This window comes from Capra hircus (genome assembly GCF_001704415.2).
Source record: "Capra hircus breed San Clemente chromosome X unlocalized genomic scaffold, ASM170441v1, whole genome shotgun sequence".
Taxonomy (NCBI): Eukaryota; Metazoa; Chordata; class Mammalia; order Artiodactyla; family Bovidae; genus Capra; species Capra hircus.
The window spans coordinates 46,269,424-46,413,602 of NW_017189517.1; the positions used below are offsets into that span (position 1 = coordinate 46,269,424).

General features: G+C 39.6%; 1 pseudogene; it reads left to right on the plus strand.

Annotated features, from left to right (window-relative positions):
• Nucleotides 1–52,748: 52,748 nt before the first annotated feature.
• LOC102190669 lies at nucleotides 52,749–113,992 on the plus strand (annotated as a pseudogene).
• Nucleotides 113,993–144,179: the final 30,187 nt, after the last annotated feature.

The following is a 144,179-nucleotide window of genomic DNA, read 5'->3' on the forward strand; positions in this document are numbered from 1 at the left end:
ATTGAGTTACTATTATTTAAAAGGGATTTTTCAATATATTCTCCTGAATTGGATACTGTTCTTGACAAACTAACAAGAAACATCATTTTTCTTGCCCTTGAGGGAAATTTCAGTGTAGTTTGGATATTAGATGAGATGAAATCTTACTGAAATAGAAGGATGAAGATCACTGACTTATGAAAAGCAAGTGTAATGTTGTTTGGTCAAAAATATACAAGCTCATATATTGTCTGTATGCATGCTGAAAGGAAGTTAAGATGCATATGCGCTAGAATTAACACAGATCAGGATCTCTGGAGGTGGCAATGCGAAGACTTAGTTTTGAAGTTTTTGCTAACTTGCATTTTCTAATTTTCTACAATGTATATATACATACTACTTCTGTAATAATGGTATTTTTTAACTGATTGCAAATGGAAATGTTTGCAACATGTTATTCCTCTTAGCTGTCCTTTTTTATAAAAAAAAAATCAGACTTTAATTTTTTTAGTTCAGTTTTAGGTTCATAGCAAAATTGAGGGGGAAGTACAGATATTTCCCATATACTTCCTGCCCCTACACATGCACAGCTTCCCCTGTTATCAACATCCCCCACGTTTGTTATAATTGATGAACCTACATTGACATGTCATTATCACCCCAAGTCCAAAGTTTACTTTAGGGTTCACTCTTGGTGTTGTACATTCTATGGGTTTGGACAAATGTACAATGACATGTATCCACTGCTGTAGCACACAAGGAGTGCTTTCACCTCCCTAAAAATCCTCTGTGCTCCTTCTATTCATCACTTTCCCTTAATCCCTGGCAACCACTGGTCTTTGTACTGTCTCCGTAGTTTTATCTTTTCCAGAATGTCATAGAGTTGCAGTCATACAGAGTGTAGCCTTTTCAGACTGAATTCTTTTGCTTAGCAATATGCATTAGTTTCTTCCTTGTCTTTTAATGATTTTCTATCTCATTTTTTCTTTTCTTTTTGGCCATGCCTTGCAGCATGGAAGATCTTAGTTCCCCTACCAGGTACTGAACCCATGCCTCCTAAAGTGGAAGCACAGAATCTTAAGCACTGCACAGCCAGGGAACTTGCATAAAAACATTCTTTGAGATTTTTTTATTTTTTCATTGTTGGTTAAAAAAAAAAAACTGGATCATATCCTTCAATAGGTAAAAGGATAAACAAACTGTGGTACCTCAGATATTGAGATATTTTTCAGAATTAAAAAGAAATGACTGTGTTCTTTCATCCATCTCATTAGAACTGATTTGGTACATACACACAATGGAGTATTACTCAGCCATTAAAACGAATACATTTGAATCAGTTCTAATGAGATGGATGAAACTGGAGCCGATTATACAGAGTGAAGTAAGCCAGAAAGAAAAACACCAATACAGTATACTAACACATATATATGGAATTTAGAAAGATGGCAATGATGACCCTGTATGCAAGACAGCAAAAGAGACACAGATATGTAGAGCAGACTTCTGGACTCAGAGGGAGAGGGAGAGGGAGAGGGTGGGATGATTTGGGAGAATGGCATTGAAGCATGTATACTATCACGTAAGAAACGAATTGCCAGTCTATGTCCAATGCAGGATACAGCATGCTTGGGGCTGGTGCACGGGGATGACCCAGAGAGATGTTATGGGGTGAGAGGTGGGAGGGGGGTTCATGTTTGGGAACGCATGTACACCTGTGGTGGATTCATGTCAATGTATGGCAAAACCAATACAGTATTGTAAAGTAAAATAAAGTAAAAAAAAAAAAAAGAAAGAAAGAAATGAGCTATCAGAACACTTACCTGGGTGTCCAGTGGTTAAGACTCCACACTTTCACTGCAAGTGGCACTGGTTCAATACCTGGTTAGAGAACTAAGATCCTGCTTGCCTGCACGGTATGGCAAAAAAAAAAAAAAAAGTTTTTATGAGTTTAGCAAATGTGTTGCTTTTCATGAATATATCAAGTTTTCTGCTAACATTTGGAACAGTCCATTGTCATTTGCTCATTTGTAGGGTAGACTTTTATCAGTACTATTTTATGTTGATTTATTGTGTACTGGTTTGCATTTTGTTCTGGATGGTGGATCTGCTTTGTGATTATTGAATATAAAAGGAATGTACCAGAACACTTAGAATATACCTATACTAGCTTTTTATTATAGGGGACTGGAATAGAAAAGTAGGAAGTGAAGAAATACCTGGAGTAACAAGAAAATTTGGCCTTGGAGTACAGAATGAAGCAGAGCAAAGGCTAATTGAGTTTTCCAAGAAAAAGCACTGGTCATAGCAAACATCCTCTTCCAACAGCACAAGAGAAGACTCTACACATGGACATCACCAGATGGTCAATACCGAAATCAGATTGATTATATTCTTTGCAGCCAAAGACAGAGAAGCTCTATACAGTCAGCAAAAACAAGACTGGGAGCTGACTGTGGCTCAGATCATAAACTCCTTATTGCCAGATTCAGACTTAACTTGAAGAAAGTGGGGAAAACCGCTAGACCATTCAGGTATGACCTAAATCAAATCCCTTATGATTATACAGTGGAAGTGAGAAATAGATTTAAGGGCCTAGATCTGATAGACAGAATGCTTGATGAACTACGGACAGAGGTTCCTGACATTGTACAGGAGACAGAGATCAAGACCATCCCCAAGAAAAAGAAATGCAAAAAAGCCAAATGGCTGTTTGAGGAGGCCTTACAAAAAGCTGTGAAAGGAAGAGAAGCAAAAAGCAAAGGAGAAAAGGAAGGATATACCCATTCAAATGCAGAGTTCCAAAAAATAGCAAGGAGAAATAAGAAGGACTTTCTCAGTGATCAATGCAAAGAAATAGAGGAAAACAATAAAATGGGAAAGACTAGGGATCTCTTCAAAAATATTAGAGATACCAAGGGAACATTTCATTCAAAGATGGGCTCAATAAAGGACAGAAATGGTATGGATCTAACAGAAGCAGAATATATTAAGAAGAGGTGGCAAGAATACACAGAAGAACTGTACAAAAAAGATCTTCATGACCCAGATAATCATGATGGTGTGATCACTCACCTAGAGCCAGACATCCTGGTATGTAAAGTCAAGTGGTCCTTAGGAAGCATCACTATGAACAAAGCTAGTGCAGAGGATGAAATTCCAGTTGAGCTATTTCAAATCCTAAAAGATGATGCTGTGAAAGTGCTGCACTCAATATGCCAGCAAATTTGGAAAACTCAGCAGTGGCCACAGGACTGGAAAAGGTCAGTTTTCTTTCCAATCCCAAAGAAAGGCAATGTCAAAGAATGCTCAAACTACTGCATAATTGTACTCATCTCACATGCTAGTAAAGTAATGCTCAAAATTCTCCAAGCCAGGCTTCAGCAATACGTGAATCATGAACTCCCTGATGTTCAAGCTGGTTTTAGAAAAGGCAGAGAAACCAGAGATCAAATTGCCAACATCTGCTGGATCATGGAAAAAGCAAGAGAGTTCCAGAAAAACATCTATTTCTGCTTTATTGACTATGCCAAAGCCTTTGACTGTGCATGAAATGTTCCCTTGGTATCTCTAATTTTCTTGAAGAGATCTCAAGTCTTTCCCATTCTGTTGTTTTCCTCTATTTCTTTGCATTGATCGCTGAAGAAGGCTTTCTTATCACTTCTTGCTATTCTTTGATATTAGCTTACTAGAAACAAGGTAGGGGTTCAGGGATGAATTTTACTTTCTTAAACAACTTGTCATTGACTTATCTTGAAATATTTCTTTAAGTGTAACCACATAGATTTTCTTTAACTTGAGGGCTGCTCGTCAATATTCCACATGAGAATCTCCTGTCTAATTCAATAAATGTATACTAATTGACTCATGCCTGGCTCCATTCTAGGTGCTTAAGATATATCAGTGTAGAAACCAGATAAAAATACTTTCCCTTATGGAGTTAGTTAACATTGTAGTAGAAGGATACAGTAAACAGATTGTAACAGTCAAATTTATTATGTGTTCTAAAGCTAATTGTTTTAGAAAAAATAAATAAAGTCAGCTAAAGAGATCTGAAGTGCAGGGGTGAGGGTTAGATTTTATTTATTTAATCTTTAATTTAATTTTTAAATTTTTATACAATTTTCAAGGTTACTTTTGATTTACAGTTAGTACAAAATATTGGCTGTATTCCCTGTGTTGTACAATATATTCTCATAGCCCATCTTATATCAAATATTTAGTATCTCCCCCTCCCCCACACTGATATTGGCCTGCGCCACTTGTAACCACTCGTTTTTTCTCTGTATCTGTGAGTCTGCTTCTTTTATGTCATTTTCACTAGTGTGTTATATTTTTTAGATTCGACATATAAATGATATCATGTACTGTTTCTCTTTCTGTGACTTATTTCACTGAGCAAAATGCCCTCCAGGTCCATACATGTTGCTGCAAATAGCAAGATTTCATACTTTCTATGGCTGAGCAACATTCCATTGTATATATGTGCCACATCTTCTTTACCTATCCATTTGTTAATGGACACTTAGGTGGCTTCCATGTCTTAGCTATTATAAATAGTGCTGCTTTGATCATTGGGGTGTTTGTATCTTTTTGAATTAGCGCGTTAGTGTTTTTTCTTTTTTAATATTGAAGGTAAGATTGCGAATAGGATGGTCAACATATACTGAACTGAGCCCACATACAAGAAAAGACATAGAAGAGGTGAGAAGTGAGCCATACAGTTATGGCAGAAGGAATGTTTCAGGCAGAGACACAGGCTCTTTGTGGGGAAAATTCCTCGTGAGTTACAGAAGCAGGGCAAAGTCCAATATGGCTGGAGCTGAGTGAGCATGGTTGGGCTAGGCCTTTAGCGGATGTGGTCAGATAGATAGTCCTGTAAAGCCGTGGAGGCCATTTGTAAGGTCCTTATCTTTTACTCATAGTGAGATGGGGCCATTGAGGTGAACAGTGCAATAACATGATCTGACTTAGGTTATTAATGGAATAATAATGGCTGCTCAAAAGAGAGCAGGGCAGAAGCCAGACAGGCAGTACATCACTGATGGTAGCATGGGGAGTAGTCAGAAGTGGTCACATGTGGAAATACTTTGAAGATAAAGTCAACAAGGTTCATTGAGCTCAGAAAGACTGAAGGTAGAGCAGGTTTGAGGAATGAAAAAGAGTGCCGCTGTGGACATGGTAAGTGTAACTGTCTGTGAGGCATCAAATCCAATTCTTATTTCCCTCATCAGTACCAACGATCTGCACACACTGACTATGGGGGAGGAAGTGGTACTTACAAGAACAATAGACAGCATTTTCTTTATAGCCAGTGTACTTGCCAACTAAGAGGACTGGCGTGTCCACACACAATTACAACTTTTTCTAACTCTCAATATTTATTTACTCATTGATAGGAGAAATACTTATTGAAGCATTACTGGATGCTCGGTATTGGTGCTCAGGAAATTGGGGATCGACTGGCTAGTTTTGAATCCTGGATTCACTGGTAACTAGTTACTCACCCCCACTGTGCCTTGGGCTATTGCTGTTCTTGTTCAGTCACTAAGTCATGTCCGACTCTTTGTGAACCCATGGGCTGCAGCACGCCAGGCTCCTCTGTCCTCCACTATCTCCAGGAGTTTGCTCAAACTCATGTGCATTAAATCAGTGATGCTATCTAACCATCTCATCCTCTGCTGCCCTCTTCTCCTTTTGCCTTCAATCTTTCCCAGCATCAGGGTCTTTTTAAGTGAGTCAGTTCTTCGCATCAGGTGGCCAAAGTACCAGAGCTTCATCTTCAGCATCAGTCCTTCCAAAGAATAGTCAGAGTTGATTTCCTTTAGGATTGATTAGTTTGATCTCCTTGATGTCCAGGAGACTCAGAGTCTTCTCTAGCACCACAATTCGAAAGCATGAGTTCTTTGGCACTCAGCCTTCTTCTTGGTCCAACTCTCACATCCATGTGCCTTGGGTTACATCTGGAAAATAAGGACAGTAAACAATATCTACCTCACAAGGGTGTTCGGAGCATTAAATGAGATAATCATGTGTAAAGCATTTAGGACAACATATGATAAACACTGTATATGTTACTCTATTTTCCTTTCCAGCATATCCCCTCCTCTAGGTAACCCTATGGAGAAAGAAGTGGCAACCCACGCTGGTACTCTTGCCTTGAGGATCCCATGGACAGAGGAGCATGGTGGGCTACAGTCCATGGGGTCTCCTAGAGTTGGACACGACTGAGTGACTGACTTCACTTTCACTTTTTACTTTCATGCATTGGAAAAGCAAATGTAAACCCACTCCAACATTCTTGCCTGGAGAATCCCAGGGACAGAGGAGCCTGGTGGGCTGCTGTCTATGGGGTCGCACAGGGTGGCTCTGAAGCGACTTAGCAGTAGCAACAGCAGGCAATCCTAACAAAAATAGAAAAGAATACCTGTAACACGGGTGATGGGTACAATTAGCATAGACCTCATATACCAAGGTCAAAATGTGGAAAGTCTAGAACCTCAGGCCAGTCCCTGTCACTCATTGTGTGATCAACACACTGCCTGGATATATACAAGACAATTTTTAGACTCATGTACACATGCAAAAATAGCTGAGGGGACTTTCAGAACACTTCAGACTCCTTGTTGATCAAAAGTCTCTTCTGCAGTCATCAGACCTGGAGGTCACAGCCTCGTTCACCAGTACTGTGCACACCTACTAGTCCTTAAATACTCAAACTCACAAGGATGTTTGAATCAGTGCGCAGGGCAGGCCATCAGACAGGCACTTTTGTGTCCTACCCCGGCCATGCTTTTGTGTTAACCACCCCATCTGTTCTCCTATTCCCCATCTCGGCCTCACTTCTGCTGTTTCCTTATTTAGAACCAGTTTGAATCTCAGTGCTTAAATGCTGGCCTGTGGCCATCTGGTCAGATTCCCTGCAGTCTATGCCTGGCCACCTGGCCCCACTCGTGTAGAATCCAAATGTGGGTTGTGCCATTCAGTTTGGTCTGACACTCTCATCAGACTTTGGTTTCTCTTTCAGGAAAATGGAAGCCACAGGGTTGTTGTGTTTTTTTTTTTTTTTTTTTTCCTTTTGAATCAGTTTCCTTTCCATGATCACTTTCTAGGTTTTGCATTTCTCTAGTTATTCTGCAGGATTCCCTGGTGGCTCAGACAGTAAGGAATCTGCCTGCAATGCAGGTGACCTGGGTTCAGTTCCCGGGTCAGGAAGATCCCCTAGAGAAGGGAATGGCAACCCACTCCAGTATTCTTGCCTGGAGAATCCCATGGACAGAGAAGCCTGGTGGGCTACATTCCATGGGATCACAAAGAGTCAGACATGACTACGCAGCTAACACCACCACCCAGTTTTTCTGCAAGGTTTATCTGTGAGGATTGAAGGTGTTAAGGTATAGTGCAGTTGTGGTTTGAGAAAGTGTGAGAACAGTCATAGTCTCCCAAAAAATGTCTAGGCTTTTGGTAGCAATAAAAATATTATCAAAGATAATGATAACTGACATTTATTGAGTGCTTACTGCATGCTTTACTAATATGGTGTTACTTCCTTTACATTCATTATTATCTCAGTTACTGTGGAAAATAATCTATGAGGTAAATATTATTTTCCCCCTTTTCTAGATGAGGAAACTAAGGTTGAAAGAATTGCGTTAGTCAGAGAGAACTGGCAGAGCTTAAATTCAGATTTTTCTGGGCCTAAACTGGTACTTTTATTTTTATTTTTTAATTGAAGTATAGTTGATTTACAATGTTGTGTTAGTTTCTGGTGTACAACAAAGTGATTTCCATGACGTATATTCAATTTAGTTCAGCCGCTCAGTTGTGCCTGACTCTTTGCGACCCCATGGACTGCAGAACATCACGCCTCCCTGTCCATCACCAACTCCTGGAGCTTGCTCAAACTCATGTCCATCAAGTCAGTGATGTCATCCAACCATCCTCTCCTCCTGCCTTCAATCTTTCCCAGCATCAGAGTCTTTTCCAATTAGTCAGATCTCATCAGGTGGCCAAAGTATTGGAGCTTGAGCTTCAGCTTCAGCATCAGTGCTTCCATTGAATACTCAGGACAGATTTCCAATCAGATAATGTATATTAGTATCTGTTAGTGTTAGTTGCTCAGTCCTATCTGACTCTGTGGGACCCCATGGACTATAGCCTGCTAGGCTCCTCTGTCCATGGAGTTCTCCAGGCAAGAATACTGGAGTGGGTAGCCATTCCCTTCTCCAGGGGATCTTCCTGACCCAGGGATCGAACCTGGGTCTCCTGCATTGTAAGCAAATTCCTTAAAATCTGAGCCACTAGGGAAGCTGTATATACTTTTTCAGATTTTTTCCATTATAGTTTATTACAATATATTGAATATACTTCCCTGTGCTATATAGTAAGACCTTGTTGTTTATCTATTTTATATATAATAGCTTGTATCTGCTAATCCCAAACTCTTAATGTATCTGTCCCCCTCCTCCAAAGCTGATACTTTTAATTACCAAAGTATATCAGGACTATGGGTTTCTTAGGTCTTTCCTCCCCTGCAGTTTTGGTTGGGTATACAGTGCATTACTTTATAGTTATTCTGCAACACTTGGTGAATTTGGGGGCACAAAAAGGTTTCTTTATAAATGTTAAGCAATCCTTGCCTTTTACGAAAACAAAGACTTTACATTTTTATAGAGATTCACAACTTCAAAATACTTTCATACTCTTTTACTTTTGATTCTCAGAGTACTTTTTTGTGGTGATCAAGATAAGACTTGTTATCTCCTTCATCTAGGTAAATAAACCAAAGTTTGAGAAGATGAAAAGACCTGAACAAGGTTACATGACTGGTTAATTGGCTAGACAGTTTACAATCAGGTTTCCTGACTATTAATCAACTTTCTAAAAATTCTAGGTATAACTAGTGGTTAAAAATGATTGTTACTCAATTTGTCCCACCCTCTGCATTGAATCATATACATTACTATATGCAAAATAGATAGCCAGTGGGCATTTGCTGTATGATGCAGGGAGTGCCAACCCAGTGCTCTGTGACAACCTAGAGGGGTGGGATGGGGTGGAAGATGGGAGGGAGGTTCAAGAGGAGGGGGGCCTGATTCATGTTGATGTATGGCAGAAACAAACATAACACTGTAAAACAATTATCGTCCGATTAGAAATAAATTTCTAAAACATGATTGTTACAATATATTATTCTTAACACAAATAGTAGAAGCACATGGTTTATTTTCTAGGAAAGCAACAAATATCAAGAATAAGATATTACAAAGTGTCAAAGATCATCCTCTTTTTGTTCTTAACTCAAGGGTTGTGACTTAAAAGGGTGTATGTTAGTGTACTGGGGCTGCCATAATATAAGCCCACCAACTGAGTGACTTAAACAACAGAATTTTACTTTCTCATAGCTCTGGAGGGCAGAAGTTTAAGATCAAGGAGTAAGCAGGGTTCATTCTCCTGAGGCTTCTCTGCTTTGCTTGCAAATGTCAGTCTTCTTACTATGTACTTACATGGCCTTTACTCTGAGTGTAAGGACACCAATTTTATTTGGATTAGGGCCCCAAACTTATGACCTCATTAACCTTACCTACCTCTTTAGAGGCCCTATTTCCAAAGTTAGTCACATTCTGTGACATTGGAGGTTAGAACTTCAACATATGAAATTTGGATGAACATAATTCAGTCTACAACAGGGGGAGTCTTATTAAGCAAAGTCTCCTTCATCTGATGGGAGAGAAATGTTCAAATTTAAAAAGTTCTCAACATCAGCATGAAACTGTATATTAACAAAATCAGAGACAACCAATGAAGATTTAAGCTTGAAACAATTTTGAGATGAAGAATACTAATAAACAGACACAGGCTTGATCCTATACCTATTGATTAAAAAAAAAGAAAGAAAGGAATTAAGACGCTACTAGATTACTTAGGGGAAAATAGAAGTCCCAAACCTTCAACACAGATAAAAAAAGCAATAGTGGGCAATGTCAGAAGTATGCCACTTAATTTCTGAAACAAGTTAATATGCGACTATACTTATTATTTCTGCAGGTGCTTGTATTTTTACTGATTGCTCATTTGGAGTTATCACTTTCAACAAACTATTTGGTTGGCCAACATTTTTGTTCAGATTTTTTCCATAAGATTATAAGGAAAAATCTGAACGAGTTTTTTGGCCAGCCCCTATCTCAGTTCATAACTGGAGTATTAAATGGGTCAGACCAAGGTGAACTGGAAACCATATCTGACTAATCACTGGAAGGGCAGGACAGGAATATGGGATATGAGAATATAAGATGAGACCCAACGAGGTCCACCACTAGCTTCTGACAGACAGTACAGATACAACAGTAGCAAACTGGCCTTAAGTAGATCTTTGGTAGGCATTACTCAGCCAGAAAGAGGAACTGGGATTTAGGATGGAGCCGAGGTTTTGCCAGGACTCAGTGATCATTCAGAACTGTAGACTTGGGGAATGGTATAGAAACCCAGGCAGAGAGTTACGTACTCAGGCAAAAGACCAAATCTAGTTCTAGGAACTACACCACCTATCAGAATCTAATACACAAAAAATAGGGTGGAAACCAGAATACAGGTCAGCATGGGAACACCAGCAAAACATCATCATTTTGAGCAGGTAGGCTGGAGGAGAAGGGGACGGCAGAGGCTGAGGTGGTTGGATGGCATCACTGACTCAATGGACATGACTTTGAACAAGCTCCGGGAGATAGTGAAGGACAGCGAAGCCTGGTATGCTGCAGTCCATGGCATCACAAAGAGTCAGACGTGACTGAGTGACTGAACAACGACAGGATATTGATTGGCCTAGGGGGTTCCCTTTCTTCCTCCTGCCAGGGAGCCTCATCCAGCAAGGAGAGTGAGGAAGCCTTATACCTAGATTTGAGAGTTAAAAGGCTCAGAAAAGTTCAGGTGTAAGGCACATGGTACACCATTCCTCCCTATAGGATGGCAAATGTCATTGCCATCTGCTTATTTTGTTTGCATTTAAGTTAATCAGGTGGAGCAACAAAACATTTCAAAACTGCTTTAAGAAAAGTATTGTTCTGACAGTGATGAATTGATTCATCACTTTCTTTTACAAGAATATATCACTAGCCTATGATAAAGCTTGTCCTAGCTATTATACTTTCCTTAAGACATCTCTCTACAAGCCTGCTCCTATGACTGGTTGTCATCTCACAATAAGGATGCAATTTCATTCATCATCAGCATTCACCTAAAGATACAAGTCTCACCGAATAATGGTAGTTATATACTACTCACTTTTTCCCAGGACAAATTTAAGAAGGAAGGCGATTAAGAATCACCTAGATCACCTAAGGGGAAATTTTTTAAAAAATAATACAAGTTGATTTCTGTGATATATGTTACCCTGAAGCTAGATTGAAACTATGTGGCTTCCCTGGGGCTTCGTTTGTCCACCACCTGGAAGGGTCAGTTGGTACAGATTGTAGCAGACTGTCTGCTTAAAGACGTCAGCCACATGGAGCCTGTGACATCTGTGGGTTTTGGTCTTTAATGACTGTGTACTTGATTCTAGTTCTGAGATATATATTTATCCAGTAGGATCTGGAAGAAAGTTGAAAAATGATTTAAAGAAGTAAATTGAATCTCTGTGCTTGCATTTAACTGAGTGTCACATTTAGTCAGTATTTTATAAAAATATATATATCAAAATTAAATCTCTAGAATGTAATTGGATTTCTTGTTCAACATTTGAGTGGAAGAGCTAAGGAAAGATAGAACCCAAAGGAGGGCATCCAGACATCATTTTGCCCAGTGTTATGGGCTGAATTGTGGCCGTCCCCTCCCAGGATAGAAAAAAAAAAAAGATATGACAAGCCTAATCCCTGGTTTCTGTTACTGTGACCTGATTTGGAAATAAGGTCTTTGCAAATGTAATCAAGTTAAGAGCAGGTAATAATGGGGTTCTTGGGCTTCCCTGGTGGCTCAGAGGTTAAAGCGTCTGCCTCCAATGCGGGAGACCCGGGTTTGATCCCTGGGTCAGGAAGATCCCCTGGAGAAGGAAATGGTAACCCACTCCAGTATTCTTGCCTGGAGAATCCCATGGACGGAGAAGCCTGGTAGGCTATAGTCCATGGGGTGGCAAGAGTCGGACACGACTGAGCGATTTCACCTCTCACCACCTCACCTTACAAGAGGGAAACTTGGACACATGAAGACACAAGGAAGACAGCCATGTGAAGACAGAGGCAGAGACTGGAATTCTTTTACCATGAGCCAGTGGAAGTCTGGGGCCACCGGAAATTGGAAAAAGCAAAGAAGGATCCACTCATAGAGGCTGCAGAGAAAGAGTGACGCTGCCAACACCTTGATTTCAACCTTCTGGCCCCAGAACTGCGAGCGAGTCAGATCTGTGGGTTTAAGTCACATAGTTAGTGGTGATTTTTTTTATAGCAGCCCTTGGAAATGAATATACTGTTTTGTATCTCTTGTCAGGATTGTATTTAAAGAAGGTCAATTAGATTTTAAAGTATGCCAAGCAGTTGTTGTTGTTGTTGTTTTTACTTTATTTTACTTTACAATACTGTATTGGTTTTGCCATACATCAACATGAATCCGCCACGGGTGTACATGAGTTCCCAACCCTGAGCCCCCCTCCCACCTCCCTCCCCTACCATCTCTCTGGGTCATACCCGTGCACCAGCCCCGAGCATCCTGTATCCTGCATCGTTTAAAATCTTTGACTACTGGTGAGTTTTGGGGTTTGACTTTTGGGTGTGAGGAAACCACAGAGACCTAACCTACCACATAAAAGTACAGGAAAACTGTACTTGAATAACTCAGGGCACCTAATAACGTCTTTTGGTTGAATAACTGGGTTTTTGGAGCCACTGTTCTTTTCTTTATGTTTTCAATTTCTTGTTTATGTATATCCCAGAAACATTTCAAGTGTCAAAAGAGGAGAGTCAGACTTTTCAATCATTCTACTTATGTTCATCATTAACTGATTCAAAATGTGGGGGTAATGCTGTGTGGTTTGCTTTTGAGCAGGTTTCAAATCCATTTGTGGCAATCTAGGTTATAGCTTCCCCCCAGCAAGGTTTCTAACTATTAATTATTATAGATTCTAGCACAGATTCTGCTAAAATCTTAGTAAATAAGCATTATTGTTTTCATCCATGATAGATTTATTAGCAGGCTGGTATCAGTGATCAATTGCTCACCAATCAATTAGAAGGGTCTATTATGAGAGTGTTTATAGTAACATTAGAGGTAAACAGTTGAGGTTCTTATATTACAAATGTTAAGACCGCTTAAGATAACAGTAGGGAACATGATAGTTAATGCCATAATTTCATTTTATTGGCAGACACAAAGAGAAAGACATGTAAAACCTCATCCTACAGAAATATTAACTCATTGCCATATCCTGACTTTCAGTACCTTTTGCCCTGAAGCAGCAACTGTGTTTTGGTATGGAACATATGTGGGCTTTTTATTTTTTTGGCCATTTCCATTGCTCTGCTTCTCTGGCTATCACTGCTTATAACACCAGGTAGTCCCAAGATCCACACAGGTGGACAGTTCAGTCATTTAGAAATGATAAAGGTTTATTAGGTTCAGAAAGTTGGGGGATGAGAATTTGCTGGAGATTTTCACGGAAAATCATAATTAGTCATAGAAATTATTTGAGTAGCACATTTACATTCAGTTTTGTAGGGAATCAATTTATTCCATAAAACAACTAGGAATTAAAGTCAATAACTTATTAGGATGTTGCAGAAATAAATGAAAATTTATGTATTTTGGAAGCTTGCAAATCTGACACCCAGTGTTTCCAGATACAGATATTTTCTAATCTGCATTATTTTTAACTGGATAATAAAACCTATATTTTCAAATAGCAATGGCAGAATCATATTAGAAGATGTTATTGCAATATAAACATTTCTGCATTTTTTGGTTTTACTTAGAATGTGGCTAAGTACATGTGGTAACTGTGTCTTAGAAAGGTACAAGCCGATGTGATTTATACTTAAAGAAAAGTGAAAGCCAAGTGAGTTTGGACAGTCAGAAGCCCAGGAGTGGGTATGAGATTTAAACTCTCTGAAAGCAAGAGACAAGTAGTGGAAGAGCGGCAAGAAATTCAGTGCACATGGTTTGACAGTATCTGTAAATAATGGTATACTTTCTCTTTCTGTTGTTATTATTTAAAGCCAGCTAGTAGACAGGAGCTATAAAAACAGCTGGCCAGGACAAGTCATCTTTTTTAAAAATCTGAAAACTTACTGAACACTTTAAATATCAAAATCCAGGAACTCAGTGACTATATATACAAATATTGATTATAGAAGGAACACACACACACACATCCTTAAGCCTCCAAAGTTTTTCAACTCATTTAAATGAGAATACCATGTAATGAATTAGCCTATAATTTATCATTAATAGATGAAAAAATAGGTCAGAGACATTAGCCCCCAAGGGCTTCCCCGGTGGCACTAGTGGTAAAGAATCCACCTGCCAATGCAGGAGACATAAGAGATGTGGGTTTGATCCCCGGGTCTGGAAGATCACCTAGAGAAGGGCGTGGCAACCCATTCCAGTATTCTTGCCTGGAGAATCCCATGCAAAGAGGAACCTGGTGGGCTACAGTCCATAGGGTCACAAAGAGTTGGACACAACTGGAGCAACTGAGTATGCACACATGTGAGAATATTTAGAGTAGGGGGACATCATGGAAGATGGTGCAGAAATAGCATCGACTCTGAGAAGTTAATTGATTGTAGTAGATTGACTATGGAGGAATTTGGAATATGGAGATTCTAACATTAAGGAAAACTATTGCATCAATACAAGATGAACCTCCTTAAGAAATGTTGTCTGTAAACACAGAGTTAGAAATGTATAACACGAAAGTGTTTACTTTGTTCTGACTTCTTGTATAATCATTCTAATGTTAATATATTATCATCACCCTATTTACTATCACTCAATTTAGGAATCTACTTAATCTAGCAGTAAGATGTAGAAAGTAGTATAAACTTAAAACTTAACTTGTAACTGAAAAAGTATATCTATGTTTTATTGACTTCAGGGAGTGTGGCTTTAAGTAAGTGCTCTAGTAATCACTTATCCAGCTTTTGAAATAAAGAACAACAATCTTTTAAATGCATAGCAATCATCAACGCTGTCTTGTAATACGTTAGAAGACCATGGCAGCTATCCAGTGCAATCTTAGATTTATGACTCTTAAGAAAATAAATGCATTGAACATTCTATACATTTGTCTAAGGTTACTGATAAACAATTATGGGAAATTAATCAACAGAGACTTGCATTTTATTGTGAAGGTTTTTAACATAAATCTCTGTAAATTTCCATTTAACATATATTTGACCTATGAATGACATAGAAGATTATAAGAAAGAGGCATGACAGAGGGTAAACCACTTGGCCAGTGTAAACGGAGGCCAAAATAACCCACTGATAATAGTTGATGTCTTCTTAAATTCCTGGATATGTTTTTCTGCATTTATTGTGAACTTGACTCAAATGCTTGTCAATCTTTAGGACTATTAATTGCTTGGAATTCTCCACGGTGCCTTCTTTGACTTTCCACTCGAATGTTCTATTTTCTTTTGCAAACACATTTTTCAATCTTTCTGATCAAGTTCCTAATTTATTAGCCCATGTGGAAATTCAGTTTTTATTGCATCTGAAGGAGCATTGGAGAAGCTACTCTTTGGACGTCATTGTAATTAGTACTTTTCCCATTACAGAATTTGTGTGCAAACAGTGTTGATCATACAAGGCTCAATTCATTCAATTTCCTAACGTATACGTCTCTACTTTGGAGCTTAGTGCCTTTCTACATTTCCTCACACTGAGCCTATAAGATATAAATCCTTTGGGTCCCTCTACCCTTTGTTCGCTTTCTTTAACTCTTGGCAGCTTCAGTTCTGTCTCTGGCAGCTTCTGGGGAAGCCTCTTTTTTAACCTTCCCTGACAGGCCCTGAGATAATTCTGGGAAGCTTCACTAACTTGCCCTTCTAACCCCCTAGTGCTTGCTTTCTTTTGCAGATGTTTTGCTGTGCTTTTCATAACCATGAATGTATTTCAGATGAACCACTGTAGTTTACAGTTGCTGCAGCCTTTCTCATGCAAAGGTTCCAAACAAGTTTTAACAGCTGCTAAGGAGGCTGGCAGAAAGCCTTGACTGCTAATTCTGTGCTAAACTGCTTTTCACAATGGGACATTCTATAACATTTCATACAGTCTTTAAATGATTTCTACCTTTTTTCTTTAATTACTGCTGGTATCATACTTGTTCCCAGCTTTAAAAAGTTTCCATATCTGTACTTTCCTAAATGGGCTTGATTTTATTTAAAACTCTGTAGAGAAGCTAGAGGCTCCTTAGGGAACAAGGGACTGATGATGGCAAAACTGGTAACAGTGATATCAGTCAGGTCAAGAGAGTTGATGCATAAATAGAATAAGTTGTACCTTCTGGAAACATTATTTCTATAAAGGTGAAAGTTTGCTCTCTAGGCTCTAATGTGTAAATAGGCAGAAGGAAGGCTGCTTGGGTAATATTTGAGCAGACAGAGTCAGATGTTTCTGGTGTGTTTCCAGTGTCCTGGGATTGAGGGGCTGTTCAATAGTCTGGTGTGAGGTGATGAAGATGTGCTCAGAATCTCACAAATAAATCCACACTGCAGTGAATCCACAGCCAGGTAACGGAGAATGCATCATGTGTGTTACAGGAAAGGGGGATGCCGCGTTCTAATGAGGCAATCATTGAAAACCATCTTAACTACAACTGATAAAGGTTGCTTTACAAATTACAGTTGATCTGCTAATGCCTCCAAATGATTTCTCACTTAGTGATCTAACAAAAAATTTTTTAACATTCTAACAGGAGAACTGAGCCTCTGTTTTCTGACTCACAATTTGTCAACTAAGTTTTGTTGGTGGACTTCTTATTATAAAGATATTCAGATCATAACTAACACATTAATAAATTGAGCAATTTATTGAAAAATCATTCGGAATTTCAATGTATTTTGTTTTCATCAATGCATTGACCCTTTACCACCATCAGTCATATCCCTGATTTTAAAATATATCCCAATATAACCCTGGTTTTTAAAACTCTTAATAAACTAGAAATGGAAAATAATTCAATAATATGATAATCACCAACACCATAACAGTGGAGCATGAGAGTGTTATTTTAGAAATATGCTCATATTAGCATTTCATCCTATAGTATATGAATGGATTTATGATAATAAAGGGCTTCAGAGTCAAATAAATTTGTATGATAATAAAGGGTTTCATAATCAAATAAATTTGGGAAATGCTTTTTTTCTTTTAATGCAGGACTTCTCAGAACCTTTAATATATTATTAATTATAATTAATAATAGCAATATGTAAATTTGATCATATCAGAAATGCATTTGGCCACAGAAATTTTGTTCAAGAGCATCTCCAGTGAGCAGGGCTCTGAGAAATATGCCTTGGCAAAACACTGACACCACATTCAGCAGACAAAAGTCAGATTGTACTAACTTTCTGTCAGCAGTGACCTTAGTCTAATTCATCACAGATAGGTATCATGCTGTGATATGGTTAGATTTCATCGTTTATCAGAATCAGCTGAGAATGTCAAAATTCAGATTCCTAGGTGGCACTCTGATTCAGCAAATCTGACCCAAGTTCTACATGTTAACAAGCATCAAGTGAGGCCCTCTGATGTAGGTGTCTAGAGTTGATACTTTGAGAGATACCATATTAGAAAGCTTGGGTCAATTAATAAATAAGAAAAGATGAACATAATTAATTATAAAATTTTGAAACCAAAAATTTAATAACATTGATATCGTATGTTGAGACTGGGACAATATGGAAGTTTGTTGACAAAAGAACAATCAAGTATGGATAAAGATGCCATATTCACTTGCCTTATGTATTAGTATCTTTAATACTCATATGTCAATCATGAACTCTTTGACTCACTATTGCCTGAAAATATTTTCTTAATTTGCACTTTTGATCACGTGGCCCATAATTGAAAGCCATGAGGGTGCCCCTTCCTTTGATAAACCTCAACTTGTACTTCTTCTATTGGCAATGATTGTAATTCTATACACAGAGTGTGGTATTTTGTGCTTCATATCTCCCCTATCTGAAATGTCTTTTTCCCGTTTCTTTCCCTGCTAATTTGCTCTCTGTTGAGTATGAATGTGTGTGGATCATTTAGAATGGCCATAACATTTTTTGTTGCTAAAGGAGAGATGACTGAGGCTAGGAAGTATGTGTGGATGTGTAGTTACTGGGACAGAAATAGTATGTTATTCTTAAACAGATACTAAAGATAGACTAAAATTCCATGACAGGTTAAGAAGGACTCAGGTGATTCAGGTAGCTACAGATAGATAGAAGTCCAGGAAGGGATTACTATGAGGGAAGGGAAGTAGCTGAAATTGTGTTGTTTCCAAAATACTCATTTTTAGTGATTTTTGCTAATCATCTAATCTGTTTTGCTTATTTGTTGGTAATAATTTCTTTCATTTTGATTAATTTTCTTATATGTATGGGTCTGTCTTAGCAATAGTACTTTGTGTGAATGTGTGTTAGTTGTGTCCGACTCTTTGCGACTCTGTGCACTGTGGCCCTCCAGGTTCCTTTGTCCATGGGATTCTCCAGGAAAGAATACTGGAGTGGGTTCCCATTTCCTTCTCCATACTATTGTGCATTAATAATGATTTACTGTGCATTAGTAATGACTACTGGTTACTGACTGAATGGGATGGCTCTTTCTACCAGGTAGGCATACATCTTTGGATTTCAGTCAAAGCACTTGTTTTTAATCCTTCTGAAAATAAAAATAAGATGATTCGCAGTTATTTCAATCATCACTATTTTCAGTCTTCAAGAAAGTGGCATATCTTGCCATCTCCTCATTCATATTCGGTGCTACAGTTTTTGTCAAGATGCCAGATATCTGCCATGACAGACGTATGCTGGTAGATGGATTGTGGTCATAATGTCTGATAATGAAGAATTGTATTTAAGTTCTTCAGAGATGTTAGACTTCGTTCCCTTCTAGTATAAGACCTGTTTTCAAAGGAAAGAAAATAAAGGATTTATTGAATTTAGTTATGATTTGAATTTGAATTTAGTTATGATTCATGAATGTCAGTATTTAAGTGTTTTAGAGCTTTGTGGAAGCAGAAAAGGTAGTGGAAACAGGAAGCTAGGCTGCCATAAGCACACACATAACAAATAATTAATTGGCTACAGACATGAGGGAACCTAAAGAGAACATCAGAAAATACTATTGTACATGTAATGTATTAACGTTAATATTGTGAACAGCTGGATGGCTGGATGTTTGATAATGAAGCAAGTCATTTTAATTTGATCTAAGCTTCAGCTTTTAATTGAATTTATAAGAACATGGGAAAAATTAACAGGCCGCTTCTGGCAATTCAAAAATGATGTTTTGGCTCAGAATCTAAGTTTCTCTCTAAATTTGGGAAATCTGGCTCTGGATAAAGACAGAGCTAAGGAAAATCATGCTGTAACACCAAAGACAGCAGACCTACATCTCTGAGTTTAAATAAATGCATATTGTCACTCTTTGTCAGAAAGCTAACTATTCCTTTGGATATAATTGTATTTTACAGTGGCTAACAATTCAGCTCTAATTATTAAATAGTTGGTTGAATCAGTCACATGATTTTTTTCCTCTGTGAAAAGTGAAGAATATCATGTAAAATCATTTTTTAAAGAGCTTCAAAGTAGAGCAGTGTGCTGAGGCCAGAGATGAATCTTCTTTGTTAATAGACTCCAGGAAAACTAGGCAAGAAGATTTATATATATATATATATATATATAGCCTTGTGTCTTTTGACTAGGGCTGGCGAAAACTTATATGTTCAAAATTGCTGCTTCCTACAAGAAATATAAAAGATCATCAGTTTTCTTTTCCTGAAAAGGGTGCCCTAAGCTATCACATTTGTATCCCAATAACCTGAATGTATAATCTAACCTGTCACTGTTTTGCATCCTCAGATGAAATGCTTTATCATCTTACTCCATCATTCAGTAGAACAATGCAAGGCAAAACAGACTATTCCATGGTGGAAGATATGAATCATATTTCAGAGAAGAGGGAGTGCCTAAAGATGAAGTATAGTTTTTCTTCCCCTTGCAGAGGTGATGAATCTCTTCTGCCCTTCTTTTTTCTTATAAAAGAACAGATTCAGTTGTTTTCACACAGATCCCAAATCACATCAAGCTGGAAGTTTACTTTGTCAAAAACAGTTGGACCAGATTTTCACAAATAAGGGAAATAAAACCATCTCAACAGTCATCTACTTCAAGGAGTTTCCCCTAATTATCATGATCCCAGTTGATTTATCCCTTTGTTTGCATCCTGTAGCATCTTATATGCAACTTGAATGCATTATCAGACTCATTTTTATTCTTTCCTTTTGAATGTGTCTACCTTAGATCTCATTTTAAAGAAAAAGCTTATGTGGAGCAAGCATTCTCTTTTTATGTTTTGCATTTTCTATAGTGTCTAGAAAATGGCTCTGTACACTATAGTTGCTTAATAGAAACGTTCATCAATGTCCTTGGGTAGTCTCTATATTGGCAAAGGGTATTTGAAAAACTAGGATCCAGTAAAAAATGTGGAAGTTATTTTTCCTTGGTAGAAACATTATATAGGAGTTCTGTGACTTGTACACTTGGTATCTTGTTTATTGTGTAAATCATAGGTTGGCATGGGTAGGTCGATACCTGGAGATAAGAATTCCTTCTTAAAATCAATTAATTAATTAGGCTGCATCAGGCCTTAGCTGTGGCACACAAGATGCTTGTTGCATCATACAGGGTCTTTTGACATGGCATGTGGGCTCAGTAGTTGTGGGTTTGAGGCCCCAGAGTACACGGGGGTCAGTAGTGGTGACACGTGGGCTTAGTTGCTCTGCAGCATGTGGGATCTTAGTTCCACAACCAGGGGTAGAACTCTCATCCCATGTATTGCAAGACAGATTCTTTAACCACTGAGCTACCAGGAAAGTCCCAAGAATTCCTTTTTAAATAACTTTAAAAATAAATCAAAAAGACTTCAAACCTTAGAATCATTGATGCTTTTGAACTGTGGTGTTGGAGAAGACTCTTGAGAGTCCCTTGGACTGCAAGGAGATCCAACCAGTCCATCCTAAAGGAGATTAGTCCTGAATATTCATTGGAAGGACTGATGTTAAAGCTGAAACTCCAATACTTCGGCCACCTAATGTGAAGAGGTGACTCATTTGAAAAGACCTTGATGCTGGGAGGGATTGAGGGCAGGAGGAGAAGGGGATGACAGAGGATGAGATGGCTGGATGGCATCACCGACTCGATGGACATGAGTTTGGGTGAACTCCGGGAGTTGGTGATGGACAGGGAGGCCTGGCATGCTGTGGTCCATGGGGTTGCAAAGAGTTGGACATGACTGAGCGACTGAACTGAACTGAAGTGAAAAGAATCATATGCAAAATGTGGAAAATAATCTCTAACTGAAGAGGTTATGATCAACCTAGCACCAGATTTTTAAAAATAATTAATATAATATGATCTGCTGATGTAAATGAAGGGCTATAATAATTATTTTGGCTAATTATGGTTGTTGGTGGTGGTAAAGGACGTGCCTGAGAATACAGGAGATGTAAGAGATGCAGGTTCAATCCCTTGGTCAGAAAGATCCCTTAGAGGAGGGCATGGCAACCCAGTCTAGTATTCTTGCTCGGAGAATCCCATGGACAGAAGAGCCTGGTGGGCTATAGTTCATGGGGTCGCACAGAGTTGGACACGACTGAAGCGACTTAGCAGTAGCAGCATGGTTGATTGTATAGAACAGAGGGGGATATAGAAATATACAGCTGCTATGGAAGCCTGGGAATGAAAGTAATTTTGTAAGATACAGGCAGTTTCTGTTAACCTATGTATAAGTAATTCACACTCCATGACATTTTAAATTTCATCATTACCTGTCCTTACCATTTCCCTCTATCAATTTTGTAGTCTTTTGAAACTTCCAGTTAGATAAGTGTCTAGATTCAGCAAAATATAACCAGCAAGGTGAATTTCTGGAGAAAATAACTACATGCAATGGAAAACAAAACATGTAGCTATAATATAATAGATTCCAGGTTGTGGGTGAATGGGCTTCTGTTGCTCATATGGAATACCCTAGGCATTGCGAAACTTCCTTTTTCACAACACGGGTTATTGAACAACCACATTTGCATCAGTCTGTAGCACTGGACTGGATGAACTAGTTGGTATTTTTTTTTTGCTGGCTGAACCGCAGGGCATGAGCAATTTTAGCTGCTCGACCAGGGATGGAACCCATGCCCTCTGCAGTGGAAGTGCAGAGTCTTAACCACTGGACCGCCAGAGAAGTCCGCTAATTGGTAATTCTTTGTGAAGAATTTTGAATGCCATTCACTCTTACTGTAGGTATTGGCCAGACAAAATTTAGACCCATGAGACAATTTATATTTGCAATCTATCATCACCTGCTAGATAACATGTAGAAAATAGGTCTTCAGAATGAATGCAGCCATGCTGATAGATTGAAAATTGCTGAATGTGTGTGCTGGTGACTTCTCTGTTCTGGCCCCCTAATGGAATACACTCAAAGTAAAGGGAAAGACAACTCCATGAGGATTAGATGTGGAATAAGCGAGGCGAGAGATACTGACTGTAACCCCTTCCCAATACCCTTATCAATTTTTTCTGAAGTGCAGTATTAACGGAATGTCCTCAAATTGTGGACATTATGTGACTAAAAATTTGTTAAGAGCTAGACAGCTGAGTGGAGAAGGCAATGGCACCCCACTCCAGTACGCTTGCCTGGAAAATCCCATGGACGGAAGAGCCTGGTGGGCTGCAGTCCATGGGGTCACTGAGGGTCAGACATGACTGAGCGACTTCACTTTCACTTTTCACTTTCATGCATTGGAAAAAGAAATGGCAACCCAATCCCTCGTTCTTGCCTGGAGAATCCTAGGGACGGGGGAGCCTGGTGGGCTGCTGAAGTGACTTAGCAGTAGCAGACTACTGAGAATAGTGCCTTCTTGGACTGATTTTTTCTGGCATCTGGCATCTGGTCATGTATTTGTCTTTTCTTCTTACAGGCACTTTCAGTACTAGGAGTGTGGCTTCCTTATTATTTCTATTCCCAAGAGGCCATGCAGAATAGTACGCACTTACTACATACTTGATCAATGTTGTTTGCATGAATGAAAACCTATGTTTTCTTCATGCACATCACTGTCTATTTCATTCATTCCTTTTCTTAAAGGAAACCAAGGCTTCCATGGCCAATTCTAACATTTGTCACTATCAATATGAAGGGCTTCTTCCAATATCTTAATTCCAATACCATTTCCTCTTATTCTTTTTATTGCGAGACTTCTTTTTATCTCTTTTATTATGTTTATACTTCATCATAATGTAAAACATTTTAGGTCTCTAAAAGACATCCTCCAATTTCTTATCTTTTACAAACATGGTTACCGATATGTATAATTTGCTATCATAACATAGCAATTTTACTTTAAAATAGCATTAAGTATTTATATTTTCTTTTTGGCAATCATCTTTTTAGTAGCCTGTCACTTTGTTGAATGTGTAATGAGTGGATCTTGAATTTGACATGTGAACATTAGAACAAGGCTTATGGAAGTGTCTGGCTGAGCTTGTACTTTACAGGAGTCCAAATGCTATGTATTTGGTATATTTGGTATAATTTGGTATGATTTGGTATAATTTGGTGTAACATTTTAGTATATATGTTCCTCTTTTTTAATTTAAGCAGAAGAAAAAGACTTTGTTTCTGTTAGCTCCATGAAGGCGGAGACCATGACTTTCATCTCCGTTTTCTAGAGCAGTGCTTAAAACTAGAAGTAATGAACGCAAATTAATGAATGACTAAGTATGATCAAGTAGTCACACTAATCTTCTAGCTATCCTCAAACCTACTAATTAATTTCCCACCTCAGGGCCTTTGAACTGGCTGTTTCCTCTGTTCTGAATGCTCTAGATATCCTTAAGATTAATTTTATAATTTTATTTGTCTATGTCAAAATGTTACTTCTTTAGAAAACTTTTCTGTCTATAGTCTATTAAAAGTCTACCTCCAACTATCCCACCCCTATTACTCTTGTTTTGCTTCACTTTTTCTTAATAGCACATATTCTTATGACATTGTATTATATCATTATATGTTTGATGGCTTTTCTCTCTTTCCTCCCCCTGAACCACTGCCACCATAGAATGTGAGTTCTATAAGTCCCAAGCATGTATCACTCCAGGATCCCATCAGGAATCAGAAATCCTTGCAGATAGTTCAAATAAAGAGACCATAAAGAGGGATTACTTCCCAGCAGTATGGACAGGATTATGGGTACAAATAAGGTATACTGAAAGGGCAAGTGGAAAAAAGAATTAGTAAAGCTCAGTGAAAGCTAGATTTAGGAATGAGGCTTTTCTTAAAGAAGATGTAATCTTCGAGGAACTCAGAGAGACACGATCCTGAAAGTGAGGAGAAGCAGGAGAAGAAGTTACCAGCTCTTCTTTCTTCCCATCCTTCTGTCTCATACCAGTGTGCCTATTAAAACCTGAGCAGAAGTCAGCTGGCAAGAAGCCCAAGTGAAGCCAGTCTTAGAAGTCAGTCTCCTGGGGAACAGAGGACCAGGAAAGAGTGGAGAACTGAAGCCTGTGAGGGGGGAAAAAATAGCACAGGTGTATTGTTTGGCTTACTGCTGTGTCTTTCATGGCAGAACAGTACCTTGCATACTTTAGACATTCAATAAAGATTAGTTAAATAAAATGATCAATGGTAGTGTAAGTTTGGGAGGAAAGGAACTATTACATACATCCAGGATATTATCATATAAGGTCTCAGATCTTATTTTGAGGAGAAGGTAGTTGTCCAAGGTTTATGTTTGGAGAAATTCTCAGATAGCTCTGGAAAGAATGACATTCAGTATCTTTTATCATCTCAATCTAGTAACCACTTAGGTTGTAATTTATGGTTTATCAATTTATTATATGATCCTGGGAGACGTTTTCCAATAAGAAATTCTGGTGACCAGTTGGTTCTGTTTCTCAGAGTAAGAGGCAGTAGGTGATAGCTATAAATTACTTTATTATTATTTTTTTGGTCAGCACAGCAGTTTTTTGTTTTGTTTTGTTTTTAAAATTTGTATTGAAGTATAGTTGATTTACAATGTTGTATTAGTTTCAGGTGTACAGCAAGATGATTTAATTATATATATATATATACACACACACACAAATTACTTTATTATTACATGGGAAATAGATGGGGAAACAGTGGAAACAGTGTCAGACCTTATTTTTGGGGGCTCCAAAATCACTGCAGATGGTGATTGCAGCCATGAAATTAAAAGACGCTTACTACTTGAAAGGAAAGTTATGACCAACCTAGATAGCATATTGAAAAGCAGAGACATTACTTTGCCAACAAAAGTCCATCTAGTCAAGGCTATGGTTTTTCCAGTGGTCATGTATGGATGTGAGAGTTGGACTGTGAAGAAAGCTGAGCACCGAAGAATTGATACTTTTGAACTGTGGTGTCAGAGAAGACTCTTGAGAGTCCCTTGGACTGCAAGGAGATCCAACCAGTCCATTCTAAAGGAGATCAGTCCTGGGTGTTCTTTGGAAGGACTGATGCTAAAGCTGAAACTCCAATACTTTGGCCACCTCATGCGAAGAGTTGACTCATTGGAAAAGACTCTGATGCTGGGAGGGATTGGGGGCAGGAGGAGAAGGGGACGACGGAGGATGAGATGGCTGGATGGCATCACCGACTTGATGGACATGAGTTTGGGTGAACTCCGGGAGTTGGTGATGGACAGGGAGGCCTGGCATGCTGCAATTCATGGGGTCGCAAAGAGTGGGACACGACTGAGCAACTGAACTGAACTGAAGTAAGCAAAAAAATTTAATAACATCACTGATTACCTAGCTTTAACTTCCAGCTTGATTCTTGGGGATTTATGGAGATAAGCACCATAAATAGGGGCATAGAGATGTCTATGATCTCAACTCTGTACCAGTTGTGTACCACTGCTTCTTTCATTCTGCTTTATTACAAGCCCACTCTGACACCAATGTAGATGATTGGTTAGAAGTGGATATCATTCATTGAAATGGGGAAATCAGGAGAAGCCTCAAGTATCAGAGGGAAGATGATGACTTCAGTCTGGACATATTTTGTCTGATGTAACTTTTGAAGTCCCAAGTGGCAATATCTTGCTACAACTGGGCTACATAAGTTTGAATCTGAAGTAAGAAGACTGAAAATTACCAACACACAAGTGGTAGTTGAAGTCACCAGAGAGGGTGCTATCATCTTGGGAGAACTTGCAGCGAAGTACAAGGACATTGGATCTGTGCCCCTCATCCCCTCTGAACAAACCTAGATGCCCACACTTAATGTCTGGGTTTGGGATGGAGTGTTCCATGAATTGCAGAGCATGGAGCTCAAATGGCCTGAGAAGCAGTGTCAAAGGATGAAATACTAAGAGACTCAGATATATGTATGTGTATTTGCTTTGTTGCTCAGTCATGTCCAACTCTTTGCAACCCCATGGACTATAGCCTGCCAGGCTCCTCTGTCCATGGGGATTCTCCAGGCAAGAATGCTCAAGTGGGTTGCCATGCCCTCCTCCAGGGGAGCTTCCCAACCCAGGGATTGAACCCAGGTCTCCTGCATTGCAGGCAGATTCTTTACAGTCTGAGCCACCAGGGAAGAGACTCAGATAATCCCAGCTAAAAGGTCAGTTTGAAGGTGTGAGACACAGAGAGAGAATCTGGGCATGAGACAATGATTATGATAAACTAAGGGCAGCGATCAGAGTGTAGTAGTATAGATAACATCGCATAGGGCTGGGACAGAGACACCAGGGTCTTTCATACAAAACCTCCAGCTAAGGTGGAGGGTGACAAAGAAGTTGCTGAGAGTACTAAACTGATTGAACAGCTACTAAATGATGCTATGATAGAGAATTGAGATGACCATTGGTGGAGGATTTTGCCAGAACATTTTTATTGCAATGGTGGGAAGAAAAGGCAAACCATAGTAGATTGAGAAGTGATGAAATAGGAAAACAAATACTAATAGAAACAACAATACCAGACATTTCAAGAGGAAAAGAGAGGGGACCAGTAATCAGAGGAGGATGTAGGCTGTAGGGAGGGTTTGTGCTTTGTTTATATTTAGGAAAAATTCTTAAGCATATGTGTAGCCTGTGAGAAATATCTTGAAAATGATAAAGAGAGGAGATGGAAGAGAAGAAAGAGAGAGTATGAATGAAAATAATAAATAGGCAAAGTCTTAAGAATTGTAGGGAATGAGGTCTGGAACATGGATGGAAAGATTTGTCTTGAAGCTGAGAAGTGAGATCTTTCTTTTGAGACTGCATTAAAGAAGGTAGAATGAGAAATTTGAGAGAGGTTTTCTTTTAAAAAAGCAAGACTGAAATAAAAGGGTTTTCATGGTGGTGGTGGTGGTACAGACTGCTTCTAAGGAAGGTTTGGAATAGAAGAATACAGTAGAACTGGAAGGGCTTTTACAAATCTCTTAGTTTTGTGGTTTTTGAACTTTGTCAATCAACAGAACCAGTCCTCCAAATGAATTCTTTCTAGAATCCAGCATATGAAAATAAGAATTCAATGGCTCAGATGGAAGAGGTGGAAAGAAGGTAATGTGTAATGCATGCATTCTCAGTTGTGTCCGACTCTTTGCAACCCAGTGGACTGTAGCCCGCCAGGAACCTCTGTCCATTGGATTTTCCAGGCTAGAATACTGGAGTGGGTTGCTATTTCTCCTCCAGGGGTTAAACCTGCATCTTGTGCTTGGCAAGCAGATTCTTTACCACTGAGCCACCTGGGAAGTACTGGAAAGAAGGTCCTGAACTTCAAACATCATCCTTGCTCCCTCCAACCTCTACATCCTCCTCATGCATGATGCAGTTCCAGAAATGTCTGTGAGGAATCCCTAGGGCTCCTTTGAGCATGGTTTTAAAACTTTTGATCTCATCATTTTATAGGTGAGGGATGAAATCCAAAGGGATGAATTGACTTTTCTGGAGTAGAATCAGGACTGGAATCTACCTCTCCTAATTCCTAGCCAGAACTTTTAAAATTTATTATGCTGTTCTACTTCTTGTGGACATAATGTTGATTGCCCTCAATAAAAGTCTCCAAGAATCTGGAATTTTAACCTTTATTTTTCCAATGACATTCGCTCTTCAGTTCAGTTCAGTTCAGTCGCTCAGTCGTATCCGACTCTTTGTGACCCCATGAATCGCAGCACACCAGGCCTCCCTGTCCATCACCAACTCCCGGAGTTCACTCAAACTCACATCCATCGAGTCGGTGATGCCATCCAGCCATCTCATCCTCTGTCATCCCCTTCTCCTCCTGCCCCCAATCCCTCCCAGCATCAGAGTCTTTTCCAATGAGTCAACTCTTGGCATGAGGTGGCCAAAGTACTGGAATTTCATAGGTGATTCCTTTTTTGTATTTCATATTTATTTGTTAAAAGATAGAAGGAAATGTCTTTTCCTACACATCTCACAACTTTTAGATTAAATGAGAAACTGTGGGATGCATAGAGATCCTTAGAAAGAAGTTGTATATTCAACATATTATTTGTGAAAAAATAAGGCTTTTCTGGGGATGTCATCAACCAGAACTGGGGATGAAAAGCACTGGAATATTTGAAAATGCTAAATCACTACATATAATCTTCAGTAACTTTTTTTCACCTGGAATTATGTTTCTAAGATTTATCACATTATTCTGTGTACCAGTAGTTCACTCCTTTTCACCCTTGGGTAATGTTCCATTGTCTGAATATTCCTTTGTAGTTTAGGAGTACATGTATATGTGACAAAATTAAGAGTATTTTTAAAAAGCAAGGAAATGATTTTTAAAAATCAGCACAGTAATTGACCTCTTAAGGGGGGAGAGGGGGCACGGAATTAGAAAGAAGTCTCAGCACAGCTTTAATATAATTAATAGTATTTTATCACAGGGGTTCTTTAAGTGTGATCTCAAAGCTGCCAGCATCAGCATCACCTAAGGTATTGTTAGAAATTCACATTTTCAGGTCTTACCCAGTCCTATTGAATAAGAAACTCTGGGGCATGTCCAGCAATCATGTTGTATGAAACTCTTTAGGTGACTCTGATGTATGCTGACTTTTGAGAACCATGGCTATTGGGTTATGCTGCATAACTCACACACAACTTTCTCTCTCATTCTCTGTCTCCGTCTCTTTCTCATATAATACAAAATGAAATGAAAACATCTGAGCAGTGATCAACAAGAATTAAAGAACTATGGATAGAGAAGAGCTATCTGAGAGCAATTCTGATTACAGGCTATGTAGTCCAGAAGGCAAATGGTAGGAAGAAAAGACAGAAGAGTGGAACCATGGGGTAACTCAGGAGAAAGGTGCAGGTGAGATAAGAGAGGGTCCTTTTTGTCATATGTTATGAAAAGAGTGTGGCTGAAAATATAGAATACACTTTGAAGTAGACATATGTATCTGTGTGCATGTGTGAGCGTGCACATTTGTGTGTGTGTGTGTGTGTGTGTGTGTGGAATGATACCTTGCTTGGAAAGGTTAGCATGCCCCATTGGTAGAGATAATTACTCCCTCTCTCTACTCTCCCCTGTTTCTGAATAATTTAGACTCAGCAAGGAATAACTTTCTCTCACGGCGGGATGCAACAGCTCTTATTCAAACAGATCTTGCTGCCCTGGCCAGGCATTCTAAAATGAAATGAATCTGCATCATTACGACTTTGAATCCCCTCCTTTTTTTGGAGCTGCAGTTGCCTTTGCAAACTCTTTTCCCTGCTGCTATCAGCACATTGAAAGTGAACACTGACACAAAGGAGAAAAAAGCATAGTCTTCATTTATTTTGAAAGAAACCCATTATTAACTGAACATTTCTTCTTAAATGACTTACGGGTATTCCCACTGCGAAGGTGAAGTCCACCCTGAAAGGCACCACACAGCCTCACAGTTAAAGATGTCACTGGAGGACACAGAGGACTTGACCTGCCAAATGCCTGGAGATACTTAGACAAGGCTCTCTCCAAAGAAATGAATTGCACAACATACACACCCTCTAGCAGACAGAAAGTAGCACCAGATTAATTTTATACATCTTTGGAACTTGTCATTGGCAACATGTTTTGGGCCATAGAGATACCAAAACAACAGCTTCTCCTCTTTGCCATTCTTGTATTAAGGGAATACTAAATTCCATAAGAAAGACTTTTTATCACCTTGTTGAGATTCTTGATGTTGTAATAACTTCCTAACCAGTCTATCATCCACTGACAATGTCCATATGCCAATTAATCCTTTGTGTCACTACTAGATTGACCTTTATGAAGCACAGCTTTGATCATGGCCTTGGTCCACATGTTACATCTCTACCATTGCTCTGGCCAATTAGAAATACAAGTTCAGTTCAGTTCAGTCACTAAGTCATGTCTGACTCTTTGCGACCCCATGGACTGCAGCATGCCAGGCTTCCTTGTCCATCATCAACTCCTGGAGCTTGCTCAGACTCATATCTGTCAAGTTGGCGATGCCATCAACCATCTCATCCTCTGTCATCCTCTTCTCCTCCTGTCTTCAATCTTTCCCAGCATCAGTGTCTTTTCAAATGAGTCAGTTCTTCGCATCAGGTGGCCAAAGTATTGGAGTTTCAGCTTCAGCATCAGTCCTTCCAATGAATATTCAGGATTGAGTTCCTTTAGGATTGACTCATTTCCTTGCAGTTGAAGGGACTCTCAAGAGTCTTCTCCAACACCACAGTTCAAAACCATTAATTCTTTGGTGCTCAGCTTTCTTTATGGTCCAACTCTCACATCCATACATGACTACTGGAAAAACCATAGCTTTGACTAGATGGACCTTTGTTGGTGAAGCAATGTCTCTGATTTTAAATATGCTGTCTAGGTTGGTCAGCAAGCGTCTTTTAATTTCATAGTCACAGGCATCATCTGCAGTGATTTTGGGGCCCAAGAAAATAGTCTGTCACTGTTTCTGTTGTTTCCCCATCTATTTGCCGTGAAGTGATAGGACTGGATGCCATGATCTTAGATTTTGAATGCTGAGTTTTAAGCCAACTTTTCCACTCTCCTCTTTCACTTTCATCAAGAGGCTATTCAGTTCCTCTTCACTTTCTGCTATTAGTTTGATGTCATCTGCATATCTGAGGTTATTGATATTTCTCCTGGCAATCTTGATTCCAGCTTGTGCTTCATCCAGCCTGGCATTGCACATAATGTACTCTGCCTATAAGTTAAATAAGCAGGGTGACAATATACAGCCTTGATGTACTCCTTTCCTGATTTGGAACCAGTCCATTGTTCCATGTCCAGTTCTAACTGTTGCTTCTTGACCTACATACAGATTTCTCAGGAGTCAGGTAAGGTTGTCTGATATTCCCATCTCTTTAAGAATTATCCTGTATGTTGTGAGCCACACAGTCAAAGGCTTTGGTGTAGTCAATAAAGCAGAAGCAGATGTTTTTCTGGAACTCTCTTGCTTTTTCTGTAATCCAACAGATGTTTGCAATTTGATCTCTGGTTCCTCTGCCTTTTCTAAATCCAGCTTGAACATCTAGGAGTTCTTGGTTCACGTACTGTTGAAGCCTCACTTGGAGAATATTACTTTGCTAGCGTATGAGATGAGTGCTGTTGTGCAGTGGTTGGAACATTCTTTGACATTGCCTTTCTTTAACCCAAAGCTGACTGTAAGCCCTACTATTAATAATTGTGTAGGATCTTCTTTTTTGTGCACTGGCTACTCTTGGTGTCTTTTGGCTTTCTTATTAATATTTTAGCCTTACATCTTGATCTCTTTACATATTTTTATCTTATTACAATATGTTTATTTTTGTTTATTGCATCAGATGCTTTTTGGAATGTGGAAAGGTGCAAATAAATGCATAAGTAAATGTAGTGGTGGTTTAGTTGATAAGTCATGTCTGACTCTTGCAACCACATGGACTGTAGCCTGTCAGGTTCCTCTGTCCATGGAATTTCCCACTCCTAAATATAGTGGAGTGGGTTGCCATTTCCTTCTCCATGGGATTTTCCTGGCCCAGGGATCAAATCCATGTCTTGTATTGCAGGTAGATTCTTTACCGCTGAGCCACTAGAGATTCCTGCGTAAGTAAATATGGCAAGTCATTTTCTTTCTTAAAGGCTTTCATTGCTTCTTTCTTGTGCACTAAATAAACTCTGAGCTTCTCTATCTAGCTGACATCCTCCTCCATGTGGCCTTCACCCACCTTTTTCATTTTTATTGTTCACTTTCCTAGGACGTCAACTCTATGGCCCATCAGACTAGATCACTTGTGTTTCCCCAAACTTGCTGTGTGTTTTCCTGCCTCCTTGCCTTTGTGCCTACTGTCATCTCTACCAGGATTATTTCCTCCTTTATCTCTGCCTGTTGAGATCCTCTCTATTAAATTCCATAGCTCCACTGCTATTTCTTCTTCTTCTTTTTGTATTGTTTTATTTATTTTATTTTTATTTATTTATTTTTTTTACTTTACAATGCTGTATTGGTTTTGCCATACATCAACATTATTCCACCACGGGTGTACATTAAGTTCCCACTCCTGAACCCCCCTCCCACCTCCCTCCCCATACCATCCCTCTGCTCTGGGTTATCCCTTCTTCTTGAATCATTCCCTCTGATCCAGCCACCATTTATAATCTACCCCTCTCTAGAACATTTTCTTTATTACCCTCATTATATTTTACCTTGTATTGCAGTTATTTGTACACTTTACTTATACTACCCCTTTGGTGTCCTGAAAAACTAGAAGCTTCTGGAGGGCAAGGGGCTGTGGCCCATTCATCATTGTATCCTCTCTACAGTGTATAGTCTGTTGTATATAGTAGTTGCTCAACAAATGTTTGTTGAACACATTTGTATGAATTAAAATAAGAAATGTAATTATATTTATGTTTAGGTAGGAAAGCTCATGTTTTAGCATCTGGATATGTATTCAGAGACACTGGGTGCAGTACAACTCATTCCCATTATTGGAAAACCCAACAAAAAGAGTAGGTCCTGGACCTTTATGAAGGATATCTTGCTTATTTTTCATTGAAAAAGCACATTAGCCCCAGAACATTGAATAATTTTGGGGAAAGTATCTAATGAACATGGAAAATATAGTTAAACATCCATAGAAGAAAATGTAAACACAATAACATTAGTAATGCTAACCTCCAGGCAGAAGATAAGGATACAATTTGCTTATTCTCCTGTGGTATAGTTACTGGAAAGGTTAAATGCCCCACTGAGTTGCCCAAACAGTCTGAAAAGTCACCAGACACCCTGAGTCAGTTTGAAGAATTCGATCATATGTCCTTAGAGATGGAGACAGGATACGGCTGCCAAAAATAGATTTGATGAGTGAGTGCAGCAGAATTCCAAGTATGACAAAATCAGGAAGCAGGAATTTATTGAGCTGAAAATAACAGGAAAGCAAAAGGCAATGATAATATTTGATTCTTAAAGTGGATGCTGTTAAATAAACATACAGATCCCAGAAGTTCAATATGATGCTTATTTCTCCCTTCTTACATTATTTTTATATATCATGTGTAGAGAAAAGAGTGCTGCCCACCACTCTGGTTCTACAAAGATCAAGCCATTTACCACTGTAGACATCCAGTAACAGTGTACCCTGAGCAGAATTCAGGATGGATAAAGACAGGAAGCATTCTGTACTTTGAATATATTACCCCTAGATACTTAAGATGCATATCTAAGGAATAATTTCAATGATTCCCAGATTCCTGCATTTTCCCATTGCACTAAAATCATTAAGTTGAGACTTCTGTTCTTTGTAATTAGTAGTAATCTTTTGATGTTCAACTACATGTTCCCCCCTCTCCCCAATCCCAGCAAAAGAATGCATATATATCCTGACTCCTCCATTACCTCTTTGGAGCAGTTCCTCAGAGCTGTCTGAGAGGCTGTCTCCCAGGCTATAGTTCCCCAAATAAAACTTAGCTCACAACTTTTACATTGTGCCTTTTTCTTTCAGTCAACACATGTTGCCTTGTTCATTATCACTTCTACGAACTACATTCTGAAAATACCTTCTGTTAACTAGACTCAACATATATTTCATATTTACCTAATTGGTTAAAATGAGCAAAAAATAAAAAGAGCTGAAGAGCAAACGGCAAGAGGAACAAAGAGGACTTGAAAGTAATTATTTTGAGGACTTTTTGTTAGGCTTGAAAAAAATGGCAGTCAGTGTGCTGTTACTGACACACAGTTCAGTCTATGACCCTCAAAACCAAATAGTATGAATAATACAAAGCTTGCCAGAATCCAAGACTTTTATATTAAAGTCACTTTTTTTCTTCAGCATTGTGTAGCTGCCTTGCTGCACAACAATAGAAACATATTTCCTACCTTTCTTTTTCTTTTTTCTTTGTTTTAAGAGCAAATTTTAGAGTTTAAGATTTCTCCATCTTGTAAAGTGGAACAGCAGAACTAAGGACTGTTTTTATGCTTTTACTCAGGATCTGGGTCACAAAAAAATGTTAGCTTTGAAGTTGAAAAGAATGGCTTCTTTATTTTTATTTTAACATCTGGAAGATAACACATGCATCTTTAACACAGTGTAGTAAAGATGCTTAATTTCAGTTCTTTATGTGCCTTCCATTATTAATGTTCCAAGCACTAAAATTTATGAAATGAAATGGTACTTTTATGCAAGTGATTGATCACTTTTGCATTCTAAAAAATAACCTTGCAAATCATTATGTTTTTGCTTTTCATCTTCATCAGTCATTCACACAGAAGATGCTAAGCCAAAAGAGGCAATTGTGACATGTTGCATGTAGGTATTCAGGTTATATTTTAATTGCTATGAGAGTACATTTCAGTTCTTTCCCTATAGCTTTCCATGCAATAACCACTTAGGGAGTCTAAGTGTCTTAGTGTTTCATTAAACTTCAGTTTCCCTTCACATCACAACCAGATATATTTTCAGATTCATTAAATGGATAATATCATTTTCCTCATAAAAAATCACCATTGTCTGCTGAATCACTTTGGTCTGGCTTTCAAGGCCCTCCATGAATTGGCTACAACTCATCTTTCTAACTTTCCCTGTCAACTAACAACTCCCTTTATGTTTTAAGACAGCTCACACACTATACGGAGAAGGCAATGGCACCCCACTCCAGTACTCTTGCCTGGAAAATCCCATGGACGGAGGAGCCTGGTGGGCTGCAGTCCATGGGATCGTGAAGAGTCGGAGATGACTGAGCAACTTCACTTTCACTTTTCACTTTCATGCATTGGAGAAGGAAACGGCACCTCACTCCAGTGTTCTTGCCTGGAGAATCCCAGGGACGGCAGAGCCTGGTGGGCTGCCATCTCTGGGGTTGCACGAGTCAGACACGACTGAAGCAACTTAGCAGCAGCAGCAGCACACACTATACACATCACAGACACACACACACACACACTCCTATCTGTCCTTTCCCATTGCCACTGCTTGTGTTCTTATAATACTCTCTACCTTGGCCATCCAATCCCTCTGTTGAGCCATAATTAATGTCAAGGCTGCAAAGAACAAAGAATTTTACTTGGGGTCTTTAGAACTGCAATTCAGGACACACAGATCCAGGTAAAACCAAAAGATTGCTCCAGGGAAGAGAGAGTTGGGGTTTCTAAAAGCAAAAGCCACAAGGTTGTTCAAGAATAAAGATTGGAGATTCCTTAAAAAATTGCAAATAGAACTGCCTTATGACCCAGCAATCCCACTGCTGGGCATACACACCGAGGAAACCAGAATTGAAAGATACACATGTACCCTAATGTTCATCGCAGCACTGTTTATAATAGCCAGGACATGGAAACAACAGATATGTCCATCAGCAGATGAATGGATAAGAAAGCTGTGGTACATATACACAATGGAGTATTACTCAGCCATTAAAAAGAATACATTTGAATCAGTTCTAATGAGGTGGATGAAACTGGAGTCTATTATACAGAGTGAAGTAAGCCAGAAAGAAAAACACCAATACAGTATACTAACACATATATATGGAATTTAGAAAGATGGTAATGATAACCCTGTATGCGAGACAGCAAAAGAGACACAGATGTTTAGAATGGACTTTTGGACTCTGTGGGAAACGGAGAGGGTGGGATGATTTGGGAGAATGGCATTGAAACATGTATACTATCATGTAAGGAAAAAAAAAAGAATAATGATTGTCACTAATGCAAGAAAGGAACTATTTGCCCTTAAGGAATAGCCTGTCCCCTGTTATTTTAGGGTAAGGGTCTGATATATATCTTGCATTTCTGGAACATTGAGCAGATGTTCTAGATGCTTATGTTAAGACAAAAAGATGGTCAAAGTTCAAATTCCAACAGGGCTGAGATGTGCATATGCCATACTTTGTCAGTGGCTTCCTGGCTTCATTTTAGAGAGCTCTCTTAGCAATAGTGACTCCATTTGGTTTTCCTTTCACACCTCATTTCTACCTATATTCTGAGGCCTAGTTTTATATTCTGAAGCTTCATGTTTCACAGTATTATATCTTCCATTCATCACAGTTTTTATATCTTACTTCCCCTCAAAATTATTTTCCCTCACAATAGTTTCTTAACTGCAGGACCCTACCTTATAATCCCAAAGTACTGTAGCAACCTTCCTTGTGCATGCTGATTGCCATGAATTGACTTCTGAACCTTCCTGTCTTAATAATATTTAGATATCCACATTTTTCTGGTTAAGGAAATTAATGTTGTAGCAATCTTTCTTTCCATAAACTCAAGGAACCAGGTAACTTATTCATCATCAGAAATGTAATGTTTAGTAGGTTTGGAAAAAATATCAGGTTCATACATGAAAAACAAGAGTTCTGAAGAAGTCTTTGAATCAATAAAACTGACAAAGCACAGCAGGTTGTAGTTGCCTCAACATTTGAAGGAATGACCAAACCATCATTTTAACCCATAGAATGTGGGACTCTGCATGAAACAAAGTCTTAGAGACATCAATATAACCACACAGGCAGACCTGAGATACTAGATTCTCTTTAACACTGAGCAGAATTTGCATAAATCCCAGAACTCAAGCCTCAGGTGCCAACAATACTCAAAATAATCTTTACAATTGTCTAAGGCTGTACGATCTCCCACTGATAAATGGTGTTATTTACCCTTCCTTGACCCATCAGTTAAAAGCAAATGTACTGACCACTAGAATAAAGACTTAAGAGCTCTCCTCCTTGTTTATTTGGTGAGTTAAATTAGGAGGTCACCACCAGAGGGAAATTGTTGTCTATTAGTACCACAGTTGTAAGTTTTGCAATCTCTCTGGAAGTTGTCCAGGATGTCACTGTTTTGAAGGCTGACTTCCCCTTGGGGGAAAAAAAATGCATCCTGCATTATTGTCACACTGAACTACAGACCAGCAAGGCCTTAAAAGCCTCTTGAGAAATAAACACACGTGACGAAAGACTAATTCTTTTGGCATTCTTTACAGGAAAACCTTGTTCCTCTCTAAAGAGAAAACTCCATGAAGTTGGTCATTTGTCAGTTCCTTAGAAGTCCCCGTCTGGGTGGGGGGAAGGGGAGGGCAGCCAATTATCTGACTGTGTGGGTGGTCTGACAGCAATATCTGTCACTTATTGACCTCAGGAGTGCCACAGCTGATCAGGCTGACTGGTGGCATGTTGACTTCCTTTTTCCCTGCTTCATGCATATCCCCACTGAAGCTGTGCCAAATTCATATTTTGAAAACAACTTCTTGTCTTTGATAGCTGTGACTGAAAACTAGGTATAAAGGAATTCAACCACATTAAGTCCCTGGGCAATTTGGGGGCTAAAGAGATAGAAGATTATTCCAGAAACCTGAATAACAAGTATCTTGTCAAATGACCCAGCCATTGCTCATTTATTCAGTAAAGGTCTAGATTTTGGCACAGTCTTAATGAGTTTGTATACTATTTAACTGTCCCACTAGGAGTTTGTCACTCACTATAAACAAAACAAGTAAACAAATCAATACTGGAGACCACCGAGTTGCTTCTCCAACAGTGGATTTTTCAGACGTGGGTCAGTCAAAATTTGGGAAACATGGATGAAACAAATTCAAAGGCTTTTGAATGTTTTGAGGACTTCTCAAAACCTTCCTGTTGTTCCCATATACTTTCTGAGTCTTCAAGAAAAAGCTAGAGGGTGCAGCATTTCCCTACTCTGTTGGACCATGAGAATCATTTCACAGGCTCTCTCAGTGGGATCAGGGCTCAATTCTTTGATGAATGTGGATGTAAGACAGAATACTTGTTAACAACAAACTCTGTCAGCAAGCAGAATCACTAATGAAGAGAACAGTTCATATAGTGAACTAGCTTTTGTTTTCTTTCAGGGATAAAACTCACTCTACTCATTGTAACAGTCTGTTTTTGGCTTAAATAATGGTGCAACTAGCATCATCCTGCAATTTTTTTTTGTTTTAGGTCACTCCAAGAAGTTAGTTGACTTATATTTAGAAAAAGAGTACAAAACAACACTGCCCTTACAGAACATTCTTTTCTTGAGTTTCCTTTTTGAGTCTCTGCACCACTAGAATAAAGAAGGACTAAAATGATATCATTTCTGGAAGGAAAGCTGGGCCTTTACTAGTTTGGTAGGCATCATATTAGACAGCCTTTCACTCTGGATGGAGCAGTAATATCAGATCTGATGCAAATGGCTCCTTCTTTTTTGGTTTGTTTATCCATGTGATAAACATTTATTGAGGGTTTATGACATCCCTGGGCTTCCCTGGTGGTTCAAATAGTAAAGAATCTGCCTGCAGTGTGGGAGACCTGGCTTCGATCCCTGGGTTGGGAAGATCCCCTGGAGAAGGAAATGGCAACCCACTCCAGTATTCTTGCCTGGAGAATCCCATGGACAGAGCAGCCTAGTGGGCTACAGTCCATTGGTTACAAAGGGTCGGACACAACTGAGTGACTAACAACTAAACAGCTACGTCCCCAGCACCTTTTTATGTGTTTGGAATAGAGTTGTTAACAAAAATTGCCAAACTCATGGAGTTTATATTTTATGGGGGAGGGAGATAGATATCATAAATACATTAATGAATAAATGATAGATTACAGATTAGACAATCAATATGAAGGAACTAAAACAAGGTGATAAGCTGGAGAATGACTCAGGGGAGAGGGGAGGTTTTTATATTAAAAAATTGTGATTTATAATTTAAGTTGTGTCCCTTGTGCTTAGTTGCTCAGTCATGTCCAACTCTTTGCAGCCCCATGGACTGTAGCCCACCAGGCTCCTATGTTCATGGGATTCTCCAGGCAAGAATACTGAGTGGATTGTCATGCCCTCCTCCAGGGGATCTTCCCAACCCAGGAACTGAACACAGGTCTCCCACGTGGTAGGCAGGTTCTTTAGCATCTGAGCCACCAGGGAAGCCCCATAATTTAAGCTGCTCATCACAAATATGTTTATAATGAAATTTGCAGTGCATGCATGTTAAGTTGCTTCAGTTGTGTCTGGCTCTTTGCAACTGTATGGACTGTAACCCACCAGGCTCCTCTGTCCATGGGGTTCCCCAGGCAAGAAAACAGGAGTGCATAGCCATTCCCTTCTCCAGGAGATCTTCCTGACCCAGGGAGCGAAATTGCATCTCCTGTGGCTCCTGAATTGCAGGCAGATTCTTAACCACCGGCCACCAAGGAAGCCCATCCATATTGTATACAGAAGTGGTAACTGAACTGATGAGGAGCCAGCTATGTGAAGATCTAGAAAGGCAAACTTTCCATTGTAAAGCATAAGACTCACAAGAACCCTGTGCTGGGGTCTTTGGCTGGTTTTAAGAGTAAAAAAAAAAAAGGGCAGCTTGGATGGAACTTAAATGAGCAAGGGAACAAACAATTAGTGTGATTTGATGGATCAATGGTTCTCAAGTACCTTAGTACCATTGGCTAGCAAGCTGTACTGTTGAGTTCACTGGGCAATAAATGGTGTCCTCAGGTGTCCAATTTATGCAGGTCTTGATCTGCATGGGCGCAGGAGGGCCTAGAGGAGCTGTCCCACGTTGAAGGTCAGGAAGGGCGGTGGTGAAGAGATACCCCTCGTCCAAGGTAAGGAGCAGAGGCTGCACTTTGCTGGAGCAGCCGTGAAGAGATACCCCATGCCCAAGGTAAGAGAAACCCAAGTAAGATGGTAGGTGTTGCAAGAGGGCATCAGAGGGCAGGCACACTGAAACCATACTCACAGAAAACTAGTCAATCTAATCACACTAGGACCACAGCCTTGTCTAACTCAATGAAACTAAGCCATGCCTATGGGGCAACCCAAGATGAGCAGGTCATGGTGGAGAGGTCTGACAGAATGTGGTCCACTGGAGAAGGGAATGGCAAGCCACTTCAGTATTCTTGCCTTGAGAACCCCATGAACAGTATGAAGAGGCAAAATGATAGGATACTGAAAGAGGAACTCCCCAGGTCAGTAGGTGCCCAACATGCTACTGGAGATCAGTGGAGAAATAACTCCAGAAAGAATGGAGGGATGGAGCCAAAGCAAAAACAATACCCAGCTGTGGATGTGACTGGTGATAGAAGCAAGATCCGATGCTGTAAAGAGCAATATTGCATAGGAACCTGGAATGTCAGGTCCATGAATCGAGGCAAACTGGAAGTGGTCAAACAGGAGATGTCAACATTCTAGGAATCAGTGAACTAAAATGGACTGAAATGGGTGAATTTATCTCAGATGACCATTATATCCACTACTGTGGGCAGGAATCCCTCAGAAGAAATGGAGTAGCCATCATGGTCAACAAAAGAGTCCAAAATGCAGTACTTGGATGCAATCTCAAACACGACAGAATGATCTCTGTTTGTTTCCAAGGCAAACCATTCAAAATCACAGTAATCCAAGTCTATGGCCCAACCAGTAACACTGAAGAAGCTGAAGTTGAACGGTTCTATGAAGACCTACAAGACCTTTTAGGACTAACACCCAAAAAAGATGTTCTTTTCATTATAGGGGACTGGAACGCAAAAGTAGGAAGTCAAGAGTAATTTGCCTGGAGTAACAGGCAAATTTGGCCTTGGAATGTGGAATGAAGCAGGGCAAAGACTACTAGAGTTTTGCCAAGAAAATGCACTGGTCATAGCAAACACCCTCTTCCAACAACACAAGAGAAGACTCTACATAAGGACATCACCAGATGGGCAACACCAAAATCAGATTGATTATATTCTTTGCAGCCAAAGATGGAGAAGCTCTATACAGTCAACAAAAACAAGACCGGGAGCTGACTGTGGCTCAGATCATGAACTCCTTATTGCCAAATTCAGACTCAAATTGAAGAAAGTAGGGAAAACCGCTAGACCATTCAGGTATGACCTAAATCAGATCCCTTATGATTATACAGTGGAAGTGAGGAATAGATTTAAGGGTCTAGATCTGATAGATAGAGTGCCTGATGAACTCTGGAATGAGGTTCGTGGCATTGTACAGGAGACAGGGATCAAGACCATCTCCATGGAAAAGAAATGCAAAAAAGCAAAATGGCTGTCTGGGAGGCCTAACAAATAGCTGTGAAAAGAAGAGAAATGAAAAGCAAAGGAGAAAAGGAAAGATATAAGCATCTGAATGCAGAGTTCCAAAGAATAGCAAGAAGAGATAAGAAAGCCTTCTTCAGCAATCAATGCAAAGAAATAGAGGAAAACAACAGAATGGGAAAGACTAGAGATCTCTTCAAGAAAATTAGAGACACCAAGGGAACATTTCATGCAAAGATGGGCTCAGTAAAGGAAAGAAATGGTACGGAATTAACAGAAGCAGAAGATATTAAGAAGAGGTGGCAAGAATACACAGAACTGTACAAAAAAATCTTCATGACCCAGATAATCACGATGGTGTGATCACTCATCTAGAGCCAGACATTCTGGAATGCGAAGTCAAGTGGGCCTTAGAAAGCATCACTATGAACAAAGCTAGTGGAGGTGATGGCATTCCAGTTGAGCTGTTTCAAATCCTGAGAGATGATGCTGTGAAAGTGCTGCACTCAATATGCCAGCAAATTTGGAAAACTCAGCAGTGGCCACAGGACTGGAAAAGGTCAGTTTTCATTGCAATCCCAAAGAAAGGCAATGCCAAATAATGTTCAAGCTCGCACACAGTTGCACTCATCTCACATGCTAGTAAAGTAATGCTCAAAATTCTCCAAGCCAGGCTTCAACAATACGTGAACCGTGAACTTCCTGATGTTCAAGCTGGTTTTAGAAAAGGCAGAGGAACCAGAGATCAAATTGCCAACACCGCTGGATCACGGAGAAAGCAAGAGAGGTCCAGAAAAACATCTATTTCTGCTTTATTGACTATGCCAAAGCCTTTGACTATGTGGATCACAATAAACTATGGAAAATTCTGAAAGAGATGGGAATACCAGACCACCTGACCTGCCTCTTGAGAAATCTGTATGCAGGTCAGGAAGAAACAGTTAGAACTGGACATGGAACAATAGACTGGTTCCAAATGGGAAAAGGAGTATGTCAAGGCTGTATATTGTCACCCTGCTTATTTAACTTCTATGCAGAGTACATCATGAGAAACACTGGACTGGAAGAAACACAAGCTGGAATCAAGATTGCTGGGAGAAATATCAATAACCTCAGATATGCAGATGACACCACCCTTATGGCAGAAAGTGAAGAGGAGCTAAAAGGCCTCTTGATGAAAGTGAAAGAGGAGAGTGAAAAAGTTGGCCTAAAGCTCAACATTCAGAAAACGAAGATCATGGCATCTGGTCCCATCACTTCATGGGAAATAGATGGAGAAACAGTGGAAACAGTGTCAGACTTTATTTTTTGGGGCTCCAAAATCACTGCAGATGGTGACTGCAGCCATGAAATTAAAAGACACTTACTCTGGGAAGAAAAGTTATGACCAACCTAGATAGCATATTCGGAAGCAGAGACATTACTTTGCTGACTAGAGTCGGTCTAGTCATGGCTATGGTTTTTCCAATGGTCATGTATGGATGTGAGAGTTGGACTGTGAAGAAGGCTGAGCGCCGAAGAATGGATTTTTTTGAACAGTGGTGTTGGAGAAGACTCTTGAGCCTCCCTTGAACTGCACGAGATCCAACCAGTCCATTCTGAAGGAGATCAGCCCTGGGATTTCTTTGGAAGGAATGATGCTAAAGCTGAAGCTCCAGTACTTTGGCCACCTCATGCGAAGAGGTGACTCCTTGGAAAAGACTCTGATGCTGGGAGGGATTGGGGGCAGGAGGAGAAGGGGACGACCGAGGATGAGATGGCTGGATGACATCACTGACTCGATGGACGTGAGTCTGAGTGAACTCCGGGAGTTGGTGATGGACAGGGAGGCCTGGCGTGCTGCGATTCATGGGGTTGCAAAGGGTCGGACACGACTGAGTGACTGAACTGAACTGAACTGATAGTTCTCAAATTTAAAAAATCAGGGAGATATGATTTATGGGACTGGTTTTTAAAATATGTTCCCTGGGCCAGTGACATCCGTATCAACTGGAAATTTGTTAGAAATATATATTCTTTTTTGAATATATGTATTTCCCAAATTCTGAGTGATTGCCAATCTAATAGTTGAGAATAACCTCATTGTTAGTTTTATTTTTTGTCTGTGCCACACAGCAGGTGGGATCCTAGTTCCCCGACCAGGGAATCAAAACTATGCCCTCTGCATTAGAAACACAGAGTCTTAACTACTGGACCATTGGGGAAGTCCCATAAATGTATATTCTCAACCTCAGTGCAGACCTACTGAATTAGAAAATATGGGTTGGGGTCCTAGTGTCTGTGTTATAATAAGCTGTCCAGGTGATTCTGATGCCAGAAAGAGTGAGAGAATCACTGTGCTAGGAAATAACTTGGAGTGTAGATGTGGAGTAAAAGAGTGTCACTCTCAACCAGGAAGAAGTATCTTCTTTCACTTAAAAGTGTTACTCCTCCACATGTGCCCTTTAACTCATCTTCTACTGGAAAGAACCTAGCTTAATTAATTTGGTAATTCTTCCTGACTGTATTAGAACTGAAACAGGCAGTATTCTCAGAATTGTGCCTGAGTGATTTCAGTGAATCTTCGTAATAACTCTGCGGGCTAGTTACTATTATCATTCCTACTTTATAAGTCAGGAACTGGGGGCAAAGAGAAGAAATTTGCCTCAGATCACACATGTAATAAGAAGAAACATATGGATCTGGACAGTCTGGTTCTACAGCCACATGAATAAACACTTTTCTCTTCAGTCTCTCAGTATACCTGGAAATAGCTGGGGTGACTGGATCTAAGATAACATTGTTCAAACAATTGCCTTCACTTTTGACTTTAAGTCACTGAACAATGTCCATAGGGGTCATCTGGTGACTATTCTTGTCCAATGCTTGTGAGAGGTGAAACAGCTTGCCTAGGATTAGATAGCCAATTAATGTCAGAGAAAAGACTTAAAACCAGATCCCTGGCTTTCAACCTAGTGTTAAGACACATGCAATGAAAACAAAACCGGTGATCTGACATCCTTAAAACAACAAAGGCAGGCCATACCCAGCAGCTCCTGGATGCATCAGCCTTCCTTTGTCTTGCAATTGAGAGCACAATGAGTTCTTTTCCTGATTCTGGTTGTCCTTGAAATGTCGTAGAATAGGGTGCCCCAGGGAGGATACTGCCCTATCTAGCAATACTGCCCTCTGCACACAGGGCGCAAGAAGGGACATTCAGTTCTCTTTCTAATAGCTTTCATTGTTAAATATATGAAAATAACAGGACATCAGAAATAAAATAACCCTCCTCCCGCCCTCACCCCTGTTCTTGTCTGTTTCCTAGCTTTCCTGGTTGTTTGTTTGGTTTTGTTTTGAACTGCTGTTCCCATTATATCTGTAGTGAAATTTTGCCAAGGAAGTGTATAGAAGCTGATTTTCTATGTATCCTTAAGAAAATTATTCATCACCTCAGCCTGCTAAGCTTAAGGCCTTCTCACAAAAACCCCAACAATATTACACATCAACTTCCCATTTTGACATATAAAGCTGAAAGTAACCAGTTTTTCTGTCTTTAACTTCTGCTCTGCATTTACAAAAGTGTGATACATAATTTAAGTTTTTAATCTCAAATGTGTTTGTTTTATAGGAAAGTTCTCTAATGATAAAATGTACTACCTCTGCTTGGTTTTCTTTATAAATATACTTACTTTTCTTGTCGTCTTCCCTGTATTATAGTGAGCAAATAAAATAAATTATTAATTCCAATGTAAAATCCAGTTCTGATTGGCATGATTTAAATTTTCATTAGATTTATTCAAGTTGGAGGGGGGGCTTCTTAGAGAATTAATCATTAATTACCTTTCACTTTTTTGTAAATGAAATGCAGTTTTAAAATACATTTGCTGTTTATCATCAGGCCCTCCAAACAACTTCTCTTTGAAGAAAAGAGAAGTGTCTTCAAAATATCTTTGCATGTTTTTAACATAAAATTCATTTCATCCCTGGCTGTCCCACAAACATAGTGTCTATGAGAGGGAAAGATGGTCCCTTGAAGTTTTCTCAAGGGGAACTCTGACTTGCAGATCCTTTCTCAAGTATTTTTGAGATTAGAGTGTGTGCTGAGAAATCATGCCCACACTCTTAGTAAGGATCTGAGGGGAAGGTATTTTACTCAAATACCAGCTCCCCCTTTTTTTTTGCCTCACTTTCAGTAAAATTATGGCTTTCTCAGAGAGTACCTTAATAATAAATGTGAGTCATTTCGCTTGAACACTAATACTGGGTTTTCAACTGCAATAAAAGAAAATATATCTAAACCGTTACCGTTTCTGAAAGCTGGGTCAGGGCCAGTGCACTACAATACAGAAATTCTGTGTTGGACGAACACAACAATTAGTTAACAATTACCAAACAAATTGTTAATTTGTTAACAATTAACAAATTAATTGGTTTTAATTAAGAGCTAATTCAATTCTCAGGTAAATTGATATCTAACTTCCCCAGCATGGCATGATAGCTAGTGTTACTGCAACTTGAGAAGTTACTAGGAAGTGTTTTTACCCTTTTTGTAGCTGATTATCAACAGATCATATCAGGTTTAAGGAAAAGGCTCACTTCTCTTCCAAGTGGCGGGAGTTCTCATGCTTGGATTACGTGTCTCTCCAGAAGGCTGAGGAAGCATTTCACTTTTTAGTCTATTTTTTTTCTCACCTGCACATGTTCAGTTTGTTTCATTAAACAATGTGTAGATACACAAATAGCTTGATTGAGCTAGGCACACCTGTTTTTCTCCAACATTTTTAGATGGTGTGCCAGGCACTAGGGTGACCAGCTGTCCTGGCTTGCTTGGAACTGAGGGCTTTTTCTTGAATGCTGGACTTCCAGCACCCAAACCAGGAAAGTCTCTGGCCAACCGAGAAGCTTGGTGACCTGGGTTCAGGAAAGTCGTTCCTATATGACAATGCAAAAGCCTTCCATTCCACAAGAGTTAATTCTGGACTTCAGGAGTTAAGACGGGGGCAGAGATTTGGGAAGATAACGTAATATTTCTCAAAGATAATAAAGGAGTGAATATAGTCAACTCAGTGAACAGGCATGAGAATGCATCAGGTGACAAGGTCAGAGGTAACAGGAAAAGTATGAGGAGAGGAGACTATTAATAATCATAATCTTAGATTCTATACCTTTATTCTGGGTCCCAGGATCTATTCCAAGTGGTAATAAAATGGTGGTGTTTGTATCTCAAGCTGAATAATAATGAAAATAATTATGAGAAATATTTGCCCTATTTGTTTTTATTTGTTTGACATGTAAAAAAACCCACAACAGGCTGTAAATTATTGTGTCATACTTGTTGAACTGTGTCATTAGATGTGAGACAGATGGTTGGGATCCAGTTACACCTACTTCCAGTTTCAGCCTATGGAATTATAGTTCTGAGAGAAGAAGTGTACATTTGTATGTGAAGTCTGGTGTTCAGACCAAGAGTCTTTGGATTTTTAGTTCTTGGATGCAACACAAAATTATTTGCTTTCAGCCAAGTTCCTTAAACTTAGTGTCACAGTTTTCTGATTCTTTGACTTGAGACAGCAAAATTAGCTTTCAGCTTCTAGGCCGAACAGTTTTGGAGAGTCTCTAAAAGTAGTGGCTATTTGAAGTGAGGATGGAAGAGAAGTCAACATTGTGTGTGTGCTAAGTCGCCTCAGTTGTGTCCAACTATTTGTGACCCTGTGGACTTAGCCCGCCAGGCTCCTCTGTCCATGGGATTCTCCAGGCAAGATTACTGGAGTGGCTTGCCATGCCCTCCTCCAGGGAATCTTTCTTATCCAGGGGTCAAACCTGAGTCTCTTATGTCTCCTGCATTGGCAGGTGGCTTCTTTACCACTAGTGACACCTGGGAAGCCCAACCTATATCGTTGGTATCATTATCTGCTCCCAAACTATCTAGTCCTATTTCCCACTGGGCAGTGTGGCGTGGGAGTCAACACATGTATCCTGAAACTAGAATGGGTTCCAAACCTTGCTCTGTTACAATATAAACTCTATGACCTCGGGCACATTACTTAATCTCTCTGTGCCTCAGTTTCTTCATTTGAAAAATTGGGCTATTATTAATAATATATATGCATAGGGATAAATATATGTAAAACACTTAGAATAATGCCTTGCACAGAGTCTGTTATTATTATTATTATTATTTCTGTTGTCATTGTTATTATTCCTTCACATCTGTTCCTTGCTCTGGGTTTCATGTTTTCTTTAATATCTATATACCATGCTGACTCTTTTTTTTAAAAAATGTGTTTGCTTGTGTTAAACTCTCTACATGCAACATAATATTTTTTCCTGGTTTCCCAAACATTATCCATTTTAAAATGACTATTTCAATTCTGATCTCTTATGCGGGACCTTCACAAAGCTCTCCTTTTGATAATTCCCTTTATAATTTCTACTCGGACCCTGCAGTTCAGCTTGCAACTCTCTGCTGTTGGGTGTGTGCTAATGTTGTCTGCCCGGCTGATATGAAACTTTTTGACAAGTGGGGCAATGTCTTGTCTATTAGATTGTATGTTTTATAGCCTCTAGTATGTTTCTAACTGAATAGGTGATTGATTCGTATCAGTGAACCTGTGCCTAAATTTGATCCTTTGACTCTCCCACTGTTTTTGAGACATAAAAGCATTGGTTAAATCACTTCAAGAATCACTCTCACATATTCTTGCTGATTTTACACTAATTAGGCACAGTTCTGTATTTGTGGTAGAATGTCACTTAAAGGTCATTTTTTTTATGCTTGGATTTAGAAATTGGTGTAAAAATGGTGTTTTACATAAAGTTCATGTACATCACTGAACCACATTTCCTAAACTCTCATGGAGATAGGGTGAATTATGATAAGAACAATTTTTAAAATTTTATTTCAGAAATTTTCACATACACACATAAGTAGAATAATATACTCAATTCCATGTAACTGTCACCCAGTTTACACAATGACTTCTTGTTGTTCAGTCACTTAGTCGTGTCTGACTCTTTGCAGGCCCATGGACTGCAGCATGCCAAGGTTCCCTGTCCTTCACTATCTCCCTGAGTTTGCTCAAACTCATGTCCATTGACTCGGTGATGCCATCCAACCATCTCGTCCTCTCTCATCCCCTTCTCCTCCTGCCTTCAATCTTTCCCAGCATCAAGGTCTTTTCTAATGAGTTGGCTCTTGGCATCAGGTGACCAAAGTATTGGAGCTTCAGCCTCAACATCAGTCTTTCTGATGAATATTCAGGGTTGATTTCCTTTAGAATTGATCACCCAATTTACACAATGATTAACATCTTTCCAGTCTTGTTTCATCTATCCCACCCATTTTTTTTTTTTTTTTTAGCCTGGAAGGTAGAGGAGAAGGAAATGGCAACCCACTCCAGTATTCTTGCCTGGAGGATCCCATGGACAGAGGAGCCTGGCAGGCTACAGTCCATGGGGTCACAAAGAGTTGGACATGACTGAGCAACTTCACTTCACTTCACTTCACTTCATATTAAAGCAAATTCATCATATTTCATTCATAAATAGTTCAGTATGCCTTATTAACAGTTGAAGACATATAAAAATATTTTTTAAAGAACCAATAAATAGTTCTCAATACTATGCTAAAATCATCAAATCTTTTCTTTCAATCTTACAACTTTAATAATATGACTTTACTTTCTTCTACCCTAAAAATATAAGTAAACCTATAAAAATAGATGTTCCTAGTGGATGATAGGAATATATGTGAAACATGAAGGATATTTTACTGTCTCACCTGTAATCTCTGAAGTACAGCAGAAACCTTGTTTTGATAGGAAACACTGCATCATGATTTCAAAGTAATAGATTGCTATAATAATCAAATGGAAAGTAAGTATTTATTTCACTTGAGTATCCTTTCAGCTCTATGATATTTTTCGATATGTTAAATTAAATGTAGAATGGGCCATTCCAGGCTCATGATACAATATAGCTCATCAGTCTATTTTAATAAGGCCATTTTTTCTGGGGAAGTTAGCACCTGATGCCTTTAATGACGAGATGGCACTATTTTACAAGTGATTGTGATAGCGTTCCCTCCTAAACTGATCATAAAGTACACCAGAGGAGTAAAGGTAGACCTTTAAACACCTATTCATCTTACTCAGTTTACTAAGCACTGTCCATACAAATGGTACTCATTGGCTTATAAACGAAAAAGTTATGTTTTGTTGTACTTTTTTATTTTGTGGTACTTGGTTTATTTTATATCAATTATATCTCAAATAAGCGATTTTAAAATCTACAGTGAGATACTACTATATCTGTTATCAGAGGGGGCTCCCTTCCAGGTGAGAGTAGGCTCTTGTCTAACACTCAAAAATGAATTTCCAAGGAGACACATGTACTGACAAAGCAAGATTTTATTGGGAAAGGGCACCCGGGTGGAGAGCATCAGGGTAAAGGAACCCAGGAGGTCTCTTGAGTTTTAGGGTAATGGGGTTAGTTTCTGGGTTGTCTCTGACTAGTATGCTTGTGCCCCTATTTGGTGTGACTCAGGGTCTTTCCTGTTGGCGTATGCATCTCTCAGCCAAGTTGGATTCTAGCATGAGGGTTTCTGGGAGACCCGCAGGACATGTTGTTAATGGCTGATGTCTCTTTCCTCCTTTTGGCTTCTTCTGCATTCTTCTGGCTGTTGGTAGCTTGTCAGTTCTGTGTTCCTTATCGGGACTTACTGTTGTGAGCAAACTCAAGGAAGCAGTTATTATCGTGCCTGGTCAATGGTTCCCTAACGCATCTATCATGATGGTTAACATTAAAAAAAGAAGCAGACCATATCAAGTACTAGAGAGGATACAGAGCAGTTGGAACCCTTCTATACTACTGGCTAGAGTGCACACTGGTACAGACACTTTGGAAAACTGCTGGACAGTTTCTTATGACGTTGATCATGCACTTACCAAATGTGACAATAATTGTATTTACCTGAAGGATGTAATGCCATCCCAGGTGGAGCAGTGATAAAGAATCCGCCTGCAATGCAGGAGACGCAGGTTAGATCTCTGGGTCAGGAAGATCCCCTGGAAGAGGGCACTCTAGTGCTCTTGCCTGGAGAATTCCAGGAACAGAGGAGCCTGGTGGGCTATAGTCCATGGGGTTGCAAAGAGTCGGACACAACTGAGTTCACACACACACACACGCACAAAGGATGTGAACTTCTATTTACCTCTAAATGTGTACGTGCATTTCAACAGCTTTATATAATCATCAACAACTGGAAACAACTCAACGTCCTTGTCCTTCAACTGGTCACTGGATAAACTGGAATATTACTCAGCTAAAGTAAAGGAAAATTACTAATATAGCAAACAACACACACACATTATGTATGTGTTTCATTATGCAAAATGAAAGCAGCCAGACTGAGAAGATTTTACATTATATGATGACATGTGTGTTATTTTGGAAAAGGCAATGTTATAGAAATAGCATACAGATCAGTGGTTGGAGGGAGAAACTGACTTCAAAGATCATCGTAATGTAATTTTGGAGAGTGCTGGAACGGTTCTGTATCTTAATTATGGTGATGGTTACATATCTGCATACATTTTCAAAACTCATAGCAGTATACTCCAAATCATACTCTATGTTTAATTATACTATATGTATATTTTAAGTGTGAATTAAAATGTAATTAAAATATATTTAGGTAAGAATACTGGGGTACATTTGTATAGCACAGGGAACTCAATTTGGTGCTCTGTGACAACCTAGAGGGGTGGTACAGGGAGGTGGAAGGGAGGCTTAAGAGGGAGAGAATGCGTGCGTGTGTACACACTAAATTGCTTCAGTTGTGTCAGACCGTTTGCAACCCCATAGACTATAGCCTCTCAGACTCCTCTGTCCATGGAATTCTCCAGGCAAGAGCACTAGAGTGCCCTTCTCCATGGGATCTTCCTGACCCAGAGATCAAACCCGAGCCTCCTGAGGCTTCTGCATTGCAGGTGGATTCTTTACTGCTGAGTCACCAGGGAAGCCCTGAGGGAGAGGATATAGATACATGTTATTGTACAGCAGAAACCAATACAACATTGTAAAGCAATTATCTTCCAATTTAAAACAAATACATAAAATACATATATTTAGCTAGGAATATTGTGTGGTCTTGTCAGACAATTGACCTAAGGTATCATATGAAAAAGTAATTAAATCACATTTACAGACATATGCTATCAAAGGGAAAGTTGATTAGATCACATTATCTAATGTATACAATCATCTTCTAGTAGCTATGAACAAAATATAATCGAATGAAATAGAAATGAAGCAGCAATACAGACTAAGATACAATTGTAGCAAGCAGATATGAAATATTAAAAGCCTAAATATGATCAACATTTTTTTGATAGAAAGATACAGGAAAAAAGCAGTAGCTTTTTTGCCTTTTCATACTGTTCATGGGGTTCTCATACTGTTAATGCGATGAGATGGTTGAATGGCACCACTGAATCAATGGACATGAGTTTGAGCAAACTCCAGGAGAGAGTGAAGCCTGGCATACTGAAGTTCATAGGGTCACAAAAATTGGGACATGACTTAGCGACTGAACAACAACAGCAGCTTAAAAAAAATACTATATATAGTAGGGAATAAAATAATGAGTATAACTGATAAACTATTTTACTGAGTTCAAAGTTTGCACCATCACTCACACACTAAATATAGAAGAAAGACATACGTGAAATCTGGGTTTGATCCTTGAGTTGGAAAGCTCCCCTGGAGGAGGGCATGGCAACTCATTCCAATATTATTGCCTGGAGAATCCCCATGGACAGAGGAGCCTGGCGGGCTATAGTGCATGGGGTTGCAGAGTTGGCCACAACTGAGCAACTAAGCACAGCACACAGGTAAAAATTGATGAGTTTTTCTAAACTCTAATTAATGAGTCTGAGATATAATAACATACTGTTCTTGTATGCAATATACATTGCAGAAATGTGATAGAATTTTCTCTCATGTACCTACAAGCCATACCATATTTTCTTTCTTTGCATTACAATTCTGAAGATTATTGTGGATAACTTACATATAGGTAGGATCAGTGGGACAATGGTGATTCAGAAACATTGGCAGCTGCACTATGCGCATGTATAGGACTTTCACACAAAATGGAAAAAAAAATTCCTGCCCCTACAAGACCTTTCATCTTGCCAATCAGCCATGCAAGATTGGGCGTGTTTTGTTGTACTTTTAAAGTTACAGTTTAATAGGACTCTGGTTTGAGCAACATATAGTTTGTAAATCTTAAGGCAACAATGTTAAATAAGAAGGCACATTATGAGAATTGTTAGGAACATGCATGTTTCTTACAACAACCATTGGATAGTTCTGTTGTGTAAATCTAAGCCAGACACTTATGAGAAATAAAACTGAGGAGTTAAAGTTGTTAATAACTCATGCATTATACCTGTAGTTTGGACATCTATATTGTTTATACTCATTTCCTTACAGTTGGGGTGAGCTGTACAGATAGACAGATATACACATCCCCAGGAGTAGCATAAATCCATGAAGGTAACATCAGTTCTAACTGACTGGAGTGAAATGTACCTGACTGCCTGTCAGTTCTCTTTGTAAGTTAGGGTTCAGTGAACTCCCAGTTTGGAATCTTCCAGGATGAACCGAATTCAAATAAAAACTGCCCTGTAGGCAGTAAAGCTGAACTATAAGTCTGTCTTTCAGTGATTTTTGTTCTGATATTTTTCTTCATATTTGAAGCTACTGCCTCTGTGAATATTTTTACTTTGCAGACATTTTGCCCAATAAACTGTTCAAGTTTGTGTCTTGATTCCATGCCATTAGTTTGTATCAAAGCTTGCATGTATTCCTATGGCTTTTATTTTCTTTTCATTGTATGAATTGGACTAAAGCAATGCCATTCTTCAAAGTGAGAAGGCTTTATTTGGAAAAGTCCTTTGAAATTACTTTATTATAGATTCTAGAATTGCCTGACTAGTCATTTCTAGAATATAATTCCCAAGAAATTTCTTCCAATAAAGTGAATTATAGATTGCTAGCACATATTTTTTTCCTTGAATGGCAAACAGAGGAAAAAATAAAGAGGATTTTAACTTCAATTTTGAAGAAAAATTGTTTGGTTTGGTGGTCTGAAATTCAATCTATGATCATGGGTGCTTTGAGTAAAAAAATTCAGGACTGCTGTTTCTCCCCACCTCATTTTTTCAGGCCCTGACAATGTTTTTTTTTTTTTTTTTTAATATTATGAGAATATACATTCTGAGTAATGCTTACCATGAACATTTAAAACACAAATGGCACATCCAAGGTAAAAATAAAGGAAAGCAACTCAATAGCATTCTGTCAGAGAGTTGGATTTTATGGTCTCATGAGCGTAATTAGAAAGGTCAACCATGAAACTATCAAAGCTATGCACAAGACAAGGCTGAGAAAATGTTTTCCAGTAGATCTTTTATTTATTTTTAAATTTATTTTTATTTTTTATTTATTATTTTTTAATTTTTATTTTTACTTTACAATACTGTATTGGTTTTGCCATACATTGACATGAATGCACCACGGGTGTACATGCGTTCCCAAACATGAACCCCCCTCCCACCTCCCTCCCCATAACATCTCTCTCCAGTAGATCTTTTAATCTACAAACTCTAGGTCACATTTCTTATGTGCTTATAGATGTTAGGTATATTTGACAGATAGGCTAGAAATGGAGTGTCATTATTAATACGGAAAGCCAAGGCCATGATAGGCAGTCGGCTTATCCTGTGACTAGGTCTACAACCTATGGTTTGGTTTGGTTGCTAAGTCATGTCTGACTCTTGTGACCCCATATACTGTATCCTGCCAGGATCCTCTGTCCATGGGATTCTCCAGGCAAGAATACTGGAATGGGTTGCCATTTCCTTATCCAGGGGATCTTCCCAACCTAGGGATCAAACTTGGGTCTTTTGCTTTACAGGTGTGTATTGCAGGCGAATTCTTTATCAACCCACCCACAAAGTAAGCCCACTAAAACCTATAACAGACACTGATTCCATTTAGCCTCCGTTTTCTAATCAAGAAAGGGCAACAATATTGATTGTTGTCACAGCAAGATAAATGTAATTGGTGCGCAACTGTCATGAGATAGTCAGCAAAATTCCAGCTACTTTCATTGTTGAGATGAAGAAGAAATGGAATTATGGTACCATGATACCAGAAATTATCATGGAATACCTATCTATTGACTTACATTGTAAAAGAATCATTAAATGAAATAGTTTAGAGAAAGTCTTGAAGATGACCATTCAAAAAGAAATTAGTAGCTTTTGGTCAAAACAGCAACAACAATAACAAAAAAACTAGAGTTCACAAAACTTTGGCTTTGAGGAGATAGTAGCACCAGGTAGGAAGCAATATTATGTAGTAAGAGAAGAAATCATTAATGATTTAAAGTTTAATGAGAAAGGTATATTCCAGCAGAAAGGAGGTAAGATGCTTTGGTTTTCTTTTTTTTTTTTTTAATTTTCTTTCTTTCTTTTCTTTTTTTTTTTTTTGACAGTAGCACTATCCACAACATTCAGTTGGTCTTCACTTGATCAAACCCACTGGTTTGCAACTACATTCCCAGTTTTAGCACAGGGAGTCCTGCATCCTTGGCAATGTACTCTGTCCAGGTCAAAATGGTCTTCATTTTGGTCTTCATGACATTGTCTTGGTCTTCACAACACTGACTATGAGTTGGTCAAGATACGCAGTACTGAACGGAAGTTCATAAGGCTTTTCATCTTCATAGTTAAGGCTGTAATGTTACTCTGTTGTTGTTCAGTCGTTAAGTTGTGTCTGACTCTTGAAACCTTATGGATTGCAGCACACTAGGCTTCTCTGTCCTCCACTGTCTCCCAGAGTTCGCTCAAATTCATGTCCATTGAGTTGGTGATGCCATCTAACCATTTCATTCCCTGCCACTCCCTTATCCTTTTGGCTACAATCTTTCTCAGCATCAGGGTCTCTTCGCATCAGCTGAACAAAGTATTGCAGCTTCAGCATCAGGATCAGTCCTTCCAATGAATATTCAGGGTTGATTTCCTTTAGGATTGACTTGTTTGATCTCCTTGCTGTCCAAGGGACTCTCAAGAGTCTTCTCCAACACCACAATTTGAAAGCCTCAATTCTTCAGGTCTCAGCTTTCTTTATGGTCCAACTCTCACATCTGTACATGACTACTGGAAAAACTATAGTTTTGACTATGTGGACCTTTGACATCAAAGTGATGTCACTGCAATATGCTGTCTTGATTTATCATAGCTTTCCTTCCAAGCGTCTTTTAACTTCATGGCTGCAGTCACTGTCTGCAGTGATTTTGGAGCCCATGAAAATAAAATCTGTCAGTACTTCTATTTTTCCCCCTTCTATTTGCCATGAAATGATGGGACTGGATGCCATGATCTTGGTTTACTGAATGCTGAGTTTTAAGCCAGCTTTTTCATTCTCCTCTTTCACCCTCATCAAGAAGGATTTTAGTCCCTCTTCACTTTCTGCCATTAGAGTGGAATCTTCTGCATATCTGATGTTGTTGATATTTCTTGCAGCAATCTTGATTCCAGCTTAGGATTCATCCAGCCTGGCATTTTGCATGATGTACTTTGCATAGAAGTTAAATAAGCAGGGTTGTTTACAACATACAGCCTTGTTGTATTCCTTTCCCAATTTTGAACCAGTCTATTGTTCCATGTCCATTTCTACTGTTGCTTCTTGATCTGCAGACAGGTTTCTCAAGAGACAGTTAAGGGTCTGGTATTCCTGCCTCTTTAAGAATTTTCCAGTTTGTTGTGATCCACATGATCAAAGGGTTTAGTGTAGTCAATGAAGCAGAAGTGGATGCTTTTCTGGAATTCTCTTGCTTTTTCCAAGATCCAGTGAATGTTTGCAATTTGATCTCTGGTTCTTCTGCCTTTTCTAAATCCAGTTTGTATATCTGGAAGTTCTTGGTTCATGTACTGCTGAAGCCTAGCATGAAGGATCTTGAGCATCACCTTGCTAGTGTGTGAAATGAGCACAATTGTAAAGTAGTTTGATCTTTGGAATTGCCCTTCTTTGGGATTGGAATGTGGAGAAGGCAATTGCACCCCGCTCCAGTATTCTTGCCTGGAAAATCCCATGGATGGAGGAGCCTGGTAGGCTGCAGTCCATGGGGTCGCTAAGAGTCAGACACGACTGAGCGACTTCACTTTCATGCATTGGAGAAGGAAATGGCAACCCACTCCAGTGTTCTTGCCTGGAGAATCCCAGGAATGGTGGAGCCTGATGGGCTGCCATCTATGGGGTTGCACAGAGTCGGACACGACTGAAGCAACTTAGCAGCAGCAGCAGCAGCAGCAGGGATTGGAATGAAAACTGACCTTTTCCAGTCCTATGGCCACTGCTGACATTTCCAAATTTGCTGGCATATTGAGTGCAGCACTTTAACACCATCATCTTTTAGGATTTTAAATAGCTCAGCTGGAATTCCATTGCCTCCACTAGCTTTGTTTGCAGTGATGCTTCTTAAGGCCCATTTGACTTCACATTCTAGGATGTGTGGCTCTAGGTGAGTGATCACACCATCATGGTTATCTGGGTCATTAAGATCTTTTTTGAATAGTTCTTCTGTGTATTTTTGCCACCTCTTCTTAATATCTTCTGCTTCTGTAGGTCCTTACCATTTCTGTCCTTTATCATGCCCATCTTTGCATGAAATGTTCATTTAATATCTCCAGTTTTCTTGAAGAGATTTCTAGTCTTTCTCATTTTATTGTTTTCCTCTATTTCTTTGCATTGTTCTTTTAAAAAGAGCTTCCTGTCTCTCTTTGCTATTCTCTGGAACTTTGCATTCAGTTGGGGATATCTTTCCCTTTCTCCCTTGCCTTTTGCTTTTTTTTTTTTTTTTAATTCCTCAGCTATTTGTAAAGCCTCCTCAGACAACCACTTTGCCTTCTTGCATTTCTTTTTCTTTGGGAAGGTTTTGGTCACTGCCTCCTGTACAGTGCCATGAAACTCTGTCCATAGTTCTTTGGGCACTTTGTCTACCAGATCTAATACCTTGAATCTATTCATCACTGCAGCTCTGTAATCATGAGGATTTGATTTAGATCATACTTGAATGGACTAGTGTTTTCCCCTACCTTCTTCAATTTAAACCTGAACTTTGCAATAAGGAGCTCATGATCTGAGCCACAGTCAGCTCCAGGTCTTGCTTTTCTGATTGTATACAGCTTCTCCATCTTTGACTGCAAAGAACATAATCAATCTGATTTCAGTATTAACTGTCTGGTGATGTCCATGTGTACAGCTGTCTCTTGGGTTGTTCAAAAAGGATATTTGCTATGATCAGCCTGTTCTCTTGACAAAATTCTGTTAGCCTTTCCCCTGCTTCATTTTGTACTCCAAAGCCAAACTTTCCTGTTATTCCGTGTATCTCTTGACTTTCTATTTCTGCCTTCCAATCCCCTATAATGAAAAGGACATCTTTTTTTTTTTTTTGGTGTTAGTTCTAGAAGTCACTGTGGGCTTCCCAGGTGGTTCAGTGGTTCAGATGGAAGAGATACTCATTCAATCCCTGAATCGGGAAGATCATCTGGAGGGGGAAATGGCAACCACCCAAGTATTCTTGTCTGGAGAATCAGGGACCGAGGAGCCTGGCAGGCTACAGTCCATGGGGTCACAGAGTTGGATACAACTGAGAGACCAAACATGCGCACCAGAAGGTATAGTAGGTCTTCATAAAACCAGTCAATTTCAGCTCCCTCAGTTTCAGTAGTTTTGGCATAGACTTGGGTTACTGTGATGTTGAATGGCTTGCCTTGGAAAGAACCGAGATCATTCTGTCATTTTTGAGGCTGAACCCAAGTAATGTATTTTGGTCTCTTTTGTTGACTATGAGGGCTACTGCATTTATTCTAAGGGATTCTTGCCCATGGTAGTAGATACAATGGTCATCTGAATTAAATTTGCCCATTCCCATACATTTTAGTTCACTGATTCCTAAAATGTTAATATTCACTCTTGCCCTCTACTGCTTGACCATGTCAAATTTACATGGCAACCTGGAAAATCCCATGGACAGAGGAGCCTGGTGGGCTGCAGTCCATGGGGTCACTAAGAGTCGGGCATGACTGAGTGACTTCCCTTTCACTTTTCACTTTCATGCATTGGAGAAGGAAATGGCAACCCACTCCAGTGTTCTTGTTTGGAGAATCCCAGGGACAGGGGAGCCTGGTGGGCTGCCGTCTATGGGATCACACAGAGTTGGACACGACTGAAGCGACTTAGCAGCATGGACATCACATTCCAGGTTCCTACACAGTATTGTTCTTTACAGCATCAGACTTTACTTTCACCACCAGATACATCCACAACTGAGCAACGTGGCCTATCCACTTCATTCTTTCTGGAGCTATTAGTAATTGCCCTCTGCTCTTCCCCAGTAGCATATTGGACACCTTCTGACCTGGTGTGGGAGGGTGGGGGGAGGGACTCATCTTTAGGTGCCATATCGTTTTCCTTTTCATACTGCTCACCAGATTCTGCAGGCAAGAATACTGGAGTGGGTTGCCATTTCTTCCTCAGGTAGACCGTGTTTTGTCAGAACTCTTCAGGACGGGTATATTTTCTGGTAATGAAATACCATTTTCACAATTTTTTATTAAAAGTGTTTGCTGGATAGGTGGACACAGCCCCTCTTGCGCTCTCTAGTGGATATTTCCAGAAGTGTTAGGATGGGATTATGTCATACAGAAGTGAAACAGTGATCTGGAGACGGTGGGGGAGAATGTGAATTATAATAAACGTCTCTGTTCGGTTCAGTTCAGTTGCTCAGTCATGTTCGACTCTGCGACGCCATGGACTGCAGCACACCAGGCTTCCCTGTCCATCACCAACTCTCAGGGCTAGCTCAGACTCATGTCCATCGAGTCGGTGATGGCATCCAACCATCTTATCCTCTGTTGTCCCCCTCTTCTCCTGCCTTCAATCTTTCCCAGCATCAGGGTCTTTCCCAAGGAGTCAGTTCTTCCCATCAGGTGGCCAAAGTATTGGAGTTTCAGCTTCAGCATCAGTCCTTCCAATGAACATTCAGGACTGATTTCCTTTAGGATTGACGTCTAGGCGAAAAAACATCTAGAATAAACATTTAGGAGAAAGAAAAATACCAAACTAGTCTGCAAAGAGATTTTGGATTTCTCCCTTGACCAGCAGTCCCGCCCCACCCCTGGGATGATGGTACGGTAGCTGTTAGGATGTGGGCGATGTTAGGATGCTAGTGGGGAAGGAGCGAGGCGCCGGTGGAGCTGGAATCCTGATATCCCCTTCCCCCACCTCCTCGCCAGCCATAGAGTCCCACCTCCGACTGCCCTGCCGCCCTCCCTGAAGGCTAATTCAGGAGACTTCCAGCCTATAGCCCGGCCAGGTCCTGTGGCTGCAGATGGAGCAGCTGCTACATCATCAGCGCTCCTGGTACCAGGATAGCCTTGTATTCCTCAGTAAGAGCTATGGTAACGTGCTCTGTGATGACGTTGGATGGCGTCATCTGTCATCCAGTACCTGAGAGGAATAAGTTCTCCTACCAGGTGATGAAAGGCAACTTGCCTCTGTGCGGCCATGCCAATCCAGGCGAGGTGCTGATCCTCAGGGGTGAGGATGGGGGCGTCCAGCGGGAAGTGGTGCAGCATTCCTCCGTGGAGTCAGTGGTCCAGTGGGAGAATAGGGCCATGTCATTCAAGTCTCTTATGCAGTTCCTGCCGGGCATGGCCTTTGAATGTGCTGTACTGTGCTTAGACTCTCAGTTGTGTCTGACTCTTTGTGACCCTATGTTATGTAGCCCGCCAGGTTCCGCTGTCCATGGGATTCTCCCAGCAAGAATACTGGAGTGGGTAGCCTATCCCTTCTCCAGGGGATCTTCCCAACCTAGGGATCAAACGGGTCTCCTGCATTGCAGATGGATTCTTTACCTGCTGAGCTACCAGGGAAGCCCATGACCCTTCGCTACTCCAGTTCAAAGCTCACCCTATCCGTGGGTGATGGTTTTGAGCTCCATGAAGCATAGCCAGGATGCTTTTGATATCATTATCACTGACTCCTCAGACCGTCTGGGCCCTGCTGAGAACCTCTTCAAGAAGTCCTGTTACCGGCTCATCCCTGAAAGAGGATGGCGTCCTTTGCTGCCAGGGTGAGTGTTAGTGGCTGAACCTGGACCTCATCAAGGACATGCTGGGAGTTCTGCTAATCACTCTTTCTGGGCGTGGGCTACGCTTTGTGCCCCACCCCCACCTACCCCAGCGGCCAAATCGGCTTCATGTGCCTTCCTCCGTGCGAGCTGATTAGTTTCAGTCGTGTCCAACTCTTTGCGACCCCATGAAATGTACCCTGCCAGGTTCCTCTGTCCATGGAATTCTCCAGGCAAGAATACTGGGTTGCTATGCACTTCTCCAGGGGATCCTAAATTGGCTTCATGCTGTGTGGCAAATATCCAAGCACAAACTTCTTGGAGCCCCGGAGGCAGCTGACACAGAAGCAGGTGGAACAGATGCAACTGAAATGCTACAATTCTGATGTGCACCGGGCAGCCTTCGTCCTGCCTGAGTTTGCCCGCAAGGCCCCGAATGGTGCGTGCTGAGCCCAGGGGCCAGCTGCCCATGACCTCCGTGAACAGTGACCCTCCAGGGTACCTGGACCCCGCCAGCCCTAGAGAAGACTCCTGCTGGCTCGCTCCCCAACCCAGTGTTACAGGCTGCAGAATGATGCCTGGCTTGCCCTCTTAGATGGAGTGTCTTTCTCTCTGTGTGGCGTTCAGCTTCCAAGCTTATACCAGATGCCTGCAGCACCACCTCCGCCTTCTGTCACCCCTCACTGATCAAACATGTGTATCTAGAACAGCAATGAGAACAAAGTACTCTGCAAATATTAGGAACTCAACACAAGATATTTGTATACTGGCTATTTTTGAGTATGTAAGAGCCTATTTTGGAGGAGGGGATGCTTTGGGCTTCCTGATGTCTCAGAAGGTAAAGAATTTGCCTGCAATGGAGGAGATCTGGGTTTGATCCCTGGGTTGGGAAGATCCCCTGGAGAAAGAAATGGCTACCCACTCTAATATTCTTGCCTGGAGAATTCCATGGTCAGAGGAGCCTGGCCACAAAGAATCGGACACAGCTTAATGACTCTCTCTGTCTCTGTCTCTGTCTCTGTCTCTGTCTCTGTCTCTCTCTCACACACACACACCCCTCCCTTCTAAGCCACTAGTAGCTGAGAACTTCACAGTACAGTTTATGTCTTGGAAGAGGAGAGAGTAATTTGATGAGCTACAAATTAGCTATTCATTAAGAAGCTAAAGCATAAATTAAAGGTAAAGTAGTGGGTCATAGCATAGTATATTTGAACCCAGAAGTTGAAATTGGGGCAGAAATGGTCTTCCTCACACTATTCCCTTCCTTCACTTAAAGTGAATCTCTTGCCTGTTATCAAAAGAGCGAGCTCAAGAAAGGGAAAGGAGAAACAGAAGAAAACCACAAAAATGAAACAGGCAAGAGTTGTTCTAAATTCTCTTCATTCACTCAAAATTAGAACAGTGAAATTCAAACCCACTGAATAATAATCATGGCCCCATTTGCCTAATTTTCAAATATCTTAAGCTGGAGTAGGCATGTGTTATCTAGTACATGAGCCATGTGATGGAGGTGGAAATAATCCTGTTTGATAAAGATAAAAGATCTTGAAAAGGATTTTCTAGAGAACAGGCCTATTCTAGACTTTAAGCCTGCCTGAGGCTCCAGAAAACTAAATGTAAAATGTTGTGGTAACATATTTGGTCATGTACAGTTATACAAACACCCTCAATTAGTTTTTGACTCACTTTTTATTTTCTCCCAAATTTGTGTAATAGTGCCAAATGCATTAACATTGTAACATTTATGCCTCGATTCTGTCTGCTTCTCTGATGGCTCAGATGATAGAGCGTCTGCCCACAATGCAGGAGACCCATGTTCGATTCCTGGGTCAGGAAGATCCTCTGGAGAAGGAAATGGCAATCTACTCCAGCACTCTTGCCTGGAAAATCCCATGGATGGAGGAGCCTGGTAGGCTACAGTCCATGGGGTCGCAAAGAGTTGGACACGACTGAGCGACTTCACTTTCTGTCTTCTTGGCTTTTTTTTTTTTTTTTTGAAGGGAAGCAGAAGGTAACAGTGGTGGGACTTGGAAATATTGGCTACCTAGGAAGAGTCTTTCTGACCCTAGCTAGTTTTGAAAGCTGATATGCCTCCCACCTGGCTTCCCAGGTGGTGCTAGTGATAAAGAACCTGCCTGCCAATGAAGGAGACATAAGAGATGCAGGTTCAGTCCCTGGGTCAGGAAGATCCCCTGGAGAAGGGCATGGCATCCCACTCCAGTATTCTTGCCTGCAGAATCCCATGGACAGAGGAGCCTGGCAGGCTACGGTCTATAGGGTTGCAAAGAGTCAGACACGACTGAAGTGATTTAGCATGCACGCATGCACATGTCTCCCAACACCTACTAGGTGATCTGCCAAATCTGACATTTTTTCACTATTCAACTATATGTTTTATGATGTACAGTTTGCCTGCTACCTCACTGGATCTTGCCTTTCTTTATGGAAACTATGAGAAGATCTATATATCTTGCCTGAGATGTAGGTATATATAACTTTATATTGGCTTAGAAGTTGATGTAACAGTAGAGATTATGAGCTATAACCATGTCCCCCACTAAGTACTGGTAATCTTTCTTGGAATGTGGAAAACTCCTCGATTCATTCATCAAATAGGTATTCAAAGCATGACCACTACATGCTACAGGGTTTACAATTCTAGAGTGCATCTTATAGTTTTTTGGTATTTAGAGATATTAAAAAAAAAAAAACCTTTTTAAAAGTTTATAATGTTAAAACTATAATAAAGCCAGAAATCAACACCTACTCAAAATTGCTAGTCAAACTTTGTCAATAAAGGCAATTATATTTTATAGTATAGTATTTAAAGGAATTTAGATAGAAATTATATATAAATGACATGGATGTTTGTGGGGCTGTGTTTCAGTTCACTCAAACTCATGTCCATCGAGTCGGTGATGCCATCCAGCCATCTCATCCTGTGTTGTCCCCTTCTCCTCCTGCCCCCAATCCCTCCCAGCATCAGAGTCTTTTCCAATGAGTCAACTCTTCGCATGAGGTGGCCAAAGTACTGGAGTTTCAGCTTTAGCATCATTCCTTCCAAAGAACACCCAGGACTGATCTCCTTTAGAATGGGCTGGTTGTGTTTAGGTTTTCTTATATTTTGGGGACAGATAAACAGTTTCATAGGATTTCTATGTTGTAAAAATAGCTGAAACTAAATTGTAAGCTTCAAAATTGTCCCAGTTTTGCTTGACTGAAAGGACATGTAATAAGGGTTTGTATGTAGAAGCCATAAACCAAGTTATTAAACATACGATTAGCAAGACCAAGTCATCTAGCCCATGTTCCTATTGATTGATGATGTTTATTAATTCTCCACTGTGTGCTAAACTTTAGGGCTTCCCTGGTGGCTCAGAGGTAAAGAACTCGCCTGCTAGGGCAGGAGACACAGTTTAGATTCCTGGGTCGGGAAGATCGCCTAGAGAAGGAAATAGCAACCCGCTCCAGTATTCTTGCCTGAGAAATCCCATGTAACAGCAGACCCTGGCAGAGTACAGTCCATGGGGTCACAAAAGAGTTGAGCATGACTTAGCAACTAAAGCAAAAACAGCAATGCTAAACTTTAGGGAACATTCTTTTTGAAAAAACCTTCAGTCAGAAAACGGACAAAAATATTTAGATTCAGTTATGAATGCTAGATCACTGTGGGTTTGGAAAAAAAACCACTATACTATCTATAAATTCACTAAATAAAATTTGTGCTACCTTTGGTTAGACAATCAGTGGAGAAGAAAATAAGTGAGAACTTGGATTTGGGACACTCTAGTAATTCATGTGACCTGATTAATCTCTTACACAACACTTATTTAAATAATTTGCTCACCCTAATTTTAGATCTCTAAATTGCTCATACTTTGTGTGTAGAAACTGATTATGATTGTCATATCCATGAAGTGATACAGAACTAAGAAATTTCAACTCAGATCTCAAAATTAGTAGGCATGTATTAATTTGAAATCTGCTTATCTTAATGTAGCTCCAGTGGTTTGAATGTATGTGAATTTTTAATATTGTATGATTAATGAAAGGAGCTACTGGTGACCACTTCAGGGATTGAAATAGCTGAAAAGGGCAAAAATAAATCCATTGTGTTTTATTATAGTAGTTTTGGGGTACCATTGGAGGCAGAGATCATTGAACTGACCATTCTAAAATATAAAAAATATTTTTGTGCCAAGACCATTGAGTCAGCAGTGTTTCAGTGGCTTCTTAAACACACAAACAAAAAATCAAGCAAGAAACACATATTTAGATGCGTGTGTGCCTGCTCAGTTGTACCTGACTCTTTGAGACCCTGTGGACTGTAGCCCGCCATGGTCCTCTATCCATGGGGTTATCCCAGCAAGAATGCTGAGGTGGGTTGCTGTGCCCTCCTCCAGAGGAACTCCTGACCCGGGGACTGAACTTTTGTCTCCGCCACTGCAGATGAAGCCCTATGTTTAGGTGACCAGAATCCAAATTCATGTATTGAATCAGAACTATAAAGAAAACCTATTTAATTTTCCAGCTATCTTAGTAGAAGGTATTGAGTAAGCATTAAGGATTATTATTATTATTATTACCACCACCATCATCATCATCATTAATTGTGTTAAAAGGAAACTTTGGGAGGCATAAGTGACCTGCTGGCAAGGATTATCCACTCTGGAGCATGCAGTGGATTGGTTTTGCTCTCAGCAGTAGGCAGCATTATAATCAAAAGAAATTGCCCATATGGGGTTGAAAAGACACTGTGATAATTAAGTTCACCAGAAAGACAAAGAAAGTTTTGGAGCTTATTGTAAACCATGACTCTCTGAACCTTCCAAAGATTTCACTGACTGCAGTGTCTAAATCAGAAGATATAGAAGTTGTTTTGTTTTTTTTTTCCCCATGCTCAGCAAAAACTGTTAACTGGCTTTTGTGTGGGGGGTATAAATAAACATTCACTTAGTGTTTCTCATATTCCACTGAGTCAATATTAAACTGCACTTTTCTATTTTTGATAAGAGTCATCATCAAAACGTTTGTTTGTCTTTGTAAAGATTTTCCCATATGTCCATGGTTCAGTTAAACATTCTCTGCCATCTAGGAAATTAGAGCTTAAAATAGTATCAATACTTCACCAATTTATGTCTCAACAAACCTTTTTTTAATTGAAGTTTCCTGAAAGCCTTGACCTTTACATAAATAAGAATAGAAAATGGATACTGGGGTTTGCAAAATACAAAAATGTACTATTTTTGAAAATCCCACGAAGTACCGTATTTGTTGCTGTCATTTGAGAACAGGACAACACATAAATTTAGCATATTTAGTAACTTTTCACACAGAGAGGTTACAAAGACTTGTTTGAGCATCAAGGGAATAACCCGGAATAAATACCTAAATCAGTGTTTCTCAAGTGTCATTGATGATATCAGTCTTCCTACTAAATACTCCAGGTGATTTTGATACTTACAGTTCACTTACTATTTACTGTGCTTTGAATTATACCACCGTAACCTCCATATTCTTGATCTAACAGCAAATGCCTTTCCGTATTAGAATTCAGAAACTTTGAGAACCAAATGGATTAGATATCCAACTTTCAGATCTTTAAATACATTATTTCACTCAGTTCTAAGAAAACTTTTTAGTTTGATGGATTTCAATCTTAATAATATAACCTACTCTGTAAAATACAAATGTAATCCATTTTTTCCACAAAATCTGTCTGAGGAAGTGTTTGTATGTGTCCCTTCTCTCTGGCTCAGTGCTAAAGAATCCGCCTGCAGTTTAGGAGGCATGGGTTTGATCCCTGGGTTGGGAAGATCCCCTGCAGAACGGAATGGCTACCCACTCCAGTATCCTTGCCTGGAGAATCCCATGGACAGAGGACCCTGGTGAAAGGGGACTTCAGTGGCTAAACCACCTTCTCTCTCCAAATGACCTTGACATCAGTATGTTCAAGTGGCTTATACCATTTCTGAGTTATTAAGGTTTGGCTTAATATTTTCTGATTAGCCACAATTTCAATGTATTTGCTTTAAAGAGGCTTTTGTAAGTGATAAACAAAAGTTCTACCATGCAAAGAAAGATATTATATGTAAATAAGGCAATATTTGTAGCATGACAATCAAAGATACCTCAAGGAGTGGGGCATTGGATTATGTACTTAGTTGCCAGTAATAGATTATAGTTATAGATTATAGGAGACTATTATATAAAAATATTATTTACCTAGAGTTGGCATAAAATATGCCAGAAAAAGTTTTAAAAGAAATTTCAATTTGCTCACTGTATGAAAAAAAGAATAGACCACAGCCCACTTCCATGAAACAATTGCATTAGTAAGGGGAATTTTATTTTTAAAACCAAAAAGACAGACTTTTTAAAAAACTATTGCTATTTACTGTACTTTAAACAGTTCTTCTATGAAGGTGTTTCTGGTGTATTAAAGACCTGTTCCAGTCAAAAGTATTCTCTACTGGCTGATGAAATAATTATACTAAGCTATCAAGAGACTGTTCCTGACTTCCCAGGGTAAAATTTCTTTCTTTAGCAACCACAGATTGACATGCTTCACTGTTCATTATTCATTATTCTTTTGCTTCCTCTGCTTTACAGTCTGGATCCAGAAAAGTCTCCTTGGAGACTTTATTGCACATGCTTGGACATCTTGATGATGGCTACGGGTTTTTTTTTTTGTATTGCTTTTGTTGTTGTTGTTTGGTTTTTCTTACTTGTCAGGGGGTCATTTGACTAGAACTTAAGCAGTTTATGGTTGTTCTAGATAGTCTTCAGAGGCTGAGTCACTTCTCCAATTTCTGTTGTTTTTAGTTTTGTTTGTGTGTTTGTTGCTTTTGTCTGTGGCTGGAGAGGTCTTTCTGAAATAAACAACTCACTGAACACAAAAACAATCAATCAAACCTGCTAGTTTTCCTCAAGAGGCTCAATGTTTAGTTTATTCATTAAGAAACTTTTGCCTTGTGTTTTTCCCTCTCCCCTTCCATCTCTTCTTCCTTATGTTTATAAGAAAAACTCAAGCAGCTTTGTGTTTTAATAGGCAGGGCTGAAGGCAGAGTTCTGCCTCTGGGAAATGTTTATTCTGGAAAAACACAGGAGACTTCTGTTTGGTCTGACTTATCTAGACTAAGTCATAAGCCATCTTGGGCTAAAGAAGAGAAGATGCCTTAAATATTGATGCCTGTCCAGACTCACTTTTATGTTTAAAAGCCAAAGAATTGTGGCCACTGCAACCTCTTAATTCATCAGTAAATAGTCATCAGTGCATTAATATTTTGTTAGTCATCTTTCCTTCTGGGGATATGAATAAAGTTCATAAACACAATAGTTTTTTTTTGTTATTTATCAAACAAATGGTTATTCTTGACAAGTAGCCATTTTTAAGCTTTCTGTAGTTACTTGAAAGAACAATGTTAAGGAAAAATCAAATTGTGTATTTATTTATACCAGAGCTGTGCATGTCTCTGGGCTGGGAGACGTGGGGAGTATGGAGGGAAGAGAATGTGAGCAGTATCCTGATTCTGCTTTGTCCTTTCTTTGCTCTTAAACCTCTGTGCAGATCTGCCAGAAATTATCACCCAAGGGATTCTAGTTCTCTGTTCCTGCTTCCAGCTAGCAGCCCAGGGCAGGGCTACCCTACTCCCTCCTCCTGAGTTGGCTACTATTCCATTTGAAATAGAGAAAGGGAAAAACTAGTTGAGGGCTTTCATGCTATTTTTTTTTTAACTTCTCAGACTAAACCTAGTGGAAGCCTTTTTATTCACTTAATTGCCTAGTCTTCACTCACTGTATAAACAGAGTATACTTGCAAGTGTAGAGTCAACAATGGTGGGGGGGGGGGGAGGCGGTGTCGATAAGAGAAAGGGCAAGGAAAAAAAACCTTAAAGAAAGAAATAGAAGCCTTCCTTACCTTGAAGTCTAAAGGAAATCAATCCTGAATATTCATTGGAAGGACTGATGCTGAAGCTGAAGCTCCAATACTTTGCCCACCTGATGCGAAGAGCCGACTCATCAGAAAAGGCCCTGATGCTGGGAAAGACTGAAGGCAGGAGGAGAAGGGGATGACAGAGGATGAGATGGTTGGATGGCATCACCAACTAAATGGAAATAAGTTTGAGCAAGCTCCGGGAGATGGTGAAGGACAAGAAAGCTTGGTGTGCTGCAGTCCATGGGATCACAAAGAGGAGGGTGCAATTGAGCGACTGAACAACAACCTTGAAGTCTAGCTGGTGGAAAATTACATACCCTAGTTGAATAAATGAAAACAATTAAAAAGCAAGAGGCAAAATAAATAATGTAAATACCATCTGAGCCACTAGGGAAGTCCATATGTAAGTGCTGATAGGGATGGGAGAACTGCAAATATTTAGTTCAGTTCACCATTTGAGTAGACATTATGCGCTAGAACCTGTATCAGAAATGTGATGGAAAATAAGAGGTAAGCATCTGGAGGCAGATATAGCTATAGATAACTTTATTATGAGGTACACTGGGTTTCCCTGGTAGCTCAGTCAGTAAAGAATCCACCTGTAATGCAGGAGACCCAGCTTTGATCCCTAGGTCAGGAAGATCTCCTGGAGGAGGAATTGGCCACCCACTCCACTATTCTTGCCTGGGAAATCCCATGGACAGAGGAGTCTGGCAGGGTACAGCCTACGGGGTCACAGGAGTTGGACACGACTTACTGACTAAATCACCACACTGTGCTGAGTGTTTTAAGATCAACAAAATACCATGGGGGAAATTGTGAAGGGAAACATTTTGAGTTGAGAGGGTAAGGGTTCTGCACTAAATTCGAGTGTGTGTGTGTGTGGTGGGGACGTTCCCCACACCGAAAAGCAGCTCTCTGACGTGAAGCAGGTATCCTGCATTCAGCTCAGTTCTAACACTATCTGCCCCGTGGTGGTGGCTTAGTCACTAAGCCGTGCCCGACTCTTGTGACCACATGGACTATAGTCCTCCAGATTCCTCTGTCCATGCGGTTCTCCAGGCAAGAATACTGGAATGCATTGCCATTTCCTTCTCCACTATCTACCCAGAGGTAGTATCAGGTTCCACAGGTTAAGGATTTAGTCCTACAAGACAGTACCCCCCTCAACCAGACCCCAATCACAAGCGCAGGTAATTGCCTGTGCTTCTGACGGTTGAGGATAGATTGCCAACAACTTCCTCTTCAGGCTCAAATATTTACTAGAGCAGCTCACTGAACTCAAATACTTTACCTACTAGATTACCAGTGTATTATATGTTTTTCTAATTTTTTTAACAAAAAACTTTTTCTTGTGGTCAAATTCACATAATATAAACATACCATTTTAACATGTTTAACTGTGCAGCTCAGTGTCACTGAGTATATTCACATTGTTGTGCACTCTCACAACAGCCTCCTCCTGAACCTTTCACCTTCTTAAAGTGAAACTCTGTCCCCATTAAACATTAACTTCCTATCCCCACTCCCCACCACCCCAACCCTCAGCCCCCAGCATCTACCAATGTACTTTCTGACTCTATGAACTTGACTGTTCTAGGTACCTGAAATAAGTTTCCTGGTATATCATAAAAGTGTATGACTTAGGAACAGCCAGATAGAAGACAGGCATAGGGCTAGGTGTGGGGAAAGGGCGAGAGCTTCCACATTCTGCCTCACTCTCCCAGCATCTCCACAGGTTCACCAACCTAGAAGCTCTCTGAACTCCCTTCTTTTGGGTGTTTATGGAGACTCCATTACATGGTCACACTTGATTAACTTGTAACCATTGGTGGCCACTGACCACTGGTGACTAACACAACCTCCAGCCCCTCTCCCTTCCCAGGAATTCAGAGGGTGGAACTAAAAGTTCCAAACATCTATTCCTGATTGATTCTCCTGGTTAACCAGTCCCCATCTTCAGGTGCTTTCCAAAAGTCACTTTATTAACATAAATTCAATTGCAGTGGAAAGGGGGTTTCATATTTCACCTTTAAGGCTTTGAAGAATTGCCAGAACTGAGGGCAAGAGACCAAATATTATGATGTCTCTATTGCTTTTATCACTCAGGAAATTCCATGGGGTTGGGGAGCTCTGAGCCAGAAACCTTAGGCAAAGACCAAATATACATGAGAAATATATTTTGATCATCTGAATGATTATATTTATATATTTCTTATAAATCACAATATTGCAGGGGGTTAGGAAAGTTTTGTGTAAGAGGTGTGATTTGAGCTTGGCTGTGAAGGATGTAGCTAATATCTTAAAGGTAGAAACGGTAGGAGTGTGGGGGAGTGTAAGGTGTGGGGGAAGTGTAGGGTGTATTCAGATTCCCCTGTTGTATTTCAAACATATTGCATAAAGTAGGCTGCAGGAGGAAGTCAGACAGAAAGACATGCTAGAGGTCAAAGTCCTTGAAAGCAAAACTGAGCAGCTGGAACTTAATTTTGTAGACAACGGCAATACTGATGATTTTTGAAGAAAGAAGTAAAGTGAAGAAACCTATCCTTTAGGAAGCAGTTTAGCATATGGTTAAGAGCCGGTACTCTAAAGTCAGGCAAAACTGGGTGCAATCAATGAATATTTATTGAGCTCCTATGTTCCAGGGACTATTCTAGTAACTGGGGCCAAAGTAGTGATGTATACTGGCAAGACCTCTGCTCTCATGGTGCTGACTTTTCAGCTATGGACAGGAGAGATGAATGATAACACACACAAAGGCATTTTCTAGATAATTTAGGTAAGAGTGATGAACAAAATAAAACAAGGCAATATGATGATGACTGGCAGACACAGGTAAACTGCTTTAAATTTGATGGTTAGAGAAGGCCTCACTAATGACATGAAGTTTGAGTTAAGACATGAATTACATGATGGGATGATCGGCAAGGTCTTCCAATCAAAGCAAAGAGCAGATTTAAAGGCCCTTGTGGGAATGAGTATGATGTGTTCCAAAAACAGACAGAAGGCCTGCTTGGCTGGACTGAAATAAATAAAGGGGACACCTGCATGGAAGTAAATTCTAGAAGGAGGCAAGGGTCCGATTACATTTGCCTTTGTAGACCACGGTGAGGATTTGTTTTTATTCTACTTGTAATGGGAAGCCATCAGAAGAGATTTCATGATATCATATGGTTCATATTTTTAAAAAGGTGGCTCTGGCCAATGTTGAGAATTGTATGGAGTATACATAGAATTAGAGGACTCAGGACATGTTTTAAAGGTAGTACAGGAAAAATTTGTTCAAAAGCTATTGTTTCTAGTTATTTGACTTTGAACAAATTGCTTAACCTCACCTCAGTGTTCACATCTGTAAAAAAAATGATATAATGGTAATGACCTTAGAAAGCTGTTGTGAAGATTAAATTAAAACTCCACATAATAATACAGCTAACACTACATCACACATACTCTTTCAAGGATAGCAGCTGTTATTATTACTATTCTGACAGTGATAATAACTTTGGATTGGACTTGTGAGTAACTGCAGGCATGATGATCTGTTAGGAGGCTATTGTGATTATCCAGGTGAGTCAAAGTGAGAGGCTGGAATAGGGCAATGGAAAGGAAAAGTGGGAAAGTATCATGTTAATAAATTTAATTAATGCACACCAAACATTTAATTTAAGTAGGAATACTTAATGACAGATTCAAATGACTAATAAAGTTTAACACTAGTATGTGCAGAGTCAAAACTCACTTCTGTGATGAGACTGGAAATAAAATTGCTAATGCTGTATTTTCTCTCCCTTAATTCCTGGTTGACTAATGACTTTTCTATATATCATTTCCTATCACAGAAAACCATAATTCATTTAAAGTATGCTGTTGAGACGTGGTCAAAATACATCAACAGAGACTTCAGATGAAATGGTGGTGGATGCATTGCACTCTCCTTCAACTCTGTGCTATAACGAAAATCTTCTCAGGCTATGTCTGAACTTGAGGTGATTCTCTTGTTTTCATAAATAAAAATAAAAGTCGACCTTCTGTTTGTTGTTTTATGTTTGGGGTGAATCTGGTTACCTTATCAATGGAAATGAATTGTTGATAGTATTGGTAATTTTCTTCTAACATTATATGAGTTACTAGATAAGCCACCATCCTTGGAATATGAAAGGACAGTTTTAGTTTATTCCGTTCTGTTTTCTGATGTTGATGGCTCATGACAGACCTAGAGAGACTGAAGTTCAAAGGACTGGTCTAATATTTATGAAGTTTAATGCACAATTATCTAGGTGACAAAACATTATCCATAAAGGTTAAGGCTTCTGAATATTAAAACTTTGAAGAGTTCTTTGGCAGGTGTGAATTTTTATCAATTCTTTCCTTATAGATGAGTGAAAAGAAGCCAGATTTAAAATATATGAATCACCAGGCAAAGGCAGATAGGACTCAGAAAAATTCTGGCTAACTCACCACTGCAATTGTTATTTAATTTTATTTTTTAAGATTCAGGTTTTTGGAAAAACAATTAAAAAGTTGAATGAGAGGGAGAAAAGGAGTGGATGTGTTGTCTAGGTATTTTATAGACCATTCAAAAGACATTAATTAGTAAGGTAATACAATGGACATATGTGTTCTGATTCAAATGCTTTTAGAAAATGAAACGTTTTAATAAAAATCATGTAAGTGCAATCAAAGGAAACCTTGCCTATGAGCAAGGTTTTAAACAAATAGTAACATATGCATTTTATTTTATTTTATTTTATTTTTTTTATTTTTCCAAAGATTTTTTTTTGGTATTTTTATTTATTTATTTATTTATTTTAAATGTTAAAATCTTTAATTCTTACATGCGTTCCCAAACATGAACCCCCCTCCCACCTCCCTCCCCACAACATCTCTCTGGGTCATCCCCATGCACCAGCCCCAAGCATGCTGCACCCTACGTCAGACATGGACAGGCGATTCAATTCTTACATGACAGTATACATGTTAGAATTCCCATTCTCCCAAATCATCCCACCCTCTCCCTCTCCCTCTGAGTCCAAAAGTCTGTTATACACATCTGTGTCTTTTTTCCTGTCTTGCATACAGGGTCGTCATTGCCATCTTCCTAAATTCCATATATATGTGTTAGTATACTGTATTGGTGTTTTTCTTTCTGGCTTACTTCACTCTGTATAATTGGCTCCAGTTTCATCCATCTCATCAGAACTGATTCAAATGAATTCTTTTTAATGGCTGAGTAATACTCCATTGTGTATATGTACCACAGCTTTCTTATCCATTCATCTGCTGATGGACATCTAGGTTGTTTCCATGTCCTGGCTATTATAAACAGTGCTGCGATGAACATTGGGGTACATGTGTCTCTTTCCATTCTGGTTTCCTTGGTGTGTATGCCCAGCAGTGGGATTGCTGGGTCATAAGGTAGTTCTATTTGCAATTTTTTAAGGAATCTCCACACTGTTCTCCATAGTGGCTGTACTAGTTTGCATTCCCACCAACAGTGTAGGAGGGTTCCCTTTTCTCCACACCCTCTCCAGCATTTATTGCTTGCAGATTTTTGGATCGGCAGCCATTCTGACTGGTGTGAAGTGGTACCTCATTGTGGTTTTGATTTGCATTTCTCTAATAATGAGTGATGTTGAGCATCTTTTCATGTGTTTGTTAGCCATCCGTATGTCTTCTTTGGAGAAATGTCTATTTAGTTCTTTGGCCCATTTTTTGATTGGGTCGTTTATTTTTCTGGAATTGAGCTGCAGAAGTTGCTTGTATATTTTTGAGATTAGTTGTTTGTCAGTTGCTTCATTTGCTATTATTTTCTCCCATTCAGAAGGCTGTCTTTTCACCTTGCTTATATTTTCCTTTGTTGTGCAGAAGCTTTTAATTTGTAAAAGAATGAAACTAGATCACTTTCTAACACCGTACACAAAAATAAACTCAAAATGGATTAAAGATCTAAATGTAAGATCAGAAACTATAAAACTCCTAGAGGAGAACATAGGCAAAACACTCTCAGACATAAATCACAGCAGGATCCTCTATGATCCACCTCCCAAAATTCTGGAAATAAAAGCAAAAATAAACAAATGGGATCTAATTAAAATTAAAAACATATGCATTTTAAATGTGCTTTTGTCACCTAAATGTGCATATTCACAATCGTGAGTACTTTTCTCAAGTACTAATATGTTAATAGCCTCAGAAGTCACGCTGTTACTTACAAGCCCTCTCTATCACTCACTTGTGTGCTGCATGCTCAGTCGCTCAGTCCTGTCTGACTCTCTGTGACCCTGAGGACCGTGGCCCACCAGGCTGCTCTGTCCATGGGACTTCCTAGGAAAGAATACTGGAGTGGGTTGCCATTTCCTTCTCCAGGGGATCTTCCTGATCCAGGGGTCTAACTGGTGGCTTCTGTGCCTCCTGCATTGGCAGGCGGATTCTTTTACCACTGAGTCACCTGGGAAGCCGTATCAGTCACTACTTGCTTAACTGAACTTGGGTATTGTAACCTTTTAATGTTCCTGCTGTTGGTATTTAGGTTTTATTTCTCTGTGGTTTTCTACTTCTCAGTTTGGGAAGAGAAGCTGTGAAGTGCTTTGCCATATCCATGTACACCTTTCAAATGGAAAATTCATAGGAAACAAATGAATATCTTAATGCTGTAGGCTGAGCCCTTTTTATAAAGAAAGGTAGGGGATTGAACATGAAAGACAATTTGGGGCTCCTTTTGTTCTTCTTTTATGTTTGCTTCTATCCACTCGGTTTTAATCTGTGGAACTCAAGGCTGCCTCAAGGGCATCAAATATTCGGTAAAGATAAACTGCCAATTCTTCACCTTCTGGGAAAGTTGTCAGGTAAGTGAACTGTCAACAGCAATTATTTTTTCTGATCTTAAGTAGATAATTAGCTCCGAACATTCCTTCTTTAACAATTCCCTCTCACAGTCAAGTGTACCCTCAAATCTATCCAATTAAGGTGAATCAAGAAAAGAATTCCCATATCCTATTTCTACAATTACTTTTAGATAGAATCATATTGTAACATATATGCTGTCTGAGCTATGATTTTGCAAAATATATTTTAATAACATCAATGGTCAGGTATTTATGCTAGAAATTTTATACTGTATTCATTCTTATAAGTACCCTTTTGACAGGAAAATTATTAATCTTATTTTACAGATGAGAAAACAAACTTAGAATGATTAAGTTCGTTGCCTAAATCACAGATCTTGTATGTGGTCAACCCTGGATTTGAATCCAGTTCTGCCTAATTCTAAAGATTTTTCTCACTAATATAATAAATACACTGCAGATCTTCCAGTTGGTTACGCTTATATGATAATATTATCTTGTTTATATTTCTCTCTCTCTCCTGATCCCAGTATGAAAGCTTCATAAGAACAGCGACCTGATCTTTCTTGTTTGTTACTGAGACCCAGGACCCAGAAAAGTTTCTGGTATATTGTGGCCACTCAGTAAATATTATTGCATGGAAATAATCATGAAAGGTTTTTTGGTTAATTTCAAACTAGATAGTTGTACAAGAAGAACTAGAAATGCCAAATGAGTGCTACAGGGGTGATCAGTGGGATATATTACCATAGGTTGGAAGCTATGACAATAGTATAAACTATAGACATCCAAAAAGGAGTGCATACAACTCAGGGATGAGTTCAAAATAATATCCTTGGAGGGATAAAAAACATGCTAGAAATTTTAATAAATTTTTTGTTTTAGATCATCTTTTTTCAATTTTGGTTTTCACATTTTATAATATATACAATATTGCAGTAATATATGTGGCATAATATACATAATACAGTAATATATAATAACATACAATAATATGGGCAGTAATGTAATATACACAGTATTATAATACTATACATACATGTGTGTATGCGGAGGTGGGTAGGTGCTTAAACATTTTTACTGCCAGCTGTGCTTGGAGAGCTGTGATCCAGAAGGAGAAATAAAAATATGGAGATATCAATATAATTCAGTGTTCTACCTGCTAATAGATGTCTAGACAAAGTACTTCAGGAAGAAAGATAAGGGAATGGCAAACACTTACTGATTTTGTCAAGACAGTGGTGGTGACACTGATGCACAGGTATGTTGGGGAAGGAGGTCAGAAAGTTGCACAGAGAAGATGACAATTTCCACATAATCCTGTGGCAAAGGCAGGTGAAATGGGAATTTTCAGGGACAGAGAACACTTGCACAGGTCCAGAGGTATAACTTTTAAAAAATTGACATATAGTTCATATGCAACATTGTGTTAGTTTCAAGTGTACAGTAAAGTGGTTCAGTTGTTTACATGTATATGTATGCAATGCAATGCAATTACTCTCTCAGTCCTGTTTGACTCTTTGTGATCCCATGGACTGTAGCCCACCAGGGTCCTCTGTCCATGGAATTCTCCAGGCAAGAATGCTGGAGTGGGTAACCATTCTGTTCTCCAGGGGATCTTCCCAAGACAGAGATTGAACTTGAGTCTCCCACAATGTAGGCAGACTCTTTACCATCTGAACCACCATGGAAACACACTATAAATATACATGTATATGTATCTATTCTTTTTCAGATTGTTTTCCATTATAGGTTATTACAAGATACTGAGAATACTTCCCTGTGCTATAGAGTATAACTTTCTTGATATGCTGCAGGCACTATAAAGCATATCTAGACTGCCTAAGCAGAGACCGTAGAATAGGCAGTAGAATGGGGATTACGTGCATGCTCAGTCGCTCAGCTGTATCTTACCCTTTGTGAGTATATGGACTGTAGCCTGCCAGGATCTGCTGTCCATGGAATTTTCCTGGCAAGAATGCTGGAGTGGGTTGCCATTCCCTTCTCCAGGGGATCTTCCTGACTTAGGGACTGAACCCAAGTCTCCTGCACTACAGGCAGATTCTTTACCATATGAGCCACCAGGGAAGCCTTGGCTTACATGTACCTGACATATAAAGGAGGAGAAGGCAATGGCACCCCACTCCAGTACTCTTGCCTGGAAAATCCCAAGGACAGAGGAGCCTGCTGTTTGCGGTCTATGGGGTCACACAGAGTTGGACACAACTGAGGCAACTTAGCAGCAGCAGCAGCAACATATAAAGGCACATTGAAGCTGAGTGCTCACGTATTAATAAGCTAGGTAGGGTGTATGGTAAAAAAAAACCAGAGCTCACTTAGTGAACTAGACTACAGGTAATAACATTCTGAACCCGGGTGACGACTACGGAGTGTGAAGAAGAAGATATCTTCAAGCGCTATACCAGGTGAAGGATTAAAGGGACAGTGGAGAAGACAGAGTTAAAGGTGACTTCCAGATTTCAATCTCGGATGAGGTTACTATAACATTGGCATATAAGGTCATCCTGAGGAGAGGAGGGCTTTTTTGTTTTTTAATTGGAGTATAGTTGCTTTACAATGTTGTGTTAGTTTCTGTTGTACAAAGAAGTGGAAGTAGATCAGCTATATGTATACATATAGTCACAGCCTCTTGTACCCCTCTCGCCCCCTTCACCCCCACCCCCACCCCACACTTCTAGGTCATCACGGAACACTAGGCTGAGCTCCCTGCGCTATAGAGCAGGTTCCCACTAGCTATCTGCTTCACACAGAGTGGTGTATATGTGTCAATGCTGCTCTCTAACTATGTCCACCCTCCTCCTCTCCCGCTGTGTCCAACATGTCCATTCTCTACTTAGGAGGGCAGTTTTTGGAGGTAAGATGATTTTGGATAAATGGCAAAGTAGAGCAGGGTCATCCATATGTAAATGGCCAATAGGGAACTGGAGATATGAGACGGGAACTCTCGAAGAAATCAGGGTAGGAACTGAAATTTGAGAACCATTCTCATTATTGGTTCATCAAACATTTATGGGCACATACTCTGCGAGGCACTATGCTAGATACTGGGGCTGACGCAGGAAAAAGACAGATGTCACACTTAGCCCTCAATATGCTTATCTTATACTCAACAGAGAGAGACAGACAATTAATGAGGAAAATGTTTGTACACAATTACAACTCATGATAAGTGTGTAGAGGAGCAAAATTTGTCACCCAAAATATCTCTTTGGCATGTGGATTATTTTCAGCTGAAAACAATCAAGACCCAAAAGACTCAGGAAGAACATGTGACCTTCCCCCTAATTGCCTTTAGAAGTAGAGGAAGTATTCTAGGCAGGGAGCTATCACCACAGATAACTACAGCATGAGCTAGGTTTGTAAGTGGGGAGAAACCTAGCAAAATCTGTTGGTTAAAATTCCTCTTTGTCCAACCCTCTCTGCTTGGCTCAGCAAGTATCTGTTGATTAAACATTTGCTTCTCCATTTCCATGTCAATTGCCTTCCCCCTACATATGAGGTCCTAAACCACTACCCTCAACACCCTCTTCTGTCTTTAGCTGAAGATTGCCTTTAAGGTGAGGGTTCCAGCCGTTCTGGCTCATAGCTCAGTTTCTTAGGCCTTTCTCATGTATAAATGTCATTAAACTTTTGAGTGATTTTCTGCTATTAATCGGTATCATGTCAATTTAACTCTTAGACCAGCCAGAAGAACATCGAAGGGTAGAGGAAAATTTCTTCCTCCTCGACAAGTGCTATGAAGGGTGGCCTGCTTGAGATTAGGTGATCAAAGAAAGCCTCTGAGGAAGTGGCAGTTAACCCAAGAGCTGATCAATGGGATAGGATCAGCTAGGCAGAGTAGAAAAAAGAACAATCTAGGAAGAGGGAACAAGCAGGTTTGGATGTGGGACACACCTTGGTGTGCTGTGGGACTAGAAAGAAACCCAGTGTGGGACTTCGCTGGTGGCCTAGTGGTTAAGACTCCGTGCTCCCAATGCAGGGGGCATGGGTTTTATCCCGAGTCTGTGATCAAACATGATCCAGCATGCCATGTAGCATGGCCAGAAAACAGTGTGACTTGGAGCTACTGAGCAAGGGACACAGTAGCACAGTATGAAGCTGGAGAGGAAGGCAGTAGCCAGATCATGGGGACCTTGAAAGCCACATAAAAAAACCTGACATTTTATTCTTCTTGGAGTAGGAAGTTATTGAAAGGTTTTAACTGTAGACAATAAAATGATCTATATTCCTTTGGGCTATAAAATACAGATAGTTAAAGCATCAAAAACAGGCCTTCTTGGAAGAAGAGAGAATAAACACAGAAATAAGAGGCTGAGGGCTGAGTCTTAAGGGCATGCCTTTCATTAGAATATGAAGGGAGAGAGAGGAGCCAGCCAAGAGGAAGAAGAGTGTTCAGAGAAGCAGGAAAGGTGTCATGGAAATCCATGAAAGAGAACGGTTCACCAAAGGGTCTGGTCAGCATTGTTAAATGCTGAAAAGATTGTGAGGAGGAATGAAGTCTGAAGAAAATGTCTATAGATTGAAGGAAACCATTTTGAAAGGGTAACTTCCATAGAGAACAATGAAGCTATAGGTAATTAAGTAGAAAACACACTTCTAAGAATACATTAGTCAGTGGAAGGATAAAATAAAATGATGTGTTTTAAAATGGGCAGAAGAACAGACTAGACATTTTTTCAAAGAATATACACAGATGGCTAACAGACACATAAAAAGATGCTCAACATTGCTAATTATTAAAGAAATGCAAATCCAAACAATGAATGGTTATCATCAAAAGGAGCACAAATGAACAAATGTTGGAGAGGATGTGGAGAGAAGGGAACCCTTGTGCACTGTTGGTGGGAATGTAAATTGGTACAGTCACTATGGAGAACAGTATAGAGGTTCCTCAGAAAACTAAAATTAGAACTACCATATCATCTAGTGATTCCACTCTAGGGCATATATCCAGAAAACCTGAAACCACTAATTCAAAAAGACACATACACCCCAATGTTCATAGCAACTCTATTTACAATAGCCAAGATATGAAAGCAACCTAAGTGTCGATCAACAGACTAATGGATAATGAAGATGTGGTGTGAAAGTGAAGTGAGTTGCTCAGTCGTGTCCGACTCTTTGCGACCCCGTGGACTGTAGTCTGCCAGGCTCCTCCGTCCATGGGATTCTCCAGGCAAGAGTACTAGAGTGGGTTGCCATTTCCTTCTCCAGGGGATCTTCTCTACCCAGGGATTGAACCCAGGTCTCCTGCATTGTGGGCAGACGCTTTAACCTCTGAGCCACCAGGGAAGCCTGAAGATGTGGTGTGTATATATATATATATATATATATATATATATATATATATACACACACACACATACATATCTATATATCTCTATATATCTATATAATTCACACACAATGGAATATTACTCAGCCATAAAAAGGAATGAAATTTTGCCTTTTGCAAGAATGTTGATGGACCTAGACAGTATTATGCTTAGTGAAATAAGTCAAAGAAAGACAAATACTGTATGTTATCCCTCATATGTGGAATCTAAAAAACAAAACAAATGAATGTATACAGGAAAACAGAAACCGACTCATAGATGTAGAAAACAAACTAGTGGTTACCAGTGGGAAAAGGAAAGAGGGAGGGGCAATATAGAGGTAGGTGATTAAGAGATACAAACTACTATGTATAAAGTAGATGAGCAAAAAAGGATGTATTGTATAGCACAGGGAATTATAGCCATTATTTTGTAACAACTTTAAATGGAGTACAATCTAGAAAAATACTGAATCATTGTGCTGTACCCCTGAAACTAATATGATATTGTAAATCAACTAAACTTCAATTTTTAAAAAACCCTTAAAAAACAAAATGAAGGGTAGAATTAGCAAGTTCAAGCAACGGTCTTTTCAGCCTAGTGGAGATATGTGGGAGGCTGGATTTGGGTGCAGCCTAAGAGAAGGGCAGGGATAGTGGGAGAGGTGAAAGGAGGAAAATGAAAATGTTTGAAAAACGCTTGAAATATTAGCAGATAATTCAGAGGCCAAGAGCCTGGAGCATATTGAAAGAGATGTGGCCAAGATCACAGGTGCTAGTGTTAAGTTTTAAAGGAAGATTCTCTTTCCTCCAAGACGGGTGAGAGAGTAGATATAGTTTCAGAGAAACTTTGAAGTGAAGGGGGCAGAAAGTTTAGGAGTTCACGATAGCTGACACTGATTTTTCAATCAAAATTAACAACACACACTGATGTATTATAAATGTCAATAAAATAAAGTCTGTTTCAAGGAAGGAAACTTGGGTTATCTTGTTTGCTTTATTTTGTTTCTGATATTCCCTGCAGTATCTAATGGTATCTTGTACATGGTAGGTGCTCAATTAACAGAGGTTGGTTGTTTGATATATCTATTCTCAAGGAATTTACAACTGGGAACAACCAAAATATATATGCAATATATGGTAATTTCCAAAAGAGTGACTCTGCTAATAAATATTGTGGGATTTAAAAAGAAGGAAGTGTACTTGTAGACTGAGCTGATGTGGTAATGTTTCATACAGAAGGGGAGTTGTTATCTGAATCTTAATAATTGCCTAGGATTTAAATGTGGGCCTTCCCTCATGGCTAAGATGGTAAAGAATCTGCCTGCAATGCAGGAGACCTGAGTTCAATCCCTTGGTTGGGAAGATCCCCTGGAGAAGGAAATGGCAACCCACTCCAGTATCCTTGCCTGGAAAATCCCTTGAAAGGGGGAGCCTGGCAGAGCTCCATGGGGTCGCAAAGAGTCCGACAGGACTGAGCGACTAACATTAGGATTTAAATGCAGATTTTGTAAAAACAAAACAAATCTAGAGGGGAGCATTTTCTATGTCAGGTCTTGGATAGTGAACTTACAGCGAATTGGAAAGATCTGACCACTTTAGGAAATATGGGAGAAAATCAGCCAGAGGTTATTCAAGACGTAGCTGAGATTTAAAAACAGAGGGGACAAAGGGATTTGAACCTGTGTCAGGAGGCTGGGAGTTTAGGAGTCTTTTGTTTTGGAGATCATCCTGCCAAATTAAATGTGAAATTAGGCATTTCAGTCTAATTTGGAATGAAAGTCAGGAAACTTCATTCTATTGTCATTTCCAGATTCATCCTTGTCAAGTCAAGATATAATTCTGTTATTACCCTGCTCAAAAATTCTCAATGGTTCCCTAATGCCTACACAATTAATATATAGACTCAGTGGCCTAGCACTGAAAGGAATTCACAAGTAAGGTTCCAAGTATTTCCAGGCTTGTTTCCAGTTATACCATATACACACCACATACCCTTGCCAATTCAACTAGGAGCTGTTTCCTGATCATGCTATGTGTGTCCTGTCTCTATTCCTCTTCCCATGATACTAACTCCACACCTACCTTGATGTGTGTCAAAACCTTATCCCCCTTTAAAGACCTATTTCCCATGCCAGCACCTCCTCTATAAAATCTGTCCTACTCCTTCCCACCAGGGAGATTTTCTCTCTTCTGTTAATTCCCATAGCATTTGCGAACTCATATAAACATATAATGGATCTTATATTGTAGTTACTTGTAAGGTCACTTAATTCCTCATCTTCTAAATTTCATATTACTTGGTGACAGGATCTAGATACTGTTCATTTTTTATTCCCTTTTGAACCTAGCATAAACAGTTCTTGACTCAGACTGATGAAGAATTAGAGTGAGGCATTGGAAAAGACTCTGATGCTGGGAGGGGTTGGGGGCAGGAGGAGAAGGGGACGGCAGAAGATGAGATGGCTGGATGGCATCACCGACTTGATGGACGTAAGTTTGAGTGAACTCCGGGAGTTGGTGATGGACAGGGAGGCCTGGCGTGCTGCAATTCATGGGGTCGCGAAGAGTCGGACACGACTGAGCGACTGAACTGAACTGAGGGGTGGATGTAGCTGGGAAAGCATCAGTGAAAGTTGTCCCTAATAAGAGCTATCTCAACCTTTGTCTTGGTGATTTCTCTGAAATTTAGACTCATTGACTCTTTAGTGTTAATTTTTGATGTGCTAAATTTTGACACATGCTAGTCATTCTCATTATCACTATTTATAAGCAGTGTAGCGATTTTCTATTGGAGCACTAACAGATCTTATGATCATTTTTGAGTTATAAGTATACTGAGCAAATCGTGTACGAAGTAATATTTGTCATATGATATATGGAGGCAGCATAATAGAGTGGAAAGAGGGAACGCTTTGAATTTCACTGAACTTCACTTTGGATCCTTGCTGTTTTGTTTAATAGTTATGTGTAGTTCTGTTGCTTGCTTAACATTTTTTTTTTTCTGGTCAGCTGATTTTCCTTGTAGCAAATTACTTCTTTCCTGTTATTATTCCATGGGGCTTGAGGTATGGCTAACAATCCTCCCCATCCTCCTCTGCACTTCCAAAGGAAGACATGGGACATAGGTCTCGCCAATCGCCATATCCCTTCTCTCTGGCTAATGCCATACTGATGAGACTCAACTGGGAAAAATGAAATCCTCTGTCTGTTGAGAAAATGGGATGTATGACTGAAACTAATGGTTGTCCGTCACCTCTCTATAACCAGGATCAAGTTTGTCTAAGAACAAAGCAAATGTGGAGAATAGCAGAGCTCAGTGACTGAGATAAGTGAATGAGAGGTGATGACATAATTCAGCTTCTGGATCTGGCTATGCGTGTATTTGTGCTAAATTGTTTCAGTTGTGTCCGACTCTTTGTGACTGTATCCCGCCAGGCTCGGCTGTCTAACGAATCTCCAGGCAAGAATGCTGGAGTGGCTTGCCATGCCCTCCTCCGGCAGATCTTTCTGACCCAGGGATCGAACCCGCATCTCCTGCATCTTGTGCATTGGCAAGTAGGTTATTTACCAATAGAGCCACCTGGGAAGCCTGGATGTGGCTCTAGGCAAAGGCACACACCCCCTTCCTTCTTTATCCTCTACTCCCTTAGACTTTGGGAATAGGAATAGGAACATCGCTCAGCCGTGCCCGACTCTTTGCGACCCCATGGACTGTAGCCTACCAGGCTCCTCTGTCCATGGGATTTTCCAGGCAATAGTACTGGAGTAGATTGCCATTTCCTTCTTCAGCGGATCTTCCTGACCCAGGGATCGAACCCAGGTCTCCTGCATTGTAGAGAGACGCTTTACCGTATGAGCCACCAGGGAAGTTACATGAATTAATGAACAACTTGTTTATTCCTTAAGTCAATTTGAGTTTATTTTACTTGTAATCAACTAATAATAAATAGATATATCACATGACCTTGGGCAAGTTATTCACAATCTCTCTGAGGCTCAGGTCATCTTCCACCTATAAAAGGGGAAGAATCCTGTTAACTATCACACTCGGAATATTAGGAAGTTCAACTGGATGTGAAATATAAGGGAGAGCATTTTGACAACTATAAATGTTTGTAAAAAAGAGGATAGGTATTACAGTCTTTCATCCAAGGGGGGAAAAAAAACATATTGTTTACTATGATTATGTTTTCTTTAAAAAACAAAGAAACATTATTCATTTGACCAATATAGACAATGGAAATGCAAAAGCTTATGCCCAAAGTGTTACAGTTAAATATCTCACCACAGGATTTCTCTTTGATGACGAAAATCACAGATTTTTTTTTTTTTATTTTTTAGCACAGAACATGAAAACCTATTTATTATTCCACCTAGAATATAGAATATGCAACAGCTAGCATTTAACTTTAAGGCTGGTTCTTAAAAGCCTGCATAAAAGTTTTGAAATAAAGATTTGTTGCTGTCTCATATCCTCCACATTTTCAACTTTTCACTTTGAGTATAGGTTGTAAATACGTTGTTAGAGCAAAGCATTTAATGGCAAAATTCAACCTTGGAACATCGCATTAGTCATTCAAAGCAGACATATTTGAAAACTGGTTCAAATACTGTTTCTACCACTTCTTTCCTCCTACTCCTTTTCTTATATAACATATTATCTTTGAACCAGACACTTAAAAAATATTCTGAAAAAGTTAATGCAATTACCAATGAAGCCTAATTTATAACCTGGCACCTTCAGGACCTAGAAGCAGCTGCATTATTTAAATGTTTCAATGATAGGGAAAAATTTGCTTGTGAGATTGGCTATGTAGGTGTGGGAAGGATGGAGAACCTATGTATGAACCATGAACCTACTTTGGGTCTTAGAAATCTATCCTGAAGTTTTCAAACCCAAGGACTGCATGTTTAATTTTCATTTGTTTTGTAGTAAAGGACTGACATGAAGATATAAGTGGTGCTTGCAAAATTCTATTTTAAGGGCCAGAGATGAGCTAGCACAGCAGAATAATATTTAGAAAGTAAGCATGGGGAGTTTAAACAATTGTCTTCTTTATGTTAGAAAGATGGTCTTGCTCTTAATTTTTTCCATCCACTTTCACTGGATGCTAAGAAATGCAATATCTTCAGGAGGAAAACCGGTCTGTGTGCCACAGTATTCTATGCAAATGAACCCTGTAATGAATAAAAAAAAACCCATCACTCATGCATCTATGAATATAGTTTCTTATATTTGATATAGAGCCTGATGTACCATCCTTTTCTTTTTCCCCTTGACATCTGTGAAGTATATACCAGCATCTTAAAAAAAAATCCAGAAGGTGCTTTCCTCTTAATACAGGTGTGAGGAAAGCAAATATATTAACTCAGTATTCACCAGGAGTTTTTCTTTTACTATATATAATTTGATAGAATCCAGAAACATTTTGTTCTTTCCAAATGAATCCACCAATGGGTAAGAAAGGTTTTGACACATTCTTCAATACCAGAAGAATATAAAATAATCAAAAAATAATAGCATCTCTCTGTGGATCCCTGTTCAGACTGAAACATATCTTTCCACATGGAGCCATGGAAGTGTGGCTTTTTAAGGTAGTGTCAATAAACAGATAAAGCTCCTTATCCTGCATGCAGTTGTTCTGATTGCTTCATATCCAGCAACCACATCCTTTTTATAAAAGAGGTGTATACTGACTGTAATGATGATGAAGCTGAGCATGAGAAAGCTCATCATCATTTAAGATGAACTTATCACCTCAGAACCAAGATGTGGTAGACACAGGATTGAAAAGTCAGTCTGAAAAGAATATGGCAAGTTGGTTTGACATCTCAGTGTTCTTAACCACTGCGTTGTCTTACCTCTCAAGCAAAAAGCGACTTACTATTTTAGCAGAGTGCCTTTTCTACAACAAAATACCAACTTTTACTCTTAGAAGTAGTCATGCAAGATCCCCTCACCTCCACCTCTCTTGCCGATTCCCATATTTCTCTACCTTCTGCCACGAACAACAGTAATGATTTTTCAGGGCGACCATCAAAGGACAATGAATGTCAACGTTTTCAAAATATGAGAACTAATCTTGAGAGAAGGAAGAGAGCACTTGTTCAAGGTCAGATAACCAATTGGAAACAGTACAAGTACCAGCACAAATCTGCTTGTTCATTCCAGTGCTATCTCTAAAGAGAAAACAAAATCTCACAACACAGTGGGTAGTTTCTTATCCATGACAGGCTAGTCATCTATATCTATACAGATATATATCTATTATGAGGTCAATTTAATAAATGAGGATTCAAACACACCTGGAGCATCAGAGCATTGTTTAAGTACAATATTAATCTCAAAGGTATCAAACTATCTTGTTCCGAACCTAACGCTGGAGTTTTCTCCTCCAAACATGTTCCTTCCGTGTTGCTCCCTATTTCGGGAAGTAGTTACTTATCACTCTCAGGGCACAGAGAGCAGAAGGAGATCTGGGTTCTCAGAACCTGGCATCTTGGAGCAGGGTCCATACAGAGCTGGCACGGAGATTATCAAGGAGGGGACGCAACAGCCTCAGTGAAGGGCCATTTTGAGGAAGGTTTGGACTGGAAGCAAACTGGAAGGAGTCTGGCCTTCTCTCCTGGCCGCCCCTCAGCTTTCCTTGAGCGCCCCCTAGTCTCAGCGTCTAGTGGGGCATCAGCGGCAAATGAAGCAGCGAGACCGTTGTTTGCAGTGCCAGCCGCAGCAGCATCCGAAGGCATCAAAGGAGAACAAGAAGGTGAGTGTGAGAGGCTATAACTTAATACCTGCAGCTTAATAACTGGCACAAAGGATTGTAGTGAAAAGACACGTTTCTTTCCGTTCCTGCACCCCTGCACCTTCATTAACATGTTTGTACCCATCCTCCAGATGAAAGCGGAAGGAACAATTGTTTCTATGGAAGGTGCTTAGCCGCTTTAGTCACGTCCGACTCTGCGACCCCATGGACTGACTGTAGCCGGCCAGGCTCCTTTATCTATGAAATTCTGTAGGCAAGAATACTGGAGTGGGTTGCCATTTCCTTCTCCAGGGGAATCTTCCCAACCCAAGATGGAATCCACCATATCTCCTGCATTGGCAGGCGGATTCTTTACCACTAGCGCCACTAGTGTTTTATCTTTTTTTTTTTTAAATTGAAGTATAGTTGGTTTACAATTTTGTGTTAGTTTCAGGTGTACAGCAAAGTGAGTCATATATATATATTCTTTTTTGATCTTATCTTTTAAATTCCCTTGCCTGATCTTCAGATCTCTTGGCCTAATGGAGTTCTGGCTTCCATCATGCTATTGAAACTACTCTAATAGCTTTTTATAACTCTTTCTTTGCTAAATCCAGTGCTCATTTTAATTTTCTTTGGTATGCAGTATTGTTGACAATTTCCTCCTTAAAACTCTGTCTGAAGCACAGTATCTCTTTTTGTTTCTTTCTGTCCAGTGCCACCTTTTTCTCTGCTTTCCCCACCCCTCTATCCCCCTTCCCCCACAAGGCTTGGTGCTCTTTGGAGTTCTGGCTGAGATTCCTTTCTGTTTTCACCTTTTTTGGAGGGGGCGGGAGTGATTTTACCCAGTCCTCCAATTTTAGCTGCAACCTATACATCAATGGGTCTCTATCTGTTTTGGTCACCCAGACTTATTTTGTGAAATCTGGTTGCATCTGTCTCTCTCTTGAATGGTTCTGCCTGAATGACCCATTGACATCTCAGATCTAAAATGTACAGAACAAAACTCATTATCTTCTCTCCATGAAACCTCTTCTTCTTTCTGCATTCTCTTTCTTAAATTAACAATATCAGTGCCTATTAAATCACCCTAGCTAAAAACATGCAGTCATATATATCAGTGCTCTCACTGCTCAGTTGCTCAGTTGTGTCCTACTCTTTGCTGCCCCACGAACTGTAGCCTGCCAGGCTCCTCTGTCCATGCAACTGTACAGGCAAGGATACTGTAGTGGCTTGCCATTTCCTTCTCCAAGGGATCTTCCCAACCCAGGGATCCAACCTGGGTCTACTGCATTGGCAGGCAGAGTCTTTACCACTGTGCCACCTGAGAAGCCCATATCATCCACATCTTCTTTATTGGAAGAATAAGTATCTTCTTCATCCATTCATCTGGTGGTTGACATTTAGGTTATTGTCTGTGTCATCTCCCTCTTCCTCTGTCTGAGTAAACTCCTAGTAATCCTGTGAGACCTAGCTCAACTAACCTAATTGTGTGGAGTCTTCCTGGACTCATCCAGAAAAAGTTTCCTTTCCAGTATTTCTTTTTCACTTTGCATTTACTTGTATTAGCATTCATCCCTTTGGATTGCACTTATTCATTTATATCTCTGTCTCCCACACCACACCTATGGGCTCTCCAATGGCCAAAGGCCTTGTTTTAATCATCTTTGTATATATAATACCTGGCATACAGCCAGGAACATTATAGAAACTTAAAAAGCATTTGTTAAGTGAATGAATAAATGAATTGATTCTTGTGTACAAGGGAAAACCCTCTGGGAAGAAGTTGTAACCTCACCTCACCCAACTTTTCTACTCAAGAAAGCATATTGGAAAGAAAGTGAATGAGGATAATTATGAATTGGCTAAACAAATCACTTACAGACTTTCCTCTTAAAAATATTATTGGAACATATTACTTGTAGCACACCTCAAAACTAATTTGAGATATAATGATGTATCATAATTCCGCAGTTGAGGATGGCTCTAAAAAGCCAGGGAAGTGCTCTTCCTGTTTCTCTGAAAATGTAGAACAGGAACAGGAACATGACTCAGTCGTGTCCGACTCTTTGCGACCCCATTGACTGTAGCCTACCAGGCTCCTCTGTCCACGGGATATTCCAGGCAATAGTACTGGAGTGGATTGCCATTTCCTTCTCCAGCGGATCTTCCTGACCCAGGGATCGAACCCGGGTCTCCCGCATTGTAGACAGACGCTTTACCATCTAAGCCACCAGGGAAGTCCCAAATACAAAGGTTATATAGTCAGGACCCTGCCTATAGTGAAGTGAAGTGAGCTCGCTCAGTTGTGTCCAACTCTTTGCAACCCCATGAACTGTAGCCCACCAGGCTCTTCCATCCATGGGATTCTCCAGGCAAGAATACTGGAGTGGGTTGCCATTTCCTTCTCCAGGGGAACTTCCCGACCCAGGGATCCAACCTGGGTCTCCCGCATTGCGGGCAGGCGCTTTAGCCTCTGAGCCAACGGGGAAGATGTAGAGGTAGTGTTTTATTAGATTTGGAATTAAGCCTTACACGTTCCTTTTTAAACTTTTTTGGTCATGCTTTAATGTTTTGCACATGCACACACCCTGGAGCTTTTGATGATGGGTTCATTTTATAAATGTAGTGCATATATCAGTGCCCTTTCTAATAAATGCAGCCCTTCAGGTCAGCACTCAGGTGTACTGCAAGGGTGTTGGTATTCTATTTCTTGCTATACTTGTCCTGTGTGTAAACAGCATTTTTGCCCTTCTAGGGTCGTCATTGCAGGTCCCTCAGAAGATCATTTAATTTTTCAAAGAAATAATGAAAATAACAAGGCTTTTTTTTTGGTTAAGAGAATTTAAGGGAAGTGTTTATAAGGTTTTGATCTGTGTTGAGAGGCTCCACTGGCTCTTTAAACTCTAAATTCTGCAATTTTATGATGAAACTCTTGCTCTGGGATAAAGGGAAAACAGATAATTTCTTCTTCTATTTTACTTACTTATTCTTCAAAATTAATTTTTTGAAGTATAGTTGATTTACAATGTTATATTAATTTCTGTTTTATAGCAAAGTGATTCAGTTATCAATATATATATTTTTCATGTTCCTTTTTATTATAGTTTAGTATAAGATGCTGAATGTAGTTTCCTATGCTATGTAGTAGGACCTTGTTTTATTTCTTCTTAAAGGAGAAACTGAGTCAACTAGACATGGCATAGAGAGTGCAGTCTTTGATTATTTTCACCTGTCCCTATAGAAAGTGAGACTCTGGCAGTACAATGCCCTCATCACGCCTCTTACAGTGTTCACAAATAGTGAGAATTTAAGCATTTTGCATTCTCACTGAAGTATATTCATACAGCAGATTCTGAACCTCGAATCCTTTTGGTTTCTGGGAAGTGAGACTCCTTTCTTGAAGAGAAGCCTCTTTTTCCTGTGCTAGTTTATGGGTGTGAGAGGACACAGGCAAACCGTCTCTGGGTTTTTCTGATGTTATTCAGAAGGCTCTTAGAAAACTCACCTTGTTTCTTAAGGAAAAAAGTAAGAAAGTCAAGGATCTGTATGGAAATAAACAACCTGGAAAGATAAAACTCAGAGTCCCTTTCAAAAGAGGGAGGGGTAGCACACGATATTAAAGCAATTGTTTTTTTCTTTTTCCTCCCTGAGAGAAGGCTGAAAGATGTCACCGAGTTTAATTAGGTCTTTGTATAATCAATCACCTCATTGTGCCCTATTTTTGGAACTCTTAGGCTAAGTGCAATTTCTCTCCTGTTAATAGGAACCATGCACAAGCAGGTGAGATTAGGAAGCACTTTGCTCTGACAAGTCTGAAAAACACTGGACAGGACAAATAGTGGTCCATGTAAGTACCATTTAAGGAACCTTGGGCTGGAGCTCCCACACAAATTCAGCCCACAGGGAAAGGTCAGCAAAGGTGGGAAAACTACAGATCACACCTGCCATCTGATTATCAGGATTCCACCAAAGGAAGCTTAGAATCTTCCCTTCGGCAGTCTGATAAGGGCATAGCATTTGTGTTACATGATTTTATTGGGTACTGTGTGGAAGCTTAATAGACTTATTGCACTGAGAAAATGAAGGAAATAGCTTCAATTTCACTATCCTAAAAAATATGATTTTTCCCAGCTTATTGTGGATATGGTGCAGGGTCTATGTTATGGGCATCTGCTGTTACTGCAGCAAGGAAAGCTCCTCATGATGAAGTCAGTACGTTGGCATCAGTGAAGCGTGCACGTGTCTATCAGGTTTGGTATTCATCTCTGATGGCTTTCGGAAGCCAGAGAGCTCTTTTCAAGTCTAAACATTTTGTAAATGTTCTGCCTTTGACACTGCTGACCTTCTTAGCCCCCTTCTTGGTGTCCATATAGATCAGTGATCACGCTGACAATCTCATTTTGAGGACAGAGGAAAAGAATTATTACCAACCAGTGTGTCTTTTGACCTTCCCAGACATACATAATGAAATGACTAGATTTCTCGGTACAGAAGAAATAAGAAAATTGGAGTGGCCTTTTTTCCTCTAGTTGTGTCCTGTTAAGGGCATATTGCTTATTTAAAACATTAACATTAGATATTGCCCCTGGGAAGAAAAGCAGAGGGAAAGTTAGAATTTGGTACCTTCCAGCTCTGCAGTGCCTTACTAGGTTAGTATGAAGAAGCTATAAAAAGAAAGAGCTGTCTTACTGTGGTTCATGGGTAACCTGTTGGTGAATCAGTCTCCCTTTCCTTAGAAGTATTTCTTTAGTATGTCATGGTTCACAGGACATGAAGAAGTAGGGATTAGTTCATTATATATATATATTTTTTTCTCATTTTGATTTTCTTATTTTTCCTTTTCTCTCTTTCCAGTATCTTCTTCTGCATCCCCTCAGCTTTTGGCATTCTTCATGTCACCTCCGACTGTGTTCACGTGGGCATGGCTGGCTCATAATTTTAAATGACTAGTGCTAGGTGGATAAGCAAGTAGATTCTCTGTCCTGTGGCCTTCACTCCAAGCAGTAATGTTTTCAGTGCTTATCCTTAGATTATTTTTCATTATCCTTATTTTTTGCAACCTATCTGAACTTCTCTGGCCTACCCAAATCTCTCAGCTTAGAAATCCCTGAAGACCTGGCTATTCTTTAAAATTTTAATTCTTATTTTTAGTTAAGTGGGAACTACATGGGCTTCTGTGGTGGCTCAGAGAGTAAAGAATCTGCCTGCAATGCGGGAGGCCTGGGTTCGATCCCTGGGTTGGGAAGATTCCTTGAGGAGGGCCTGGCAACGCATTCCAGTATTCTTGCCTGGAGAATCCCTGTGGACAGAAGAGCTTGGTGGGCTACGGTGCATGGGGTCACAAAGAGTCAGACCCGACTGAGCGACTAAGCACAGCACACAGCACAGGGACTACATATGTCTTCTGGTAGATAAGTATTTTTAATTCCACTATTTTGAAAGAAACAATGTATTGTAGAGGAAGGGGCATTGAGCTCGATGTGTGTGTGGTAAGTCACTTCAGGTGTGTCCGACTCTGCAAACATATGGTCTGTCCCTTGTCCATAGCATTCTCCGGGCAAGAATCCTGGAGTAGGTTGCCATGCTCTTCTTCAGGGAATCTTCTGGATCCAGGGATTGAACCCATGTCTCTTATGACTCCTGCACTGGTAAGCAGATTCTTTACCACTAGTGCCACCTGGGACGCCCATTGACCTGGGAACCAGTGCTAACTTAGCTGTTAACTACCCATGTGACTTGGGTAACATTAGTTCAGCTCAATTGCTGAGTCATGTCTGACTCTTTGCAACTCAGTGGACTGCTGCACACCAGGCTTCCCTGTCCATGACCAACTCCTGGAGCTTGTTCAAACTCATGTCCATTGAGTGCTGCCCTCAATATGCCAGCAAATTTGGAAAACGCATCAGTGGCCACAAGACTGGGTAAGCTTAGAGTAGTCACTAATTTCGATCAGTCTCCGTTTCCTTATATAAAAAGAAATATCCACATCAGTCTGTGTGGTTTTTAAATTCACATTCAATAGATAATTTACAATGTCAGAAATTTATCTTTCTTTCACACAGATTGCATCTGAAATGTGAAATTCGGTGCATGTCAGAGAGAGTAGAGTATGTACTGGACAGGAGCAATTAGATATTCAAGCAGGAAATAGGTTGTGTGTGTTGTGTGTTTGTGTGTGTGTGCATGCAAAACTGCATGTACAAATGCACTATAATGCCTTTAAAAATGATGTTGTTTTTTCATATTATATGAATAACACATGTTCTGTTTTGGTTATTTCTTCGTCTTCACAACCCCAAAACTTAGTGCCTTAAACAGCAACATTTTATTTATCATCTTTTTGTGAATAATTTGGCCTCAAATGGATGTTTCTTCTGGTTCATGTACTGAGACTTCAGTCATCTTAGCCTTCACTGGGTTAGAGAATCTGAGATGGCTCCACTTCCATGCCCTGGAGGGCGTGGCTGCAAGGCTGGACTCACCTAGGACACTGACGAAGTTGAGCCTCTTCTCTCCATGTAACCTTGGCTTTTCTCTCCATTTGTGATCTCTTTTTTCAGTTTCTCCATGAGTTTTCTACATGGTGGCTTACAGCTCCCAAAAGCACAAAAATGGAAGCTTTTAGGACTTTCTAAATCTTAGACTTTGTAATTTACACCCTGCCTCTACTGCTTTATTCTTTGGTTAGAAATAGTTACCCAGCCAGCCAAGATTCACAGGCATAGTTCTCTGAGGACCATCTTAGGAGATAAGCTATTTTATGCTCTTTATTTTAAAAAGAAGTTTGGAAAATACAGAAAATTGTAAATAAGAAAATAAAATTTATCCATGAATATTTTAAGATTTATTATGAAAAAAATTACAAAATAATATGCACCCTATAATACCACTTTGGATTAAAAATGTGTGCAGGTGCATATAAGCAAAAAAACCTTCAAGAAGAAAACCAAGAGATGACCCAGAGAGATGTTATGGGGAGGGAGGTGGGAGGGGGGTTCATGTTTGGGAACGCATGTAAGAATTAAAGATTTTAAAATTAAAAAAATAAAAAACTAAAAAAGAAAAAAAAATAGTTGTTTTTGTTTTGTGGAGTTATGAATGATCATTAGCTTCATATTTTTATTTATCTCTATTTTCTAACATTTCAATAATGCATGTGCATTACTTATATAAAACATGGAATCAATTTAAGTCCCACCATCCATTGATAACCACTATTAATATTTGGTGGATTTCTTCCTACTCATTAAACGTTCTTTGAAACATGATTTTGCTTGTTATATTATGTTTTACTATATAGAGGTATTATGATTTATTTAATCATTTCCCCACTGCTGCACATTTAGTTTGTTTATTTATTTATGTATTTGTGTATTGTTATTTTAAACAATATGATGAGCATTTTGTTACATATTTGACTGTATCCTTTATACTTTTCTTACATTAAAGAAGTGAAGTTTTGGGGAGAAGGAATATAAATTTTCAAATCTTTCAATAAATGTTGCCACACTACTTTCCAGAAAGTTATAAAAATTTGTTCTACTGTTTCATTGGCTCTGGTAGAAGCCCTAATCTGAATCAGGACCAATAATTGTTGTTGTTGTTCAGTCACTAAGTTGAGTCTGATTCTTTGTGACCCCATGGACTGTAGCATGTCAGTCTCCTCTGTCCTCCACTATCTCCCAGAGTTTGCTCAAATTCATGTCCATTGAGTCATTGGTGCAAATAGTTGTAGGTTAATTGAAAAAATTAAGGTAGGGAAAAAATATATATATGTGTGTGTGTGTGTATGTTTATTAATATATACAATACATGTATGTACACACGCATTGTAACATTTTTATTTTAACTTAAGACTTGTTGATATGTGCGTGTTCATTTGTTAGCCTTCTGCTTTATGGACAAGGATTTTTCTTTGAATATGCTTCCACTTACTCGATTTCACTTCTGTTTAGTGGTATGCTGATACACATTTGACAACCAACTCTCTGGAAAAAGAATAGCCCTGACTGTTGTGTTGATGCTTTCTGTGGTGTAAATACTCCCATTGCGTTCACTTTTAAGCTACTACCATGGCACTGAAAGTAGAATTGAAAAGAAATGTGTAGTGGTAGAGCATTACATTATATTTCCACTCTACAACAAGAGTACGTGTAAGTAAACTGAAGAATATAGATAACTGTAAAGTGTAAAATATAGGAAATGACTGATCTTCAGTATTTAATAAGTTTGTTTTAAAATGTAATTTACTTAAATCTAAGTTTGTATCACTTAAATCTAAGTTATTAATGATGACAATGTTTAACAACAGGCCCACCAAATCACTGAAAACTTGATAATTGGCCTTGTGAGCCAGTCCCAGCTGGCTCTTGCATACTACTGGTTTTGTCTTTCACTAAAACCACAGCATAATGCATCCTCTATGATTTCCAGTTTTGGTTTCTTTGAAGTAAAAGAGCAATTTAAAAAACACTTGTTATGAAATTTGAGTGTGGAGTCCTTCTGAATGTTTCTGACTCCTGTTCTCAACCAATCTTTTATGACTGTTTCACCCTCATCTAATTTGACACCTTTTATTTTATTTACAAGAAAACCTTTAAAAAGTAATTTATCTTCATTGAATTGCAATTTAATTTTCATGGAAATAAATCTTTTTTTTTCTCTTTGCATGTGTATACTATGATCACCATTTTATATAATATGCAAAGTAGACCTGGCATCAACAAGCTTGTGAATAATTAATAATACTGGCTTTTGGTGAATGTATAACTCAATTGGTGGGAGCCTAATTGCCCAGGTATCCACAACCATGAGAGTTTCCTGGTTATGTGTATTCAGCATGCTATGCGAATGGAGATGAGTTAGGCAAGTGCTGTATTTTGTACCTTGTTTCTATTATCTGAAGGACAGTTCTTTAGTGAAATACCTGATAATGAGATGGATAATGCAGATTTCTACTCTGTTCCTTTCAGGGAGAATTTATTTTACTGATTTGCTCATGCTGTTTCCCCCATGATCAAAAGGAATGATTTTTGAGGGCGTTAATGGGGCTTCCCAAGTGGTGCAGTGGTAAAGAATCTACCTGCCAATGCAGGAGATGCAGGTTTGATCACTGGGTCAGGAAGATCTCCTGGAGAAGGAAATGGCAACCCATTCCAGTATTCTTGCCTGGGAAATCCTATGGACAGAAGATCCTGGCAGGCTGCAGTCCATGGGGTCACAAAGAATTGGACATGACTGAGCACCACCATCCACCCCTGAGCAGAGTCACAGGGAAGGTGTGTTGAGGCAAATAGGCCCAGGAAACAATCACATCTCTGGTTCTATGCTCTCAGGGTCATTTCCACTGGGTTCTAGCCAACTGAGTTAATGAAGCTCTTAACATTATATTTCTCTTGACATTTGTTTCTTCTTCTACTTTATATTCCACTGAAGTGGTTATTAAGTCAAACAATGTGAGAGGTAGGATGGTCCTCATAGAGCAACTCCAATTCCCTCATTTTTTGAATTTCTCTTCAGCAATCCTACTTTGGGGCGTATATGCAGACAAAACCATAATTTGAAAAGATACGTGCACTCCTTTGTTAGTTTTAGAACTATTTATGATACCCAAGACATGGGAAACAACCTAAATGTCCATTGACAGATAAATGGATAAAGATGATGTACTATCTATTGATCTCTCCATCCAATGGAATATTACTCAGTCATGAAAATAATGAAATAATGCCATTTGCAGCTACATGGACAAACCTGAAGATTATCATACTAAGTGAAGTAATTCAGAAAGTGAAAGACAAATACACATGATATCAGTTATATGTGCAATCAAGTCTAAAATATGATACAAATGAACCCTTTTCCTATCTACCAAATTGGTACAGACTCACAGATATAGAGAATAGACCTGTGGTTGCCAAGGGGAAGGGGTTGGGGAGAGGGATGATTGGGAGTTTGGGATTAGCAGATGAAAAGTATTTTATATAGAATGGATAAACAACAAAGTCCTAATGTATAACACAGGGAAATATATTCAATATCCTATAACTAACCATAATGGGAAAGAAATAACACAGAATTTCTCTCAAACTCTGTTCTGGGTCCATGCTTCTGTTATGTTAATGTGTGTATTTTAGGAACTTAGAGTTGTTTGCTAACAAAGACTGTCCTGCAGATGACCAGCATTTTGTGTTATGTATGTATCTGGATGGTACCCTCAAATGTGTGCATGGATAATTGAGGATACTAATAGATAAGACACTGGAGAAGAATCTCCAGAGGTACTTATTAGGAACCTTGTTATCATGTTAGAAAGGTAAACAAGACTCCACTAAGTAAAAAAGTCAAGAGATATTTGTGAAACTTTCAGATTTCCTCTCAGTGTCAAGGTAGCCAAATGGCCAAAGGCAATCAGAAAGGTTAGTGACTATTCCTTTGTTTTAAGTAATTGTTGCCAGAGATGCCATTTCCTTCTTGGCTGGAGACTTCTTCATGACCTTCATAAAAGAGGTTTTAGAATTGTTAGGACTTGAAGCATGCTCTTTGTGTCTGTGTTACATACTTCTGTGATGCTTGCATTTTTTTCCTTTGCTAACTTTATCAGGCCAGAGAACTAATTTCCATCCAGTCAAAAAAAAAAAAATTATAGGCCATAGGCATTTCAAAGTGTTGACTTTAATAATAAATTTCAACTGTTTCATCCATCAATGCTATTAAAATTCATCTTCTTTCCAGGATCAGTATTTTAGAATTAGCTCAATAAGTTTGAACATTTTATCCTTTGACTTTTCCATACACAATTGCTAATTCAGTCTTATCTTTATTCATGTCATTCTCCCCACCAGCTATTTTTTTTCCTTATTAGTCATTCTTTTTAATTTTTGACAGTCAGGATTCTTTCAGAGTGAACCTGAAGTAAAGGTAAAGTTTTAGTACAGCTTAAAGGATTAGTCTAACCACTCTATGATACAGTCACAAGGTAACATAAAAAGTCATCCAGGCCCCTGCAGTGTTTGTGAGAGTAAATGCTCCCTGTTTATAGCCAGGGAGGCTTGCCAAGGGCAGCATTCCTCAGGACTAAGAAACTGGGGAAGAGACAGCCATTTGGGATGGCCTAATTGTGAGTCTCTTGAGACAAATTACTTTATCTTATTCAATCCTGTGGCTTTGAGGGTGTCAGAGTTACTTATCTACCAAGTCCCATAGTTACCAAGAAGCAGTGCCAGGATTCAAACTTGATTCTTTCAGGTGTTACATTCATCTTGTTTTTCAATTTACAGTTACTGTGACCCTGCTAAGTAGCTTTAGTCGTGTCCGACTCTGTGCAACCCCAGAGATGGCAGCCCACCAGGCTCCCCCGTCCCTAGGATTCTCCAGTCAAGAACACTGGAGTGGGTTGCTGTGACCCTAGTAGAGAGGAAATGCTGCTTTGTGCTGCTTTGATCTGATTGTTTGATTTTGTAAAAGCAGATTTGCAAGTTTTCTTTATAATGACTCAGACATTCCATTGGAGGTCTAGGCAAGATTGGTACCTGGGAGTCATAGGTCTGTTCATCTGCCCCATCTACTGAATAAGCCCTGATATCCAGAAACTGGTCTGATGCTCTCAGCTAGGTCTTATTGAGGCAGGAGTTAGATTTCTCCATTTCCCCCGACCCCTGATCCCCCCCAACCCCACTCCCCCGCCCCCAGTAAAGCAGTTGGAGATTCATTCCCTATTGACCAAGCGAAACTCCAAGACAAGAATAGCAGAACAGTTAAGGGAGGAGGCTGGGCCCTGCTCAGGCCACATGTTTCTCAAAATCAGGAGACCTCCCCGACTACACATGCATGGGAAAAGGCTCATTGGAGGCTCTACCCATATGCCTTTTTGGTAAAATCCATCTTTGCTAAGAGATTGCTGTGCACACATGGGAGGATCCTGAGATACACCAAATATGAACTGTGAACTAGGAAATTAAAATGATTGGCCAAAGGAAATGTGGAAGAAATGCCCCATAAAAGTAATTCAAACCGCCACGAGGGTGTGACTCAGGGAGTTTCCCTCTGAGTCTGTCCATGTGTATTTCCGCATGTACTGTACTCTTTTCTTTCCTAGTAAATACTTTACTTGCTTTGCTACTTTCTGTCTTTGTCGAAATTCTTTTCTGGAAAGCCGAAGGGCCAGGGCTCTTGTCACTGACCACTGGTCTAGTGCCTAGGATCTGGTGCTTTCACCACCACGACCCAGCCTCAATCTCTGGCCTGGAACCCAAGCCCTGCACCAAGCTGATGCAGGCCAGGGCCACCCGAGTTCATTATGTATACTACTTCAACTTGGACTGTGACTAACAGCTATATCTCATTCTGCTGTTGGAGAACATCACAGGACATGAACACCAATACGAGACAAAGTCACTTGGAGACGGTAATGGAGTGAGAATAAAACAAGGTCGCTGTGCAGTCCACACAACCCCAAATGCCTCTGTCTCTCTCAGCTACAATGAGCGATATTTATTAACCAATTACAGTTAACTCTTTAAAAAAAGATTTATTTGGCTGTGCCAGGTCTTAGTTGCAGCTCGCAGATCTTCAGTCTTCTTTGCAGCATACAAGATCTTTAGTTGTAGCATATGAATTCTTAGTTGTGGCATGTGGTATCTAATTCCCAGCCAAGGAAGTAACCCAGGCCCCCTGCATTGGTAGCGCAGAATCTCAGACATTGAACTGCCAGCGAAGTTCTGCCACTTCCAGTTAACTCTTGAACACCATGAGCTTGAACTGCATGGGTCCACTTATATGCAGATTCTTCTCCAATAAATATGTACTCCATGAAACACCAGGTGGTCCAGTGGTAGAAAATCTGACTTCCAATGCAGGGGATGCTGATTCGATCCCTGGTTGGGGAACTAAGATCCCGCATGCCGTGGGACAACTAAGCCTGTGTGCCACAACCAAGACCTGATACAACCAAATACATTTTTTTAAAAATGTACTCTAGTGCTATGTAATGTGCATGGGTTGACTCTGAGGATACAGAATCCTGGACATGGAGGACTTGCTGTATAGTTATATGTGGGTTTTTGACCACACGGGGGCGGTGCCCCTAAACTCTACACGGTTCAAGGGTCACATGTATAGACTTAACTTCATCCAGCCTGCTTCAGTTCAGTTCAATTCAGTAGCTCAGTCGTGTCAGATTCTTTGGGACCCCATGAATCGCAGCACGCCAGGCCTCCCTGTCCATCCCCAACTCCCGGAGTTCACTCAGACTCACGTCCATTGAGTCAGTGATGCCATCGAGTCAGTGATGCCATCCAGCCATCTCATGCTGGGTCGTCCCCTTCTCCTCCTGCCCCCAATCCCTCCCAGCATCAGAGTCTTTTCCAATGAGTCAACACTTCGCATGAGGTGGCCAAAGTACTGGAGTATCAGCGTTAGCATCATTCCTGCCAAAGAACACCCAGGGCTGATCTTCAGAATGGATTGGTTGGATCTTCTTGCAGTCCCAGGGACTCTCAAGAGTCTTCTCCAACACCACAGTTCAAAAGCATCAATTCTTCGGCGCTCAGCCTTCTTCACAGTCCAGCCTTTTCTCCCATCCATACATGACCACTGGAAAACCATAGCCTCGACTAGATGGACCTCAGTCAGCAAAGTAATGTCTCTGCTTTTGAATATGCTATCTAGGTTGGTCATAACTTTTCTTCCAAGGAGTAAGCGTCTTTTAATTTCATGGCTGCAATCACCATCTGCAGTGATTTTGGAGCCCCCCAAAATAAAGTCTGACACTGTTTCCACTGTTTCCCCATCTATTTCCCATGAAGTGATGGGACCAGATGCCATGATCTTCATTTTCTGAATGTTGAGCTTTAAGCCAACTTTTTCGCTCTCCTCTTTCACTTTCATCAGGAGGCTTTTTAGTTCCTCTTCACTTTCTGCCATAAGGGTGGTGTCATCTGCATATCTGAGATTATTGATATTTCTCCCGGCAATCTTGATTCCAGCTTGTGTTTCTTCCAGTCCAGCATTTCTCATGATGTACTCTGCATAGAAGTTAAATAAGCAGGGTGACAATATACAGCCTTGACATACTCCTTTTCCTATTTGGAACCAGTCTGTTGTTCTGTGTCCAGTTCTAACTGTTGCTTCCTTACCTGCATATTGGTTTCTCAAGAGGCAGGTCAAATGGTCTGGTATTCCCCTCTCTTCAGAATTCTCCACAGTTTATTGTGATCCACACAGTCAAAGGCTTTGGCATAGTCAATAAAGCAGAAAGAGATGTTTTTCTGGAACTCTCTTGCTTTTTCGATGATCCAGCAGATGTTGGCAATTTGATCTCTGGTTCCTCTGCCTTTTCTGAAACCAGCTTGAACATCAGGAAGTTCACAGTTCATGTATTGCTGAAGCCTAGCTTGGAGAATTTTGAGCATTACTTTACTAGCATGTGAGAAGTGTGCAATTGTGCGGTAGTTTGAGCATTCTTTGGCATTGCTTTTCTTTGGGATTGGAATGAAAACTGACCTTTTCCAGTCCTGTGACCACTGCTGAATTTTCCAAATTTGCTGGCATATTGAGTGCAGCACTTTCACAGCATCATCTTTCAGGATTTGAAATAGCTCCACTGGAATTCCATCACCTCCACTAGCTTTGTTCATAGTGATGCTTTCTAAGGCCCACTTGACTTCACATTCCAGGATGTCTGGCTCTAGATGAGTGATCACACCATCATGATTATCTGTTTCGTGAAGATCTTTTTTGTACAGTTCTTCTGTGTATTCTTGCCACCTCTTCTTAATATCGTCTGCTTCTGTTAGGTCCATACCATTTCTGTCCTTTATCGAGCCCATCTTTGCATGAAATGTTCCCTTGGTATCTCTAATTTTCTTGAAGAGATCTCTAGTCTTTCCCATTCTGTTGTTTTCCTCTATTTCTTTGCATTGATCACTTAAGAAGGCTTTCTTATCTCTTCTTTCTATTCTTTGGAACTCTGCCTTGAGATGCTTATATCTTTCCTTTTCTTCTTTGTTTTTCACCTCTCTTCTTTTCACAGCTATTTGTAAGGCTTCCCCAGACAGCCATTTTGCTTTTTTGCATTTCTTTTCCATGGGGATGGTCTTGATCCCTGTCTCCTGTACAATGTCATGAACCTCATTCCATGGTTCATCAGGCACTCTATCTATCAGATCTAGGCCCTTAAATCTATTCCTCACTTCCACAGTATAATCATAAGGGATTTGATTTAGGTCATACTGAATGGTCTAGCGGTTTTCCCTACTACTACAACTAAGTCGCTTCAGTTGTGTCCAACTCTGTGCGACCCTGTAGATGGCATCCCACTAGGCTCCTCTGTCCTTGGGATTCTCCAGGCAAGAATACTGGAGTGAGTTGCCATTTCCTTCTCCAAGTGGTTTTCCCTACCTTCCTCAATTTAAGTCTGAATTTGGTAATAAGGAGTTCATGATCTGAGCCACAGTCAGCTCCTGGTCTTGATTTTGTTGACTGTATAGTATAGAGCTTCTCCATCGTTGGCTGCAAAGAATATAATCAATCTGATTTCGATGTTGACCATCTGGTGATGTCCATGTGTAGAGTCGTCTCTCCATCCTGCTTACACTATTGATAAGATTTCTTGATACACCCAGTCATAGAATTGTCTTGCTTTCTGATTGCTTCTAATCTAGAGGGAACTTCTGCTTCCTAAGACTTTCCCTTACTTTGCACATCCTAATCCCCAATTGTGTAATATGTTCTTTCTAACATCCTCTTCCTGAGATGTTCCCTTTGCTCTGTGTTCTGCACCATGCCAAGTAATGTGCCCAACTTGTTCAACACACAAGTGTGTTTTTGGTGGCCTTTTATTGAATAGAATTGACCCTAGGCTCTCAGGATATACAGGGACTGTTTGGCAGCCTACCTCCTGCTTGGAGTATCCAGTGAGCAGTTACCCGGATAGAGGTGGCCAGAATCCTCTCTCATCTAATTGGTGCTATGAGATAGAATCCAGGGTTTTTTAATGGACTTTCAGTCCTGATTTAAACTTCTAAGCATTGCCAGCTATAGCTCCACAGTTGGATTTCTCCACAGGGGAGGGGCTTCCGGTGGAATGGTGCGGTTAATGCAAATAACAGTGGACATGTTGTCAGAAAACTTGGCTTCCAGCTTTGTTTCCGTTGAAAAATAGCACTGTGAGCACTGTCAAATTGTTTAACCTCCTTGGGTTTCAGGGTTCTAACTTTAAAAGGAAAGAGCTGGACAGTAGAAGTCTCTGAGGGTGCTTCTAGCTCTAACATTTGGTGATTTTTTTTATTTGAAATCCACTATGGAGATGTCATCTCTTCTCTCTAGTAGGTAATACCAGATCACTCTGAGGAGTTTTGTGATGTAAGTCACCCAAAATGCTCAATTCTAAAAAGATATCTGAAGTATATAAAGGTATATTTTGTAATTTTCTTTACAAATATTTGCAGACAGATGGCTAGCACAATTGTTTCTGGTGTAAAAGCAGACATTGTTCAAATATAATAAGAACCAGATAAATCTGTGGGGATTCTCTTAACTCTGTCTCCAGAGAATCAGTGCTAAGAAGTCAAATTAGTCATTTTTATTTAGGAGATATAAAAAGACATATGGTTTCATGCTGTACCAGCTGTCATAAAATTTTGGAGAAAAGTGTTACTTACAAAGCTTCTAGGGGGAATGTTTCACAGAAGTATTTTAACCTTTATAGCTTACAAAATCAATGGCTTCTTTTTTTGTAAACTATATTTTGGGCCTAAATTCTCTTTTACCACAAAGGTTTATCAGAAAAGAAAACATACAGCTAGGGGAAAAATAATGAGACTACCTTCTAGTGAAGTACCTGTTTATATGTTGCTTTTTTTATGGAGCTAGGATTTTTTGTGTGAGTCTAAAATGCATTGTGATGAAAGGTATTCAAGGATTTGTTTTCAGGCAAAATAAGTATAATTTCTAGGAAGCTATGATCCACTGTTTAACCTTCATGCATAGTATGAATTACAGTGGTAACCACAATGTGTACATACTTTATATGCATGCTTGAAAAATCCCTTCTCATATGCAAGGTCCTTCCGTTTTTTTTTGTATGTCTCCTCCCTTATCATTATCGAATTGTGTCTGTGCATGATTGTAGACTCAAAAGATCTTCCATATACTGTAATTTGTTCTTCTGACAATTTCTCTATTGTTTCTCATTTTCTCGCTTCTTTTTTTTTTCTCCTTGTTTATTCACCTTGCAGATTCAGGTTTTTTGTTTTTTTTTCTTTCCCTTTTTCTTCTCTACGTTTTATTAAAAGAAACCAGACGTGTAAAAGAAATGCAGGGTTTAAAACAGAAATCTAGAATCAGAGATTTACAGGTTTGTATACAAGAACCTATCATGGCAATTGTGGTTGTCCTCGTGCCAGGAAAGAAATGTATAATAAATCACACGAGACTAGGTTAATGAGAAAGTTTCTGGAAATAATCAGAAAAGATAGTGGAGTTCTCAAAAACTAACAGTAGAAATTGAATTATTACATATGAATGATGTTCATAGGGATAAATAATATTTGGAAGGTATTAATTAGAAAATCTATTGATTTTGCTTGCCTAAATTCCAAATTCAGTCTTAGGGTTGTCATAGCAACCTTAATACATTTCTTTGAAATGATTGGTTTTGCAATTGTAGAAAGCTTTTTATCAATTTTTATCATAAATTACATATGGGCCTTTATGTCTTCAGTTTCTCTGAAACAAAATTTCATTTCATTTGTCATCTTTTTCATTATACTAAGACTAAATTGCATTTTCTCACCTTGTACATAATATATTATTTACGAGTCTATCAGATAGTGCATTTGTTAGTTGACCTTTGCCATTAGGATTAGAGCAGTGGTCCCTAAATTTTCAAGGATAAAGATTTCTTTTACATATAAAAATAGTTTATGAGACTATCCCCTCTTCACCCTTGCCTCCATGAAAATAGCTATCATTTTCTGTTTTTCTTTTGTAATGTCTATGTGCTGTGCTGTGCTGAGTTGCTTCAGTCCTGTCCGACTCTTTGAGACCCTATGGACCACAGCCTGCCAGGCTTCTCTGTCCATGGGATTCTCCAGGCAAGAATACTGGAGTGGGTTACTGTGCCATCCTCCAGGGGATAATGTCATATAGTTTCTGTTAATTCAGGATTATTTTTAATGAATTTGAATTTAATTAATAACCATGAAAACTTCTGCATATATTAAAAATATTTGGTTAGTGGATTAGTATACACATGGATTGACAAGCTCTTCATGAGAACTGATTAGCATCTATGATTCTCAGATTGAGAATCACTGGTTTAGAGCTTGATACCTCTCAACTCTCCCCTCCTTGCTTTTTGTTGATTTAATTCCTACGTTGGTTCTTGGGACTAACTCTCCTAACTGAGCCTGTAATTTTAGGTGGACTGTTCCTAAAATGGCAGTAGTATGGAATAGCATTTTTGACCACACTCCTTCTGTTTTTGCCTTGAAGTTTTTTTATGGGAGGTGGGCCTGGGAAGGGTGGACAAAATGGTTGCCAGTTAATGGGAAACTGCAAGGGTTGGGTGCTGTGTGGTTTTCAGCTGAAGCAGGGCATTTCCTGCACAAGAGAAAATGAGTTGAAAAGAACAGGATTAGAGAGCCAAGGAAAATTCTGTGGGGGATAAGTTGGAGCTTAAACATTGAGAAAAGTGCAAACCTTAAGTCCAGGGGTAGAATCAGTGTCAGGATTGCTGAGCCAGTTGTTCAACAGTTGAATTTGGGAAAGACTAGGGTAACGATGACACCCCACTCCAGCACTCCTGCCTGGAAAATCCCATGGACAGAGGAGCCTGGAAGGCTGCAGTCCATGGGGTCGCTGAGGGTCAGATACGACTGAGCGACTTCACTTTCCCTTTTCACTTTCATGCATTGGAGAGCCCACTCCAGTGTTCTTGCCTGGAGAATCCCAGGGACGGAGGAGCCTGGTGGGCTGCCGTCTGTGGGGTCACACAGAGTCGGACACGACTGAAGTGACTTAGCAGCAGCAGCAGCAGGGTAAAAACAGGAGTGCATATGATACTGGTTTTTATTCATTTACTTTTGAAATTGATTCAGATCTGGCTGTTTGTTTGTAATAAATGGTGAAGGGCTGATTGGCTTATTGTGCAATGTTTTCCATTTAATCTTCCAAAGTATACTTTTCAGCTTTGATTAGAAACTGGAAGGTCAGTTTGTTCTCCTTTTTTTATAACTGATTACCTTAAGGTTGGTTTGGTTATATCATAGGAAGCAAGGTAAGAGGTGTTGGGACTGGAAAATCCATCTCCTGATGCATAATTCTCAAACCTACATTTTATATAGTTTTGGTACTATTAGTCCAAATTAAACCATTACCCTTTTCTTAAACCATCTCCTCTGGGTTTTCCTTCCCACAGAAAAGAATCTGTTTTCTCTCTACAGGCTATTTAGACAACTGCATCTAGCTGTCATATGACTGTGATCTATACTCTGACCCTTCTTTCCTGGTGTGGAAGCTGAGGAAGGCTTGGAGGAGCTCCATAGGGCTGCCACAGGAGTTAGAAGTATTCCTCTACCATATTTGTGATACACTGTGGCAGTGGACAAATACCAAGCTATCTGAATATAAAAGGGCAAACCTAGCAACGTGGGTGTAAAGGGGATGTCACATCAAGAATGCCAATGTGAAGTTAAATATTAATAGATTTCTTTGCTGTATCACTTATCATATTATTTCATATGACAATTTAAGGTGTGACTTTCCTACATGGGGATAAGTTATGTCTTCTTTTCCAAACTTACTTGATCATCGACTCTTTGACTGTTTGTTAGCGTGGGTGGTGGGGGTAATATCTTGTCAGACTTTAGTGGTCCACTAAACATGGCCTGGAGAGTACTGTCTTAATAGAGATAAAAATTAAAGTATAAGTTCTGTTCACTGTGCATTCATGTTATTTTTGAATGTGGAGAAGTGGATCTGCTTTAGAATGAGCAGAGCAAAACTAAGGTAATGTAATTTGTTAAGGTCCATGAGGTGACATGGCACATCCATGTGACATACTAAAGCTGTTGGATTTGCAGTGTTTCAGCCAATTTCAGGTAATTGGGTGCTAGGATAGTGGCCACAGTGAGAAGAGAGACATACCTGAGCCATCCTGGTCATCGGGGCAGGTTCTCTATAAGTATAAATAGAAATCCAAATCAATTTCAAACAAAACCTAAGTCATAGCAATGAGTTTCATAAAATTCACTTCTGAAATTCAAATGAATTCCTTTCCTTGAAGTACCACAAAGCACTTTTAAATCCCCAAATGTTCTTTTTGTATTCAGATCTCTCTTAGTGATTGGATTTTTCTAGCACAAAGAAAAATCATGTTTACTTTAAAAGGCACGGCTTACAAGTCCTATTTACATCACTCAAACTAGTAGGTCTGGAGGTGCTTTTCCTTAGGAGAATTTACAAATGCCATGGTCTTCTTCCCTTCTCTCTAGTCACCTTTCAAGGACAAAAGTCATCTTAATTAAGAGTTTCAGCTTGTAAGGTTGTATGTTTCAGTTGTTGGAATTAATGTCAATGTGCCTTCTGTGCAGAGACATCTGTTCAGAACATGGGTTACCCTCTCATTCAGTTAATTTATACTTGCTGGACTTGGTTGCTCCTTTTCCTCTCTGAGAATGTCATTGTTGGCTGCAGGCAAACTTCCCAGTTGAGAATATCATTCTATTAAACCTGTGTCTACATTGTTTCCTTGATCTTTAGCAGGATGAAACAAGAGACCAGATACAAAGAGCTCAATGTTAGTGAACTTCCTTAAACAGATTCTGTAGCTGGGAATCTATGGCCAGCCTCCCAAGAAGGCAGAAAATCTTCTGCAAACCCAGTTGGGTTTGAGATGTGTTGATAAGAACCTCCTCTACTCCCTCCCTTGACATTTGCCAGTATTTCCTTTGCTGAGAATTTATTCTTTGGAACTTGAAGATTTCAATCTTTCCAAAGATTTTTACTAAAATGCAAACACCCGAGAGAGGGGTATGATAAAGTTTCTTATTATCTAATAGCTTAACTGATTTAAGTTTAATTTTCTTGTCAAGTAGGATCCAGAGTAGGGATGCATCCAAGGATTGTATTTAACCTGAAGCTTAAAGAGGAGGGCTTTTTAAGGAAAAAGAATAAAGATTTACCAATTGAAAAAAAATTAGATTAAGGTTCTGGGAAGGGATCCAGGCAAGTTTAGAGGCCCTAAAGCTTCATTGTGTGCATGCTTCATTAGCTTCATGGTAATCCACCTCTAGTCTAGATTAGTGATTATCAAGCTTTACAGTATGTTAGCAGCATAAGGGGGAGGTTCCTTACAAATGTAGATTCTCAAGGCCTACCCCTTGAGATTCAGTCTCAGTGGATCTGAGTTGGAGCCCAGGAGAATCTGAGATATATCCCACATTTGGAGGAACACTGTCCAGAAAAGCAGAACACATAATTGGCCCTTGAGGGAGGACCTTGTCATCCAGGAATGAGCAAGTAGGAAGAGGCCAAAGATAACTCCAAAATAAGGCAGTGGTACTCATCGCTATATGGCTCCAGGGCCACATCCATAATCACTGTTGCCACATACGGCTCCTTTAGTCTTATTTTCCTCTGCACTCAATATACAAATTCTCTCAGATGTCCCCCAAATGAATATAAACCACAAAATGTCTCAGTTTTGTCATAACATCTGTTTCTTTTGCATATCTAGGACAAAACAACAGGAAATTCCAGGTTTTCTCAGAAAGAATCATTTTTATTATTTTTAATCATTTTTTAAATTGATGTATAGTTGATTTATGATGTATTAATTTCTGCTGTATAGCAAAGTGATTCAGTTATACACATACACATTCTTACATTCTTTTTTGTTATATTCTTTTCCATTATGATTTATCATAGGATGTTGAATGTAGTTCTCTCTGTTATACAGTAATACCTTGTTGATTATCCATTCTATATATAAAAACTTATGTCTACTAACCCCAAACTCCATCCCTCCCCTAACTCTCTCCCCCTTGGCAAACACCAGTCTATGCTCTATGTCCTTGAAGGAATCATTTTTATTGTTGAAACAAGGGCCCATATGCTGATTTATGGTATATGCCTTTCTCAGAAATTTTCGAGGATAGGTGAGATCTCTGACATGACTCTCTGCAAGGGGAACCCTATGTTTGTGTATAAATGGGAGATGATGAATGATTAGACAGGACAATGGACAGATGGGAAGTATACTCTACTTGTGGTTCAAGAGGTACTCTCCCATTCTTGGAAAATTGGATCAAGAGGCTGTTAAGAAACTTTCCCTAACATTTGGGGACAGCAGAAACTTCATAGTTATGTGTCCCTGGAATATAACTGTTAAAAGTTGATGGCTATATGGATACAGATATGTTGAAACAATACAATAAAGTGTAAGTTGGACAATGTGGATGGTGAGTATAAGGACAATTAAAAAAAATAAAGCATGCTTTCCAGACACCAAATATTGGTTGGTCAAAAAGTTCGTTTAGGTTTTTCCATAACATCTTATGGAAAACCCGGACGAACTTTTTGGCCAACCCAAAACTTCATGTATAATATCTTACTATGTGCTATAGGTTATAATAGTGTCATATTATAGATGTGGAACTGAGACCTTCGAGAAGCCTGCCTATATTCATGCAGTGAATAAATAGTAGAACTATGATGTTGAACTTAAGTTTTTCTGACTCCCAAAGTTCACTGTAGATGAAAGTGCTTGCTCTTGCTGGGCTCTCTTATACCACTAGGGAATAAATTTCTCCCTGTGGGAACATGATTGTGCTTAAAGAGATATGTATTTAGCTAGTATCACAGTAAGAGCCACATATGATAAGAAATGGTGCAGTTACTAAAGTCTATTATCATTTGGTGCTCTTATACACAAATCTGAGTTGCCTGCTGTATGCCAAAGAGTCATTGTATTACAGTTCTCCATAACTCAGATGGCAAAGAATCTGCTTGCAGTGTGGGAGACCCAGGTTCGATCCTTGAGTCTGGAAGATCCCCTGGAGAAGGAAATGACAACCCATTCCAGTTTTCTTGCTTGGAGAATTCCATGGACAGAGGAGCCTGGCAGACTTCCATCCATGGGGCTGCAAAAATCAGACACGACTGAACAACTAACATGCACACACATATGTGTAAAAACAGAACCAAGAGAATGTGTACATATATGTAAATAATTGTCATGAGGAATTGGCTGATATGATTATAGAGGCTGGCAAGTTGAAATTCTGTACTGTGGGCCCACAGGCTGGAGAACGAGGAGAGCTGATGGTGCACATGAAGTCCACAGGCAGTTTTCTGGAAAATTCTCTCTTGCTCGGATAGGCTGGACGTTTTGTTCTCTTCAAGCCTTCAATACAACTGATTGGATGAGGCCCAGTCAGAGGGCAAACTGCTGTACTCAACATTCACTGATTTAAATATTTTTTAAGTATTTAAATGTGTCAAACATTCACTGATTTAAATATTTCTTTTCATCTAAGTGAAAAGAAAGTGAAAGTGTTAGTCACTCAGTCGTGGCCGACTCTTTGTGACGCCATGGCCTATAGGCCGCCAGGCTCCTCTGTCCATGGGATTCTCCAGGCAAGAATACTGGAGTGGGTAGCCATCCCCTTCTCCAGGGGATTTTCCAGACTCAGGGATTGAGCCCAGGTCTCCTGCATTGCAGGCAGATTCTTTACCATGTGAGCCACCTGGGAAGCCCAATTTCATCCAAAACACCCTTCATATTGACTCATAAAAGTAACCATCATAGCCATCTAAATGACGGTCTTCCCATTTCCATTATGGAAGACCAGCTGTGGGGGGGCAATGGCCCTCCCAGAACGTCCACTGGAATCAGGTGCCTGGCATATGGAAGCTTTTTATAGTTGGCAGAGATCATTTGTTCCTGTTTTTCGTTATTCAGAAACCTAGTGATGGTAGTTCATCAGGCACTCTATCAGATCTAGTCCCTTAAATCTATTTCTCACTTCCACTGTATAGTCATAAGGGATTTGATTTCAGTCATATCTGAATGGTTTAGTGGTTTTCTCCACTTCTTCAGTGTCAGTCTGAATTTGGCAATAAGGAATTCATGATCTGAGCCACAGTCAGCTCCCGGTCTCTTTTTTTTTTCTTTTTTGGTGACCTACAGAGCTTCTCCATGTTTGGCTGCAAAGAATATAAATCTGATCTTGGCGTTGACCATCTGGTGATGTCCATGTGTAGAGTCTTCTCTTGTGTTGTTGGAAGAGAGTGTTTGCTATGACCAGTGCATTCTCTTGGCAGAACTCTATTAATCTTTGCCCTACTTCATTCTGTACTCCAAGGCCAAATTTGCCTGTTACTCCAGGTGTTTTTTGACTGCCTACGTTTGCATTCCAGTCCCCTATAATGAAAAGGACATCTCTTTTGGGTGTTAGTTCTAGAAGGTCTTGTAGGTCTTCAGAGAACTGTTCAACTTGCTTCTTCAGCGTTACTGGTTGGAGCATAGACTTGGATTACTATGATATTGAATGATTTGCCTTGGAAATGAACAGAGATCATTCTGTCGTTTTTGAGATTGCATCCAAGTACTGCATTTTGGACTCTTTTGTTGACTCTGATGACTATTCCATTTTTTTTAAGGGATTCCTGCCCACAGTAGTAGATATAATGGTCATCTGAGTTAAATTCACCCATTCCAGTCCATCTTAGTTTGCTGATTCCTAGAATGTCAATGTTCACTCTTGTCATCTCCTGTTTGACCACTTTCAATTTGCCTTGATTCATGGAACTAACATTCCAGGTTCCTATGCAATATTGTTCTTTATAGCATTGGACCTTGCATCTATCGCCAGTAACATCCACAACTCGGTGTTGTTTTTGCTTTGGCTCCATCTCTTCATTCTTTCTGGAATTATTTCCCCACTGATTTCCAGTAGCATATTGGGCACCTACTGACCTGGGGAGTTCATCTTTCAGCCTTTTCATACTGTTCTCAAGGCAAGAATACTGAAGTAGTTTGCCATTCCCTTCTCCAGTGGACCATATTTTGTCAGAATTCTCCATCATGACCCATCCGTCTTGGACACGAGAGTCCCTTGGACTGCAAGGAGATCCAACCAGTCCATCCTAAAGGAAATCAGTCTTGAATATTTATTGGAAGTGCTGATGCTGAAGCTGAAACTCCAATATTTTGGCCACCTTATTTGAAAAACTGACTCATTTGAGAAGACCCTGAATGCTGGAAAAGATTGAATGTGGGAGGAGATGGAGATGACAGAGGATGAGATGGTGGGATGGTATCACTGACTCAATGGACATGAGTTTGAGTAAATTCTGGGAGTTGATGATGGACAGGGAGGCCTGGCGTGCTGCAGTCCATGGGGTTGCAGAGTCGGACATGACTGAGCGACTGAACTGAACTGAGTAACAGTAGATTTCTTAAACTCCTGAGTGATTTCTGACATACTTTGTATTAATCACAGTACTGAGATTTTCATAAGATTTTTTCATAATTCTTATGTCTCCCCTAGGGCTTCCCCAGTGGCTCAGAGGTAAAGAATCCACCTGCCAATTCAGGAGATGTGGGTTTAAATCTCTGGATTGGTAAGATCCCCTGGAGAAGTAAATGGCAACCCACTCCAGTATTCTTGTCTGGGAAATCCCACTGATAGAGGAGCCTGGCTGGCTACAGTCTATGGGGTCACAAAGAGTCAGACACAACTTAGCAACTAAACAAGAAATGTCTCCCTTAACTATGACTTATCCTCCCTATCAATAGAATATCACTTAATTTTACATTTTTGTATATTTTATCACACTATTATAAGCTCTAATATAGGTAGTTGTAAAGACTTTACATCCCTCCCCCTACTCACCACCAAAGCCACTAATTTGTAAGCCACTTGATCGAAGGTTTGTTTAATTTATCTCTGTGTCCCTCATTACATCTAGCCTTAGATTTTCTCACAGTAGATGCTAAAAGTGTATTTGTTGGAATAGCTTGAAATTTTTTTCTGGGGCTCCAAAATAATGCTGACCAGTGCCTGCTTGAAGCAAACTGGAAAATAAACTTCCCATAAACTACACCTCTCATCAAGTATAGCCTGATAACTGAAGTGCTGGCATTTTCACTCTTGTTCCTTTAGGTCCCCCTAGTGGGAAGGTAGCAAAATCTCTTGGCTATAGGATTGTTTATACCATCCCTGCTAGAAACAGCCAACAGGAACCACCACCAAACTAAACACAAACCATTTGTAAGAATTAGATATATTTTACATTTTTTTTTACTTTGATCTAAGAAGGAAAGTTTCTCAAGTTTCTAACAGGTTTATTCAGCCTGTGTTCAAAGCAGCTTAGATTATTGGGTGGAGGCAGATTTAATCAGAGAATATTAATAGAAACCATGGCATTCCTTGAGGCATGGACCCAGGAAGTGCTAAGAAGAAAGCTATTTAGCTACTTCTTAGAACTTAAGTGGAGTGAGCAACAAACATCTTTCCCTCTTTCCTGAGCTCCATACTGCATTGCAGCTAAGCAGGGGAGCAGTGAAGATGCTGCCACCTGCCTCTGGCCCCAAGCATCTCCCACCTTTCTGCCTTACCCCCCTTAGACCTTGGCAGTACCTTCTGCTTTGGTCCTGACAGGTAGGTGAGTTTGTTTCAGTCTACCTGACTGATTTATGCTGCTTAAGAATCCCTTCAGCTTATGCTTCTAGTAGTCTGTATTTCAGATAAAAGACAGTGTTTTTGATTTTCACATTTCTCTATAGAAATCATCATTCTTCTCTTTAATCCCAATGTTTTGAGGAGCTGTCCAGGTATTATGTATGCATGTTTAATGATTTATATTCCTAAGACTTTGAATTTGTTCTCAACTGAACTATATCTGTTCTTTTATAGAAATTTATTTTATTTTCCTTCTTGTTTTTTAAATTTATTTTAATTGGAGGCTAATTACTTTACAATATTGTAAATTTGCCATATATTGACATGAGTCAGCTATGGGTGTACATGTGTTCCCTATCCTGAACTTCTCTCCCAACTCCCTCCCCATCCCATCACTCTGGGTCATCCCAGGGCACCAGCTCTGAGCACCCTGTCTCATGCATCGAACCTGGACTGGCAATCTGTTTCACATATGATAATATATATGTTTCAATGCTATTCTCTGAAATAATCCCACCCTAGCCTTCTCGAACAGAGTCCAAAAGACTGTTCTATACATCTGTGTCTCTTTTGCTGTCTCGCATATAGGGTTATCATTACCATCTTTCTAAATTCCATATATATGCTTTAGTATACTGTATTGGTGTTTTTTCTTTCTGACTTACTTCACTCTGTATAGTAGGCTCCAGTTTCATCTACCTCATTAGAACTGATTCAAATGTGTTCTTTTTAATGGCCGAGTAATACTTCATTGTGTATATGTACCACAGCTTTCTTATCCATTCATCTGCTGATGGACATCTAGGTTGCTTCCATATCCTGGCTATTATAAACAGTCCTGGCAATAAACATTGGGGTCACGTGTCTCTTTCAATTCTGGTTTCCTCGGTCTGTATGCCCAGCAGTGGGATTGCTGGGTCATATGGCAGTTCTATTTCCAGTTATTTAAGGAATCTCCACACTGTTCTCCATAGTGGCTGTACTAGTTTGCATTCCTACCAACAGTGTAAGAGGGTTCCCTCTTCTCCACACCCTCTCCAGCATTTATTGTTTGTAGACTTTTGGATAGCAGCCATTCTGCCTGGCGTGAGATGGTACCTCATTGTGGTTTTGATTTGCATTTCTCTGATAATGAGTGATGTTGAGCTTTTTTTCATGTGTTTGTTAGCCATCTGTATGTCTTCTTTAGAGAAATGTCTGTTTAGTTCTTTGGCCCATTTTTTGATTGAGTCTTTTATTTTTCTGGAACGGAGCTGCAGGAGCTGCTTGTATATTTGTGAGATTAATTCTTTGTCAGTTGCTTCATTTGCTATTATTTTCTCCCTTTGTGAAGGCTGTCTTTTCACCTTGCTTATAGTTTCCTTTGTTGTGCAGAAGCTTTTAAGTTTAGTTAGGTCCCATTTCTTTTTTTTCACTTTTATTCACATTACCCTGGGAGGTGGGTCATAGAGTATCCTGCTGTGATATATGTCGGAGTGTTTTGCCTATGTTTTTCTCTAGGAGTTTTATGGTTTCTGGTCTTATGTTTAGATCTTTAATCCATTTTGAGTTTATGTTTGTGTATGGTGTTAGAAAGTGGTTGACCAGTTTTCCCAGCACCACTTGTTAAAGAGATTGTCTTTTCTCCATTGTATATTCTTGCCTCCTTTGTCAAAGATAAGGTGTCCATAGGCATGTGGATTTATCTCTTGGCTTTCTATTTGTTCCATTCATCTATGTTTCTGCCTTTGTGCCAGTACCATACTGTCTTGATGACTGTAGCTTTGTAGTATAGCCTGAAATCAAGCAGGTTGATTCGTCCAGTTCCATTCTTCTTTCTCAATATTGCTTTGGCGACTCAAGATTTTTTGTATTTCCATACAAATTGTGAAATTATTTTTTTTTAATTCTGTGAAAAATATCATTGATAGCTTGATAGGGATTGCATTGAATCCATAGATTGCTTTTGGTAGTATACTCATTTTCACTATATTGATTCTTCCAATCCATGAACATGGTATATTTCTCCATCCTTTTGTGTCTTCTTTGATTTCTTTCATCAATGTTTTATAGTTTTCTATATATAGGCCTTCTTTCTTTAGGTAGATATATTCCTAAGTATTTATTCTTTTCATTGCAATGGTGAATGGAATTGTTTCCTTAATTTCTCTTTACTTTTTCTCATTGTTAGTGTATAGGAATACAATGGATTTTTGTGTGTTGATTTTATATCCTGCAAGTTTACAATATTCATTGATGAGCTCTAGTAATTTTCTGGTGGAGTCTTTAGGGTTTTCTGTGTAGAGGATCATGTCATCTGCAAACAGTGAGAGTTTTACTTCTTCTTTTCCAATTTGGATTCCTTTTATTTCTTTTTCTGCTCTGATTGCTGTGGCCAAAACTTCCAAAACTATGTTGAATAGTAGTGGTGAGAGTGGGCACCCTTGTCTTGTTCCTGACTTTAGGGGAAATGATTTCAATTTGTCACCATTGAGGATAATGTTTGCTGTGGGTTGGTCATATATAGCTTTTATTATGTTGAGGTATGTTCCTTCTCTTCCTGCTTTCTATTGAGATAATCATATGGTTTTAATCCTTCAATTTGTTAATGTGGTATATTGCATTGATTGATTTGAGAATATTGAAGAATCCTTGCATCCCTTGGATAAAGCCCATTTGGTCATGATGTATGATCTTTTTAATATATTGTTGGATTCTGTTTGCTAGAATTTTGTTAAGGGTTTTTGCATCTATGTTCATCAGTGATATTGGCCTGTAGTTTTCTTTTTGTGTGGCATCTTTGTCAGGTTTTGGTATTAGGGTGATGGTGGCCTCATAGAATGAGTTTGGAAGTTTACCTTCCTCTTCAATTTTCTGAAAGAGTTTGTGTAGGATAGATGTTCAGTTCAGTTCAGTTCAGTTAAGTTCAGTCGCTCAGTCATGTCCGACCCTTTGTGACCCCATGAATCGCAGCATGCCTGGCCTCCCTGTCCATCATCAACTCCTGGTGTTCACCCAAACTCACGTCCATTGAGTCGGTGATGCCATCCAGGCATTTCATCCTCTGTCGTCCCCTTCTCCTGCTCCCAATCCCTCCCAGCATCAGGGTATTTTCCAATGAGTCAACTCTTCACATGAGATGGCCAAAGTATTGGAGTTTCAGCTTCAGCATCAGTCCTTCCAATGAACACCCAGGGTTGGTCTCCTTTAGGATGGACTGGTTGGATCTTCTTGCAGTCCAAGGGACTCCAAGAGTCTTCTCCAGCACCACAGTCCAAAGGCATCAATTCTTCGGTGCTCAGCTTTCTTCACAGTCCAACTCTCACATCCATACATGACCAATGGAAAAACTATAGCCTTGACTAGACGGACCTTTGTTGGCAAAGTCATATCTCTGGTTTTTAATATGCTGTCTAGGTTGGTTATAACTTTTCCTTCCAAGGAGTATAAGTCTTTTAATTTTATGGCTTCAGTCACCATCTGCAGTGATTTTGGAGCCCAACAAAATAAAGTCTGTCACTGTTTCCACTGTTTCCCCATCTATTTCCCGTGAAGTGATGGGACTGGATGCCATGATCTTAGTTTTCTGAATGTTGAGCTTTAAGCCAACTTTTTCACTCTCAGCTTTCACTTTCATTAAGAGGCTTTTTTAAGTCCTCTTCACGTTCTGCCATAAGGATAGGTGTTAGCTCTCCTCTGAATTTTTGGTAGATTTCAGTTGTGAAGCCATCTGGTCCTGGGCTTTTGTTTGCTGGAAGATTCCTTATTACAGTTTCAATTTCCATGCTTGTGATGGGTCTGTTAAGATTTTCTATTTCTTCCTGGTTCAGTTTTGGAAAGTTGTACTTTTCTAAGAATTTGTCCATTTTTTCCAAGTTGTCCATTTTATTGGCATATAGTTGCTGGTAGTAGTCTCTTATGATCCTTTGTATTTCTGTTTTTTTCTGTTGTGATTTCTCCATTTTTGTTTCTAATTTTATTGATTTGATTCTTCTCCCTTTGTTTTTTGATGATCCGGCTAACGGTTTGTCTATTTTATTTATCTTCTCAAAGAACCAGATTTTAGCTTTTTTGACTTTTGCTATGGTCTCTTTCGTTTCTTTTGCATTTATCTCTACCCTAATTTTTAAGATTTCTTTCCTTCTATTAACCCTTGGGTTCTTCATTTCTTCCTTTTCTAGTTTCTTTATGTGTAGAGTTTGGTTATTTATTTAACTTTTTTTCTTGAGGTATGCCTGTATTGTTATGAACCTTCCCCTTAGCACTGTTTTTACAGTGTACCACAGGTTTTGGGTTGTTATATTTCCATTTTCATTTGTTTATATGCATATTTTGATTTCTTTTTTTGATTTCTTCTGTGATTTGTTGGTTATTCAGAAGTGTTGTTTAGCCTCCATATGTTGGGATTTTTAATAGTGTTTTTCCTGTATTTGACATCTAATCTTACTGCATTTTGGTCAGAAAAGATGCTTGGAATGATTTCTTTTTTATTTTTTTAATTTACCAAGGCTAGATTTATGCCCCTGGATGTGATCTATCCTGGAGAAAGTTCCATGTGCACTTGAGAAAAAAAGGTGAAATTTATTGTTTTGGGGTGAAATGTCCTATAGATATCCATTAGGTCTAACTGGTCCATTGTATCATTTAAAGTTTGTGTTTCCTTGTTAATTTTGTGGTTAGTTGATCTATCCATAGGTGTGAGTTTGGTATTAAAGTCTCCCACTATTATTATGTTATTGTTAGTTTCTTCTTTCATACTTGTTAGCATTTGTCTTCCATATTGTGGTGCTCCTATGTTGGGTGCATATATATTTATAATTGTTATAGCTTCTTCTTGGAGTGATCCTTTGATCATTATGTAGTGTCCTTTGTTGTATCTTTTCACAGCCTTGATTTTAAAGTCTATTTTATCTGATATGAGTATTGCTACTCCTGCTTTCTTTTGATCTCCATTTGTGTGAAGTATCTTTTTCCAGCCCTTCACTTTAAGTCTGTATGTTTCCCTTGTTTTGAGGTGGGTCTCTTGTAGACAGCATATATAGGGGTCTTGTTTTTGTATCCATTCAGCCAGTCTTTGTCTTTTGGTTAGGGCATTCAACTCATTCACATTTAAGTTAATTATTGATAAGTATGATCCCATTGCCATTTACTTTGTTGTTTTAGGTTCGAGTTTATACACCCTTTTTGGGTTTCCTGTCTAGAGAAGATCCTTTAGCATTTGTTGGAGAGCTGGTTCGGTGGTGCTGAATTCTCTCAGCTTTTGCTTGTCTGTAAAGCTTTTGATTTTTCCTTCATACCTCAATGAGATCCTTGCTGGGTACAGTAATCTGGGCTGTAGGTTTTTCTCTTTCATCACTTTAAGTATGTCCTGCCATTCCCTCCTGGCCTGAAGACCTTCTATTGAAAGATCAGCTGTTATCCTTATGGGAATCCCCTTGTGGATTATTTGTTGTTTTTCCCTTGCTGCTTTTAATATCTGTTCTTTGTGTTTGATCTTTGTTAATTTGATTAATATGTGTCTTGTGGTGTTTTGCCTTGGGTTTATCCTGTTTGAGACTCTCTGGGTTTCTTGGATTTGAATGACTATTTCTTTCCTCATTTTAGGGAAGTTTTCAACTATTATCTCCTCAAGTATTTTCTCATGGCCTTTCTTTTTGTCTTCTTCTTCTGGGACTCCTATGATTTGAATGTTGGGGCATTTAACATTGTCCCAGAGGTCCCTGAGGTTGTCCTCATTTCTTTTAATTTTTTTTTCCTCTCTGATTCATTTATTTTTACCATTCTATCTTCTACCTCACTTATCCTATCTTCTGCCTCCATTATTCTACTGTTGGTTCCCTCCAGAGTATTTTTGATCTCATTTATTGCATTATTCATTATTGATTGACTCTTCTTTACTTCTTCTACATCCTTGTTAAACACTTCTTGCATCTTCTCAACCCTTGCCTCCAGGCTATTTATCTGTAACTCCATTTTGTTTTCAAGATTTTGGATCATTCTTACTATCATTATTCTGAAATCTTTTTCAGTTAGATTCCTATCTCCTCCTCTTTTGTTTGGTTTGGTGGGCATTTATCATGTTCCTTTACCTGCTGAGTATTTCTCTACCTTTTCATCTTGTTTAGATTGCTGTGTTGGGGTGGCCTTTCTGTATTCTGACAGTTTGTGGTAGTTGTTTATTGTGGAGTTTCCTCCCTGTGGGTGGGTTAGATGAGTGACTTGTCAAGGTTTCTTGGTTAGGGAAGCGTGGGTCATTGTTCTGGTGGGTGGATCTGAGTTTTTTCTCTCTGGAGTGCAATGAAGTATCCAGCAGTGAGTTTTGAGGTGTCTATGGGTTTGGAGTGACTTTAGGCAGCCTGTATATTGAAGCTCAGGGATATGTTCCTCCATTGCTGGAGAATTTGCCTGGTATGTCTTGCTCTGGAACTTGTTGGCTCTTGGGTGGTGCTTGGTTTCAGTGTGAGGTATGGTGGCTTTTGGATGCTCTCTTATCGATTAATGTTCCCTGGAGTCAGGAGTTCTCTGGTGTTTTCAGGTTTTGTGCTTAAGTCTCCTGCCTCTGGTTTTCAGTCTTTTTCTTACAGTAGCCTCAAGACTTCTCCATCCATACATCACCGATGATAAAACATCTAGGTTAATGGTGAAAAGATTCTCCACAGTGAGGGACACCCAGAGAGGTTCACAGGTACATGGAGAAGAGAAGAGGGAGGAGGGAGATAGTGGTGACCAGAAGGAGAAGAGGGGAATCAAAAGGGGAGAGAGGATTCTAGCCATTAATCAACTCCCTATGTGCTCCCCAGTCTGGAGCCCTCAGAAAGGTTCACAGAGTTACATAGAGAAGAGAAGAGGGAGGAAGGAGATAGAGGTGACCAGGAGGAGAAAAGGGGGTATCAAAAGGAGAGAGAAATATCTAGCTAGTAATCAGTTCCCTGTGTTCTTCTCAGCCTGGAACACACACAGAGATTCACAGAGTTTGGTAGAGAAGAGAAGGGGGAGAGAGGAGATAGAGGTGACCTGGGGGAGAAAAAGGAGATTCAAAGGGGGAGAGAGTAATCAAGCCAGTAATCACACTCCTAAGTAAAAATGGGTTGTGAAGATTGGAATCTTAAAGGTACAAAATTGATAACAAATACTAAAAAGTAAAAATTAAAAATCTAGAGTAGAGGTCAGACTATCAAAAATACAATATTAAAAAAAGTCACAAAAATTATAAAATGTATATATGAAGTTTGTTTTAAAAATAAGGTCCTTTTTTTGCAAGGTAATAGTAGGTTATAAAAATGAAAATTAAAGGAGTAATAGGGGACTTAAAAAATTTAAAAAATTAGTATTAAAATAAATTATAATAGTAAATATATATCTAGGAATTATTCTGGAGCTGTTGTGGGCAGTGTGGGGTCAGTTAAGTTTCAGATAGTTCCTTGTTCTAGCTTAGACTTTTCAAGATCTGTAGGCCCCTTCCAGTGTAGTCGGCACTAACTACAGGGTTTTAATCTGTTGCACCTGTCATTTCCAAAGCTGTTCCCTCTGTTTATTTTGGCTTCTTCTCTTTGCAGGTCTCTTCAGTGTCTAATTTCCACCCTGACACAATGGGGCAAAGGTGGTCACTTATTTAGGCTCACTTGTTCAGTGGTGGTGTGGGGAGGGAAGAACACTGCAAACAAATGTCGGTGGTGTGTGTGTGGGGTGCTTGCAGTCTCAGTCACACTGGGTTTGCCCCCGCTCACAGCATGTGTGCTTTCCCAGTCTACAGTGCTCAGGTTCCAGGTTGCTCTGCATATGAACTGTCTAAAGTGGGCCCTGGCTTGCGTGCACTTCCCAGGTCTAAGCTGCTCAGGCTCAGGTTCTCAGGTACTCCCCAAAGGTGCAGATGGTTGGGCCTGTGTTTTGTGCCCTTCCCAGGTCCGAGCAGCTCAGGTGACCAGGTGCTTGGGGAGCACACTCTCCTGAGGTGACGGTGCGTCTTATCACCTCCCTGATCCCAGCTGCTTGGTTTCCTGGGTGGCAGAGGCGCCTGTGTCTCTTCTGGGGAGCTGATCTATGGCTGAGACCCTCCTGGTGGATGTCAACCATCCAGAATCCCAGGAAGTCTTGGTTAGCAACCAGAAGCCTGATTGCAGTTTGGTAGAGGATGCCGTCACTTGGGCCGAGTTTGCCCCCTTCTGCCTCTGGCTGCCGCTGGCCTGCTTCCCTGCCTCCGGTGATGGATGGGGTGGTCTGCAGCTGGCTAGCTCTCCTCTAGTATTCGCTCAGTCCTTTGTTCTGTGAGTGGGCTGGCAGTGCCTTAGGTTAGAGCTTTTCGAGGGATGGTTCTCTCTCTCTCCCTCTCTGTTTTTTTTTTTTTTTCCCCTCTCTCTCTCTGCCTATCCCACAGTTTAGGTTGGTATCTCACATTAGCTCCCTCAGATTGCCTTCAGTGCATTCAGGCCTGATCCTGCACCTCCCTGTTCAGCCTCCGCTTGCTGGTGGCAGATGCAAGCGTCTGGGCTACTTCTCTGCTGGGAGTTGCCATTAGACACGTAATCTGTGGTTTTTACTTATTTATTTTCCCCTCCTGGTTATGTTGCCCTCTGAGATTCCAAAACTCCCCACAGACCTGCTGGTGAGAGGGTCTCCTGGTATTTGGAAACTTCTCTTTTTTTAAAAAAAAATTATTATTATTATTTTTACTTTTAAAGACTCCCTTCCCGGGACGGGTCTCTATCCCTAGCTCTTTTGTCTCTCTATCTTTTATATTTTCTCCTACTTCCTTTCGAAGACAATGGGCTGCCTTTCTGGGTACCTGATGTTCTCTGCCAGCGTTCAGAAGTTGTTTTGCGGGATTTGCTCAGCATTCAGATGTTCTTTCGATGAATTTGTGGGGGAGAAAGTGGTCTCCCTGTCCTATTGCTCTGCCATCTTAGCTCACCTCCTCCTAGAATTTTAGAAATATTAAAAATAATGTAATAAATCTTTGCAATGCCTGTTTTCAAGAGGTTGATTACAACATTTTTTTTTTCTTTTTTAAACCAACTGATGCACAGACCTACACATTCCCCAAATATATAGGGTAAAATCTTGAAATAGAAAAATGTTCCTTTTTGGCTGTGAGCAAAATAATTAACTATCTGACCACTGATCCATACCAGTGAATGTGATGCCCCTTAGCTTTTCTGAGGTTATGCACAACTCATGTCTCTCCAGCTTCATAAACTGTGGAATAGGCTTTCTGGAGAGAAAAACCTGAGAGTGAATGTTATAACATGAATCAGCCACGGCTACAAATTTGATGTAGTGTTTGTTAGAATTGACAGCAAAAGGCAACATTAATCCATATACTAGTGCAGCAATGGCTTCATTTCATCCCTTTGCAGCTGCGTGACTTGGCATACGTTTGTGTTTTCATTTTATTTCAGTGTGAGCAGACAACATGGCACCTTTTGAGACATGACATAGGTTTGAAGCAGTACAGTTTATACCTTCTTCATTAGAGAAGCAGTTGAAGGTTAAGACTTTAGTCTCACTACCTAGAAACAGTAAACATAAAATCATATGGTATGGATAAAAACTATCATGTATGGTTGGGTCACCTAACTGGATTTCTGTGTCCCCACTTTTGGTTGTATCCTGCTTTGTCAGGATCTCTTCTATACTCTTGGACGAATGATAGGATTTTATTTTCTACTCTTCTTAGATGAATTACATGGGATTTGATTGTACATTGCTAAATTTACCTAGGAGTTAAGTATGTATTCGCCTGTTCATTTAAGCTGGTGATTTCACATTTGATTACCATGAGATAATTAGAGGTGGAAGTTCTGTGATCAGTGGGGAACACAATCAACAATTTAGAAATTTTGATACAGGTCATTACACGCTCATGTTTATTGGAGAAGAATAGTACAAACTAGCAGTGGTAGCTTTTCCAGACAGAAATCCATAATTGGCTAAATCTCTTCATCCTGAAGCTTTTTTTGACAATGATAGAGGAGTAAGGGATATTTACTTTTTACTCCTCTATAAATATGTCATTTATTAAAGATGTCCATTTATGATAAATCCTTGACTTGACTTTTTAAAGAAATGTATATACTTTTCAGGGTTGATAACTGATTTAACTGAGAATACATGGTGGCAAAGAGTCAGACACGGCTTCAGATCAGTTCAGTTCAGTTCAGTTCAGTTCAGTCACTCAGTCGTGTCCGACTCTTTGCGACCCCATGAATTGCAGCACGCCAGGCTTCCCTGTCCATCACCAACTCCTGGAGTTCACCTAAACTCATGTCCATCGAGTCGGTGATGCCATCCAGCCATCTCATCCTTGGTCGTCCCCTTCTCCTCCTGCCCCCAATCCCTTCCAGCATCAGAGTTTTTCCAATGAGTCAACTCTTCGCATGAGGTGGCCAAAGTACTGGAGTTTCAGCTTTAGCATCATTCCTTCCAAAGAATATCCATGACTGATCTCCTTTAGAATGGACTGGTTGGATCTCCTTGCAGTCCAGGGGACTCTCAAGAGTCTTTACAACATCATAGTTCAAAAGCATCAATTCTTTGGCCCTCAGCTTTCTTCACAGTCCAACTTTCACATTCATACATGAGCACTGGAAAAACCATAGCCTTGACTAGACAGACCTTTGTTGGCAAAGTAATGTCTCTGCTTTTGAATATGCTATCTAGGTTGGTCATAACTTTTCTTCCAAGGAGTAAGCGTCTGTGTGCTATTGTTAGTTTGTGTTAATGACTAACCTATAACCAACCACACAATTGAAAATTTTGTCAACTTGTGTTTGAGGGGCCACTTAGGTCCTCTTGTATCTGTGGAGGGCTTTCTGACCCAACAGTTAATTAGTACTTGTCAGAGAAGACAAGTATTTTAGCCTGGATACTTATGCCATCTTTGGACAAGTGGTAGATTAGAGTCTTTGTCTAATTGACAGCTGTCCACAGCACATAGTATATAGATGACTGAGTAAATTTCAGACTGAAAATTGCTACCTGAAAAGTAATAGTTATATGGAAATGCAGTGTAGGGGAGGAAAAATAATTTTTCTCTTTCTAGGTTCCTGGCTGAGACCACCCCCTCCCCCTTAATAAAGGACAGGTCAACAAGAAAAAAGCAAATAGAATTTTAATTACATGTATACCTCTTGTACACATGGAGATACCCAGGAAAACTGACTTAACTCTGAAATGGCCAAATACCATCTCTGACTAAAGACAAAAGAAGATGTTGGGAGTGGGGAGTCAATTATAGGAGGTGACCAGGAAAAGCACAGTAAAGGGTAAGGTTATTATGCAGATTGAAGTCAATGCCTTCTCCATTGATAAGAGTTTCTAGAGGTGTGGTCATTCATCTCCTCCTGGTACAGAGAGGGAGATTACAAATGGAGAGTTCTTTTATAAATATTAATTTTCCCCACAAAAGTGCAGCTTCTGCTGTTTTCAAAATTCTCCTGTGTTTGCACTTAAATAATCAGCCTAAAATAATCCTTATGTCAAAGAGCCATATATCACGGTGACAAATTCTGCTCCCCCAAGTCCTGCCTTTGAAATTTCCCTGGGAAGTTTTACAATCCAGAAGCCAAGTTGATAGATTGCTTCATCTCTTTGAACCAGTTTCTCACTCCTTGAGAGTAGGTCAGTTCAGTTAAACAGTTGTGTCTCATTTTAGGAGACAAGAGATGCAGCTGGGCTCCCAAAGTTAGACCTATATTGTGTAAGAAATCAGGTATTTAATAAGAGGAATTTCTAAGGAAACAAAGGCTAATGATTGGCACAAATTATAAGTCCAGTGTCTGAGTCCTGAGAGCTGCGAGCTGAGAAGATTTCTCGATATCAGGCTCGAAGCGTCTTTAGTTGGAGTGAGTCCAGGCAGTGGCAATTTGACAGATTTTCCTGGTTTGTAGTTTGAATTTTTCTGACAGTATCATTGGGTAAAGTTTCTGAGCACCTCATAGAGCAACAGGCATGAGGAAAATTATATAAACATAAGTTATTACAGTGATTTTACTGAAGTTTATATCAACTCATCTAGCTTCAGTTTGCAGGGCTTCAGAAAGAAAGGGCAACTTTAGTTTTCAGTGATTTCAAGTCAAAAAGGTGGGATAAAATTGGAGATACATAGTCAGATATTTGAGGAAACTAGAAGAATTTAGGATCCAGTCTAGTTTATAAGTAAATAATAAAATCTCAGATACAAAGAATAACACTAGAATCTAATGTCCAGAAAGGTATGCTATTGAAACATAAGTTTTCCTTTCTAAAATTACCCTAATTTCTACCAAAGATAGCCAAATTAAGACTAATTTTTTTGGCAAACTAAGGTTAGATTCAATAAACTTGGTCTGGTTATTTACATAAGTGCAGCAAGAATAATGATTGATCATTTAGGCTCTCTTAAGTATATTATGCTGGAACTTTTCATAAGGAATCTCAGACTGAACTGTTAACAGGCTCACAAGGCTAGGAAGTGAAGCCAATACTTGTCATCAGACTTTGTGTACAATACCTATAGATTTGGGTGAATTCCTCTCTTCTTAATGTTCCATCCCCAAGTATCCTGAGGTTTCTACAGCTGCCAAGAAATGACATTTCTTACTCACTCTAAAAGACTGCTGGGAACTCTGTAGGAATGGTACCAGACTGTTTTTCCAAGGGCCTTTAGTGACTCCATAAAGTCAGTATGAGTTCCTTAAAACTGTCATATCTGAATCTCTGTATACCTGTCTCAAATATGGTATTCCAGTCAAAGCCTTGGTAATATAACCAAATGTTTCTAATTGTGTCTTGTTTCAAGTACAACAGATTCTTATTGAATGTATGCAAATAAATATATTGCCATGAAAAGAATATTTAAGGACTTCCCTGGTGGCTCAGATGGTAAATGCGTCTGTGTACAATGCAGGAGACCCGGGTTTGATCCCTGGGTTGGGAAGATTCCCTGGAGAAGGAAATAGCATCCACTCCAGTAATATTGCCTTACAATTACAACAGATTCTTATTGAATGTATGCAAATAAATATATTTCCATGAGAAGAAAATTTAAGGGTTTCTGAAAGCTGGAAGGCTGAGGTAGGGAAAAAAAGTAAATGTTTTGTCTTTGTTCACAAAGATATATCTTATCAAATTTTTGATAGCTTAAGAGAAAAGAGAAAAAGTTTTCTTAAGATCTGGAGAAGCAAAACATTAGAGAACCAAAACATTAGAGAACCAGCAGTAAAACAAAAAGCCACAAAAATTATGTATCATCCTCATTAGTTCATTCAGTCTCATGTAATGAATTCTTATTGATCTTGGTCTTTTTTTAGTAGTTTTATGAATTCAGTTTTTCCTTGGAGTTCTGCAAACTCTTACCCAGTTCAGTTTTATGTTCTTAAGGTTATCAGAAACCTGTATTTGTTGAAAGTTCTTTCAACGAATCTTCTTGAAGATAAGGCACTTTTTTTTTTTAAGGAATACTTTTGTAAAAGCATCTGTCTAAAACAATAACTCTGTATAAATGACAAAATACTTAAAAATGGCCATGCTTAAAGATCTGATGAGAGTTCATTGTAATACAGTTGACAAGGAAATTTGGTAATTTCTTTAACATATAACATTTTAAGATAATAACTAGATTATGACTGATTAACATTATATACAAAAAAAAGATCTTTATGACCCAGATAACTATGATGGTGTGATCACTCACCTAGAGCTAGACATCCTGAAATGTGAAGTCAAGTGGGCCTTAGGAAGCATCACTGCAAACAAAGCTAGTAGAGGTGATGGAATTCCAATTGAACTATTTCAAATCCTGAAAGATGATGCTGTGAAAGTGCTGTGCTCAATATGCCAGCAAATCTGGAAAACTCAGCAGTGGCCACAAGACTGGAAAAGCTCAGTTTTCCTTCCAGTCCCAAAGAAAGGCAATACCAAGGAATGTTTAAGCTACTGCACAATTGGACTCATCTCACATGCTAGCAAAGTAATGCTCTCCAAGTGAGGCTTCAACAGTACATGAACTGTGAACTTCCAGATGTTCAAGCTGGATTTAGAAAAGGCAGAGGAACCAGAGATCAAATTTCCAACATCCATTGGATCATTGAAAAAGTAAGAGATTCCAGAAAGACATCTATTTTTGCTTTATTGACTATGCCAAAGCCTCTGACTGTGTGGATGACAAAAAACTGTGGAACATTCTTAAAGAGATGGGAATACCAGACCACCTTACCTGCCTCCTGAGAAATCTGTATGCAGGTCAAGAAGCAACAGTTAGAACTGGACATGGAACAACAGACAGGTTCCAAATTGGGAAAGGAGTACATCAAGGCTGTGTATTGTCATCCTGCTTATTTAACTTATATGCAGAGTATATCATGCAAAATGCCGGGCTGAATGAAGCACAAGCTGGAATCAAGATTGCCAGGAGAAATATCAATAACCTCAGATATGCAGATGACACCACCCTTATGGCAGAAAGTGAAGAAAAACTAAAGGGCCTCTTGATGAAAGTGAAAGAGGAGAGTGAAAAAGTTGGCTTAAAACTCAACTTTCAGAAAACTAAAATCATGGCATCTGGTCCCATCACTTCATGGCAAATAGATGGGGAAACAATGGAAACAGTGACAGATTTTATTTTGGGGGGCTTCAAAAGACTGCAGCCATGAAATCAAAAGACACTTCTTCCTTGGAATAAAAGCTATGACCAACCTAGACAGCTTATTAAGAAGCAGAGACATTATGTTGCCAACAAAGGTCCATCTAGTCAAAGCTATTTTTTTTCCAGTAGTCATGTATGGATGTGAGAGTTGGACTATAAAAAAAGCCGAGCGCCAAGGAATTGATGCTTTTGAACTGTGGTGTTGGAGAAACTTCTCGAGATTCCCTTGGACTGCAAGCAGATCCAACCAGTCCATCCTAAAAGAAATCAGTCCTGAGTATACATTACAATGAAACTGATGCTGAAGCTAAAACTCCAATACTTTGGCCATCTGATGCGAAGAACCGACCCATTGGAAAAGACCCTGATGCTGGAAAAGATTGAAGATGGGAGGCAAAGGGGACGACAGAGGATGAGATGGTTGGATGGCATCACTGGTATGAGGGACATGAGTTTGAGTAGGCTTCAGGAGTTGGTGATGGACAGGGAAGCCTGGTGTGCTGCAGCCCATGGGATCGCAAAGAGTCAGACGCGACTGAGTGACTGAACTGAGCTGAACATTATGTCAGGACATATCAGACTTCCAGGTATTACATACAATTTCTGGAATACTTATAGACAAAAAGACATAAAGGAGGCTTAGTGTCACTTATTTGACATTACTTTCCATGTAATTTAACATATCAATAAGCTCAATTAGTGTTAAATCTTCTGTTTTACACCATGACAGAACAAATTTTTTGAAATGCTCTGGAGGCCCGCTGGGAAAATTGAAATTTGTCTGAGGTCAATAAAGACTTCATTTAGAAATTGATTTGGCAAAATTTGTAGAAAATATCAAAGAGTTTTGGACACATGCCTAAATAGGATCACAGATCATTATGAAACAATACTCAATTATCCAGTTAATCAAAGTGATGAGGATTTCAAAAGCAATATGAAAGGGTATGTAGTTGTAAGCAAAATTTAACTCTTTCAATATTAAAAAACTCAGTTTTACTAAGTAACTGAAGACATGATAGAAACAACACATGATATTATTTTGATTAAAAAAAAAAAAAGCTTTGCTTTCTAGGTAGATATTGCTTTAAAAGGTAAAGAAACTTTCACCGACTGTTACAAAAGCAGACCAAAAGTCTAAGAAAACTTTGACCTCTTAACAGAGAAAGCTAAATTCTAATTTTGTACAGGCTTACTTTTGATATTGACTCATTCATTCTACCCTTAGGCAATTCTGACATATCAAAACAAGAAAAATCCTTTCCAAAGACTCCTTTTTAATAAGCCTTCAACTTTTTTTTTCTTTCAACAAAGATATATCCCCATTATTCATAACTTCTATTACTGAAAACATACATCCTGTCAATACTTTCCTTGTATACAAAGATGGTTCCCTTATTAATTCTAGCAGTTTTAATTACATTTACGAAAATTCTTTGCCCTTGTTGTTGTTGTTCAGTTGCCCAGTTGAGTCTGACTCTGCGACCTCATGGACTGCTACGCGCCAGGCCTCTTTGACTGTCACCATCCCCTGAAGTTTGCACAGCTCCATGTCCATTGCATCGGTGATGCCATCCATCCATCTTATCCTCTGATACCCTCAATCATTCCCAGCATCAGGGACTTTCCCAAAGAGTCAGCTGTTTGCATCAGATGACCAAGATAATTTACCCTTAGAAACTTTCATTTATAGTGAAAACTAAATAGTAAAAAATTATGGATTGTCTGTTACACCAGTGTTCTTTAGATTGGAAAATTTATAAATACATACATCCAAAAATGTACTATTTCTCATAGTACAGTCTTTCAATGTGGCACAGAAAATGTTTACCATTAATAATATACCTGAATATCTTTAGTTACTCTGTAATAGAAAGTCAAAAGTAGATAAACCTATGCTTAGTAATAAATGTTTCACTATTTTATGTTATTTTATTTTAGTTGGAAATTATCTAGATGTTCAGTAAATTTCCATCATTTAAATTAACTTAGCAAAGCTCCAAAGTTTAAAGTTACTAAAAAGATTTTGGATGTTATTTTTAATTAAAAATACCATCAAGCATTCTTCAGAGTCCCTTGGACTGCAAGGAGATCCAACCAGTCCATCCTAAAGGAAATCAGTCCTGAATATTAATTGGAAAGACTGATGCTGAAGCTGAAACTCCAGTACTTTGGCCACTGATGCGAAGAATTGACTCATTTGAAAAGATACTGATGCTGGGAAAGACTGAAGGCAGGAGAAGATGGGGAAAACAGAGGATAAGATGGGTGGATGCCATCACCGACTCGATGGACATGAGTTTGAGTAAACTCTGGGAGTTGGTGATGGACAGGGAGGCCTGGTGTGCTGCAGCCCCTGGAGTCGCAGAGTCGGACATGACTGAGCGAGTGAACTGAGGTGACCATAAAGCATAATTATTGTGGCTTAAAAATCTTATCCCATTTGCATGCGTGCTAGAGTCCTTTGGACTGCAAGGAGATCCAACCAGTCCATCCTAAAGGAGATCAGTCCTGGGTGTTCATTGGGGGGACTGATGTTGAACTGAACTGAAGTCGCGTTTGACTCTGTACGATCCTATGGACTGCAGCCTGCCAGGCTCCTCTGTCCATGGGATTCTCTAGGCAAGAATCCTGGAGTGGGTTGCCATGCCATCCTCTAGGAGATCTTCCCAACCCAGGGACTGAACCTGTCTCACATCTACCTGCATTGGCGGGTGAGTTATCTAAATCATTTGCTCCCCCAAATTATGTTTAGACTACTCACGAAAATTCATGGAACATTAGACAAAGTCAGCCATCACCCCATGCTATTTTTCTTGCTGACAAATTTTGTGAAATATAAAAGATGAACATACTTGATTAATAAATCCAATTTTCTTGAAGAGATCTCTAGTCTTTCCCATTATGTGGTTTTCCTCTATTTCTTTGCATTGCCTTCACTGAGGAAGGCTTTCTTATTTCCCCTTGCTATCCTTTGGGACTCTGTATTCAGATAGGTATATCTCTCCTTTCCTCCTTTGCGTTTAGCTTTTCTCCTTTTCTCAGCTATTTGTAAGGCCTCCTCAGGCAACCGTTTTGCCTTTTTGCATTTCTTTTTCTTGGGGATGGTCTTGATCACTGCTTCCTGTGCAATGTCCATAGTTCTTCAGGAACTCTGTCTATTAGATCTAATCCCTTCAATCTGTTTGTCACTTTGACTGTATAATCTTAAGGGATTTGATTTAGGTCATACCTGAATGGTCTAGTGGTTTTCCCTACTTTCTTCAATTTAAATTTTAGTCTGAATTTGGCAACAAGGAATTCATGATCTGAGTACAGTTATCTCCCAGTCTTGTTTTTTTTTTGCTGACTGTATAGAGCTTCTCCATCTTTGGCTGCAAAGAATATAATCAATCTGATTTTGATATTGACCATCTGGTGTTGCCCATGTATAGAGTCCTGTCCTGTGTTGTTGGAAGAGGGTGATACCCATTTTATTTATTTATTTTTTTTGATATGAGAAACATCTTCCTTAAGTTTGGATTACAAAGTATGGCTCTTAGTTCCTAGAGAACATGGGAATGGAAAATCTTCACAAAACAGACATAGAGAAGGATCCAAGTTTCCTCCAAATGGAGTTTTGGGCATATTTGCCTATTATCAGAAATTGAGTAGTTACTGTTATTTTTTTTTTCTTTTTCTTAAGTCCAAGACAATTCTGTTTCTAATGTCTCAATGCTTATAGGCATTTTGAGATAAATAGGTGAGGTTTGGTGATTGGTGAATATTGGTGGGATTTTAATTGCTCCTAGAACCACATTTCTGGTTTTGTAGAGTTTTGCAAGGCAAAGACAGCTCTTTCCATTTCCTCAAAGAACTGGACTGCAGCCTGAATATCAATGGGCTGACCCACCTATCTAAATAAATTATCTCCAGTTTTTTCCTTTCCCACTGGGTACATAGTTTTATTTTATTTAGGGGAGATAAATAAATAAAATAAATAATTAAAAATAAAAAAAATCTTTTCAAAGTCTCATGGTCTGAATATAGTTATGGTCAGAAGTTCATACACACAGTTTACCTCTCATCTTATTTTCTGCCTTTCTGTCTATCTGTTAATCTCAGAAGATAATCCATTTATAAAGTTTTTGAGGATTCTCCCTGGGCTTAAGAAATTTTTAAGCTATGGCCTTTAGTTTGGCGTTTACCCAAAAAGAATTGCCTGTCACCTTGGGTGTTCTTATTTTAAAAGGTAACTGTTTAGTAGTTTCTTCATAGGGCAAATGTAATTTAGACAAAGGATTACTAGAATGAATACTCAAGGGAAAGTGGAGGGAATTAGTAGGGCCACATCAATCTTTTAGGCTTTTGTTTTGGGTACCTCTTATATTGGTCTTTTGTAGCAAATCTTTCAGTGAAGCTATGTTGGAATTTTCAAGCCTTTTGGAGGCTTCTGCATACCCTATTTTGTTTGAATTGTAAGCCCTTGATTTTAAGTGTACTTCTTAAATGATTTTATCTAACTGGAACTTCTACTTAATGACCATTCTAATTCTATATTGCAATTCCCTTGAGGGCTGGCAGCAGTTTGGTAGGTTCCTAGACACACATGGAGTTTAACTCGCGTTTTCTGACTAGTGATATCTAGCTGTAGATGGGGTGCAGCCCACATTTCTTCAGCTATATTTTAGAACCTATAACCTGGCAGTTACTGAACTAAGTTGTGAGGACACAAAACAAGCTTGGTAAGATTCTGTCATTTTTGTAGATATCTATTCCTTCTGGAACTACAGTTCTTAGATCAAAAATAAGTAAAAGTGTTGGGAAGTGGTGCCTTTAACTCTTTGGATTTTAAGAACAGAATATTTACATTGGATGGGAAGTTTAATTTTTGTTTTTTTCATTTTATTAAAGAAGTTCCCTTTGCTGTTTAGTTGCTAAGTTGTGTCTTTTTGCATCCTCATGGACTGTAGCCTGCCAGGCTCCTCTGTACTTGGGAGTTTGCAGGCAAGAATAATGGAGTGGGTTGCCATTTCCTTCTCCAGGGGATCTTCTTAACCCAGGGATCAAACTGGTGTCTTTTGCATTGGCAGGTGAATTCTTTACTGCTGAGCCACCAGGGAAGCCCAAGAGAGTTCCTTGTTGTTCAGTCACTCAGTCATGTCCAACTCTGTGACCCTATGGACTGCAGAATGCCAGGCTTCTCTGTCCTTCACTAACTCCCATGAATTTGCTCAAATTCATGTACATTGAGTCAGTGATGCTAGCCAAACATCTCATCCTCTGTTGCCCCCTTCTTCTCCTGCCCTCAATCTTTTCCAGCATCAGAGTCTTTTCCAATGAGTCAGCTGTCTAATCAGGTGGCCAAAGTATTGAAGCTTCAGCTTCAATATCAGTCCTTCCAGTGAATATTCTGAGTTGATTTTCTTTAAGATTGACTGTTTTGATCTCCTTTCTATACAAGGAACTCTAAAGAGCCTTCTCCTGCACTACAGTGGATGTTGGCAATTTGATCTCTGGTTCCTCTTCCTTTTCTAAATCCAGCTTATACATCTGGAAGTTCTCAGTTCACATACTGTTGAAGCCTTCCTTGAAGAATTTTGAGCATTACCTTGCTAGCATGTGAGATGAGTGCAGTTGTCTGGTAGTTTGAACATTTTTGTCATTCCCCTTCTTTGGGACTGAAATGAAAACTCACCTTTTCCTGTTTCGTGGCCACTCCTAAGTTTACCAAATTTGTGGGCATATAGAGTGTGGCAGTTTCACAGCATCATATGTTAGAAATTGAAGTAGCTCAGTTGGCATTCCTTTACCTCCACCAGGAGTTCCTAGGACTAGCTGGTATACTTCTCTGTATATACTTTTAAATTTTTTTATATTTTATTATTATCAAGTTTTTTTTTTTTGGGGTCCATGCTGCTCAGCTTGCATGATTTCAATTCCCTGATCAGGGATTGAACACAGGGCCACAGCAGTGTGATAAGGCCCACATTGGGTCTCATTGATAAGATGTTTCATTATGTCGACCTCACAAACAAGGAATAAAATCACAGTGATCTGTAAGACTGACCAAACTGCCTAAATGGCATGCTGTTTTCTCACTGGCACCTATCTTCTCAAAGCTGCGAGACCACCAGATTCCAGACCTCCAGGTACGTGACCATCCCTTCAGAGAATTTTTCATTGGTGGGGTATAAGAAGGATTCAGTCAGAAAGGGAGGACGCTTGTTCTCCTTAAGGGCCAGTCACTTTTCTTTTCCCTATAGTAAATTTCCCTTTTATTTCCTGACTGTCCAGCTCACTCTCTTTTCCCCTGCACTCACCTTACACAGTGAAAGCCTGGAATTCTAATGACTAGGCCACCAGGAACTCTGTGTATCCACTTTTTAATTTGGTCTTTCCACAGGTACAAATAAGACAATAGTTTAAGATGAGAGGTCTCTAAAAATTAGTTTTTAAATATTCCAAAAAAAATTAAAAAAAATAAAAAAATAAATATTCCAACTCAAAATGTCTGGATGTTAGAGATAAGATGTATTAATCTCAATAGCAACTCAAACCTGTAAACATTTTTATGACTTAACCAAAGATGTAAGAGATGTTTTGTAAGAGTTAAAAAAAATAACATCCCTCACAAGGTTCAGAAAGTTCACTCACAGAGGCAGCCTAAGAAAGGAAAGATTTCATTGTCACAGGCATTAAGAATGGTGGTGGTTTAGTCGCTAAGTCGTGTCTAACTCTTGCGACCCCATGGAATATAGCCCGCCAGTCTCTTCTGTCCATGGGATTTTCCAGGCAAGAATACTGGAGTGGATTGTCATTTCCTTCTCCAGGGGATCTTCCCGACCTAGGAATTGAGCCCAGGTCTCCTGCATTGCAGGCGGATTCTTTACCGACTGAGCTATAAGGGAAGCCTGGCATTAAGAATAGTGTGGTGCAAATGTATCTTTGGCTTCCCATGAGAATATGTGATGCCCTCAGTCACAGACATGCTAATCTGTGACAAGAGGCAGATGCTACTCTAATGGGACTTTTCCAGCAACAGTGAGACAATGAAAGTTGAGATGACAAAGGCCCCCTATAGACTGGGGCTCCTTGTGACAGACTCCTCTGAAAGCCTGCACATTTGGACAAAAGGAATGCTGCTTCTTGGATCTGTAGCCTTTTTTGATGCCTGCCAGATGCATGCTGGTATATGCATCCTTCAGTTGGTAGAGACTAGAGAGAATATTCTCATTGGTCATAAGGACAAGCTCTCAGGAGACAGGAAAGGACAACAGAGACCTAAGGAAACAATGGGAGTACAAGGAGAGTAGCAAACAAGTGTACACATAAATTTTTCCAAATTCTCAATAATTAAGAAACAAATCCCACAATTATTTTCTCCTGATAATGTAAATTTAGGAAAAGAAAAAGGATTCTAACACTCTTACTTCCATTAGACCCTGCAGGCAGAGAGCTAGGGGACTGAATGGTAAGAACTCTTACCTTCTGCCAGGATATCTCAGCTGCAGCAGCTTTGGAGAGGGTAGTGTCCAATCATTGTAGTGGCCTGCCACCTACTCCAAGAACTTTCCCTTCTTTTCTTCTAGGTTCTTTAGCTGATTTAGTAGCTAAATTGATGTAAGATAGATTGAGGAAAAAAAAAACAAATTAAAGTTTAATAACATGGGGGAGAGCCAGGAAAAGTGAGTGTAACTCTCCAAATGGCAGAAGCCCTCACCTTAATTAAATACCATCTTTGGTTAAGGACAAAAGATGTTGGGGGTGGGGATTCAGTTATGGAAAGTGACCAGGAAAAGCACAGTAAATGAGGATAAGATTGTAATGCAGATTTAAGTTGGTGCCTTCTGCATTAATAAGAATCTTTAGAAATAAGTTCATACCCTGTTCTTTCCTGGTATGTTGAGGGAGACAACCTTAAAAATGGAGATCTCCCTTATGCATGTAATTGTCTCTTAGAAAAGGTGACTTCTAGTTAGTTTTCAGAGATTCTCCTTTGTCTGCAGTCTCATTTTTGTCTTCTTAGCATGTATCACTATGTAAAATATAAACTATTATTTTTGTTGTTGTTGTTTCTGTGTTATTACCTATATCCCCAGCTAGAATGTAAGTTCCTTGAGGATTTTTGTTTGTCATGTTCATTGTAATAGTCCTGGTGCCTTGAATAGTATCTGGCATATTCAACAGTGAAAACATTCAGTGAATTAAAGTGAGGACAAAAAGGAAGTAAGAAGGCACTAGTGAAATAATTTACCTTAGACTGATACTTCAAGTCATGTGCCACAACTCAATCCCGGCTAAAACCCAGTTTGGGACCCTAACCCAACGTGGCTGGGACTCAAACACAGCCAAAACCCATGGTCTTCCAACTGATATCACGGACCTGGTCTCAGGACGTAATGAAACTCTGGTTCTTGATGTCTCATCACAGAAAGAATTCAGTTCAGTCACTCAGTCGTGTCTGACTCTTTGCAACTCCATGGACTGCAGTATGCCAGGCCTCCCTGTCAATCACCAACTCACGGAATTTTCTCAAAGCATCAATTCTTCAGTGCTCAGCTTTCTTCACAGTCCGACTCTCACATCCATACATGACTACTGGAAAAACCAGAGTCTTCACTAGTTGGACCTTTGATGGCAAAGTAATATCTGGTTTTTAATAAGCTGTCTAAGTTGGTCATAACTTTTCTGCCAAGGAGCAAGCATCTTTTAATTTCATGGCTGCAGTTACCATCTACAGTGATTTTGAAGCCCCCCAAAATAAAGTCTGACACTGTTTCCACTGTTTCCCCATCTATTTGCCATGAAGTGATGGGGCCAGATGCCATGATCTTTGTTTTCTGAATGTTGAGTTTTAAGCCAACATTTTCACTCTCCTCTTTCACTTTCATCAAGAGGCTCTTTAGTTCTTCTTCACTTTCTGCCATAAGGGTGATGTTATTTGCATATCTGAGGTTATTGATATTTCTCCTGGCAATCTTGATTCCTGGTTGTGCTTCATCCAGCCCAGTGTTTCTCATGATGTACAATGAATATAAATTAAATAAGCAGGGTGACAATATACAGCCTTGATGTACTCATTTTCCTATTTGGAACAAGCCTGTTGTTCCATGTCCAGTTTAAACTGTTGCTTCCTGACCTGCATACAGAGGCAGGTCAGGTGGACTGGTATTCCTATCTCTTTCAGGATTTTCCACAGTTTATTGTGATCCACACAGTCAAAGGCTTTGGCATAGTCAATAAAGCAGAAATAGATGTTTTTCTGAAAGAATTCAGTGAGAGACAAAGTGTAGGAAGTGTATTTATTTAAAGAGAAACACACTCCATAGACAGAGTGTGGGTAGTTGCAAAGGGTGAGTGCAGCTTTACAATGTGATGTGGTTAGTTTTTATGGGCTGGGTAATTTCATGGGCTAATGAGTGGGAGGATTATTACAACTATTTTGGAGAAAGGGTAGAAATTTCCAGGAATTGGACCACCACTTATTTTCTGATCTTTGATGGTTGGCCTTGGAACTGTCATGGTGCTTCTAGGTGTATCATTTAGCTTGTTGATATGTTACAATTAGGTCTAGTCAAAGTTAGTTTCTCTGCCACCTTGGATCCATTTTATTCTAATCAGGTCATGTTGTGTTCTCAGGCTGTATCCTTCTTTCAAAGGTTATGTCCTGCCCCCTTCCTTTATGTTTCACTAGGATTGATTCCAGTGTCCAGAAGTTCTTTTTACTTTCAAACTTTGGGCTAAAATGTTTTCAATCTTTATTTTTCATTTTAGCAGAGGTGATGTAGGGAATACTATACCTCCTCATGAATGGAGAGGACTGAAGTCAAATAGAGCCATCTACTCTGAGACGGAGGGTGGAACTGAGCAGGACTCTGTGGGACCCTCTAGGGTACAAATCCTTTCCATGTCCCCTTTTTTTCTGTTGTAGAAAATAGATTTCATTCTGCCTCCTAGACTTTCCTGAATACCAAAGGGCAGATTCAAACAGTTGCTAACTAGGAACGGGAGAGGATACAGAAACAAGAGTCAACAAACTATCAGTTCAGTTCAGTCGCTCAGTCGTGCCCGACTCTTTGCAACCCCATGAATCGCAGAAACCAGCCTCCCTGTCCATCACCAACTCCCGGAGTTCACTCAGACTCACGTCCATCGAGTCAGTGATGCCCTCCAGCCATCTCATCCTCGGTTGTCCCCTTCTCCTCCTGCCCCCAATCACTCCCAGCATCAGAGTCTTTTCCAATGAGTCAACTCTTCACATGAGGTGGCCAAAGTACTGGAGTTTCAGCTTAAGTGTCACTCCTTCCAAAGAACACCCAGGACTGATCTCCTTTAGAATAGACTGGTTGGATCTCCTTGCAGTCCAAGGGACTCTCAAGAGTCGTCTCCAACACCACAGTTCATAAGCATCAGTTCTTCGGCACTCAGGTTTTCTTCAGAGTCCAACTCTCACATCCATACATGACCACAGGAAAAACCATAGCCTTGACTAGACGGACCTTTGTTGGCAAAATAATGTCTCTGCTTTTGAATATGCTATCTAGGTTGGTCATAACTTTCCTTCCAAGTAGTAAGCGTCTTTTAATTTCATGGCTGCAGTTACCATCTGTAGTGATTTTGGAGCCCCCCAAAATAAAGTCTGACACTGTTTCCACTGTTTCCCCATTTATTTCCCATGAAGTGATGGGACCAGATGCCATGATCTTCGTTTTCTTTTTTTTTTTTTTTTGATCTTCGTTTTCTAAATGTTGAGCTTTAAGCCAACTTTTTCACTCTCCACTTTCACTTTCATCAAGAGGCTTTTTAGTTCTTCTTCACTTTCTGCCATAAGGGTGGTGTCATCTGCATATCTGAGGTTATTGATATTTCTCCCGGCAATCTTGATTCCAGCTTGTGTTTCTTCCAGCCCAGCATTTCTCATGATGTACTCTGCATATAAATTAAATAAGCAGGGTGACAATATACAGCCTTGACATACTCCTTTTCCTATTTAGAACCAGTCTGTTGTTCCGTGTCCAGTTCTAACTGTTGCTTCCTGACCTGCATATAGGTTTCTCAAGAAGCAGGTCAAGTGGTCTGGTATTCCCATCTCTTTAAGAATTTTCCAGTTTATTGTGATCCACACCATCAAAGGCTTTGGCATAGTCAATAAAGCAGAAAGAGATGTTTTTCTGGAACTCTCTTGCTTTTTCCATGATCCAGCAGATGTTGGCAATTTGATCTCTGGTTCCTCTGCCTGTTCTGAAACCTACTTGAACATCAGGGTGTTCACGGTTCACGTATTGCTGAAGCCTGGCTTGGAGAATTTTGAGCATTACTTTACTAACATGTGAGATGAGTGCAATTGTGTGGTAATTTGAGCATTCTTTGGCATTGCCTTTCTTTAGGGTTGGAATGAAAACTGACCTTTTCCAGTCCTGTGGACACTGCTGAGTTTTCCAAATATGCTGGCATATTGAGTGCAGCACTTTCACAGCATCATCTTTTAGGATTTGAAACAGCTCAACTGGAATGCCATCACCTCCACTAGCATTGTTTGTAGTGATGCTTCCTAAGGCCCACTTGACTTCACATTCCAGGATGTCTGGTTCTAGGTGAAGAATCACACCATCGTGATTATCTGGGTTATGAAGATCTTTTTTGTACAATTGTTCTTGTATTCTTTCCAGCTCTTCTTAATATTTTCTGTTTCTGTTAGGTCTGTACCATTTCTGTCCTTTATCGAGCCCATCTTTGCATGAAATGTTCCTTGGTGTCTCTAATTTTCTTGAAGTGATCTCTAGTCTTTCCCATTCTATTGTTTTCCTCTATTTCTTTGGACTGATCACTGAGTAAGGCTTTCTTATCCCTCCTTGCTATTCTTTGAAACTCTTCATTCAAATGGATATATATCTCCTTTTTTCCCTTGCTTTTTGCTTCCCTTCTTTCACAGCTATTTGTGAGGCCTCCTCAGACAGCCAATTTGCTTTTTTGCATTTCTTTTCCAAGGGGATGGTCTTGATCCCTGTCTCCTGTACAATGTCATAAACCTCTGTCCATAGTTCATCAGGCACTCTGTCTATCAGATGTAGTCCCTTAAATCTATTTTTCACTTCCACTTTATAATCACAAGAGATTTGATTTAGGTCATGCCTGAATGTTCTATTGGTTTTTCCTACTTTATTCAATTTAAGTCTGAATTTGGCAATAAGAAGTTCATGATCTGAGCCACAGTCAGCTCCCAGTCTTGTTTTTGCTGACTGTATAGAGCTTCTCTGTCTTTGGCTGCAAAGAATATAATCAATCTGTTTTCGATGTTGGCCCTGTGGTGATTTCCATTTGTAGAGTCTTCTCTTTTATTGTTGGAAGAAGGTGTTTGTTATGACCGGTGCGTTCTCTTGGCAAAACTCAATTAGCCTTTGCCCTGCTTCATTCTGTACTCCAAGGCCAAATTTGACTGTTTCTACTGGTGTTTCTTGATTTCTTACTTTTGCACTCCAGTCCCCTATAATGAAAAGGACATCTTTTTCATGTGTTAGTTTTAAAAGGTCTTGTAGGTCTTCATAGAACTGTTCAACTTTAGCTTCTTCAGCATTACTGGTTGGGGCATATACTTGGATTACCGTGACATTGAATGGTTTGCCTTGGAAATGAACAGAGATCATTCTGTTGTTTCAGAGATTGCATCCAAGTACTGCATTTCAGACTCTTTTGTTGACTATAATGGCTACTCCATTTCTTCTAAGGGATTCCTCCCCACAGTAGTAGATATAATGGTTATCTGAGTTAAATTCACCCATTCCAGTCCATTTTAGTTTACTGATTCCTAGAATGTCAACATTCATTTTTGCCATCTCCTGTTTGACCACTTCTAATTTGCCTTGCTTCATGGACCTAACATTCCAGGTTCCTATGCAATATTGCTCTTCATAGCAGTGGACCTTGCTTTTATCACCAGTCACATCCACACCTGGGTGTTGTTTTGCTTTGGCTCCACCCCTTCATTCATTGTGGAGTTATTTCTCCACTGATCTCCAGCAGCATATTGGGCACCACTGACCTGTGAAGTTCATCTTTCAGTGTCCTATCTTTTTGCCTTTTCATACTGTTCATGGGGTTCTAACGGGTAGAATAATGAAGTGGTTTGCCATTCCCTTCTCCAGTGGACCACATTCTTTCAGATCTTTCCACCATGACTCATCTGTCTGGGGTGGCCCCTCATGGCTTGGCTTAGTGTCATTGAGTTAGACAAGGCTGTGGTCCATGTGATTGTATTGGGTAGTTTCCTGTGATTGTGGTTTCAGTCTGTCTGCCCTCTGATGCCCTCTCTTAGCTCCTACGGTCGTATTTGGCTTTCTCTTACCTTGGACATGGGATATCTCTTCATGGCTGCTCCCGCAAAGCTCAGCCACTGCTCCTTACCTTGGATGTGGAGTATTTCCTCACAGCTGCCACTCCTGACCTTGGACGTGGGCTATCTCATGTCGACAGCTGCTCCTTACCTTGGATGCAGTGTATTTCCTCTCAACTGCTTCTGTGTCGTGCAGCAGTTTACATACTGCTGATTAGCCGACTAATCAGTTTACATACTCTTTAAAAATCTTTATAGTATGCAGATATATTTGTGTTAGTCTCTCAGTCATGTCTGACTCTTTGCAACCCATGTACTGTATCCTGCCAGGCTTCTGTGGAGTTCTCCAGTCAAGAATACTGGAGTGGGTAGCCATTACCTTCTCCAGGGGATCTCCTCTTTCCTTAACCCTTCTACTTTTCAGCTGGGGTGCCTGTAGCAAAACACAGATTAACAAGAGAAAAACAAGTAGAAGTTTATTAATAGATATATCTCACATGTACATGGGACAGTGAAAGTGAAATTTGCTCAGTCACGTTCAACTCTTTGTGACCCCATGGGCTGTACAGTCCAAGAAATTCTCAAGGCCAGAATACTAGAGTGTGTAGCCGTTCCCTTCTCCAGGGGATCCTCCCAACCCAAGGATCGAACCCAGGGCTCCTGCATTGCAAGCAGATTCTTTACCATTTAGCCACCAGGGAAGCCCATGTTTAGGAGAAACCTAAAACAAACTGAGTAACTCAAAGAAGTGGCTTAGAATTTGAACTTAAATACCATGTTCAGCCAAAGCAAAGGAAGAAAGGTATGAGGGAGATAAGTTATGGGAAGGTGAGCAAGTAATAACATAAATAAGAAAAAGGTTTATTAGGCAGGTTTAAGTGTGTGCCTTATTGAAGACCTCCCTTGTGGCTCAGCTGGTAAAGAATCCACCTGCAACGTGGGAGACCTGGGTTTGATCCCTGGGTTGGGAAGATCCCCTGGAGAAGGGAAAGGCTTCCCATTCCAGTATTCTGGCCTTGAGAATTCCATAGACTGTATAGTCCATGGGGTCACAAAGAGTCAGACATGACTGAACAACTTTCACTTCACTTCACTTCTTCATTGATTAGAATTTCTGGAGATTTGTGGTAATCCTTCTCTTGCTAGCAGACTGTGAGAGACACCCTTACAAAGGGAAATCTTCTGGTAAATGTTAATTTCCCTCACAAAAGACTAATTTATGTTGTTTTCAAAACTTGTCCTGTTTCTGCTGTTTCTCAAAAAAATTCTTATGCCAGAAAGGCATATCTGTGGTGGCATATTCTGGTCTCCTATCAAGAACCATAATTTTAGTTAACAGAGTATGGAATTTGTGATTATTTAATAAAAAATATGGGAAGAGATCCCTGGTTAGGAAGTCTTCACTGTTTATTTAGGAAAATAAGATTTAACTTAATTTTCATGTATGCACTTTCTCTAGCAATAAAATTCATTATAAGCCCAGGAATTCTTGTATTATGTTTTTATTTTTTTTTTAATTTTACTTTATTTTACTTTACACTACTGTATTGGTTTTGCCATACATCAACATGAATCTGCCACGGGTGTACATGAGTTCCCCATCCTGAACCCCCCTCCCACCTCCCTCCCCATACCATCTCTCTGGGTCATCCCAGTGCACCAGCCCCGAGCATCCTGAAGAAAAGGAACTGTATGTTGTTTACTTCTCTATCTCTAGCACCTAGCATGGTGTCTGGCATATAGTAGGCACTTAATCAATATTTGATTAATAGATTGGTTAGTGCCCTGTTAGTTTTAAATGTCGTAAGTTAATACTATGGGAAGAGTTGATGGATCATTGGAAATCAATATA